The 121,896-nt window shown below is 43.9% G+C and overlaps 2 protein-coding genes across 2 annotated transcripts in view; both read right to left on the bottom strand.

Moving 5' to 3' along the window:
- Nucleotides 1-244: 244 nt before the first annotated feature.
- Nucleotides 245-65,519, bottom strand: PINX1 (PIN2 (TERF1) interacting telomerase inhibitor 1). The gene is made up of 7 exons (XM_074153150.1): nt 65,476-65,519; nt 60,007-60,116; nt 57,625-57,717; nt 56,825-56,903; nt 53,104-53,196; nt 50,294-50,370; nt 245-1,504 (listed from the first exon to the last, which is right to left on the bottom strand). Exons 1-7 carry the CDS (start codon nt 65,492-65,494, stop codon nt 899-901), a joined length of 1,077 nt encoding a protein of 358 aa, XP_074009251.1. The 5' UTR covers nt 65,495-65,519; the 3' UTR covers nt 245-898.
- Nucleotides 65,520-116,072: 50,553 nt separating this feature from the next.
- The window catches only part of XKR6 (XK related 6), a 190,018-nt gene continuing 184,194 nt past the window's right edge, over nt 116,073-121,896 (bottom strand). Inside the window, exon 3 of the mRNA XM_074154142.1 lies at nt 116,073-117,341. Coding sequence (XP_074010243.1) covers nt 116,377-117,341 — 965 coding nt within the window. The 3' untranslated portion in view covers nt 116,073-116,376. The remainder of the gene's footprint in view (nt 117,342-121,896) is intronic.

Raw genomic sequence — 121,896 nt, 5'->3', positions numbered from 1 at the left:
CCATGTTTAAGCTGCCGGGTTCCAGCATTACTTATTTCCAGGTTTACGAATAGAAAAAAACCCCTCTAATTTGGTTATAAATCTAAATTGCAGAATTTCAATGTATAAATGGCAAGACGAATGCATCCGACCAGCTACGCTTTTAAAATCTGTTTGTTCTCTTAATTTCACAGACAACTTTGCTCCATCCAAGACAACTTTTTGATTTCCAGATGCACCACTGAAGGTAACCAAAACGCTGCCTGGGAACCGAAGGTTGTATGTGTTTAATAAAGGCACAGCTCCTTTAGCTTTGTTGCAAAGTTACAAATTGCTTGACGATAGTTAACAACTGGCAAAGGAAACAAAGGGAGGTATTTTTATTTCGTTCTTTAGCACTGACACTGAGGCGTAAACCTTTCACTTGAGTAAGGAGTTGGGGAAGAAACAACATTCATTTTAGATGTAAAAGGAGATCAATGAAAAAATGAAGACAGGATTTTGCAAAAATCAGTGAAAAAATACATACAGCTTTACTAAACCCCCTCCTGTTTCCAGAAGCAGAGCTGGGCTGTCACAAATGAGAACAAGAGTGGCTTTATTATTAAAGGCAGTAGTAGGGTGACTTTTTTTTCCCCCTGGATTGAGAAAAAACAATAAATTTATCGAGTCCTGCTTTGCAGACATGCCAGCCTTGGCCCTGCATCTTTTTAACAAGGTACTGAAGCTCATGTTGGCCTGTCAGCATGTTCTGCCTTGAAAAAAGCTGTATTTAAACACTGGTTTCAGTTGGAGGTAGAGCAACGTGCTCAAGACTGGATTACAGTGATGTCTGGCTGGTGTCTTCACACAGACTTCTCCTCTAACCCTCTAACATGGGTTCAAATCACCCCCGAGTCCCAGCTTGACTCTTAAATGGTTACATGTGCTTGCGGTGCTTCTTTTTCTTTCTCTGAGCTCCTTCCCCACACTCATCTGTCTCCTCTTTTTGCTTTTTGTGTTTCTTCTTATGGCGTTTCTTTTGCTTTGCCTCAGAGTCCTCTACGCTGAGATCTTCCCCATCAGATACTCCCGTATAAATTTCTCCATTGCCCATATTTTCATCGCAGCCAATGCTTTCCTCTTCATGCTGCTCTTTGTGTTTTCTTTTCTTTTTCCCCGAGTGACACTCATTTAACGGAGCATCCAGTTCCTTGCCATTCAAGATTCCTATCTTAGACTGTTTCACTTTTGGTTTCTCGCACTGCTCTGTACTCTCTGCCTCATCTCTCTTCTGCTTCTTCTTTTTCTTTTTGACTTTGGTTTTCAGTTCTTCTGAAGGCTCCAAAGCCTTGTCAGTTGTCGGGTGGGAATTATATCCCTTTGTTTCTGTTTCATTCTGGGAGCCCTTCAGTTTTGCCATGCGCTTGGCGAAATACTCCTGTACCGTGAGGACACTCTTCACCGTATTGTACCCGTCCGTGGGCTCCGAGAGCCAGCCGCTTCCCTGCTTCTCTTCCTGAGACTCAGGACCGGGCAGATCCTCCTGCAGGTGAACAAAGAAGAGAGGGGTGAGAGTCAGAAATACTGGCTTTAAAAATAAGGTTCTTCTTTTTTCACACTAATAAAAAACAACATAGTGCTTTGAAAATTAATTGTGAAGCACAAATACAGGTTGGGCAGAGAATGGCTGGAGAGCAGCCCTAAGGAGAAGGACCTGGGGGTGTTGGTGGACGAGAAGCTCAACACGAGCTGGCAATGTGCGCTGGCAGCCCAGAAAGCCCCCCCCTACCCTGGGCTGCATCCCCAGCAGCGTGGCCAGCAGGGAGAGGGGGGGGATTCTGCCCCTCTGCTCCGCTCTGGGGAGACCCCCCCCAGTGCTGCCTCCAGCTCTGGGGCCTCAGCACAGGAGAGACATGGAGCTGTTGGAGCGGAGCCAGAGGAGGCCACGGAGATGCTGGGAGGGCTGGAGCCCCTCTGCTGTGAGGACAGGCTGAGAGAGTTGGGGAGGTTCAGCCTGGAGAAGAGAAGGCTCCGGGGAGACCACAGAGCCCCTTCCAGTCCCTCAAGGGGCTCCAGGAAAGCTGGGGAGGGACTCTTGATCAGGGACAGGAGGCCTAGGAGGAGGGGGAAGGGTTTGACACTGAAAGAGGGGAGTTGAGGTAAGATGTGGGGAAGAACTTCTTTGGTGTGAGGGTGGTGAGAGCCTGGCCCAGGTTGCCCAGAGAAGCTGTGGCTGCCCCATCCCTGGAGGGGTTCAAGGCCAGGTTGGAGGGGGCTTGGAGCAACTTGGTCTGGTGGGAGGTGTCCCGGCCCAGGGCAGGGGGGTTGGAATGGTAAGATCTTTATGGTCCCTTCCAACCCAAATCATTCTCTGATTCTGTGAAAGGTACAGACTTGGGCAGAAATAGAAGGCAGCCCTTAATGCAGAAGATTTAGGGAGAGATGACACTATGGAAGGCAGCATGAGAACTCAGAACCACACAACTCTCTGTTGGGTTGAACTTCTTACTGTTTATGTCCTCCCATGCAACTCATGCAGATTACGTATGACACTATCATACTCGGTGTATTACACTCACTTTGCAAAGGCACATATTTCTACAAGACATAAACCAACGTGAAAAATAACAGAGTACGATCTATTAGCCCGTGGCATAAAGGAAATCCCGTGCCTGGAACACCTCTAACACCAAAGTGGAAGAACCTCTGATACCCGGCGCAATCCGGCATCGATGCATCTCTTCCATCTTATCTGATCTTTAGAAATGTTGGTTTCGTAGCTGGTTGACTGTCATTGTGTCCCAGATGCTGTTATTTAAACACGCTCCATTTGATCGTACGTTATCAGATGGCAAAACCGACATCACGGGTTAGATCTTACAAGGCTTCTACATACACTAAATAAATAGCTGTTCAACTCCAGCTGCAGGTGAATATCTATAAAAAGAGCCTACTATCTAGAAAGTAAATATAAAATAAAAAGCAAAGCGTAGCTCTGGAGCTGGATGTTATGTACGGCATGAAGAGAACTGACTCTGAAAAAGCAACGAATGCAACAAGATGCAAACACATAACTTGTTCAATTATCTGTGACTTACAAAACAAACAACCCAAAAAGGCAGCTGAAATTCAGACTCCTTTGCACGGAGAGTGAAGCACTCAAAAATAACCCTTTGTGGCATATCCTTTTGCTTAGCAAATGTCACAGATGACTCTTGGAAATGTCCCAAATTTTACATTGCTTTTTTTTTTTTTTTCAAAGCCCTGTATGAACTGCAGGTAAATGCACACACCTCCCTCAATGGGAAAAGCTGAGCAGGTGAGAAGTGAGTAGAAACCTTACCACCATCTGGCCTACAACACGCTTCTTGAACGGGAGATGATCGGCAGCTATTGCAGTCCAACGTGGTCAGTAGGACAGAGATACTTCCCTGATTTTCCATTCATAAATGCAGGGATAGAGAAGAGCATCCACTCTGCTCATCCCTCTTGTATGTGAATGGAAGTGACTATAAAACACCAGCAAATCAGAGCAGTGATATTTCATACCCACTTTCCCTGGCACGAACGGATACACGGGGTGAAGGCCAGCAGCAAACTGGGAGATATAAACCCACTTATCTCAACCCTTTACAGTTATTGCGTGATGGCGTAGATAAGCAATCTGGCTCTCTTCAGGGCATCATTAAACTCGCTGGCTGAGGCAGGGTTTATCAGGGCTTGGGAGTAAGGTTTTGCAGGTCTGGCTCCTTCGGCAGCCGTAACCTTCACTCAGTCACACGAGCAGGAATGCAAAAATTTGTGTCATTAGTGATGCATTACGAGTAGCGATTTCCTCATACATCTGCTTTCAAGAGAGCTATTCCAATTGAATGAAAGCAATGCCACACTTGAGATGCCAGTAATGTTTGTGTGGGCACTTAGAAAAATTAGGTGCTTTTCTTGTAGGAATACCTTGTAGTGTACCCTTCAGGTAAGTTTATGAAGTTACTGAAACTATTTGACTCCTGGCAAAGAAGAGATGTTGAACCTGGAGAAAAAAAAAACCCTACACATCTATAGATATAGATATTTGGAAGGGGACCTGCAGTAGAAATTTGACAAGTCAGAATCCATAGAATAAACAGATTTGTTGGTAGACGCCGTCTTTTGAGTGAGATACACCTCCCAACCCGAGCAAGTGGCGTTAGAGCGGATCAAAAATAGATGCCCCGCTAAAGCAGAGTTAAACAGGGCACTTTCTTTTCCTTTTCCTTCTACCCACGGCAGGATTTTGACACCTTGGATTGCAAAATGATGAACGGTCTCCCCGGTTTTGTGCTGCCGATGCCAGCCAGAACAGTTTCCCTCCCCACCCCAATATGTAAAACCTACTTGCCACCAGAACACCAATTACCCCCTGGCCAACCAGGAAAGGATTTTCTCATTCCCTCGGTGACTTCAAGTCCTGACAACTTAATTACTGTAATTGAAGGCAAATATTACTTGAACTCTACACATTTCTTTTATAAAATACATTAGACATAAAAAAAAAATTATGTTCCTTTGGTTAAGCTGAGGAGTTCATGAGCCCAGAAAATAAGAAACTTGCTCAGAAACTCCTTTATTGATAAGAATTTTAATAACCATGGGCCACTGAACACAGAACCAACAGGGCATGGAGACAAGCAAAGAGGTGCCAACCCTAGGAAACCTCTCAGTTTAGGAAAAGCTTATGTGAAACCATAAATCACCTGGAAAAGGCTGTTAAGTGCCAGAAGTGTTCCCCCTCCTGCGATGTACCTGTCCCAGTAGCCATGGGAACACCACTGAATTCTAAACATCAGTGTTCTCTAACCTCTCGTAGGGAGATTCACAGTTTATGCAACTCCTTCCCTGCTTGCCCCAACGCACACATCTAAGTCTCAAAGAAAAATAAGATCATAGAATCATAGAATGGTTTGGGTTAGAAGGGACCTTAAAGATCATCCAGTCCCACCCCCTGCCCTGGGCAGACACCTCCCACCAGACCAGGTTGCTCAAAGCCCCGTCCAACCTGGCCTTGAACCCCTCCAGGGATGGGGCAGCCACAGCTTCTCTGGGCAACCTGGGCCAGGGTCTCACCACCCTCACACCAAAGAAGTTCTTCCTGAGACCTCATCTCAATCTCCCCTCTTTCAGTTTAAAACTGTTTCCCCTTGTCCTATGGCTCCCCTCCCTGATCAAGAGCCCCTCCCCATCTCTCCTGGAGCCCCTTGAGGGACTGGAAGGGGCTCCAAGGTCTCCCTGGAGCCTTCTCTTCTCCAGGCTGAACCCCCCCAACTTTCTCAGCCTGTCCTCCCAGCAGAGGGGCTCCAGCCCTCCCAGAATCCTCATGGCCCTGATATACATACTTATATGATATACATACTTAAATGTTTACTCTGTTGCTGCAACTTCTGAAAAGCAATTTATTACACAAGATAAAAGACAGAAAGAAACACTCCAGCTCCAAAGAACTGATGATCACAAAGGAAAAGACCAATTGTGCTGCAACTGGTGGGTGGCTTCAAGACTGGGCTTTGGAGGAGATACATGTGTCCATGCTGCGAGTTCAAAAATTGCCAACAAAACTGGGCTGAGAAGGTGAAGTTGAAAAGAGTTGGGAATACTGGTCTCTAGGGAACTGGTAGGACGGTCCCACGCAAGAGAAAAGGACTGCTTGAAACATGGTGTTAAATGTGGAATGATTAAGAGGAAACAATAGGAAAATTCAAGGAGAGGTTGGGAAGTGCACAGGAAAAGATGAAGGTCAATTATAGCCAGAAGTCCCCTGTAAATATCATCTGCTTATGTAATTAGTTAAATGTATGGAAAATAATTGGAAGTACATAAAGCACTCTAAATACCGCTGTGGTTTTTTTTTCTGACTCTTTTCTTCACTTGAGACACACAATGCTGATTTAATGATTAAGTTAGTACACCGAACTTAAGAGACTGAAATCCTGGTTCCCTTGATTCCTGCAGGATCAGGATTGCATTTTTAAGGCATCACACTCTCAGAGCACCTTTCAACCACAGTTATTTAGTGAATTAAAAAATAGGGGATTACAGTCAATTATATAAAGAAAACAATTCACATCGCATCGTGAAAACAGTTTGGTAACAGCAGAAACCCAAAGTGGAAAGCATTTAGACATCTCATGAAATCAAATGAGTTTGAACCCCAAATATTTTTTGAGATTTAAGATTGAAGAATTAAAATCTAAAAAGAAAAAGTGCATCCGCATGTTACTCTGGGAGGAAAAGCGAGAAATAACCAATCAGCAAAGACAAAAGGGTGCCGGTACATCGGCAACAGAAGCAGCTTGGATTAATTCAGTGAAGTTTCCCTCCTCTCCAGACCGCAAGCGTTTCCTTCTCAGCCCTTAAAGCTCAGAATAGGGGAATCAAAACCGTCTACCATAGAGTCTCAGATCTGCCACGCACGAACTACAATTACTTAAGTGAAGTAATTTCAAGCCTTTGCTCCTCCGTTTGCAAATGAGGGGGTACTAATTCACAAGCAAGTTTGTTAGCCTGAATTCCCCAAAATGACACAAAGGGAAAAAGCACAGAAGGGGGGAGCATAAAGGCAGAATAAAGCTAAACTATAATTTCAGTAGGTTCTCACTTAAATTACAGAAAATGGGCGAGACGAAGTAAGGAAGGAGTTACATGGCAATCGCGCGATCATTCATAGCTTGAAAATGCAACAACCCCTTTCTGTGGTCGGGCTGAACCACGGCAATTAGCTACTTTCTCGTTGAGAAACCAGAACAATGAGATTAATATAACCCAGTTCTGTTTCTGCTGCTTCAGGTCCTCACCGCAGAGGTGCGTCGGAATGACCCCCGCGCAGTCGCACAACCCCACAGGCAAGAACCCAGAGCATCCCTGTATCTCTCTGAGCCAGGTCTAGCTGGGATGGGGAGAAACGCAGCAGATTATTCACCCAGAGTCACTCTGGAGCTCTGCAGACATTAAGGAGGACAGAGTCTTGCTTTAAGGAGCTGATAACTTAAAGTTAAGTATGAGCATAAACACTTGGATTGGGATCAAACAGGCAAGGGAGCGAACAAAGACCTGTAGCATGAAGAGTTTAAGCAGGATTAAAATAAATACATGCATAAATAAGGCCACGTACCATCAGTTCTGAAGTCGATTCACTCATAAGAAGAGCTACCCAGGAGGCTCTAATGTTTTCACTTTCCCTGATGAAGATGGGTGTTCTGCAGACAGCATCTTAGGAAGAACTAATGACAACAGACTCCAATACAGAAAGGGCTGATGCAAACAGAAAAAAGGGACAATTTTCCCCGTGCTTATGAGGCAGAGGACGAGCAGCAGCAGATGTGAATTACCAATGTGAACTCTTGTTAGTAGGAGAAATCAGTATATATGTGAAGCCTCAACAACCACTGGGAGCCTCAACCCTTGAAAGCAGCTCAGACGTCCATCAGGAAAGCGTTAGGTAGAGTTAATCCTTGCTCGGAATGGAAAATGGAAGATTTGGACTCTGGAAGCATCTTCCAGCCCCGTAACGCTGTAAAAACTTAAACAGGGATACAATTTGACCTCTAATAAAAGAGGGTTTAATGAAAGAGATGAAAAGCAGGAACACTAATCCTGGAAAGAAACGGTAAAAATTCAGGTCACCTGCAATTTCTTGTTGACCCTGGTATTCTAATCACCAGGATACCTCACCTGACCATCGCGAGGTTTAATTTTACTACTATTTATAGTGAGCGCCAATATAGCAAAGAATCCACTTCTGGGAAACGGAATGAAAATCCTGGATGTCTAATACCTGTCAGGGCTGTATGACACGATAGCACCTTTTAAAAGGACAAGTTCCAATTACTATAGAGAAGGACTTTCCTGTTCGAATCCATTAAAATAAATTCTGTGCTAAAATACACGGAAAAATCAGCTGCCATCTTCCAGTCGGATATTAAGTACTGTACACCACGGGAACTGTCAGCTCTGTCTTTCCCCAGCAAGGACAAGGAGAGAGGTTAGGAAGTAACTAATGTGAAAGGGACAAGGAAAAAGGACAAGGAAAAGCCTTTAAAAAAAATCCAGCCATTTTCTCCATGGAATTATGAAAATCCAGTTTTGCTCTACCTGCCTTTACCTGCAACTACAAAGGATATTGCAGTCAGCTGCTGCTTCTTGCAATTAAAAAGGGCAAGGACTTTTATAGTGGCAAATCTCTGCCTAGAATAATTTTGGGGTTATTCACAGAATCGTTGATTGGAAGTGACCTCTGGAGGTCCAGCCTCTGGCCTGGAGCAGGACTCAGCCAATGCTAGACCAGGTCAGCTTTTCGTACCTCCAAGGATGGAGGTTCCACAATCTTAGGATACCCCTTCCGATGCGGCACCATATCCTAGTGAGGAGGTTTTATTGCCACATAGCAGCACTCATTTCATTCTACTGTATAAATCTATAGGTGCTTGGGTTTCAAATACATTTTCACTGCATCTGCTGACTCCATTTTTAATTTTAGTTTTAAATTCCATGGTGATTTCTATTAAAACTGCATTCAAACCCTCCCAGGCCGTCCTGTAATTCTCCTTTATATTTTTGCCAAAAGCTCATCCTATACCTCAGAAAGTGGCCGATTTTAGCACTTTCGTTCATTCTTACAATTCACGCATTACCCCTAAAATAGAAAGCCACCATCTCTCTTGCTGAACACAACCTGTAGGTATCCAAAATGCCATTTGCTTATCATATAAATGATACATTTTTGCTGTCGTACGATGTATTGGATCCCAGCCTGTTTCCATCAGTGAAACGGGAGCCGTACAATAAGCTGTAACACTCAGCCCGGGTTTTGCCTTCAGCCTGAAAACAACAGCGGAACAGGAAGCAACAGGGGTTGCAAAAGTGCAAGGGATTAAATTTTGGCCAGAGACTTGATTACAACGATAGTCCTGGGGATTCATTCCAGCTGTCATTATCAGATCCCGGTCAGTCCTCCAGTTCTAACAGCTACAGGACCAGCAGTTACAGCACCTGTACTTCTAACGTCAGCTCGGGAACCCCGATACCGTGTCCACCAGAGCACACAAACTTCCTCCTACTGTTCTGACACTTTTCAGGAAAAAAAATAGCATTCATTAAAGTTTTAGCAAACAAAAGTAGCAAGTAAAATCCATGAGCAGAAGGCAGCCTATGGAAGGCTAAAGAAGAATACAGGAAAGATGGAGGGGGACTCTTGATCAGGGAGTGGAGCCATAGGACGAGGGGGAATGGTTTTAAACTGAAAGAGGGGAGATTTAGGTGAGATCTCGGGAAGAACTTCTTTGGTGTGAGGGTGGTGAGACCCTGGCCCAGGTTGCCCAGAGAAGCTGAGGCTGCCCCATCCCTGGAGGGGTTCAAGGCCAGGTTGGATGGGGCTTTGTGCAACCTGGTCTGGTGGGAGGTGTCCCTGCGCAGGGCAGGGGGGTGGAACTGGATGATCTTTAAGGTCCTTTCCAACCCGAACCATTCTATGATTCTATGAATACACAGAGTGAGATAATGTACAAGAGGTGTGGAAGACTGAAGGGGAAGAGTTAAAAAATCAGCACACTGCAGAGAAGCAAAATCCTTTTTGTGTCTTGAAAGAGAGAGACACTTAGATATCCTTGTGACATCTCATTTCACTCTGCTTACACTGCTGAGGCCAGCAAAACCTCTCTTCCTTTGCATTTCCTTGCAAATTACATCTGTGCGTTAGACTGAATATAAACAAAACTAAAGGAAGAGATTTCCCCTAGGATCTCTCTATTGGCACGATACGGAGATCCAAACATAGTGACTTCATCTTCCCAGAAGCACCTAAATCAATTCTAACCGTTCTGTTCTCACCTTGAATAACAAGAGGAAATTTGGTCCGGCAAAGCGAGCGCAGGACTGGGAAGGTCACATTTCCCAAGTTCTCTTCCCAGCTACAAAACAAGAGTTGGTGGGAAACACTGGAGAAGAAGTTATTCCGTCCAGCTCTGGCACAGGCTACCAGAGTGCAAAACATGCCATAACATAGAATCATAGAATGAATTCGGTTGGAAGGGACGTTAACGACCATCCAGTTCCAACCCCCTGCCATGGGCAGGGACACCTCCCACCAGACCAGGTTGCTCAAAGTCCCGTCCAACCTGGTCTGGAACCCCTCCAGGGATGGGGCAGCCACAGCTTCTCTGGGCAACCTGGGCCAGGGTCTCACCACCCTCACAGCAAAGAAGTTCTTCCTAATATCTAATCTAAATCTCCCTTCTTCAAGTTTGAAGCCATTACCCCTCATCCTTATCAACTACATGAAACTCGCAACAGCGCTAAGAGTTTCGTTAAGTGTTTGTAAAGTGCTTTGAGATCCTTGAAAGAGGCATCGCAGATGTGCGAGTCACCGTGCAAGTACTGAAGTAACCACGCTGTTCCCCTCACCTGACAGTGCCGCGTGGCTGTGACACTTAACAGCCAACAGACACATCACAATTTCTGTCTGTTCTCTGATAAAGCCATATATAAGCAAATCATTAAGAGATTCTCAAGGGGACTCATCAAGAGTACCTAAAGGGGGCCTACAGGAGAGATTGGGAAGGACTCTTGATCAGGGAGGGGAGCCATAGGACGAGGGGGAATGGTTTTAAACTGAAAGAGGGGAGATTTAGATGAGATATCAGGAAGAAATTCTTTCCTGTGAGGGTAGTTGCCCAGGTTGCCCAGAGAAGCTGTGGCTGCCCCATCCCTGGAAGGGTACAAGGCCAGGTTGGACGGGGCTTTGAGGAACCTGGTTTAGTGGGAAGTGTCTGTGACATTGCAGAGGGTTGGAACTGGATGATCTTTAAGGTCCCTTCCAACCCAAACTGTTCTATGAAATTAGTATTTTGAAGGAGTGGGCAAGATTACTGTCAAATCAATGTAGAACAGTCTTTTTGTCCTGTACCCACGTTATAAATGCCAAAGCCTTGAAACGTCCAGGACAGTCATTCCAGTAGCGTAGGTACCATCCACATGGCATAGCACCGTGAGGTACAGTCAGAAGTAACCCAAATCTTCTTCATGCAAGTATTTTACTACTGTCGTGTCATTCCCTGGGCACTTCTCATTATCCCTTTGCAATGTGTGTGGAACAGGCAGCTGCTGTTAATCCCTTCTCATCAGGATTCAGAAGACCGAACCCTTCTCGATTCTCAAGTTCAGGATTTCTTCCTAGACGCCACAGATACAGAAAAAACTGAATGGGCTACACGAGAACTACTAAATGGGCTTGGTCAGACAAATTGTGAATACAAGCAAAGGTATCAACAAGGGCTGTGAAGATTTAAGATGCTGAGATAAGCCACCGAGAGAAAGGATGCAATGAAAATCATTGGAAGTAGCCAGAGGAGAGAAAAGAGTTTTGGTAGCAATTCTGAGAGCAAACAGCATCACAGCTTGGCTTCTGGCAGAGGAAACTCCGTGTCCTTCAAAATCCGAAAATAACACCTGCCTACATAAAACTTCACTCCTGTCTCTTTTCTAATAATAAATGTAGAAAGGCGTATCTGTGTATAAATAAAGTGCTTCCAGGAGCATCTGAAACAGATAATTTAAATGGCCGTACCTCCACTCCTTTCCCCTTCCCCTAAGAAAATGCTTCTCAAAAGGAAAATACACACTTGAAAGTCTTTCGCTTCTTTGCTCGGAGAGGGTTATGTGCTGGAAGAGCTGACCCACGGATGAAAATCAAGTCAGGCCTCTGCGCGAGGGTACAGACGTTTCCTGTTTTTCAGCACGAGGAGCTGCTGAGAAATACCTGGTGTCACTTTTCAGTCACTTAAGCGTGCCCTCACCATGACTTAGTTCCTTTTCTCTAAGCAGGTGCGAAGAAGTATTCGCAGCGCAGGAAAATGAGTCAGGCCACAGCGATTTAGAGCAGCGCAGAGCACGACTACCAGCAGAGCCCTCCTGCCCGAAAGCGCGCGGGCTAAAAGACAGATGCAGAAAAACAAGACGAGCAGCAAGAATGAGAAGAGAAATCTGAAATCCAACTGCACGGATGTGTCTGCACCTTTTTTTCTTCTCTCCCATCTATAAGGGCCTGAAGAAAAGAGTTTGTCTGAGGAAAGGGTTTTATTTTTCAAGGAATATCACTCACGCAGCGTAACTACGGTTCATATGGATCTTATTCTTGTTTTCAAGAATTCACCCAGTACCGCCCTGCAGCTACAACCAAACCAGGTACAATCTTCCCGCAGCCTCCTTCCATAAATTTCTGCATTTTTCTCAATTGTTCTTCTTTACTTTTGGGGTTTCCTTGCACAACCGTTCTGACAAGTCCGCTCCTCAGCTCAATTCAAATTAGTACCCATCCTCTCCCCCCACAAACCGACCCAACTCTTCCACGTTTCATAAGGCCACCCCATTTTTACATACAGACGTTAAGTATTTAATTAACATATCGCCCCTGTCCTACCTTACCCTTTCGCTGAGATGTGTAACATCCTGCCCTTGTTCTGTCCATCATTTTATTGTGAGCTCTCTGGGGAAGCAATTAGCCCACATGTGAGCGCTATGTAACGTAATTAACAAATAACAACCACCGAGAAATATAGGCCAAAAAAGCAAAGTTATCAGAGCAACGTTTCTGCAGAGACTTGTATTGTTCCGTGCTCACTCACAGCATTAGCTTCCAAGTTCCTGGAGGCACATATTCCACTCCAAGCAGCATAAAAGCAAAGGTGAGCACTGCTTTAAAGAAGACATAAGATGTTCTGACTTCATTTGGATTTACAGGCTTTGCTATTTTTCCACGTTCATTAACATTACCGGGAGTGACTATTTACACAGAAGACTAAAGTTAATAAATTTCAGAATTCGAGGTGAAAAGGCTTATAATTTGGTTTCTAAATTAATTTTGGCAGCAAGAGTATCACAGGAAGGAAAGGCAGGATGACTGTAACCGGGAGCAAGATGCAACACAAACTATGTAAGTGACATCATTCAGGATGGAAAAACTTCTTGAGGAGGCAAGGACAGAACCTCTGGGTTTGGGTATCCATCCCCACGCTCCGTAACAGACAGTAGGGAACTGCAGCAATTCTTGCTGTCCTAACAGAGAAAGCCTAAAAATTCCCTCGTTTCAACAGGAAACAAAATATTTCCCATTCCTGAGGTTTCCTACTGTAGGACAGGTATTTCAGCTTCTTTCACACTTGCTAGAAAGTGCAAGGAGTCCTGGGTATCCCTTCAATGCTGTCTCTGTCCCCTTCATACTGAAAAATGGCTGATAAGGTGCCAAAGCAATTAGATAAAGGTTTCTAATAAGCCAGGCTTTTAATAAGCCTGAAGTAGACTTCCCATTTCATGGGGGAAGCTAAGGAAGCATAAAGAAGGATGAAAGGAGGGAAGAAAAGGAGAAAGGATCAGTTTGGAGAGGCGATTGGGATAAGGAAATATGGCACTTGGGATGTTCAGAGGAGGAATGACATGCAGGAAAGAAGGAGAAAGTACACGATACATCTCCACATTCTTCGACCTTGAGTCTGTTAGCAACAGTGACCGTACTCTGAAATACTGAGTTTAGATCCAGCAATAGCTGACCTTGTCTTGAAACACCAAAATAAGGTGGTCCCTACTGAGAACACAGAATCATAGAATGGTTTGGGTTGGAAGGGACCTTAAAGATCATCCAGTTCCAGCCCCCATGCCCTGGGCAGAGACACCTCCCACCAGAACAGGTTGCTCAAAGCCCCGTTCAACCTGGCCTTGAACCCCTCCAGGGATGGGGCAGCCACAGCTTCTCTGGGCAACCTGGGCCACTGTCCCACCACCCTCATAATGAAAAATGTCTTCCTGATATCTCATCTAAATCTCCCCTCTTTCAGTTTAAAACCCTTCCCCCCATCCTATGGCTCCCCTCCCTGATCAACAGTCCCTCCCCATCTCTCCTGGAGCCCCTTTAGGGACTGGAAGGGGCTCTGTGGTCTCCCCGGAGCCTTCTCTTCTCCAGGCTGAACCCCCCCAACTCTCTCAGCCTGTCCTCACAGCAGAGGGGCTCCAGTCCTTCTCCATGGCCCTGACAGTGAAAGAACATTTCATCCCCAAAGCAGGTGGAAAACTCGTCATCATGCAGGTTGGCACTACTTTGTGGGTAATCCCTGGAGAGTACAAGTGCCAGCACGACCTGTGCAGCCTCATAGCCTGAGCAAGACAGAGCACGTATGCTGTGACCTGTGACAAAGATGCCGGCTTTTCGTGGTCAGTTTGTGAAATCCGCAATCTTTGGCAGAACTTTGGCTCAATCAACTTGCAAAACTCATCCATTTTAACCCAGGTAAGCAAGCCACTTGAGAACAGCTTAGATCAGCATGTACAGTATCTACACTACCAAGGCCTCCTTCAATGTCAAAGAAAATTCAAGTGAAGATGACGGGTCTTGTGCTTCAAAACCGACAGACAGCCATATGACGTTGAGACAGCTGGTACCCTCACAGTCAGGGTCTTAGCTCAGCTTTTCTGCTGACTGACAATCCAGCTCTGATCTCCCAAGCATTAAAGGTGAAAACATTTACTTTATTTGTGTTTCGCATCCGTATCTATCCAGGCTGCTCTTGGGTTTACGTTACTTTCCTCCCCTGGGAGTAGAGAGCCTCACTCTCCACCTTCCAACCCCTCCTCAGACTTCATTTCCTTTGCCTTGCTTTCCACAGCTGACCTCTGTGTTTCTGCTCCGCTTTTCTTGCCTCCCTTCAACTTTTAACGGTTGGACTCGATGAAAGGTCTTTTCCAACCTAAATGATTCCGTGATTCTGCACCTTGCAAACCATAGCCTTCATTTCACACCCTTCTTTGCTGCTTCCCTTCCTCCTTACTTTTCCTTTCTTTTTTTTTTTTTAATTTTTTTTTTCTTAAATTTGGTGGTGGTTGCTTCTATAATTTTGACCTGGGTGAGTTTTAGACACATATGTCTTTCATTATGCTAAGTATTAGCTTTATGGTGCTCCATAAAGATTTAGCAGTAATGTTAAAAACCGACAATGAGAAAATCCCCGTGCCTGTAATTCCAAATAGATTTCCTAGGATTTTATTATTAACACTTTATGTAATGCCTTAAGGGGAATGAAGTGCTCTACGGTTGCCCAGTGAACCACACAAAACACAGAACCTGTGCCTCAAGGGACTTGCAGGTTAAAGCTTTGAATGGCTTATTATATGGCAACAAATAATTGCCAGGTAGGCAATCCCACAGGCAGCGTGCGTTTTCCAAGCCGGAACGTCTCCTGGCACAGGAGCTTTGAAAAAAGTGGGAATGGGATGCTCATCACAGCTTAACAGCAAACTGCTCCAGGAATCAGCAGCAAAATGAAGAGAAGACTCGGGAGGAAATGTCAGATTAAAGGGAAGACCAATTTGTTCCCAATGTCTTATTTGCTTTAATACTCCGCTGTCTCCAGGTAAGCAAAGGCAAAAAGCCTAAATCACAGCTGCTCTCTCCAGTTCCTTGGCCGTGTGGTGGGAAGCTGTTCTGTTCAGAGGGAAGTGGTGCTGGTCGGGGGGCTCAAATCCTTCATGGAAGGCTTGGAGCAGTTCACCAAGATGCTCCTAAGTGTTCTGAAGCAGAGAGAAACCAGATGCCAGACAGCACCAAAGTTCTTGCTTGACGTTGAGCGCTAAAAGGGTATAAAGAGGAAAAAAAGACCCTTGCCCAACAGACATGAGTGGCCTAGCATTTAGCAAACAGCTCTTACACCCTAAAATCCACCCTTAAAAGCCGCTTTCTACAGTTGCCTTACCTCCTTTTCAGCCCTACCCTGCTCTCCTTTCATTACCTGAGCCCTCTGCTAATCCCTTCCGCTACCTGCAGGAGCTGGGTGGTCCCTGCGTCCTGAGCGGAGCTCCACCACCGCCTCAGCAGCTCTCAAATCTCGGCAAGTGACTCAGCGACGCCAGCTCCCTTTGGTTTCTTCCCTTCGTTACCCCACACTTAATGCCATAAGAAAAGCAGGGGGGTGGAGCCACGGAGTTTTTAAAGAAGTTTTTTTAAAGAAGTCATTTCAAGCACAGATGAAGGTCAAGGTCAAGATGAAGGTCCAAGACCTGAGCTACTTTTTTCCTTTAAAAAAAGGATGGTTGTAGTAACTCTAAGCAAAGCAACTTGGCTTCCTGTGGCTTTGCATCTTGTGGCTAGATGACCCCATATCTAATGAAGTGCGAGTTCTGATAGAAGCTGTTCCTGTGGTTACGGCATTCATAACGGCTTTCCTCTCTGTGGATTCTCTGATGTCTAATAATACAGTTAGGCCCAGCTGGGAAAACAATTAGTCTTTCCTTTTTATGCGACCATTTATTTTCACAAAGAGGAGGAACTTTTGTAAGGCTGCTGTCTGCCTATGTAATGTGGTTGAAATCAGTAAGAAGAGGACGGAATAAATAAATGGAATAATTATAGATGCTTAATCGATCTGGAAACCAGGCTTAAAATGAGGCAGCACTTTAAGGAATTAAAATGATAGCCAGAGAAATTCAGTGTTGATATTAAAGTCATGCACTTGGGTGAAAGACAACCTAACATAAAATAGCATAAAAATTAAGAAGTCTGGACATATTTCAGCCGTTCCTCAGGCCTGCTACTGCTGTTGCTAGTTCTGCATGTTTAAAATGTGATATATATTAGCGGCTGGAAAACTTTAAAAGCAGCACACCACATGGATAGAGGTTAGAAAGAAAATCCATGTAACGCTGATTAAAGAAATCCAAAGTCCCCAACAGTGTGCCAGCACCGCTTGCCTTTAATGCACCTTCATACTACCCTTAAACCGGTTTCTCAGACATCTCTCCTTCATGAGAACACGATCTGTGTTAAACGGTAGGTGTCGATTTAAGATGGAAGTGACGCTCAATGAGAAACAGCAAAACAATAACGATGGCAGAACCCACCTCTAAAGACGATTTAGAGTAACTCAGTGGCTGATTTTGTGCTGAAGCAGATGAGAAGCAGCCGCGGAGTCTGTTCCACCACCTCTGCTGCAGAGGAAATCACCTCTGGAAAAGGGGCAATAATATACAAATGGAAGCGGTGAGGGTAAAGTGCAGATGGCAACCCATTAACGCGACTATTTTTGCAGCAATCAACACCTCTTGAGGAAAAAAAAGAATCCATGCTAAGTCATAGGTGGTAAGAAGCCAACACATCACTAAAGAGGAGGAATTGTTCAATTATTATGCTGGATATGAGCATTGCAAATGCAGGCACTAACATCCATGTTACAACCTGTTATCAACCGCAACGTGTTGAAGGGATTAAAAGCTAACGTCGCACCACCATTCCTCTTCAAATCCTGTGCCAGGCCAGGGTCTTCCAATCTCTCAGCTTAAATATCCACACAGTTGCAACATCCGACCAACTCTGTTTTGCTCCTAATGAAAGAGGTGATTCACTTCCTTTCAAGGAGCTACACCGTAAAATGTTGATGAAAGTGCAAGCTGCCCCCAAAATTTAAAGCGGAGCGAAAAAGAATACAAAGTGAGGTGTAAAAGAAGATGGGAGTCGAGGGGAAAATCAAAGCAGAGAATTCACCAGGAGGTAGAGATTTTATCAAAGCGATTGGTTCATTAGGCAGAAAATTTGACTGTGCATTAACACTGTACAGTAGTGTTTTTCGTTAGTGAGTTCTTCAGGGCAGACACCTTTGTCTTTATACTTGTAAAACACCAATTAGTATCTTGGGCAGACTACAAACAAATCCACATTAAAACAAAGCAGCGAAATGGAACCATTTGTATACCCTGTTATGCCTGGAGTCACTAGGACAGATTCAACTCTCCGGAGAGAAACCACATTCTCTTTTCTCTAATAGTCTTGCCCGTGTGTGCGGCACGTCTGTAGCAGTTAAAAAGCATAAACTTTGATTTATCTCCGTGCTTCGGTTCAGAAGGAGTTCACCATAGGATCCCGCCCTGGGAATTCTTGTTACACTTTTCGTGTATGTGTATTCAAGCGAGATTTAAATTAGCAACAGCAGAAGTGGAGGAGCAGAGTCCTCTGGAAGCTCCCGAGCCCACCCAGGACCCTGTAAACCATTGCATGAGTGCACCATCACTGCTTTCCCAACATGAAACTGGGTACCTCTTACACGTCCTCTGAAGGGAGATGGGCACGTCTGGTGGTTTAAAGACCACTGGAATGGTACTGGAAGATTTATACGATGGAAGGAGCCAGATCTGGCACAGTCTTGTCCATACGGTGGGACTGGGAAGGGTCCCTGGGACAAACCATCTCCAGAAAGGGGTTTGTCTTGGTGAGACTTAGAAGCAGAGCTTGGGAGGGAATTTATTTATGGCAATGACTAGTCACCAGGACACAGCAACTCAAGAGAACTTCATCCAAAGCCACTGCAAGCTTCCCTTTCAACCTGCCCTTCTCACACACCAGTTTCTAAACTGGAAAAGCCATTTAATATTGTTTAACACCCTAAAATATTTAACATCCTAAAAAAAAAGGCCAGACACAGCAAAAATCTGTCGGTTTAGGGTCACGGTAGTGGTTAAGATGCCACGCTACAGATTCAGAGTCTGAGCCTTCCCCTGATTCACACTGAGGGCTGGCCAGGTTGTACTTGCTGTAACTAGAAAGAGGGTAATTTAGCCTCATGATTGAAAAAACACTGAAAATATGCCAGCCACATCTCTGTCAGTCATGCCAGAAGCTATTAAAATCCTAACCAGGGCTACAAGTAGGAATGCATGATTTGGGGTTTACAATTCCTAGAGCAACCTTAATGTCAAAGGTCGGAAAAGAACAGCAGCCTTATCTCCATGTTCCGCTCCCCACGGGAAAGAAATAACAATAATCTGAAATAGCAGCAACAGAGATGGCAGTTTTAAGAGGTGGAAAAGCCTTCCCATGCTTAGTCAAGCCCACAACAGACTCCACAAAGTTTGCGGAGTTCATGTAAGAGAGGCACCCATTTAGTGTTGGGTTTTTTTTAAAGCTCATCTGTCAAGACTCATGCGAGCAGAGCTGATCCCTCTCAGAGAAAAGGTGATGGATTTGACGAGCCCTTAAGGTTCTTTCCAAACTTACCTCCTATGAAAACACACCCCCAATGCATAGAAACAAGGAAGAGATGAATTAATAAGCGCATCCCGCGAGTGAAAAACGGTTCCAGATCACTTTGCATCTTCTGGGAAGCTCTGGTGAACAGCAGCGTGGTAACAGAAAAGGGTGAGATTTAGAGATCTCATGAAAGAGTTAAATATTCAAATGGGTAATATCTGAATTTTGAAAGAATTTGGCCACCAGAGCTACTTCCCTGCAACAGTTACAAGAAGCTGCTGCCAATGTTAACATCAGAGGGCAGATACTGACAGGTTTTTTTTGCCCAGTCAGATGCTGGTATTGACACTCATTTAATCGAGCCAGTACAAACACGCATAAAAGGACATTTTCTATAGCAACGGCTTCTCAAGTAACTATGGAATTTACCGACAGTCATGAAATCTCTGGCAGGCGGGTGGAAGGTGGTGGAGCTTTAGCTTCCCAAATGTCCCGGGGCACGGAAAAGCTGATGCGACTCACGTAACGACGGTTCCTACCCCGCTGCTGAAGCCTGGGTAGTTGGGAGAGATGAGTGACAGCCTCCCCGAGCGGTGCAATACGCAACAGGAATTACTGAAACCTGGTAACGTGTCCTTTGGGACGGTGGCCAAGTGGAGGGATGTGGAGGATGGGTGGTAAAACACAGTTGCAGGTCAGGCTCCTCGCGAGAGGACAGATATTTTCACGGAAGCAAGAACTACTTGGATTTTTCTTTAGGCTGGAAAGCAAACGGCAAGTTTCCTTACACAAGAGTTATTAACCAGTTAATAAAACTCAAAGCAAAAAATAGCATCTCTTCTACGGGAAAACCTCAAAATGCTTTACCAGTGTTAAACAGGACCAAACTATTGTGAATAAGGGAAAGTTGCAATGAAATACAAGGATAGCAGTAAAGAAGTGTGGGTAGAATCACCATCCAAATTTCTGGCTCTGCATTTTATGCCCTGGTTCGTAGCACAGCATCCAACCCGACACACTGCGAATCTGTGCTAGCGCAGAAGGTAAAACTGACTGGGAAGGAGGAAGCTGATCTAATTTTGCAAAGTCTAGGGGAAGGGTGAGCTGTGCCCAAGGTGGGGTGCGTTCCCTCGAGGGCTGGGATCTCCACACCCAAATACTCAGACCAGTCTCCAGTTTTCCTGCCTTGAAGAAAAAGGGGATGTGAGGATAAAGCCTGGAGCTGAACTCCCAGTTTGAGCTGCTCCGCTTCCCACAAGACCCTCTATTTGGATTTTGAATCCAAGACTGCCAAGATTTATGCCTTTATTCCATCATTATTTTGAAGGCAGAAGAATAACCTTAGTCTCAACAAATTTAATCTGGTCTCAGATTCACAGCACTTTAGGAAAAAAAAAAAATTGCCGTTGTGCTTCTGTCTTTAACGCAGAGCTGAAAATAACAGGAATCCCGGAGAGCTGATAGCCACGTGAGAAAGACAACATGAAAGGTTCCATGATGATTTTTTAAATACCAGAAGAGAAGGTCGGGATAGGTAGCTGACAGTCTACTAGAGATGACAGATTAGCCAACTCTGCAGGGTACAATTTGCATGTGATTCATGGGGACTGGAAGAGAACTAGAAAGTTGAGATTATAATGAGATTAATCATCCTACTCAAGGGATCCCATTCATCCCGCTGCTGAAGGGTCCTAGAGCCTTTGTACTATTCTCAGCTGCATTTAGGAACCTATTTGGGGTTTGCTGGGACAGAAATGTACCTATTGGAAGGAGGGAAGAGAGAAAGTTTGCTGCTTTTCCAATCAAAGCCAGCCCGTATCAAAGTTATGTGACCACAAACTGAGATTAAGGACCGCAGTAAACCTCAAATTCCAGACTAGATCCGAAAAGCTTTGAGATTTAAGGCTAGTAATTCATACAGCTCTCACATTTACCAGGAGTGACTGTTAAAAAAAAAAAAAAAAAAACATAATAAAAAAAAAAAATCAATCAATCTGGAGGAACTGTTCTGCATCCTGAAACAAAGGGAAAGGATGAGATCATACCTATTTCTTCAGCCTTGGTGAGGTCTCAAAGTTAACGTACGAAACAGATGAGCAGACTCGCGTTAGCAAGGCATGCCAATGCCACGGCAATAAATAAATGTTCCAATAATAAGCCTGCACCTTCAGCTGATGTGGCAGCACGTTACACTGCCGTCAAACCTGGGCAAACTGCTTCAGTCCCAGGATATTGAAGAGCTGGCGCCATGCTAACCTGAAGGTAGACTTCAGAGCAAAGGGCTGGGCTGCCAGGCAGGGAGTTAATTAGCAGAGAAATACCGTGCACTTCCAAAGTCTCTTTCCCACTCTGATCTTCTGTGTTGAACTTGGCATTATCATGGAGAACTTGGGTTGTTCTATCAATGGGGACACCAAGGCCCAGAGAGCAGTGAAGCGGTTTGCCCCAAACTCTATGGCATTGATATTTGATGTGGGACTCCTGGTTTTTCGTTCCTGGATTTCTAATCCTGGGTTTTGGCCACTGAGATACATTTCCACATGTGGCCAGAAGAAGAGCTGCAAGTTGGGGCTTCTTGTACTTACCTTAGTGGCCAAAATTAGGAATAAAATCTATTTAGTGTAACAGAAATGAGCTGGTCTAATCAATACATAATTGTGTTCCTATTTTTTCGAAAACTGGTTACTAACCCAGAGTCACAGCACAGACCCTGGCTGAGATCCTGAGGTCCAGTCACACGAGGCACTGGCAGTTCTGGTGGAAGGTTCTCTTTGCTCCAATTCACATTCCCTTTGACTTAGGCCCTTTATTTCTAGGTCACATAAAGACAATACATAAAAGAAAACCTCTGATGTTCGTCTATAAAGACACTCACTGTCCAAATAACCCCTTCTTTGAGGACAATTTCTGCCTGACCTTTGTTCCAAATCTGATAGCACAACCCTGATTTTTATAAAACTCTCTTAGAAAAAAAAAACAGTTAAATCTTTTTTTCTATTTTAGAACTTAATTCACCTCTGGGTAGAAATCTAAACAAACAATTAGGAGTCATGCTGAATTTATGCCCTCTGGGAAAAAAAAAAAAAACAACTCAGAAAACACTACAATATCTACAGAGATGTCTATTGACCCAGCAGTTATCAGAAATGTGTTGGGTTTTTTTGGTGTTTTTTGCTGGCACAAAAACAGCTTTCTAAACAGCCAGTGACCCACTTTCACCTAGCTGGCCTCTGAAGTCGAGAGAAGATTCATACCCTCCAGACGTTAGAGGCTCTGTTTGAAGTCACTGCTGTCAGGAGATGGTCAGTTTACGTCTCCTGTCCTAGGACAGGAAAAGGATGCACTCTCAGCTCCATGTGTTGCAGCGAGATAAGCACAAAGATTTCTGTCCTATGCCCTTATCAGCTTTTCCTGCTACTCTCCAGAACAGACACCACCAAGACTGGCAGTAAAAATTAAACTTGCTTAAGCAAAAGGAAAAAAAAAAAAACCCAAAGAAAGGACTCAAGTATTTCTCATAACTACAATCCAAAATGTTGAAGTTTTGGGAAAAAATTTCATGTTAATATTTTTGAGAGCTTTGAAAACTACCTAAAATCTTCTGTATCCTCAGTATAAACCGTTTTCCTCCTCTGACACACCCTGGATGACTTGCATTTTAAAATGTTATCTCACTAGTTAAATAGCTGGTTTTAATACATAAAAGACAGAAATATTCCCCTTGCAAATAAAACCAATTAGCTGGCAAAAGGCCATTCCCTGCATATGGAAATTATGTTGACGTATTAAAATTTTTCTCCCATGGTTTCCTCCACTTTTCATTCTCTCTCTGCTGCTCCCTCCTTCTCTTTACGTTACTTCTGACCTTCCACCTCAGTTTCTCCATGTGCAGAGGACAGGCTAGACAGAGTCTCCAAGGACCTTGGTTTATCTCCTGTCTTGCCAACATCTGCCCACATATGATTTAATTTATGGGTGCTTTAGTCTCCACCCTGTATAAAACTGGTGTTACTTCTTGTTAAAACATTGTCGTTCACCCTTGAGATGTACTCAAGCAGCCAATTCGCCCAACAAATGGAAGGTTTTTTTCTAATCTTTTTGAAGATGTGTTTTTTCTTCCCTAATTCTCCTCAAATACTATTCTGGTGGGTAAGGAGCACTGTCGGGATCCTACATCCATCCACATATATGTATGTTGTGGTTTTGATATCTACAGACACAATCAGTTTGATCTTCCAGAGATGGTGCAAACCGCCTCTGCAGTGCAGGTCCAGGAACTGGACCCCACCATCCCTGGATTTACACCCATCACCCAAGTGATGGCAAGTGGCACTGACATTCATGACATTCCTCACCTCAACTACACCAATACACCTCCCAACTGCCCCTTTAAGACATCAACACCACTCAAGAGGCATCTTCAACTAGAACTTGAACATATAGGTGATAAATAAACTTTTGGGATAGAAACCAAGTCCCCAGTCTCTCCACAAAGCCCCATTTTTACCTACCAATGTATATAAACCCTAATACCATTTAGCATATACCCATTGTCACAACATCAGCAATTGCTTTTAAGGTACTCCCCAACCCTCAATATACATCATTATTAAAATTATGACTGCTGATCATCTACTATTGCCTTTCTGCAGTTCCAAAACCCAATCCATTCTTGCCCACAGAAAGAAAATAAAATAGCATGGTCATTTTATACATTTAAACAATTTTAGCAAATACACCACATTTTATCGCAGAAGTTATTAAATACACATCATAGAAGTCATGGGATGCCATCAAAATCGGGGAGAACTTTATCGATGTGCAAGGTATCACTGAAAGGCAAGTCACAAGAATGTCACTGGGTAGCTCAAGACTCCTGACTTCCAGGCTCACTTCTGCCGCCAATTTATTGTAGGACAAGGTATTTTGGGTAACGTTTAAAAGAACAGCCCAGTTTCATTTTTAAAAGCACACAAGATCCTCAAACCTGGTCTAGTGGGAAGTGTTCCCGCCCATGGCAGGGGGTTGGAACTCGATGATCTTGAAGGTCCCTTCCAACTTTAACCATTCTATGATATTAACTTTCCAGGTGACTTAAAGACCAACCTACGTATCTACACAGAAGAACACCTGGAGATCCAGAAGGAACACAAACCACTGAAGCCATAATCCATGTGTCGATTCTTTAGTCCAAGCAGGACTTTCCTGTCAGGTAAACAAAGAAGCTTCAAAATTTTGCTTTTAAAATTAACGTGCTCCTGATACATTTTACCCTTAAACCTGACTCAGTATCCTCATTGAAGAGAAAAAAACACTTCCCTTAGTTTCTTACTCTGTTATTGAGTAAAGTTTTCAAAAGAAGATGTTGACATATTAGCAATTCTTTAAGTCACTCTGACATTTCTCTTTGAGTTCTCCTACAATAAAGACAAATTTACTCACTTGAATCCTCTGTAATAATATCAAAATATGGAAAACACTGACGATGAAAAGATCCTTGGGGAAAATAAGAAATATGGTGATGACATAAAAAATGCCAAATATGCCTTAAGAACCAAATTAGAATGAAACAAGTATTTTAAGACCCTAATGACACAAAAAACCCAACAGCATTATGCATAGCATTCTGGATAAAACAGCATGTGTGTGTATGTGCATGCGTCCGGGTGTGTTTATCCCTAGATATCAGACAGAACAGGAAAGGAAGAGCCGAAACGCTTGTCCAGAAAATCCTCAAAGAGCAAACAGAGCCAGGACAAATTTAGAAGCTTTACTTCGATGTCATATCAAAGGCAGCATCGACTGTAAAAGCAACCGCCTCTCAAGAACGGCAAAATAAACTTACACAAGTCTCAGGAGGAAAACACTGATCAGAGACTGGATATTGTTAACTGCTGCTGTTTTGGTTAAGCGAGGTCCTTTTTGACACCACTAAGATAGTCTTGTCAAAGAACAACAAAAATGAAAAGAAAAAAAAAAAAAAATAATGGAAAAAGACAGGCAACAGCCATTTCAGGGGGAATCTGTCTGGCAAAGCCCGGCTTTGAGCTGGTGTCTGAAGAAACAGAACTCGGAATGAACTTCCTAACACTTTTTTATTTATTTTTTGTCTCCTTTGCAAAAGTAGCATTGGGCCTTTTGAAAATTTCAATAGGCTGATTGGCAACTTGCTTCTTGATCAAAGCAAAAGTCTGAAATACATCTGAAAAAGATCTTCTGAAAAAAAAGAAAAAAAAAAACCCAAACATTTCACGCTCAATTCAGAAGAAAGTTTCCCTAGAAGAAACTAGGCTATTTGATTTTCTTTTTTTAAATAAAAAAGGTTTCCATCAAATCATAGAATCACAGAATCATTCAGGTTGGAAAAGACCCTTGGGATCATTGAATCCGACCACTAACCCCACTCTACAAAGATCTCTCCTACACCACATCCCCCAACACCACATCTAAACGGCTCTTAAACACATTCAGGGATGGTGACTCCACCACCTCCCTGGGCAGCCTCTTCCAGTGTCTGACCACGCTTTCTGTGAAGAATTGTTTCCTAACGTCCAGTCTAAACCTACCCTGTCGCAGCTTGAAGCCGTTCCCTCTTGTTCAATCACTAATTACCCGTGAGAAAAGACCAGCACCAACCCAAATCAAATAAGCCAGAAGCGACACTTTATTTTAATAACCTCTGTCTTGAAGAGAAGAGTTTACAAAGATCTATACCCATGACCTGGATATGACACCAGTGTCCTGAAACCATGGTTGGAAACCGTCTGACCTTCTATACAGTGTAGATTAATTTGCTCGTATTACACCGGAGGGGATTTACCTCAGGCTCGGAAAAACATCCGGTTCTCTTCTTTTACAGTAACCGTAATCGCAAACCTATGCTCAGAAATCATGTGCGTTTAGATAGGAGTGGGGCATCCACCCATCTGTGTCAATAAAAAGAAGGAAAAAAAGGAAGTAAGAGAAAAGCCTGAAGTTCGCAGCGTGCCTTGAAATTGCTGCTACTTCACCTGGGGAAGTTCTACCTCGAGGATTTAGTAAAAGCAATAAAGCGTGTGTGTTAACATGATCTATACCATCCGATGGATAAAACTGGCTTCAGAATTCATCCTCAGAGTGCCAAACTCCCGCTCTCTAGATATTCAGAAATTTAAGTGATGTCAAGCAATTTCCCTTGGCTTAAAGTAATGCCAGCAGACAGACACTCTGACGCCAAGAGAGGATGATGGCGAGATAGTACGCCCCTCTCATTTTCACAAGAACTCGAGGGAACTGCTCTCATATCTTTTGCAGAATTAATCAAGATAACTTAATGTGTGATAACACGTATCCGAAACACTCTGAAGGGCAAGAAAACCTGAGCAGCTTCTGCCTCTCCAGGATTAACCGCAACAGCTCTCCAAGAAACGCAAAGCTTTCCTTTTCCGCCCCGATCCGCCCCCAAAGCAGAGTTCATGCTCTAGAGTCAAAAATATTGAGGATGAAAGGATCAGGTATGTCACAGGAATGCGACATGATGGAGAAGCACCTCGTAATACAGAGGCGCTGACACAATATTCATGCTTTTACACCCTGGCACAAGAGGTTTTACCTGACCTGGAAGTACTCCTCCAACTGTTCCTCATAAATACTCCACAGTGGTAATACAGAAATTCCCCAGGGCAGGGGGCTGGAGCTCATTATCTTTAAGGTCCCTTCCGACCTGAAGCATTCCATGGGAAATGGTTCCTGCATACACATTTTGAGATATTTCAGAGGGGTCTAAACTCTTATTTTATTGCTCCACTACAGATGTGAGGCGTTTCGCATTAAATGCAGATGTCAGAAACCATCGGAACATTTGACCTGTGGGGAAGGTAGGAAACTGGGAAAAGGTTTCAGTTGCACCCACGTATATTGGAGTATCGAGGGATCATAGAATCAGAATGGTTTGGGTTGGAAAGGACCTTAAAGACCATCCAAGTCCAACCCCCCCTGCCCTGGGCAGGGACACCTCCCACCAGACCAGGTTGCTCCAAGCCCCCTCCAACCTGGCCTTGAACCCCTCCAGGGATGGGGCAGCCACAGCTTCTCTGGGCAAATTTGCGACCTCTGCTTTCCTCTCTGTAACCCAAGTATATCAAACGAGCTGTTGCCTTCCCAACCAGTCTTGCTTTTCGGATGATATTCCTATTTATTCTTCTAACAGCTCTTTTCCTGAAAACAGAGTGAAAAGAGGAGCTTGACTCCTTGCTTGCTCTGTAACCAAGGCGTTGATGTGCCGGTTTGCGAGGCACTAGAAGGTGGGCAATGGGGTTGATTGCAAAACCCCCGCATGAAATCCATTCCCACTCAGCTGATGGGGACGAGTCGCTGCACGCAGGCAGACGCAGGCAAGAACCAATTCCCCACAGCAGTCAGTACCTAATTAAAAAGCTAACTGAAACAGTAAAATGAGGGTTTTGTAAGATAATACGGTTTTGCTTACCACAATATAAACTGCTTTGGTACCTCTCTCGCCCCCAGCTGCCAAGCACTTGGAGGTAGTGAGATAGTCTGCAGGATGTTGCTCTCCAAGGGGAGAGATTTGATTGAGGTCCTTTGATTAAGAGCTTGAGAAGCTCTGCCTTCCCCAGTGTAACACAGCAATTAACACAGTTCTCAACCAGCTATCAGTATCTAAAGACTCCAGCATCCGCGTAGCTTTATTCATCACAAATGAGGTACTTTGCAGACTCAAGAAGTCTTCTAGCCACATGACAGCAACTAACACACCAGGAATCACATGCCAGCAAGCAAATATCTGCATCGAGTGCTTTGAAGTGTTCACAGGGAATTCCCAATGAGTGCAATGAATTAGATCTAATTAATAAACCATGCTAGCAAGACACGGACTGTCTGTATATTTGTGCTCATAGAATCATAGAATGGTTTGGGGTTGGAAGGGATCTTAAAGATCATCCAGTTCCAACCCCCTGCCCTGGGCAGGGACACCTCCCACCAGACCAGGTTGCTCAAAGCCCCCTCCAATCTGGCCTGGAACCCCTCCAGGGATGGGGCAGCCACAGCTTCTCTGGGCATCCTGGGCCAGGGTCTCACCACCCTCACAGCAAAGAAGTTCTTCCCCACATCTCATCTCCATCTCCCCTCTTTCAGTTTAGAATCGTTACTCCTTGTCCTATGGCTCCTGATCAAGAGTCCCTCCCCAGCTTTCCTGGAGCCCCTTGAGGGACTGGAAGGGGCTCGAAGGTCTCCCCGGAGCCTTCTCTTCTCCAGGCTGAACCCCCCCAACTCTCTCAGCCTGTCCTCACAGCAGAGGGGCTCCATAATGACTTCTAGGCACATACAGGCACAGCCGTGGTGGTAGCCAAGCACCAGGCATGTGTACGTTACACACAAGAACATCGCAATGTGAAGAGTTAGACAGCCAAAGGAGTCTAAAAATATCACCCGGGATTTTTACAGAAAACATGATTTGAATGGAAAGCTCTTCTGCTCCATTTTCTCACCTGCACCGTTCACAAGGTGACATACATAAGAAGCATCCCTGATGGCATGGATTAATAGAGCGACTTCAGAGGATGAGTTTCTCGCCAGGTATTTATATCGCCTCCCATTGTGAGTGAGCCGACTCTACTTATATACGAAACTGTAACCCAAAAAAAGGCAGAGTGTCAATGCATCAAAAATGAAATCAAACAGGAAAAAAATTCCAAATTTGTCTGGTTTGAATGCAGACATGTCAGACACAAAATAGCCTTCTAAATGAGACGTGATTTGACCAGCACATTTCCCTGAGGCATAACTTGTCCCTCTAATAAAACAGTAACTTCTCACTGTGCAGCCACAAATAATATCACCTGAAATAATGTGTATTTCTTTAATCCAGGAGTATATGGAAAGATGAAAAAAACCCCATTCCTATGTACAACCAATGAACAACAAAGCAGCAGGGCTGACATCAAAAACGCTCTCTTCTTTAACACTTCAGAGTTGTTCTTGTCAGAGACCAATAGTGGAAAACTACAATTTTTCAGCTCCAGGTGTGTGAACTGAGTTTCCAAACCTGTATTACACAGGGAGACAATTTTCAAAGCAAAACACTAAACAGCCACAGAAGCCTATGAGAACTGGAGGGATTACTATAACCCAGATCCACAAGAATATTTAGGTATCCGACTCTTCCAGAACCTTTGTGCTTTTGCATTCTGACACCTTTTTAACTACGTTATGTTTTGCACAGGACCTCCCCTCCTACAGTGAGCAGGACAGACTCCTTGGGAGATGCATCAGAGGTTGGCAGTGAAGGAAGCAGAACTCTACAGGACCACATCTCCCCTGGTGCAAAATGCACAGAGCCAAATGAACAAGAGTTTTGTGGTTGAACGAGCTGAACGCAGACCTGAGAAACTAAATTCTACTTTGGCCTTGGCCATGGAGCACACTGATATGAAGTCATGCCCTTAATTTCTATTTCTCTTTTTATAAGTGCCTGTCAAAAACCTCCATCTGAAAATCATTCCGAGCTTTGGGGTCGGTCTCTTCTCCCAAAGAACAGGAGATGGGCCAAGAGGAAACGGCCTCAACTTGCACCAGGGGAGGTTTAGATTGGATAGTAGGAAAAATTTCTTCATTGAAAGGATTATCAAGCATTGGAACAGGCTGCCCAGGGAAGTGGTAGAGCTGCCATTCCCAGAGGTATTTAAAAGCTGGGCAGACGTGGTGCTGAGGGCCATAGTTTAGTGGTGGTTTTGACAATGTTGGGTTAATGGTTGGACTCGATGATGTTAAAGGTCCCTTCCAATCTATACGATTCTATGATTCTAAGAGTAGTAGTACTGTGAATACATGCAACTCTACGATTTGAAGAAATATGAAAACAAAAAAAGCTACAAACCTAAAATCAGTAGACATCTGGACTGGGGCAGTTGCACCCAAATTGCTTCCAAAAACAAGAGCCTGACTTGCTAATTTCCTAAAACAGGCCAGGGCATTGTATGCAACTGCCTTTTGGCAAGGGACTGTGCTTCCAAGTTTAATAAAATAACATGGACAACTGGAGGCCAGTGAACAGGTTGGTAACCCAGCCTTTTACATTTACTATTAAAAAAATACAGTTTTTGAACTTCTTTCTCCATCAAAGGTTGGGATTGTACCCTTTCCATCTCATAGCAACATTGTGAGGACTGGGACAGGTGAGGGGGAATTCTCCCTGCTCAGACTCCTCCAGATTTTGATTTACCCTCCTTTGGGATATAAAACTGTCCTCCACAAGTACCTGATCTCTTCCCCACACCACAGAGGAAAAGTTGAGAAGAAAGGATGTAGATACTACTGCAGCAAACAATGTAGAAAGCCAGCAAGAATATTCCTAATTCTGTTTTCAGAGCGGCATTCAAATTGTATGTAGTAAATAAAGACCAAAGGCACACCCTAAATGAAAACAAAATACTGAATAGTTCTTCATTATGAGTCCTATTTCCAGAGAAATGAATAGTACATAATTACGTAATTAACAATTATGATTGTCTAAATAATCTTACTGTAGAATTGGAGGGAGTCAAGTTACGTTTTCAATCTCAGATTCAGCATTTCCAGTTTTTCAGTGCTTACACAAATTAGGTTCAGTATAACGCATTCTGTATTGAGAATTAATATTATAAAGTGCTAAAAAAGGACGAAACAAGAAACATTAAACTCCTAACTGTAAAAAAAAAGTACATTATCTCCTTCAGGAGATGCCGTCCAATCCACTTCAACCCACACAGGCCATGGGTGCAGCCAACCCACATCCCCGCTCAGCAGCCATCCCAGCCTCCGGCTGTGAGAACATGCAACCCCAACCTTATGTAAAAACAAGCATAAAATTCAGTTGACGGCTTAAACATTCCTTGTGTGACATTCACACATGTCCTACCGTAGGGGGAAAAAAGCCCAAAAATCGATGGGATTTTTTTTAAAATTCAAGAATTGTCAAGACAGCCCAATGACATACACGTGAACTTTTTAAAGACATTAGAGAATCTTCTCTCAAGAGCAACATCCTCTCCCTCAAACAAATCATTTTAAAATACAGTGCCTATAAGCCCAGGCGGTAATTGTGAAACATTTTTGAACTTTGAGTACAACCAAAATTCAAATGTATGCTTTACTAAAAACTAATTGGAAAAAAATTTCATTGGACTCTGACTCTTTCCACTGTAAAGTTCACTTATTTCAAATACATCGAATCTAAGTGTGCTCTGTTAAATATCGGTACAAACAACTTAGCCTGCTCTGAAATTTAGGAGGACAATCTATATGTTAAAGCAGTAATTTTTTTACAAGGAATTATTTCATTGTCTGCCTTATGAATGGATTCCTCTTGCCGAATGCCCCTTCGAGAATCTTCTGAAGACAGTGGCATTTTTTAGTCTTACGGTTTCCACTTCAGAATGGACAAACCCCAACTTTTCTTGCAAATAAAGCCAGCCGTTCCTCCAGGCGATGTGATTACCTCTGAACCATCCAGACGTGCTGAAATCAAGGTTGCAGGGCTTGCAAAACAGAAAGTCACTTCCCACTCAGTGAAAACCCGTTGGACTCCTTGCTGCAACTGGATGCTCCAACAGTTTTGGCAACAGACGTTCCCATTTTCACTGGGGTTAACCAGAACAGGACCAGACCACATTCCTGTTAAGACTCTACGCTTGTGTAACCTCAGGTACAAAGGCAGAGGTTTATCTCCACGTCTGAATATGGCAACTTGCTTTGCAAACCCACCGGCAGCAACAAGAGGAGCTCAATGAAGAGGTCTTCAAAGAAGGGCTGAAGAGAGAGCTCAAGGTCGTTGCCTTGATAGTCGATAGCTTGTCTGAGCATCAGATAAATATTTTAGAGATGATTTCCACTATCAGGCATTCATGGCAGCCAGTCTCTACTGCAGCAGGGAAACTCCTCGCTGCTGGAAGGAAGCTTTTGTAAGACAAGGTCTTTATTGTAATAAGATTCTGGTGATGGAATTCATCCATCCAGGAAAATGCAACTGGCTGCAGTCTCAAGAAAACCCCTCGCACCTTCGGAGGGCTCAGTGTTTTGTTCACACATCACCAAGTAATACAGGCAAAGCAAGAGATAAGTTGTTCCTTTTCATTTAATGAGAAAGAAGAATCAAAACTGTATTAAAACACTTTAAAAATGTTCAAGAATGGTTTTAAGAAGAATTAGGGGGGGGCCCTCCAACCAGAGAACAGTTACCTGGGAGGCACCAACCCTAGCAATCTCTTAAATAAAAAGTTAATAATATTAGAATAAGATACAGCAAAACCTATGAATGCTTTTAAATGTGCATTTTTGCTTATGTATTTAAAAGATGACTGAAGAGCTGTAGCCTTGCTAGCTGGTTACAGGCTGGGGGCACACTAATACAGCTCTATACATCACAAACTTTTCTCTCCAGCTATTTTAAATAATAATAAGGAAACGAGACTTTGGTTCCAGTTAAGGCTAGAACCACCATCTTTCAAAACAATTACTTTAGAGAGGCTTTTTTTGGTCTAGAAGCCCCAGTGTTGTGTTGTGAGCTTTGAATCAGTCCCACATCTATATTCTCTCAAATATTTGCCGTTCAGGGAAGCCTTGGGAATTAAATCACCGTGCCTCTGTTTCCCCGAGTGGAGAGACCTGGCAAATGTATTACAGGGATATTAAAGAGTTAATTAGGTAGTGCTTTGTGCATCACAGCTTCACTGTTTCAGCAAGTCTCCAGTAACACCTAATTAACAAGGCTCTGATGAGCTGTTTCTTAGAGAGCTCAGGATCGGTGCTCTCCGCAAATCTTTTAAGTGCCAGCCACACAGCTCCGATGCCCCTGCTGTCCCTTGGAGGGGGGGGGATCCATCATGATTTTTCTGGCTGGCACTAAGCTGTCGTTCATGCCCCTCCTCCAATAAAAAAAAAAGTTTAGTAAATAAACTTTGGAGCATTTGGTACAAAGCAAAAAACCCAGCAAGCTACATCAAAGCCTCCCTATTATCACTCCCTAGTGAACTGTGAAAATATAAATTCAAAGCTGACAAGCTAGTTAGATTTTTAACTAAAATCTGAGCGCAATTAACTTTAACCACGCCACTGTGCTACTGTACTTCTGGCACCAGCTTTGAGAAGTGGCCCAAATTCTTCTGAGGAACAGAAAGACCATTTATCTACTATATTTATTCAGGGCAAACCTCCTCCTTGGTGTCAAGCCTGGAATGTAGCGCTGCTGGCTGTGACTGGCAGTGATAAAGGAGCTGGTATGATTTTTCAAATAAGTAGCATGTCCCGCTTTCCCAAATGTTAGAGAAAAGTGAATAATATGCCCTCCGAAATAAGAACTGGGTACTGATTCAGAGATGCACTCTGGGGAAAAGGTGCCTATACATTACTGGACATATAAAGCTACTGCCTTAAGAAGGCTTTTTGCTTGGATCTCCGACATAGAAGTATTTTTATTTGCAGAAGGTGATTAAGGGAAGCAATTCAGAAGAAGGGAGAGAAGGATCATTTGACTCTGGTAAAGTTCGGAAATGGCATTAGTTTATAGAATAATTCGTATCCACGTGGTCCCTTCCAAGGTTCCTTGAGGTCCCATGCACATTCCATGTACTAAACCATTTTAATAGCACCAAATATATAAGATAGAAACTGTCACAAATGTTAATGCCTCACCTAAGCATCCATAGGGAAAGGAAAATAATATAAAGCTTTTCTATATTTGCAATATATGTATATAAATCAAGAGCTTGGTCCCCAAAGCTCAGACCATTCCAAATATTTATATTTAGTGGAAGCCTTAAATCCGGAGGCCAGAATCATCATATTCAATGGAGAGAGGTGACCCTCAAATGCACAGGTCATACCTTAAGTGGGTTAAATGGCCCTTCACCGGTGCTTTTCTCGTCCCCTGCTTCTTACACGTTACATCACTATATTTAACCTCTCAGCCAGGATTAATCTCCCTCTACTTTAGGCATTTAGCTTAACTCTGAAACAATTGGCGAATACTGTCTTGACTCCATCATTATCAACAAATCTCCACAGCAACAAGATAACCTGAAGGACAAAACAAGAAAGCCAAGTGGGTACCTCTTGCATGACACCCTTAAGATGATTGTGTGTCAGGACCCTTAAGTGGTATTAAACCCCAGGACTCTCCCTTGAGAGCAATCTCATGTTTACTTTCAAGGACTTCAGGGAAGAGAGAGAATTCTCCTACCAACCTGACAATACTGGTTCCAGAAAAAAATGGTTTCTAATTAGGATAAAAGGGTTTTGCAGCCTTCAGTTCAAAACTTTTAACCAGAAAATAAAAGCTTCTTGGAAAAATAAGTACAAAAAATACTTTACAGATGTTATGGCAAAATTCTAATGTTTTGTTGCCCAATATAAACTCGAGATAATTTTTCCTGGTTACCAACCTTGCAGGCTTCTTCTGATGGTGGTACCAGTCCCTATCCCTTCAGCCAGCCTTGCCATGTCCCCATGCTCATTCTTTCAAGAATATCATCTATATGTTTTTACTTTGCCCCACACTGGTTTGGGCTCAGCACAAGTCCAAGGGCTTTGACAGGCGACTGCTGGCAAATCTCGCCACGGCAGCTGAAGATGTCAGCAAACACAGCTCTGACCGTCTCTTTGTTGAAGGTTACTGTCATCCCTGTATAGTAAAATCAGCACTGAAGAATATCTGCCTGTAAACCAGTCAATCTGGTGCAAAGCCACCTTGTCGATGTGTTAAACTAAGAAGCCACACTGTGTACCAGTGGCTGAGACACGGATGCTGGTTTTCTTCAGCCAAGTGCAGCAGGGCAGGTTCCTGGGAACAGAAACATCTTACATCCCCATAAATTTACCCAAGCTCTTCATGCTCTAAAGAGCATTTAGATCCGCTAAAGCAGGAAAGACAGAAGATTCAAGACTAAATGAACTTTAATTCTGTGATTTGAACAGTATCTGCAATAGCCCTGCAAGGTTTTAGATATTATCAAGGCTGTGGAAGTGCCAGACTTTGAGGAAGGACCTGGGACCTGACAAGGCTCTACAAACCACGCTGTGAGTTCTGCCATCCAGGGACAACTTGTGGGTTAAAGCAGAGGGTCAGCACCACCGCTACCCTGGAAGACTCCCAGAAAGCAAGCACAAGCCAGGACTGGGCACGGAGCCCTTTATTGTTATCAGTGTTTTCGTAAAGTCAGTTGCCAGGAGTGAAAAACCTCTGTTTTCTAGTAGCAAGTGTTAAAATCAGAACAGCCCAGACTTCTGTTGCCGAAGAGCAAGGGCTATACCAATGGGCGTCTCTTGGAGACACCCATTTCCCTACGACAACGGCGGAAAAAGGAACAGGCCATATATTTGTGCCTTTGGATGCGATCCACTGCAGTTGCTACACACAGCATTCCTTTGCCATTTGGTAACCGAGAAACACTGGGCTTATTAAAAAGGCAAAAAAAAAAAAAAAAAAAAAAGAAAACCAACCAACCAACAAACCCCACAACCCTGCCGTGCTCTGGTTGGTAAGCGCTGGTCAGAGGAGGTCTGCTGTAATGAATGGATGTCAGGGAATCAGCAGCCCAAATGATACATTAAGTACTAGCTGTCAAAACAAGGGCTGCTACTTCACTTGACCAGAAGCGACCCTTTATACAAACACTCCCGCAAGGTAGATACCTCTTCCACTTCTTGCTTGACCTCAGCTTTCCAAGATTCACAAATCTGCAGGGCCATGTACCCTCAAGCAAGTAACTCAGTGCTCTGGGGCCCCCTCCCCTCCTCCCACTCGGATTTGATGTAAACAGCTTTGCTTTCGCAGAGGTTTCAGAAAAGGCAGAGACGGTCACGCTTCACAAATCTCCGAAAGTTTAATTAAGTTACAATGTCCTAAAACCCACAATATGGCTTTTGTAGGCACACCCTGGCTGTAAAGTTCAAAAGGTAAACAGGTAGGCACATAGAGTACGCTTCAAACTGCTCTTCCAGTTCTCCAGGAACAACCACCAGGAAAAACTGAACATGTGAGAAATGTTCTTCAATGAAGAAATATTTAGATTCTCCTTCATAGAGAACTACACGCTTAGCATAAATTAGGCTAATAGATGGGGTATGTGAACCATCCTCAGATGTAGTGATTCTGAAACTGGGATGCAGAGCAATAACTTGACCCAAGGACGTGAGCAGGACCGTGGTGGAAGCAAACCAAGGAGCCCTGACCACAGGCTTGCTGTGCCTCACCTGAGCCACGTTCCTGGGATCCACCACCAGGCGATGTCCTCCATGGACAAATCACACCCTCAAACCCAAAGGGGCTGGGAGAGAAGAGTTCAAAAGCGGTGATTAATAGAAGGTTTAACAAGGCATGAGTTAAAATGGGGACATTTTGCCTTCTGACTTCTTGGTGTGCAAGTTCCAACAGAAAACTTCCTCTTCCAGTCGCTTGCTGACGTGTAAGATTACGCAATTTTCTCTCATCACCTCCAAGTTTGGCCCAGCATTCGCCCTGCTTTTAAGACAAAATGTAAATGAATGCCTGAGCTTTCAGCGTTAACGCAGTCACAGGTATTATTAGGAGGCTGAAATTAGGTCGCTTTGGCCAACACCGAGTCGCTCCCCACAGAACATTCATTCTTCAGTTCAGGAGGAGGAAGGTTTTTAGGTAGAAGCAAAGTTGAGAACTGGATAGCCCGACAGTCATGTGTTTCATCAAATCACTGCCCCAGATTCAAGCTGAGAAGTACCAAAAGGTTTATATAAGCAGACAATGATGGTGGTCTTCGTCAAAACAATTTGAGTTTTGAACTGATGCCATTACTGGACAAACTGAGAACATAGAAAAGGAAGATATTTAGAAAACTTAATAACCCACTGGGCTAAATGTGTTGTTTACTGATTGAGGACTTGATACCGGGACGAGCTGAGCCGGGCAAGTAAATAAGGATTTGAAGCTCGAAGATAATTTGAGAATTGTTGGAGGAAATAGCTTTTGCTTGAAGGTGACAGCATTGACATTAAGAGAGTTCGGAGCCCCTGATAAGTGATGCATCAAAACAGAATTCAAGAAGTTGTCTTTACCGCTCGCTATGACACTTCTCATACCAAATGTGTCTTAATACACTAGCAGTTGCAGAGAAATTCCACATCTACCACTACCCAGGGGACTTCAAAGTTGTTTTACTGAATAACAGGTAAGCCTAGGAAGCGTTCCAGGCACCTTGGAGTGGTTGGTACAGACCAAGGAGCTTTTTGAAGACAGTTGAGAGTTAAAGGAGTAGAGATGAGAGGTGATCAACAAAAAAACCTCCTGCTTAATTACTTACACTGTTCCCCTTTTTCTCCAAAAAAAAAAAAAAAAACCAAACCCACACATGTTCATATTAATGAGACATCAAACAAATACATATATACACAAAGGGTTACCTGAAATAATAAATAACTAAAATGGGATGATATTTTTCCTCATCTAAGATTTTTTTACTCCATTATGAGATATAGTGTCTAATGAATAATAATAATAAAAAAGCACCTGCAAGCTTGCACTTGACCGCAGCAAGCCGTTTGTAGTCATTCCTATTTCTCTAACTGCAAATATTCATTGCAAAACATCCAAGCTGACTTTTTGAAATGAAAATAATTATTTTTAGAAATTTTCAAAAAAAAAATTTGATCATATTTTCTGTGAACTAGAAAGCATTTCCTAATTAGCATTAGCCTTTGACTAACTCGTTGCACTACAGTAACTTTCTTCTACTCCCAAGCTTACAGAAATTTCTTTGTAAAGAAGTATTGAGAATAAATAATTTTCTTTCAAGTATTGAAGTACTGAGTGACATTTAAATTCTTCAATATTCTGGAAAACAGGATTTTAGGGCAGACAATATTTTTGATCTTCTCTTCATTTGTTAAAAAACAACCTGTACCAGAGGTGACACAGGATCTAGTCAGCCTGGGCTGGGTTCGATTCTGCTGCTGTCAACGTGTCCCAGCACTCGGAAGAAATCAGCTCATGGCAAGAATAGAACAGATTTAAAATAAACCTCAGTAAAATAGAAATAATAAGAAAGAACTAAGTAATTAGAACTCTTCAACCCTGGGGATGGCCACATTTCTCACTCTCTGTCTGCTCTATTGTCCCCTATCAAATCAACCATGGTCTTGTTGTCCTTTTTGTAGGACCTTAAAGTTCCTACAAAGGAACCTTCCTAAAGGTTCCTAAAGGGCATGCAACGAGTATTAGTGCTTAACATCAGCTGAGTGAAGCGAGCTGTCACCAAAACAGCCTTGGTGAACCTGGATCCTGAGGGCCACGAGCATTTTCTACCGGCAGGTTAAAACTCATCTCTGCAGAACCTTCTGGAGGTGCATCGCAGACTGTGCAACAAACTTCCCCAGAAACGAATTATCATAAACAGCATCATCTTCTGCTCCAAAGCCAGAGCACACTTCAACTTGTCTTCACGAATACCCACTGGGTTCGTATTACAGAGAGTATGCCAAATCCAAACACTTGAATGCACAACCCATTTTCCCCAAGGAGAGAAAGAACAAACTATGCACAACAGACAGACGTCACATCCCTTAATCCAGTGCAGGGAAGAGTTCAGACACTTTGAGGGGCTGCAACTAGATGATCTTTAAGGTCCCTTCTAACCTAAACCATTCTATGATTCTATGTTACGTGCATGGAAACTTCAAAATCTGTACAGTACCCAAACGCTTTCCAACTCAGCAGAACTCAGGTTTGCTGGAGTTCCCTTTTCTGTTTCTGACTTCAGCTGCTAGACCTTTGCTTCCTTGATGGCTCTTCGCAAAAACAGATGATATGGCTTAGCAACTGAAATTGGACAATATTCAGCCTTAACACCAAATCTGACATCCTTCCCCAAAAGTATTCTGTGATCCTATGAAGACAGGCTGAGAGAGTTGGGGGGGTTCAGCCTGGAGAAGAGAAGGCTCCGGGGAGACCACAGAGCCCCTTCCAGTTCCTCCAGGGGCTCCAGGAAAGCTGGGGAGGGACTCTTGATCAGGGAGGGGAGCCACAGGATGAGGGAGAACTGTTTTAAACTGAAAGAGGGGAGATTTAGATTAGATATTAGGGAGAAATTCTATGCTGTGGGAGTGGTGAGACCCTGTCCCAGGTTGCCCAGAGAAGCTGTGGCTGCCCCATCCCTGGAGGAGTTCAAGGCCAGATTGGAGGGGGCTTTGAGCAACCTGGTCTGGTGGGAGGTGTCCCTGCCCATGGCAGGGGATTGGAACTGGATGATCTTTAAGGTCTCTTCCAACCCAAACCATTCTGTGATGGAGAAGAGTAAGCCATCACCATCAAGACACTGGCAACTGACATCTCAATTTAAAGATGATGCTAAAGCAAACAGAGAACAGAAGGTAACTACTATCCCACTGTACGATCATCTTCTCGGTCATAATGTTCCTCTTTTCTTAATGGAGGGATACATATAGTTATTAGCAGATGGTCAAATTAGTGACATTAGTCAGCAGGTCACATTTGCCAATATATATATATATGGCAAGAATACAAGTATTCGAAGGAAACACACCGGGATTGACGACAGTTTGCAGACTGAGGCTGTAGATGTAGGGAAAACCCAGACAATGGGTTTCTTGACCTTGTCTTATTACTTTGAGGAAACTCAAATGAGCCCAAATTAATTTCAAATTGCCAAACTTTTCAAACATGTCAGGCAGCTGAAGTGAGGTCAGCGAGAAGAGGGAGAACCTCATACGTTCTCAAGGTTACCCTGATGGGAAAGTTTACCATTAAATCACACTCCAGCACTAGATATTTCTCCTGATTGGGAGAGGAAAAAAAAGCAAATGCTCACAGCTGAAGAAAGAACAATTCAGTAGAGAAGTCGAAATACTGGATTGGAAGTGGAAAAGCTCGTTTCTTTGATTTTAGGCACTTTCTCAGGCTGAATCATTTATTTTCCTTCAACTTCTGGTTTGCTTAACCCATCTGAACCAACCAGCAATTTCATAATCAGTTTGATGAGCCAAAAATCAGAAGACAGCCTTGGAGAAAGGTTAGACACCCTTTAATAACTGAAAGTCAGCAAAAACAGACTCTGCTTTGAACACCTAGTCCTTTTGCAGGCTATTTGAGCCGATCCAGCCTTAGAGGGTAATAAAATGTAATCTATTCCCTGATTTCTAAGAGGGAACACACGGTGCTATTTTCCTCTCATTCCCACAGCAGTATTATTGCCACGAGGTACCAAACCCCAGATGCCATCTCATACTACACCTACTCCATGTACAGAGAGGAATAAGAGGATGCCAAGAGGTCCTTTGTGCAGAGGACCATCACCTGGGCTCTGTGCTACACCAGCTGAAGGAAAGAGCACGCAGCATCCCCTTGCAGCAGGGAAATCAGGGCAGGTACCAGCCTGCGAGACCGACTCCGTGTCAAGAACTTGTCCACCTGGCTTTAAAATCAACAGGAAGCCACCTGCTTAGTTCACACTTCCATATACAAATCCTGTTATGATAGGATCAAAAAAATATGTACTTCTCCTTGTTTTGAACTACTGCACTGGAATTTTTTTTTTTTTTAAAGAAAGCTCTTTGATCACACAAATATTTTTAAGAGGAAAAACAAAACAAAGCTGTCCTATAAAAGCGCAGACCCATGACAAGGGCTCCTGGGGAGGAAGGGATTACACATGACAAAAATAAGGTTAACTTCATTCTCTAGTACCCAAGCTCATATTCTTAGGTATTGGCATGATACTTTCTCACAGTATACACAGGGTTAAAGAAGAAAAAAAGAAAAAAAAAGCACAATTAGGATTTGTTTTGTGTTAAGCAGCTATGCCAAACATTATTTTTTTACGGTTCCTTACATGGCTGCACCGCTTTAACCCTGTTTACACACCCCATGTTTAAGAGTGGTTTTGGATTCACATTTTTATGCAATTTCATTTAGAGCTGGATTTGCTCCCTCCCTCCCTTTTTTTTTTTTTTAAATTTTTTTAAACTCTCAGTGAAGAATCCCACTGGGGAACCATCTTTTCAGGATAAGGTTGACTACAGACAACAAAATTCAGCATACAGATGCCAAAAGCCAGTACTAACTGAATCAGACAAGCTGAAGTCTTTTACCGACACAGACCTGCATCTTACTTCATATATTTTCCCCAATTATTTCATTAGACTCGTTTATGGATGTCAGATTTGTTCACGCAATGCCTGAGGACAAGATACGACCCACTGAACAGTCTCGGGATATTTAAATGACAAAAAGCCGTCAGCTGTTCTGATTAGAGACCCGCTCAATCTCAACACAAAGCCACCACGATGATTCTGACACCCCCTGCCCCCTCCCTTTCCTTTAAGCCTGAGAGGCATTTTTTTTTTTTTTTTTTTTTTTGCAATTCAGGAAACAGAACTACAATCGTAACAAAATTCTGTTTGGGCTTTTCCTCTTGAAAAACATTCACCGCCTAAAAACTCCCACAATGCAGAAAAGCAAGGGCAGCAAAAAATACGCCTCCAAAAACCCAGTGCAGCTTTCACGCAAAGTAGAGTTAAAAAATGACTAAGTTTTCTTGATATATGAATTTGTGGGTAAACCATTTATCAATGACCTGTTTACCTGTGCAGCAGAGTCCCTCAAGCCGAGGGCCATGTCATTCCCCTTTGACTGATTAATTAGCCAATCAAGGGATATTTTTCACCGTGAGGCACGATGGTTTATTCCAGCTAATGCATGGTCTCTAATGGTAACACATTAAAGCCAACTCGGCTCTTTAAGCCTATGGAAGTGACCAAAAGGGAAGGAGAGAAGATAAATCAAAAGAGCTCCCCCCAGTTTCGTTTCTGTTCCTAACAACCCCCCCAAGGAACTAACGCTAGAGGAAGACTCTTCTCCAATGAAGAGAGAAGAAAAAGCACCGTTTCCTTCCAGATTGGGAGATGTCTCCTCCTCTCCCTCTCCGCTGATAGCTGAACAGCAATAATTTATCCTCAGTTGATTAACAAGGTGCTTATAGAATAGGAAACAAAACATCAATACTTTGCTCTTCCTCCTTTTATCAAAAGCACTGCTAGGACATCATGCTGGGTAAAGTAATTTTTGCCGGCGCTCCTGGAACAATCTCGTCTTCATGGAAAAGTATTAAAAAATATGGCCCAAATTAACACTTTGAGCCTAATTCATTGTTTTTCTGACTCGCTATATGCGTATATACAGTGTTACAAGTCACCAGCTCAGAGCAACAGGGTTTTAGATCCACTTTATGCTACTCTGTGCTGTCAGATTTGCTCTACCTGTACCGCTTGTGGACACTGAAGATGCATTTAGCCCTTCAGCTGTATTGTCACACTGTCCTCCTTGTGAGTTTGTGTCACCAACCTGTCCTGGTTTCCACGGGCAAAGGCCTTGTACTTCTAACTGCTGGCAGAATCTGGTTTCGAGGCTTTTTTCCCCCCTTTTTTTTTTAAGAAAATGATTCTTCTGGCTCTTAAGAGTCCATGGTGAGCTGCAGAGTGAAAACTGCAGAGGCCAAAGAAGTGACTGCAGCGTTACAGATGTACTAAAAAGCCCTTCCTAATGGTAACTTTAAAGCATTTCACTCAAATGAACAGAAAGAAAAGACAAAACAGATGAACGCACAAACCTAATGATATTCTCTAACAGTGATGCTGCAGAATACAGCGAGCTCCCATCAAAGTCAAGGAGGACTAAGCCACTGTAAGATGAATGTCACCATTCCCTAGATCACAAATTTAAAAGTGTGTAGTGAATCATGCTGGGCAAAAGAGCAGTGAACTAGAGGCTGATGGAAACCTTCCCAATCAGCAGCAGGTTCCTGGGGAGACCAAATGGGTAAAAGCACCATTATATTGTCTTGCAGACTCTTCCACTGGGTCACCAGCCTCTTCCCACCAAGCTGTATTAAAAACAAATATTAAAAGAATGCAGCCCTCCCAAGAACTGAATAGGTCAAGAGGGTTCAGCAGGAATCACACGCTTACAAGAACATATTTGTTCTTGTAATCTGTGTCAGATTTTGCACTGAAATAGAATATATTCAGAATAGAACTTCTTGGATAGGATGCACCTCACTGCTAGATGTCCTCTACAATCGGTGAAGAGGTAAATATCATAGAATCATAGAACAGTTCAGGTTAGAAGGGACCTTAAAGATCATCTAGTCCAACCTCCTGCCATGGGCAGGGACACCTCCCACCAGACCAGGTTGCTCCAAGCCCCCTCCAACCTGGCCTTGAACCCCTCCAGGGATGGGGCAGCCACAGCTTCTCTGGGCAACCTGGGCCAGGCTCTCACCACCCTCACACCAAAGTTCTTCCCCACATCTCATCTCAATCTCCCCTCTTTCAGATTAAAACCAGTCCCCCTCATCCTATGGCTCCCCTCCCTGATCAAGAGTCCTTCCCCATCTCTCCTGTAGCCCTTTAGGGACTGGAAGGGGCTCTAAGGTCTCCCCAGAGTCTTCTCTTCTCCAGGCAGAACCCCCTCAACTCTCTCAGCCTGTCCTCACAGCAGAGGGGCTCCAGCCCTCTGAAAATATCTCTAGGAAAGGTTTGGTTTCATAAATCTTTACCTGCCTTTGGAGACAGTAAACCCATCTATTTGGGCACCTGCGCCCCATCACTACGAATGAGTCTGGAGAAGATGCCTAGATTGTCCACCAATAAAGTCGGGTGGGATTAAATCCCACCGTTTCTTACCTGTGTTTTCATTTGCCTTGATTCCTGGTAAAATGTAATATTCACTCTTCCCAGTGCCACACAACACTTTACATAATTCTGTGCTGAAATGGTCAAGTCATATATATGAATAAGCACTGTGCAGTTCTAAATTTTAACCCCAAATCTGACAAACTCTGTAGCCTGGGGATAATTTAATACCTAGGCACAAGATACTCAGTGCATCTAAAACTGCAATTATTCTCTCTGACAATAAATGTATAATTAAAAAAAAGAAGGAAATATGTTAAAGACACTATCTGAGTGTTTTCCTACAGTCTTCCTCCGGAACGCGCTGACAGCAATTACATTTTTACTCTGATTTCTTAAGGAAGCAAAGTTTCCATCATCATTCTGCCCAGACATTTGTCTACATCATGCACTCCTTTCCCTCCAGCAACTTTTTAATCCAACCTAGCAGAAGCTTAGAGATTTCAAAGACACCAAGACTTGAAAATATTTCATGAAAACAGGCAGCTGAACAGAGAAGGCCAAGAGACGAGCGTCCACGTGGACAGGAATTTCAGCAGGAGCTCGTCTCCTTTAGTCACACAAAATCCAAGCACAACACAACTTGCCCATTCCAATGGGTCTAGAAGTGTTAAAATTCTTTTTTTTTTTTTCTTGGCATCACTTACTAAGGAGCTGGGATTTCCCTCAGGAGACTCTTCCACTGCCTGGCTGACATCACTGTGAGGAAGCCTTGACGAAGAGTAAGCTTGTGTCTTCCTTTCTCTAATTGAAGTTCTCACCCCCCAGCACCATTCTTGGCTATTGCCTCCCCTGATTACTATCCCTTCCCTTCCTCTGTTTCTCCCTCCCCTCGACCCCCAGATATTTATAGGCAGAGAGGTCATCTTTTTCTGCCTCTTCTCTGAGATGAACGTATCCAGTTCCTCCACTCTCTCCTTCTAGGACATGCCCTCTAACCCTGTCGCCCATTTTACTAAATCCTTTTGGACTCTCTCCAGGTTTTTGATGTCCTTTTTTCTGTTCTGCCTCTCAGTCCCAAATACCTCACGCTAGCTGCGGTCTCCAAAGCAGAAACAGTGAAAAATCTAAGTTAATTTTTAACTAATTTTTCTCTTCTGCAGTTTTTTTGTTCCCCGACGGCGCTGAAGAAAAAGGAACAGAAAATTAATTTATACACTACCTCTGCAACAAAGACTTTCGTCAGGGGTACAAAAAACCCAGGCTAAATTTCCAACTTGCCTAAAATTCACAATTGTGAAACCCATAAACATCAATACCATGATTGGTGTTTTGCAGAGAGAAAGTTGAGGTGAAGGGAATTACATCAGTTTACCCAGAGCTTGAGTGAACCCATGGCAGAGCCAGGCTTTAATGGATTTTCAGTTATGTCCCTTAAGATTAGCCAACATGCTTTTCTGATAAGTGCTGGGAAATATAAGTCAGTTGAGGAAGTTCTGCAAAATGTGTCAGAAGACAATTTCCTGATTTAAAAAAAAAAAAAAAAAAAAAAGTGAAAAAGCAACAGGGCGGATAGTTACATTTCTAATGACTAACGCGGAAGAAATCACCACGAACTCGAGACTTTCGGGCTACTTGGATTAGGTGGTTTTAAGGGAACTTACGCAGGTTGACATCCAAGTTCCAAAAATTTGGAGGAAGCAGATTACTCATCAAATGGGCTGAGACACGGGAGGGAGATGGATGCAAAACGTTTCGTTTTCTGTGCATCTCAAACAGAGCGATTCCAGACCCGCCAGTAAATCAGTGCTGCTCCCCCAGCCCCCAAAGTGAAATCAGTGCCAGAATCATGTTGTTCAGCAACCAAGTAGGGACTGTCTGTAACTCATTCCCAAATCCTCGGTCTCACTCAGGAGCATTTTCTCCAGTGATAAGGCTTCATCAGGAAACACAGCTGGATGGAGGAAGGAAATTCTGAGAAGCAAAAAAAAATAAAATAAAATAGTGGGGGTTCCAGGAAGTTCAACCAGATAGGAACTAATGGAATTTGTTTTTCTGTCTCCCCAGCTCCCAGCGTTCCCTTAAGCAAGTGAGAAAAATCAGAGGGAAAGTAGGGGGGGGGGCAAAAAAAAAAAGTCTGGCAGATCTTACCCTGCAAAACAGGTCCTCACTGTAGGTCTCCAGAGAGCATCATAATTACAATTCAATATTTTCGATCACTTACTCTCCCTGGGAAAAAAACTGCAGACGTTTTCAATTTAGGTCCACTCTGAAGCCCAGCCATTGTTTTCTTCCCCCTGTTTTTTTAAATATTTTTTTTTGTTTGTTTTTAAACAAAAGTCCCTGCGTAGTTTATTAGGAGGTTTTAGTTGGACATATGATTTATCAAAAATAATAATAATATAAAAGTACCGTTCTGTATGATTTAACAATAATAATAATAATAATCAAAAAGTACCGTTATGTTTAACATTCAGGAGAATTAAAGGTTGCAAATGCCTCTGATTGGTAACACATATCCCAGAACCATCAAAACAACAGCTTAAACCAGTATCTCAGAATTACTACTTCTAGAGAAACTCCTTTTGACGCTTAGGGGCAAACAGCATTTCCTTCCATATCCCCTTGCAATTCCACTCTTTTGCAATCTTTACAATCCTCTGGCCAACTCCCTTTTCCTTTGATAAGGTAGATAACCCAAATTTCAACATCCCCACTTACTGCAGCGGTGCCAGCGTGAAACGAGAGAAAAGATGCATTAGCCAGATCAGTCCCAGGCTACCGAGACAAGTTTACAAGTGAGTCTGAGATTAGCTCTACAGTTAAGAGAGCTCAGACCACGGTACCACAAAACACCTTCTGCCGAAGACTACTCCACGGGTCAAGATCGTAAAATGATTGCTAATGACCATACTAGAAAAGACTGAATAAGACTAATTGGAACGGTGTCTCTGTGACATCTCTGATTTGTTGGGACACCATTTATCACAGTGGCAGTTCAGAGGTGACATATTTTTGACAAGCACTTCAGAAGAGCCAGAATTAGCTTGCCGGTCCAGAGACTGAGTCACTCAGCCTTGAGCCCTTCCACTAGTTTCCATTTGACCGTAAGCACAGATGAAGTTTCCTGGGTTTTGCTTTTTTCCCCCTTTTCCTAATCTTTAATAACAGTTTGGACTAACACCAGCCAACCAGCCAGAACTAGTAGGACAGTGCTGATGAGCATCAATGTAATTAATACCACTGCCAGGGTCTACTGCACGTTAGGCCATCTGTACAACTAGGAAAACTCAAAGGCTGTGGGTACAACAGCTCTTAGGAATCAGAGAAGCTCCACAACTCACTCAGATGAAAAATCTGGCCATAACGCCATCGATGCCACACATCCTTAAACGCTTCCGTAACTTCCACGGTGTTTCTGATGGCTAAAGAACCACAAATGATCACCCAGTTTCATCTGTTTACAGCGTGTTTTGTTATTCCAAAACGTTTCCATCTTCTGCTCCTTAAGTGATTTCCTTAATCCATCCACTGAATTTTGTCACAGGCTTAAGCTGGAGGCTCTAAGGGAGGGAGACAGTCAAAACTCAGTTGGACAAGGTCCTGAGCAACTTGCCGTAGCGGACCCTGCTTGGAGCAGTGTGGTTGATCTGGAGACCTCCAGAGGTCTCCTCCAACCTCAGTAATTCTGTAATTCCATGCAGTTAATACCCAAGATGTTTTTGATCCTGGACTGAAACAACTAGAACTATGGGAAACAGAATTATGCTGAATATCTTTGTCAAAAGATGACGGCTCTATGGCGAGCTGAGGACAGGTCATTCAGCCCAAATCAAATCTGTACCGAACACTCTCAAACTGCACCTCTAATAAAAAGAGGAGGAATCTAATACCTTGGAAAGACATTTATAGATAGGACTTCAAGCTACAGGATGGGTACATTTCAGGTACTTCCTTGTATCCTCTCAGTTGCAAATACAGCTGGGAACCTGCAATCAGATTAATTAATAGTAGCAGTTGTGGCACCTATGGCACAGTATGGAAGCTGTCCCCATCTATTTTGAACAGGGACAGCAGAACTGTTACTAACGGAGCAGGAGCTGCAATTAAAAGGGATTGGAGCCTACCACAGCCTGAAGGCACACCCCAGGGCTCTCATGGACACCAGGGCTCTTCCTAGACTATCTCTACACGGGAACAAATCTGAACAACTCAATTCCAGGAGAATGACAGCACTTTCCTGCTCCTGTAGTCCGCTCTCTGCAACATCCCCAGAGCCTAGGGATTTCAGAACAGAATGCGTACACACACGGAGAACAGCACTGCAATTCCTCACGGGGCAGTTCCATTTACGCCACCTTGAGGACCAGGCTCTGGAACGTGATGGAAAGGGATCATAAGAGTTCATGGGTGCAACGAAATGAAATTGCTCAGCGCTGGAGGGCCTGAGCAATGCATTTTTGTGCTGGGCAAACTCCACAGATCTCTGATCCATGAAGAAAAGGAGAGGGTAGAAAAAAAAAAAAAAAAAAAGCGCAATTGTGCTGCCTCTGGCTTTCTGTCCCTGTGGCTGCTTAGCAGCAGACGGTGGCCAGAAGACGACAATGCAGCTCCAAATTACATTACCTCCTGCCTGTATTTGCCTGTGGAAATCTGGGTGCTTAACAGGGAACAGTCCGTGACTTTTTGCCAGAACCTTGAACCATTAGCTCAGTGTTCAGCGAGCGAGGGGAAAAAGGAAACCTGCGCAGTAGCCAACGGCCAACTACTGCGTCCGTCAAGCAAAAGCGTGCGCAAACTTATATACCCTGCACAAGCCGCCATAAATGCCCATTATCTGCAGCGTCTATCAACAAAAGAACAAACGCTCTGCAGGATGAAGTCCCAGAAGCAGCAGCAGCCAGCACCTTCCAAACTTATTTTTAGTTTCAAAGGATGCAGGACACGCAGAGAAAACAAGGCCAACTATTTGGGACAACCCACGGGTGGGCAAAATCTACCCCCTTAACCACAGAACTGTTGATTTGCATTAGATCTTAGTTTTTCTTGCTTCATATGGATCTGACAGGAAGGGAGCTAAGAATTAGATCCGCGGCATATTTAGATAACAAAAAGTGTTAATCAGGGGGGCTCCGGTGGTGCAAGTTTACCTACAGCATTTGAGACCCCTAACAGCTCTCACGCTGTTAGAGGTCTCTCATTTGAAGCCCCCAAACGCTTATCTCAAGACAGTGATAAGTAATAAATAGTCAGATGGGTTCTACTGTGCCTGACGGCCTCCTCCCAAGCTCTTACCTCTCAAGCCAAACCATGTGACTTGTAACAAAGGTTCATACTGTTTTCCGCAGTGGCAGACAAGACAGGACAGTTCTTAATTTGTTTAAATTTCTTCTAACCTCCCGGTTTAATTAACTGTAACTGTATTTTCATAGTTTAGAGAACAGTACTCAGAAAACAGACTTGACATTTTTCTCTGTCCTACCAATAACTTTAAAACCTACAGCACATTCGCTGAAATTACAACACTTTGGGATAATGGCAAGACCAAATCCTTCAAACTGTTCAATTCAAGACACCCCACTGAAGTATTCTTTATCTTATAGTAAGAGCTTTTTCCACTGGGGAATCCCCAGTGGATCCCTGTTTGTTCTTCACAAGCTCCCTTGTCATTTCGCCCAGCATTTACACAGCTACAAACCTTATATTACCTTCACTACTATCCAGGATCTCTCAGCACATCCTTCCCCCTATTCCTCTCCTCCCAAAGTTCACAGCGGCCAACAGTGAAGTTACAGAACGATTTTCAATTCTGCACAATGAGCAAAGTGTCAGGGTATTTCAGACATTTCCATTCAATCCCAGGCCCCATCTTTCCCTCTAAAATACAAGAGTGTTCAGAGAGCTCTGAACCAACAGGGCAATTCTTGGAATGTATTCATTTGTGCTTTCCAGATGTTATCTTTTCCAAAGAATTTTTCTGGACACATTAGTCATGCTGCAATATAAGCTTGTTATTTTATATACTGATATAGTAGGACTGTTCTCTGCAAGTGCAAAATGCTAATACATACATAAATAAAATAAATGCTAGTACAAACTTTGATCTCATTACACAAAATAGGGGAAAAGTCTTCTCATAAAATATTTATCGGTGTTCAAGCCATCTTTGAGTGGCTTCTTCTGAGTTCTGAATTGAATTCTGAATGAATTCTTCAAAGATGAGCAAGGCTTTGCAGCTGTTCAGCCTTTCCCCATTCTTGTGAAAATAAGGGCAGTTTGTTGAGATTGGCCAGTTGCTACGGAATCTCAGATTTTATTTTGGACGTTTACGGATCTTTCAGATCAAGCAAAATTTATCTCCTTTGCGGTGTGAGAAGTGTAAAATTAAAATACCGAAGTTTCCTAATTTCAAAGAAGTTACATCATAATAATTCACAAAAGTATGTATTAAATCCACTCTTATTTCCTAAGGCTTCAGAGCACAGCCCTCCACCTGCAGCCTTCACATAGAAACAACACTCACTTCACAGGCAGAAGACTCCTTGCTCTTGATGGGCATGTGATAATTTCATTAGCAGAAAGACAATTAAATATGGTTTTGTTATAAGGAATAATATGCCAGGAAACATGAGAAAGGTGAAGCCTTTGGTTTACCTGTGTCTTCATACTTTTCTGTCGCTTCCCAAATATGCAGGACAGATCATCTTCACTGCGTGAAGAAAGATCCTTACCTGAAAGGGGGCAAGGGGAGGAAAAAAAAAAACCCACAACCTTCACATCTGATGATGATAAATACATTTTGATAACACAAACTGTGACCATGGAGGTAGAGATATTGTTTTTGAAGGTGGAATATAAAAGAATCAGGAGGAGAACTTTAAAGATACCAAACAAAAGCTGACCATGGAGCTCACACACAGGAGTAAATGGGTGGGTGTAGAGGGAAAGGCTGGTGAGGAGACAACCACAGCCTGGTGGTGGATGCCCACAGGGAAACAAATAACAGCAGCTTTTTTTTCCCCCACCTGATGCTGCAAGTGTCACAGAAAGATGAGGGAAGAGCCTGCACTACACTAAAGGGAAAGAGAGTTGTATCCTTCTACACACAAGAAAAGTTCAAGGAGAAGCTGCACATCTTGGGATTCTCACGAGCATTTTCCACCTCTGACAGAGTTTGGGATTTATAACTCCTCCAAATAGTGGGGGGATCAAAAAAAAAAAACCAATAAAAAACCATCTTTACTCAGTGGAGACTTTTCTTTAATTCATAAAATTGCTTCTGAAAAGCAAACCCTCCATCTCTACAACACACTGGATTATTCCAATTTAAAATAATTTTGAGGGTGAAGCAAAGATTTCGCCGAATTCCAGCAGAACCATCACTTTCCCCCGACCGTCGTGCGGGCAGCTGAGTATCAGACACGGAGCAGGGAGGGGGGAAGTAAAAGGGTGCGATGTGATATTCTGAGACACAGCAAAAGTTTAGCCAATTCTACAGTGCAGAAGCCTTTCCACAGCTTGTCTCAGAAAATTATTTAAAAAAAAAAAAAAAGTCAGCAAAAGTTAAAGAAACAAAATTAGGCTACATAGGCCCATTTATTAGGAGTCTGCTGGGGGCGCAGTCCGCTTGATTTTCTGATTCCGAAATCACTGGCCTCAAAATGAATCTAAGCACTCGCAATGGACAAAAAAAAAAAAATAAATCTGACTATTCCACCTGTTTTTTTCTTGTCAGGATCCTTAAGAGGGTAAACAGACACACCAAACTAGAGCAGAAAGGGTTACCCGACCTTCTGGTGTCTCACTGGGCAGCCTCTGTACGTCCTTACCCAAGCAAACTGGGTGAGACTGGTGGCTGTTTGCAGCTTTATCTTGGCTAAGGCTTGGGATATGACACTTAAAATCCTGCTGCTCCTCCTCCCACCCTACGCTTTCTTTCCATGCCTTCTCCCTGCCTCCCACCCCAATGTATCCCCCCCTCTTTCTGTAGTCCCTAAGACAAAACCAACTTCGCTGACAACCCAAATCTCTTGCAGCATCACAGGGGAAGAGCTGCTAGAAAAACAGTCGAAATCACTGCCTTAATCTCATCTCGGCGTGTTATTTCCCAGCTCCAAGCGTGGCTGCTGTGCCTGGTGCCTCTGCACCCCCAGCAGCGAGGCTACAAAACAGCACCAGAAACGGAAGCTGCGTTTTCTGTGGCTGCTGCTCCCTTCTCCCGCTTTTGTGTGAGCTCGTCTTGTTTAGTCTAAAAGGAAGCAGGATCGGACTTGAACAACATTAGCCTCTCTCAAATAACTTTTCCTCTGGAAAAAGGACAATTTCCCTGTTTTAGACCACAGAGGGTACAATCAAAAAGGGGCCTACCTTATAGAAACACCGTAGCCAAACAAATAAGGGATATTGTTAATATGAAAGTCTATATTTTACATGCTCAAAAGACATTTCTTTTTTTTTTTTGCTATATTTAGTAAAAGGTTAAATCCAAATCAAAATAAATCCTCTTTGCTACTACCTCAAACAGGCCATGGCCTCTGTACTTGCAAGCCCTGAACCAATTTAATTGTTTAATGTGGCAAAGTGGCAGGGTCATGTTAATGCATTTCTCTTCTAGGCTGAATTATTTAATCAAAAAACCCGAAGCCCAATATCAGAATTTGGCCTTCAGTTACTATTCGGACGTCAGTTACTTCTGTTTTAGCAGAGGCATTTGTTGTCAGAAAATATTACACAGAACTTTAAGTACAATAAATTAGCCATTCCTGGAAACAGATCCTATCCATACATTGAAAAACTTATATACACAATCCATGTGCATGTGGGTGTGAGAAGGGGGAATGCAACCAATAGAGAAATAGAGTAAAAGGTTGAACAATTGTCAAATACCAAAACCAGGGATAGCTGAAATAAAGTCATCATTTTAAGAAAGAAATTACTAAACTCCATGAGTTCTTGATACAGTTTTTGTGGCCACCAACTGCTGTCCTGATTTATAAAGCATCTGATAGATGTAAGAGGGCTTTCCTCTTCCTGCGTTCAGATTTAATCTGATCCCTGATCTTATCCACATGATCTCTGAGCAGGGGTTATTGGAGATTGCAGGGGATAGTGCAGTACAGATGCCCAAGGAAGTCTGTTATCACCTTTGCCTCCTCCTCCTTCCCTTCCCATCCCCTGCCCACGCACAGATCACACGGAATATTCACTGTTCCTTTATTCGGCTGATGGTTTGCTCAGATTGAAATTGTTTTATTCAACAATATCAGCCTAAAGCCATCAAAAAGTATCCAAAATAAAGAGGAACAGCATACTATAGCTTTAAGTAAGTTGCTGCAGGGGGTATTTCTAAACCAAGGTTTTTCTTGCCAAATTTAGACCCCAGAAGGCATCAGATCACCTTGACACGTTTTTTTTTTCCCCTCTAATCTTGGCTAGAGCTTATGAAACAACAAAACTCCTCTCACCTTTTGCAAACTTCATATAATGGACACGTTTCTTGGAAGATTTGGATTTTTCCTCGAGACTGAATGTCTTCTTCCGATTATTCACTGAGGACTCTAAAAAAAAACCAAAACCACCACATACAAACAGGTTCCAACGGTATTAGAGGCGCTCTAACCACCAAATTCAAACATCAGTGTGTCCAATTTTCTCTCTCAAAACCAAGTCTCAGCAACATATCGCAATATATTACCGAAGGAAGCGTGGTAAGTTTTGTCCGAGACATGTAACTGCTTGATTTTTTTTTTTTTTCCACATCTCCTTCCCTTCCCATTTCCAATCTAATGCAATTAGAAGAGGCAGATACAGGTCCTCCAGGTCAAAGGCAAAGCCTAATTTAACACCATTTCTACAGTAAGAAAAGTCAGGGTTTATTGTGAAGTTTATTATAAAGTATCTCCAGTGTTGGACTCTGAGAAAGCTGTAAGAAATAGTACAAAAATACTCAATCCGACTGGGTAGAAAGAAAAAGGGGAAAAAAAATATCCCCCAGACTGGCTTTCCACTTCTAACGCTACATGAAGCGCCTCTAACCGGACGCAGTCTGATACTGATGTAAGGAAATGAAACGGTGGCAGAGCTTCTCTGTCCCTGAGGCCAGTTAGAATAAGTTGCCACATCCATATTTAATTTTTCTCTCTTCCAGAAGAGGGGTTGCACATGAACTGTCCACTGGGAATGATCTCTGGAGTCCCAAATTCACTCAGGAGCTGTTTGGGAGAATGTCAGATTGTGCAGGTCAAAACCATGCGAAGGATTAGTCTTAACTATTTAAAGAAATATCAAGTTCCTGTGCTGTGGCAGGTTATTTTACTGGTACAGACCTACCCTTTGCATCCACAGAACCTGTTAATTTACAAAAAATTCTTGGTAGGAGGGAACCTGCTGTCTGGTTATTAACTACTTTATTAGTCCTGTCCTAAAAGGCACCACAGGATTCTCTGCTCTGTAACTCTAGAAAAGGCTACTCCGGTGAGACATTTTTTCCTCCCAGTGGCAACTGGGATGGGTAGGGAAATCAACCCATACGCTGAGGGCCAAGTTGAGTCACCTTTTTCATAGGCTCCCACCCCTGAAAGCTCTGCAGCCCAAGCTTTTCTGACACTGGAATTACAGCACGTCACTGTTCGATGGGTAGTGCCACCTGATGATGGAGTCACTGACCTAAAACTGAAACGGGCAGACTGGGGTGGGAGAGCTGACACCAGAAAGCACTCTGATATCTACTCTTCTAATTACACACTAAGCCCTAATGAGAAAAGGAAGGACCAGCAAACCCAGTTTTAGCCAAGAGTTTGCAGTCAACTTGAAAAATACTCAATAAAAAGGGACTATGGGGAAATTTAAGCATCATAACTCTAATTTCCTGACCGGGGACGAGGCACTTGGAGTCTGCTCTCCCATCCACTTGTACCGAAGGGAACCTTACAAAGAGCAAAGGATTTCCACAGGGCTTCCTCCTCCACTTTATTCTGCCAGCAAAAGGGGCAGCAGCACCGCCTTGTGCCTTCGAGGAGGAATTTCACTACCAAAACGTGCTGGGACTTGCACTGGACATGCAGGTACATCCCCGTGTCTTCCAGTGACTGGTAAATCCTCTAACAAATTGAGCAAGCGCCGCAGGAATAGTAATGGACTTTTTAAAGCAATTTAGTCATAGCAATAAAGCCACGTGTCGTTTCTACTGCAAATCCGATACAGATGGATATTCCAAAGCACATTAAAGACACGGCCAGCGTGTCGTTGCCCATTTTACGAATGGGAAAGGGACAGTCATCATCACTTGGTATCCCAGAAAAAAAGCAAGGAATCAAAACTCCTCACTAAGTGCTCAGCTAGAAAAAAAAAAAAGAAAAGAAAGCTAAAATGATGTAGATCAAGGGTATTTGAATGTTGGCATACGAACCACTTTGGGGCCCTTCCTTCCCAATCTCTAATTGCAATCCATCTCTGGCAACTACACCAGTTATTTAAGAACAATGAAGTTTTTCAGCTGACTTTTAATGCAATTTGAACCTGGCTGATGGCCAATAATGTAACACTTGATCCTGTAGCACAGCTGCAGGCAGAGTTATATCTGGATGAGTTTTGCCAGCTTAAACAATTGCCAAAAAAACAAGTTTCAGAGCAATGCTCACAGGCTGCAAATCACCAAACATGATTCTGACCGGGCGTTTTCAACGTGCACCCAAAACTTGTCCTGAGTGATTGAAAACCCTCGTCCCAGCTCCTAAAAAGATCAAGGAAAAATAACGGAGTAAAACATGGAGAAAATATGGTTTTCAGGGGCCACTTTGCATAAGTGCAGATGACCCAGGGAATAGATTTAGGTAGAAGACAGCCTTGCTCAACCAACCTGCCTCGGTGCTGACTCACCGTGTCCTTGGGCAAGTCATTTCAGCTCTCTGCTCACCAGCGTGCAGGTTTCCCACCAGTTACACCTAAATGATCTTCCCAGGGCTCAAGTTGGAACTTGGGTAGGATTTAGTTATAAAGGTAGAAAGGAACTTTTGGAATTTCCCTACGATATGCTCTTCTACCTCTTGAGGACTTTAACTACAGCACCTACCGTTGTGCAGCCTCAAATCGTGATTAGGACTCCGATGCACAAGGATAATTTATACAGGAATTAAAAACAACTGCATTGCGTTCAGAATTTTAATCCTAGTTCTCTAAGATTAGGAACCAAGTTTGATCCTTCTTCTTAAATGATTTTTCTTCTCTTTCTACCTTCCCTCTCCTAGAAAACCTTCTGTGCTCAAATGTTAAGAATGAATGGATTGAACAAATGAACAAACAGTTGCTAAATTTACTAATCTGGCAATTCTGCCATGAGCAGCACGTGGACAGGCTGCTGCATCTACACAGAGCCCTTGGTTTAACAACGCTCCACAGAGCTGTTATATCTTAGATATATGACCAGAGTTTAAACCTGAGTCTAACTAAAAGAAGATAAACCATTTGATGAGTACAATTCTCTCCGTACGGTCACACCCACCAGTTTTGCATAACTTCATTTTTACAAACCAAGGTCAAACTGTACAAAGCTTATCAAAATTAAAAGACTTTATAAATAGCCCTTTCGGGAAAGTTGTGTAGTTTCCCCACGTGGGTGCTCTACATCAGGGCTACAAAAATCACATTATACCACACTCAAAACAGAGACGCATAACTCTGAGTCAAAAGCTAAGAAGCAGCTCTCTGAGGACAGGAAAAGTAGGTTTTTAAGAAACCACCAGAGGATGGAAGCCAGGAGGGACAGCTCATTAGTAAAAGGCAGGCAAACGCATTGCAATGGTGAGGGACTGTGATGTGAGCCTTCATATTGGCTCTGGTACATCCCCAGTACATGCCAGCAAAAGGTCCCCCATGTCGTGGCCCCGGATAAAACAAACAAATTCAAAATTTTTTGTTTGCTTTCCCTATAAAATGCCTTTAATAGAGGCCTGACTGAGAGCAAAACCAATCTACCAAGATCAAACAAACCTGAGCACGGTCATGGATGGCAACATGTCCTCCGTCTCCCACTGATTTTTGGGGGAGAAGGGGAAGAAGAGGGAGTTGTCAACCTCAGCAAGGAGACTATCAGCAGCCCAAAGGATTGGGCCTCAGCTAGGCTTTAAAGACAAAGAATGGAAACTCTGCTAAGTTTCCAACATCTGATTGAGCAAAGCATGAACCTACCTGTTTCACCCTGTCCATGGCAATCATTCAGTTCAGCCAGAAGCTGGTTGAAGTCATCCTGATGAGCAATCCAGTTGTCCTGTAAATATCACCCACGTCAATACGAGGCAAAAGTCTTCAGAACTAACAGAAGTTTGGCTAAAACAGATATTACGACTCTGAACTCTAAGAAGTAACTTAATTGTATGTACTCAATCCTTGGTGGTGGGAGGGACCCTCAGAAGCTGCGCAGGTGACAACGCTAACAGCTCGCTACAGTCACTCCAAAGTGCAAAAACGATAAGGGTTGTGTTTCTAAGCCCTCAAATAATACTGAGCTGCTCTTGGCTCTGCGTCTCCCCTGTCTGTGCAAGATGTTTTCAAAAGCAGGCAGGAAATACTAGTGTGATTTTTTCCAGCAACAAAGTTACTTAACATGTTAATTATGAGACAAGCACCTTTAGAATCATGTTCTGCTCTGCCTGTGTATCTGAACTCCAGTCAGAAAGGTGACTGTATCAGGGAGAGCAACAGAAGGCACAGGGAGAAAGCAAGCATTTCAGTGATTTGCTTGGAAGCAAAAAAAAAAATAATCTCTGAACAGCCTGCTCCCAGAATTCACTGCAACCTTTCCTAGCAGGTACTTGCTCCTAAAACATCCAACAAAGCTGAACTGAACTCCAGGTCAAGAGTTTCTGCAGAGAGGTTCATGTAGGCACATGCTGCCACCAGATGTGACGACAGATTTCACTTACGTCCTGCCACAAAGACTGTGCTTTAGCTGAAATGGGGCCATTTCCTTACCAGGGTCTAATGCTCACCTCGTAATTGATGGCTGCTCCCAACCCCAGCGTGTTGTTTTTCACCTGAACCTTGATGTGTTCTGTATTTCCTTGTTCCTGAGCCCCAAGACCCTAAGGAGGATTTAAGGGTGAAAACGTAAGGATTTTACAGCAGTGACTAAGCAACTAGAGCTTTGCTCCTGTAAGACAGTTTGCAACGAAACACATCAAGAAACCACAACTTACTATTTATTCACTTTCCTGTAACTGAATTCAGTCGTTGGCATTAGCACACATGAGATTTTTTTTTTTTTTTTAAATTTACTACTTAAGCCTCCAGCAAAGTATTATGAACACTAAATTAGCAACAACATTAAGTAGTTGGGTGATTAATCAGGAAGCCACCTGACATTCCTAGGCAAGTCCAAAGTGTTTGCAATTTTAAAACAAGACACTACATAAAAAGAACATGCCTCTCACCAAAAATACCTCCGTCATGGGGAAGGCAGCTACAGCTGTAACACAGATGCCACGTGGAACGTAAAATACAGAACAAAGTTATATGGGGGGGAAGCAGGAGGGAAAGGGTCATGCTGGAGCTAGCAGGACATTAAGAATTTCTTCCACCTCATTCACACTAATAAGCTGATGAAAAGGAGCAAAAAAATATTGGGTTTGCCTGTCCTAAAAAACATAATCATTCAAATCTGGGAAGCAATCTTTAGGTCCAGTATTATCTTTCTTAATTGTACAAGGTGGGGGGAGTGGAGAAAAGACAAAGCTTTAAAAAGGTTTAAAACAAAGGTTTAAAACTTCATTCCTGGTATCTACCTACTTTTTCCTTAATTGGTCCCCAGTAATATATCATTGACTCAGTGTATGGCTATAGGAAACATGGATGTGGTGGAGAGAAGCCCTGTGGATAGATCTTGGCGATATCTAATTGAAGCGATGAGGCACGTTGGAAAAAGGCTGTTGCAATCATGAATCCAGTAGAGTTTATTTGGTCAGTGCGGTGGGAAATTTACCTTGAAACTTCTGTTAACCAAAAAGTCTAGAAGGAAGCAGGACACTCGGCTACATATCCTGCCGTGACCCAATTCCAGAACAACTAATAACAGGACTAGTGTAAGCAGCTTAATTTCACTGCACAGATGGGCTTTTGCCCATTAATTTAACCATGTTAAGGTTCCATTTGTCTGAGCTTGTAGTAGAATGGAGAGAAATCCTTCTCTTCTTGTAAAGGAAGGTCCAGCAGCTCAAGTAGGAAACATTGTTGTGAAGAAGATGGGTGGGAGGGGGTGACAGATAGAAAACAACCGGAGGCATCCCTTTCACACCCTGACACAAACAGTATCTACAGTCAGAGGAGCCCGCTGCCTGAAAAACAATCAGAACACTTAACAGCACTTTTTTCTACCTGGTTTACATAGCTATTTTAATCTTACACACATAAAACACCTGTGCATACTAATTACATAAAAAAACAGCTCTCAAGCTCCATACTTTTAAGTCTGGTCTAAAGCCTAGTGAAATCAATGCCAGTTCTTTGACTTCAGCTGCCTGTGAATCAGGTACCGCTGCTTCTTTGTGAAATTAGAGGCACTCAGAAGCCAGATTTATATGTGCTAACCGTAAGCCAACTGATGCAAAAGTAAACTATACTAAGAAATCCAAGAGCAGGCTTATTTTTCTAAGTTTTAATGCATTCACAGAGTTGAGAATGATCCTAATTTCATTCCTCTTAAAAAAAGGCTGAGAGAGGAAATCTAGGAGAAGAATTAAATAAATATCGTGGGGGGGGGGATTGCGTGCATTCATTTCATTAAACACGCTGACATGCAGGCCCAAATCTCAGCTTTGCTGAGGCACCTTCGTGGAAGTTAAACTGCTTTTGAGGGGCAGCTGAGAAGTCTGCAGCCATCTGCACTGACCTAGAGATTATTCTTAGCGCCAGAAACCAGCCACCGAACCCCACAGGTACTGGCTGGAGCTGGGAAGAAACACAGCTCACATAACGCTGCATTTTGGCCATTCAAGGAACAGATCAGAAATAGCCTTTAAAAACAGATGAAAGATTAAAGCAGGTGCTGGAGTTGTTTTAAACAGTATCAAAAGCCAGGGAGAGAACTGAGGGTATAAAAGCAACTTAAAGCCTTTAACCATCACCTGATTTAACGTGCTCCTGCTCTCACTTGGGGACGTTACCTTGTCAAAGAGAGGGGAGAAAAACTGCAAAGCAGGACAAGCACAAGCGAGTACCTTTGTAACAAACTGTAAAAATCTAACACTGCTCAAATTCTCTGCACACTTAAGAGAATAAATCAAATAGAAAGAACACAGTTGTTTTAAACACTGACATCAAGAGTCCCCCCAGCAGTATTCCACCCTTCAACTAGACATCCCTCCTTTAGATCATACCTTTCCTTTGGACCAGCCCATCTTTTCCAGCATCTTCTGGCCAAATTTAGAGTCATCTTTACTCCAAGCGCTATTTCGTGGATCCACAGACCACTTCTGCCTTCTACGGGCTACAGCAGGAAGGAAAAAATTCAAACAGGCTCTATTTACATTTCCACAGTGTTCTTACTGTTTAAATAATTAAAAAAAAAAACCCAGAACTTATGCCAGACTAAACACCTTTGGGGGTTTAATTTATTAAACCTTATATTGCAAAAAAAGGCCAGTGAAAATGTTAATTATTAATGTGAAGAACGCCAAAGTAAAATTGCAACGGAAGTTGTCATCCCTAAGGATGGGCTGCAATTCAGGGAAAGCTTTAAGGATTACCATTTAGGTGTACAGGCCTAAATTCCATATTTATTCCAACTTTGTTTTACATCTGGCTTCAACATGAAATCTACAGGGGATAAGACTTCAGTGCTGGCTTTCCCAGCTCTGGACAATATCCACTGGCCAGTCTTCCTTTTAACCAGAACATAGAAGTTATAGCATTTGCCTTCATAATAAAAGCCAAATCAAAACTAAAACGTAAACGACCAGAGAAAACTGAATTACAGAACACAAAAAAGTGGGATTTCAGCTTTTGGATTTGCTGCAAAATGGTATATTCGGAAACTGAAAAGTCACCAGAAATCAGTGCAGGTGTTAAGAGAGCAAACTGAGAATCCATGTTGCTTTTTCCTACGCAAACTACTAAAGAAACTACAGTTCCCCAGACCCACATACGTGCGCCTGCCTCTACCGTCAAGAATAGCTTTACTGAAATAAAAGAAGAAAAGTTAACAGTTAACCAGTCTTTTTAAGCGTATACCTAAACATACACAGGAAGACAACCTAAATAAACAAGACAAAGAATGGGAGACAGGAACATTACAAACTTCATTAAACGCGATGGGAAATGGTGGATCAAAAACTGACTGATTAACACCAAGTCAGCGAGAAGCCAAGTCCACCGAGGCACTTTTCAACATACTGAGGAAGTCATCTTTCCCTAAAACGCAACACTTCAGGTTTGGCCCAGAGTGACAGAATATTACAGGAATGTTCGATTCATTTTTTTGCCCAGTTTGGTTCATTTTTTGCCCTTCCTTTCGTTCTTAAAGAAGAACTAAAACCATCAGAATGCATGATGGTGGCTTTTTTTTTCTAAAACATACTTCCTAAGCTTTGAAGCTGAAAATAGATGCTGCGTGGCCGCCCCACAAGAAGTAATAGTCTGATAAAGAGTTTCATAAAACCCCAAGCAGTCCATAAAATGTTTTACAGCAGGCTAACTGACCGAGTGCTGCGAGTAGAATCCGCACAGCACTTGCTTGGTTCACTTCTCTACAGGAAAACAACTTATTTCCAACAGGCAGCCTTCAAGAATTATCTACTACAAGCCCTGCCTGCGCTGCCAAAAAGATGGTGGTAAATTGTCACTGTGGGCTGTGATTTTGAACATCCCCCAAAAATTAGGGTTCCCTGCTGCCCCACGGAGAATAAAACCTCTGGCTTCCTTAGTGAAGTGGCTCACTATCTGGGATAATTAACATGCTGTGTCATCTTCCCTCACCCAAGATACAAATGATCTCTAAGGACCCAGGTTTCCAGTGGTTTGTGGAGGGAATGAAGTAAAAAGCTGTCGAGATGGCAGCAAAAGAGAACTCCTGTAAAAACATGGAACACCTTGGCTGTTGCTTTTGGCCTTAACTGACAGCAAAACAAAAACATAAAGGACAATAAAAAGCAACAGTTTTATAGAGGTTACGCTGCCCAGCTGAGCACAGCCATCCTTTTCAATCATATTTCTTAATTTATCCTTTTGTTTAAAATCTCTCGATTAACATCAACTTCCCCTCACTCGGTCATCTGTTCAATGCCTTTATTTAAAATCTAACTATAACAACATTTTAAGTACGCCTGTATTCTGTCATGCTGTCCTTAACTAGTTCCCCAGGTGGTGACTTTGCAAATCCCCAAAAATTACATTCAATGCAATTCTTACAGCCGTAAAGCCACCCTACGTACCTAAGGATTTGTGTTACACAGCAGAGGTAATCCATGTTAACTGAGCGTGGGAATTAAAATTAACTTCCAAATTGAGTTGTTTGATGTAGTTCAGCTAATCCACTTCAAAAGTTAATTTCTATTAATTTTCCTGAATATCTCTTCCTAGAGAAGCCCTAAGATGTTTTACTCCCAGGAGGACCCTGATAACAAAACACAAAGGTACCTAATAGAGATTTCTCAAGGTTGAAATTTTAAGAAACGTGCCCTTTCCCAGTGCTTTTAATCCAAGTATTTCAAACCTTTTAACTACCATTATGGGATTAATCCTCACATTTCTGCCAGGTTAACACACTCTTATTTTCAAATATGGTAAACTAGACACAGGAAAGTAAAGCTACTTGCTTACACCTTTGTCTCATGTCTTATTGTCATCATTGTTATTAAGATGTCTTATTTAAGACAGCCAGGAACAACTTCATGCCACATACAACAACCATAAAATCATCTCTCCTCTCAAATTGTTGACTAAACAGTCTTTGTTTGATCAGAAATGTTTGTTCACCAATGTCTTAAAGGCAAGAAAGGAACAGCATACTCTCTTCCAGCTAAAAAAATCAGCTGGGAAGTTAACACCAATCTTCTGAGCTGCTCATAAAATGATGCTAGAAATAATAATGCAACTCTGGGCAAGCAGCACCATCCAGTGGAGAAAAGCAGCATTTCTTTAAATCCTTCTTCACTCAGATACCCTATGATTTGAAAAAGATCAATTACTAAACCCTTTTACCAAGACAAATTCTCGGCCTGGAGCATGTGTTGTAACTATTCTTTCTGAAAGTTCCCTAGCAGCTCCCATCCAAATCCCCACTGCACGCTCATATAATAATATAAACATATAATAATAAACAGGTTAAATTCTTCCGTAGAACAGAAAAAAATATACTGCCCCCAGAAGGGATTTAATTTTTAATCCAAGCTATGAAAGACATCATTAACATTTATATTTTTTTCCTGATAAGCACCAATAACACAGACAGTTAATCAAAGTTTAATAGAAGTTAAAGAGTTATAAGTGGGGAAAAGAAAAAAAGCTAGCACTTTGGCCATTTCTGCAATTGATAGTTATTTAAAATTCACACTACACAAGCATAGAATGATCAAGTTTGTCTTCCTCAGTTTAGTTCACAGCACCACAAAAGTTGGAAGGACCTCTAAAGCTCATCTACTTCAAACCCCTTCTTAAGCAGGTTGTCCAGCACCGAGTCCAGTTTGGTTCTGAGTATCTCCACAGACTGATGCTCCACAGCCTCCCTGAGCAATTTGTTCCAGTGTTTGGCCACCCTCACAGTGAAAAAAAAGATGGAATTTCTTGTGTTGCAGTTTGCACTCTTATGCACTTCTTGTCCTGTCACTGAGTACGGCTGAGAAGTCATTTTGAGTCTCTGAAATGCATGTGCTTTCACAGCTGTAGTAAAACCAATTCCCACCCCCAAGTCTATTTTTGAATAAATATTATTAAGAGCATCAGAACTTGATCTGGAACTGCAAACAAAAATGCACATGTGTAACATGGCCTCACAATTACAACTGCAGCTGAAGGTGATGATTAAAGACATACAACCCCACAGAGGTGGCTCCCAGCAACCAGATTAGTGTTTTAAGGCACCTGATTTTAGAATTCACTACATACAGAAGCTACATTAACACACTGGCCCAGGTTGCCCAGAGAGGTGGGAGATGCTCCATCCCTGGAAACATTCCAGGTCAGGCTGGATGGGGCTGTGAGCAACCTGGTTTAGTTGAAGATGTCCCTGCCCATGGAGGTTGGTTGGACTAGATGGACTTTAAAGGTACCTTCCAGCCTGAACCTTTCTATGATTCTATAGTTATAGCATCATAGAATGGTTAGATTGGGAGGGACCTTAAAGATCATTGAGTTCCACTCCCCTGCCCTGCGCAGGGACACCTCCCACCAGACCAGGTTGCTCCAAGCCCCGTCCAACCTGGCCTTGAACCCCTCCAGGGATAGGGCAGCCACAGCTTCTCTGGGCAACCTGGGCCAGGGTCTTACCACCCTCACAGCAAAGAGTTTCTTTCTAGTATCTAATCTAAAAAGATTATGGAAATTTACAGTGTCCAACTAAAATAATTAACGAATTCTAAAAAAAAAAAAAAAGGTACCAACAAAGTTTACATCTAAAATAATTAGAATATTATATATGTAAAGGCAATTCTGTTTTCCTCAGTTCACACTTGTATTTTCCACTGGAAACCATATATCCTAATCAGTCATTATATTTAGGTCCATCTTTCCTGCAGTCAAACAAACAAATTCGTAGACCCTGACACCAGCAAGCTTACCGAAACCACCTAAGGAAATTAACGATAATCATACACAAACATACTAGTCCTGTTACACAGAAATCTACATTTGAGAAGTTTAGTGTTTCATATACGTCTTTACATTTACTAGCAGAGGCTACTTTACAGAAATGCATTTTTAACTTGGAAGAGAAGGCAGCAAAAGTTTTTAGTTCCCACTTTGGCCAGCCCTGAGAGAGTTCTGTTTCCTGAACTGAAGAGCTTTACCCGGGAAAGAGTTACCAGTCAGGATATTCATCAAATGTTTTAATCAATTCTTTTAGACATGGGGAGCCCAAGTCCTTGCTCACTTCAGAGGTAAGAGTGAAGCTCTGTTTGATTCCAATAACAGGAAAAGCTTAACCAAAATTATCAGGTTGCATATAATAAAACCTTCAAAAATTATTCAGTCAGCAATACCCTTATACAAAAAGCCTAAGACTTCCACATGGCCTTACCCCGAGTTCTCCCCAGGAGTTCAGTGGATTTACTTGCCTTTTCTAAAGGACCTGCCTAAAATCCTTTCCATCCCACTACCACTTTTCCCAACACAGAATTTAGCCGATCTCGAAGCTCTCTGGACAGAGAAGAGGGCGAGCTAAGCTCAACTACCAACCCTGGGGGCGACTAAAAGACCAATGCCTTCATACACACGGCTCCCCTGAGTCCCGCGTGGCTGCCACACAGCCCCGGCACCCCCGAACCGCCCCTGCCCCAAGGCTTCGCGGTCTCTACTCTCTAACTCACGGCCGCAGAGATGAAAGGCAGTGAAAGGAAATGTCGTTCCTAAAGGCGTCTGCGAGACACCTCCGCCAATCTTGTGCGTGTCCCCCCGCCCTGGGAAGTGACAGAGCCCCGCAAGCCCCTTCCCCCCCGCCCGCGGGGACCCGCCACCGTCCTGCCCGCCACCTTCGGGAGGGACAGCGCGGCCTCCGCCCCATCAGCGAAGGCGGCAGAGAGAGCCTGGGGTTTCCCCCTAGAATAGCGGCTCTTCCCCGACACCCTCCAGCTCTCAAGGGGTCTCCCCGAGCCCCGCCATCGCGGTTCCCGCCCCCTGCAGGGAGCAGCACTCACGCTCCGCCAGCATCGCCATCTTGGGGGGCCTCCCTCCTTCCGCGGCGCGTGGCGACGAGCCTCCGCCGCGCTCCTATCCCTGAAGGGGGGACTTTTGTCACCTCAGGCGCAAAAAAAGGCGGCGAGAGAAATGCCTGATTGAAAAGTCTCGAAGCAGGCGAGCGCAACGGTCACCCTAGCGGAAGTAGAGAGTGTAAACCTGCTAAAATTCTTCTGAAGATCTCAAAAGACGTGTTGGGTTGTATATGGGCTATTCTAGCGCGTTTGCCGGCGGATATTGGACAGGCACTTCTGCGGGCAGCCGGGCGGGGGGGGGGGGGGAGCTGCAGGGGCCGCTCTTTCCTCAGGGGGCGCGGGTCGCTGCCGGGGGTGCGCGGTGGCTCCTGCCGGGTGGTTCAGGGGTGCCTCGGGGCTGCTAACGCTTTTAAAGCCGCTCCGAGCGGGTGGCGGGGACCCTCAGTGTGTTTAACCGTCCCCACAGTCGGAGCTCGGGGCGTTTTACGGTCTCCACAGGCGGAGCCCGTTGTGAGGGGGCGCTTCCGGGGGACTGGGATGAGAGGCCTCGGGGTGCGTGGCTTAAAATAAAGGGGTTATCCTGTCGTTTGCCCTTACTGAGTCAATACCTCTCTGTTTCCGTTTTGTGGCGTTGTGCTGAATTGCACACCTTCAGTGTCTGCTGGTTCCCAGCTTGGAATCGCCCACAAGTGTCGTAAGTGTACTCTATACCTTTAGTCAAGTCGTTAATGGCAGTAATGAGGCCCGCCAGGATCGGAACAGATTGCCCGCAACTCTTTCTCTGTCCATCCCTCCACTTGGATGACAGCTGGATTACAGCTCCCCCAGTTCAGCTTTTCAAACCTGCTTTGCTTCTGTGCTTTTTGGTTTAGATTGTGTGTCCCTATTTGCTTATAAGAATGCTGTGCTAAGGACTTTATAGACAAAAAAACCAGAAATGATAACCGTGTCTTTGCCTCTCTGAGACCCATTCTGTCAGCAAAGTTAGATTGATAATGACGGAGCTTGTTTTTGGCAAGTGTATAAACTTACAAATAGCTTGTTGATTTTTTTTTTTAATAGTTTATATTCAGTTCCTCTTAAACTGGCTGCTCTGGCTGCCCCACTTCCTCCTTTAAAGAAAGACATCAAGTTGGTCCTTTCTTAGTCTTTTAAGCCCACATCCAGCCATCAGAAGTTCTCTACAGTGTGCGTTCTCACCAGACTTTTGGGCTTCCTCCTCCACAACTGTATTTCAGAATTCTTTGGTAGTGTCATCCATGCCTTATGCGTCCGAATGATCACTTTCGTGAGCTGTTTCACACCAACCAAATTCTGCTTCCATTTTTTGATTCTGGAGAGGGGTGAAGTCTTCCAGCTGAGAACTGAGTGTAATATTTTATTGCTCCAATAGGTAGCAGCATTCCACGTGTTTGAGTTCAGCTTCGCTGTGCTATAAAGACATCACTGAAGGGGAAAGATTGGAAGTCATTTCGGTTAAAGGATGCCTGGAGGTTGAGGTTTGCTTCTTAAGGTCGAGATTTGCTTCTTGTTTGTTTTTGAAACTTAATATTCGACTGCGTCAGAGCACTTCTACTTCCAAAGCCGTCTTAGGTCCCTGCTTGCGAAGAATCACAGCTCGGAACACAAATGAGATCATCCCTGCTTTAATTATTGCTGACTTTGTTTGCTTATCAGTAGGCTTGAGGTCAAGGGCCAAATTGTTCTACGCAGATGTAGACACAGTTCTTGCAAATTAGTAGCGTGAGGTGCTGATCCTAAAAACATTTAAGTACATGAATATGCACAGGGACAGTGAAATTGGGTAATACAAAAGGGGAAGGTTCCATCCAGGGGCAATTATTGCATTTCACAATTACATACCTGAGTAAAAGCTGGTGTCACAGGAAAGAAAAATATATGTATGCGTATATGTATATATATTTTCTTCCAAGAGAAAGAACAGCTGGTGTGGGTGATTATAGCCCTCTAAGAAAATATCCTGAAATCCTATTTCCAGTGCGCTTGGAGTGGTTGAGATGTAGCTCTTCCCTGAAAAATAAAGCGATAAAGATGCCTGGTGGGCATTACGTTCCGAGTTCTCCAGCGATTCCTCCCCAGGGTCTTGCTTGAAAAGAAGTGTTTTCCGACAGCCAGCACAGCAGAGATCACTTAGGGCTCAGGGATCTGAGCAGGGTGTTTTCCTCCTGGCGCTTCCTTATCGATCGCACAATGGCTGCAGCCTGTGCTGTGCTGTCATGGTGTCAGCTCCAGAGTCCCCACGGGCTTTGGGGAATCCCTTTGATGCCGCTCGCAGGTTGAAGTGTCTGGGTCTTAGGGAGAAGATCCGCCTGGGATGAAGAGAGCCAACGATACAGAGAAACTCAAAGGGCAGATGAACAGAGGAGGGTTGTAAGAGCATCTGAGCCTATTACACACCTCGCTGGCCCCATTCCACCCAGAGGAGACCCATGGAAGGAAGGAGGGAGAGACATTTCCCAGCTAACGAGTAGCTCCTACACCCTGGAGAAGGGCATCCATGAGTACCAGCCATGGGCTAACGCCACAAAGAGCTCTACACCAGTCTCTTGCCACCTGAGAACCCTGGGGATGGGATCTGTGAAGGTATTATAACCCCCTAATGCGAGATGGCTCCAAGAAATGCCTAGATCTGAATGTGTCGCCCCCAAGTTCAAATGGAGAAGAACCAGCATGGGTCAAAACACCCATTTTTCTCTCACTATGCCCCATTCGAATGCCCGATGAACTAGAGAGATGTGAAGAGGAAGAGGAGAGGCAGCTGGGAAAAGAAAACAGGAAAAGCGGGGGGAAAAAATGGAGGAGAAAAGCAAGTAAAGAGATAGAATGTGAGTCCTGGCTGTGCAACAGGTCATTTGTGAGGCAAATCAGCCTCTGTTGTGTGATAATGGCCTGAAGCCAGACTGGAAATGCTTATTGAGCGAGTCCTGGGAGAGGTGTGATGGAAGCGCTGGGGACAAGGACTGCCCGGAGACCTTAAAACGAAAAGACAGGTTTGATTTAGGACGATGATTCGAGAGAACACACGGATTAGAGGTGAGCTCTGGAATAAAGCTGCATTAGCGGAGCGGAGAAGCCGCCCATCACGCGCCAGGCGGGGAGCAAGAGATTAACGATGTCTGACCCACGGAGCAAAAGATGTCAGAACGAGCGCCCGCAGCCAGGAGACACGGGGTTCAAAGAACAGCTACTGGGGCAGGCGAGGAGCAGGGAACAGGCTCAAGGCAAAGGGGGTGATGTTCCTAGAAATGCGGCCAGTGAAGAGCAGCAGCGTGCAGTGCCTGGCAGGGAACGCTGGAGGGAGCGTGGGCAAAAGAGGCAGCAGACAGAAATCCAGATGATTTTCCTTCCATTCCGTGAGCTCAGTGTGTTTTTTATTATTATTGCTATTGTTGTTGTTATTTCGTCAGCCAGGGCTTCATGGGCTGTGAGACTGAAGTCCTGTTCTAAGCAGTTTTTTATCCAAACAGAGAAAAGAGGTAGGGAGCAGATCATAGAATCATAGAATGGTTTGGGTTGGAAGGGACCTTAAAGATCATCCAGTTCCAACCCCCTGCCATGGGCAGGGACACCTCCCACCAGACCAGGTTGCTCAAAGCCCCCTCCAACCTGGCCTTGAACCCCTCCAGGGATGGGGCAGCCACAGCTTCTCTGGGCAACCTGGGCCAGGCTCTCACCACCCTCACAGCAAAGTTCTTCCTATTGTCTCATCTAAATCTCCCGTCTTTCAGTGTAAAACTGTTTCTCCTCATCCTATGGCTCCCCTCCCTCATAAGAGTCCCTCCCGAGCTTTCCTGGAGCCCCTTGAGGGACTGGAAGGGGCTCAAAGATCTCCCCAGAGCCTTCTTTTCTCCAGGCTGAACCCCCCCAACTCTCTCAGCCTGTCCTCCCAGCAGAGGGGCTCCAGCCCTCCCAGCATCTCCGTGGCCTCCTCTGGCCCCGCTCCAGCAGCTCCATGTCTCTCCTGTGCTGAGGCCCCAGAGCTGGAGGCAGCACTGGGGGGGGTCTCCCCAGAGCGGAGCAGAGGGGCAGAATCCCCCCCCTCTCCCTGCTGGCCACGCTGCTGGGGATGCAGCCCAGGGTGCGGGGGGCTTTCTGGGCTGCCAGCGCACGTTGCTGGCTCCTGTTGAGCTTCTCATCCCCGAAGTTCTTCTCCTCAGAGCTGCTCTCCATTTATTCTTCACCCAGCCTGTATTTGTGCCTGGGATTGCCCTGACCCAGGTGCGGACCTTGCACTTGGCCTGGTTGAACTTCATGAGGTTCACAGGGGCCCACCTCTCGTCTGTCCAGGTCCCTCTGGATGGCATCCCTCCCCTCCAGCGTGTCGACCACTCCACACGGATGAAAGAGCAGCAATGGTTTGTAGAGGGGGAAACTGAGGCACGGGTGTGATGCGCAAATCAAGGAGTCAACACCTTCCATTTCTCGTGGAGATATTTAATAATAGAGTGCTAAAGGGTTGGATGCTCCTGAGTCTCTTTCAGCACCAGCCCACCTGTAGACTTAGGTTCCAGACAGCTTCCCCAAAGCATGGGTGCACAGTGTGTCTAGTTGGTGCTCTGTGAACAACCTCGGGTGGGACAGACCCTCTGCTGATGTACTGTGCACAGAAGGGCTGCAAGCAGCATGGAAGGCAGGATCGAAACTCAACTGATTACTTTGGAGTGGGGGAGTATCATAAAAAAGAAGATGAGATCTCAAGCAGTAAGGTAAGACTCTAACTGGGAAATATCATGTGTAGGGAAAGTGGGAATGACCAGAAGGCACCAACAATGGAGGGAAATAAAAAAGGAGGAAAGAACGGTGCTAAACCACAACTATTGAGATGAGAACCTGTAGTAAAATGCTGGTTCAAAAGCACCGTTTTCTTTCTGGACCACATTATCAGTGTCAAGAGAGGGTAATTGCTCCTTGTCTCAGAGGTGGACAAGCCACAGCTGTTACACCATGCCCTTATCTGGCCACTGCAGTTAAGGAAATTCAGGATGAACCAGGTATGGAGCAGAGAAGAGGGCAAGGGGTACAACCGTTAGATGATTGGAAAAGAAAGTCTGAGGAAGGGGGGTTGGAACTTGATGATCTTTAAAGTCCCTTCTAACCCAAAGCATTCTATGATTCTATGAAGAGCTTGGAGGAACTGGACTTCTTTTGTCCAGAAATGAAAAGCATAGAGGAAGTCCAGTGTAGGCTGCTAAGGATGAGGGCAAGTAGTTGGTTTCCTTGTCCACTGACACCTGGACAGACAGAAATCAACATAATTTAGCATTTTGGAGGATACACTGGGTACCAGAACACCTGGGACTGGCTAAAGGGTGGTGGGATTGTCTTTTTTTCTCACAGATGGGCTGTTTGACCTGGCCACAGAATGGAAAGAGGAGCTAAGTGACTTCCTCCAGTTCACCCCTTTCCCCACGTCTATCACTTCATGAATCAATTTAGAATTCACTCTCAGAGCTCATCTTTCCTCAGGTCCGATGCAATGTCTTAACCACAAAACCAACCCTGTGCTATTTACTCTTCCGTAAAGTGCAGTTTACTCTTCTGCAAATTAAAGTGCCCCATTTAATCCTACGAAGCACTCCCTTGCTTTGTTGCAAATGAGATGGGGAAGGAAAAAAAAAGGGATTTCCTGCAGATGCTCGTTCAGATTTTAAAATTAATTCCCTTCCACCATCGTTGTGTTCATTCTCTGAGAAGCAGCAAATTTCATTTGCACGAGACATTTGTTGCCAGCCAGGTCCAAGAGTTACTCACCACATACACGAGATAAGAAGCAAATGATATTTTTGTAGATAGGAGAACGGCTTCTCTGGTCAGGCAGCTAGAAAAGGAGTAGGTGAGCAGCACATAAGCAACTCCAGTGGCTCAGCTCAACAGGACCCACAAAAATATAATTATATATATGTATCTTATATGTATATATATGAAACTGCTGAAATAAAAAAGCATTCCTGCCCCAGATATCAAATACTTACGGATTTGCAAGTGATTGGAAGGAAAATTCTTCACTTTCCATGAGGAGGAGAAAATGCCAGGCCCAGTGGAGTGTGTTTGATATATTATTCATAAGAAATTACATGCCGAGAACTTGTCAAAATCCAGCAAACAGGGGTCAGCACTGAAAAAACCCCACAAATACATCTGCAACAGTTTTTAAACTGTTTTAATGCATCCAGTTTATGGCCCTTTTTATTCATTAGACCTGGTTGTCTGGGAAGTTCTCATGGCAGGATCGAGGTTACTTCTGAAGATTTCAGAGCCAGCGCTGCTCCCAGTCTCAGCAGGGTTCAGCTTTGTAAACACAGCAAATTAGATTTAGGGCTTTTGAACAGAAAGAAAGAGGGAAACCCACAAGGACATTGCTCACTTTTCAAAGTGTAGCTGCGCTTTCAAGCCTGACCCAGTACTGTCATTTCCGGGCTGTCTGAGCAACCACTGGAAAATAAAAGAGTACTAAAAATAGCCAACACGGGCTCATTAGCTCTTTAATTACACATTGGTTTTCCTTTCTCTCATCTACACTCGCGACTGTGTCCTGTGATCTCACCACTGACATTGACTGGGGAATGCCAGGAGCTGCCGTGGTCTGGTGGACACCACTACGATTCATCCATCTTCCTATCCCTCCCTTTTCCACAGATTGCAAAAATGGGATTCCCCCATGAAGCCCATGGTAAGATGAGCATCAAGAAATGGAAAACGCAGGGAATATAGGGTGGGAAGTGCCAGTAATAGCCTCTGAGGTGCTCAGAACCTGTCCTGGGACATGAAATCCAGGTGCGTCTTCAATAGGAGGAATGTGTTAAAGAAGGAACCATGAGTCCACCTAAACAGACATCCACGAAGCTTCGGTTACAGCAGTGTCCACGTTCCCAGGGACAACTAGATTTAAACCCTTTTCAACAGGTGTGGCTGCATAACACGTTCTTAACATAATCCAAGTTGGAAGACCTGGACCATGGGATTGTCTACACAGAGGTGACCCTCCAGACCGGGCAAGGCAGAAGATGTGTATAGGGTTACCAACTGCACCAGTCCTATTACACTTATCAGGGCTCAGGCTCTGGGAAGCTTTTTTCCACACTGGTCAATTGTCAGCATGGTCCTTCCTTCCTGTGGAACCAAAGACTGGGCAATTCTCCAGAAAATTCACATTGAAAACCTGGTCTAGGCGGAGGCAACTGCTACCTACCTGGTGCTAGAACGTGGCAGAAGTCCGCTCTGCGGGCAGATGAGCAACAGCACAAAAAAAGGTCAGGTTAGAGACTGAACTGAAGTTCTCCTCTCCAGAAGTTGTCTGTCAGTAGCAAGCCGGGGAAAAGTACTAAGGAAAGTGTTAAAAGAGAACTTGGCAGGTTGATGAAAGGGAATGGGGAGCCTCTTTTGTGAGAGGGATGTCCCAGGATGGGGATTAGGAGGAAATACAGCTATGTAAAGCAATTTCTTTACTTGTTTTTTCCCCGCCCTTCTAGGTGATAGATGGTCTTTCCAGGATTGCTGCTCGGCTCTGGCCCTGGTGTGGGTTAAAACCCCTTGGCACTTATTTCTGCCTCCCTTTTCAACTTCAAAGGTGTTCTGGCTGGTTTTTTCAGCACCTCTTCCCCTAGGGTCCCTTCACAGCTTCTCCCACTGTCCCAGCATCTCTGCAGCCTCATCTCTGTATCCTTCCCCTCTTCTCTCCCTTTTCCTCCCCATCCCAGCCTCAAAGACCACATTGCTAAAGTGTTTGCCCAGTGCTTGTGAGCCACATTTGTCATTGTAAGCAGAGAAGTGCAGGAATCTTATTGCTCCTGACACAACTGGGGAGCTGAGAGCATGGAGGGGTAAGAAGAGATCCTCTCTGCATCTCCGGGTTGATTACCCAAGCCCAAGAGAGTGGTTTGGTAGCTCCCAACCCAAACCACAACCCATGCTGCAGCACACAGGTCATTGTGCCTCCAGTCCTGTGGTCAGTGGCATGTGATTGGCTATAGCAGGAGGTAGGAAAGGAGTGGTCCGTCTCCCTTCAGATTCTTCCCAGAGCATCTGGGAAGCAGAAGGATGTTTGGTTTGAGCTATCGTTGTATATGAGACGCATCTCTTCCTACAATGTATTCTTTGATACGCAATGAAATGCTGGACCTTCACAGCTGCGTAGGGCTAGATCTGGAGTCCTCTCTGCTGCAAACTATTGACAGATGCTGCAGAATGACTTGCTCTCTTTGTATCAATGGGACTTTCTTAAGATGAAGGTGATACCTTCTGGAGAAAATCACCAAGATTTTGGGACATCACTGTACAAGATGGTCCACTTTACCCATCACTTCCCAGGGGTCAGGTGTTTGACCACAGAACTGATAACACAAAGCATTTTTATTTTTAACCGCCTGGGCAAATTTGATGAGGAACCTCCCTGGAGTCTGTCTGTTCTGAGGTTCATTCTGCTTTGAAATATGAAGGTGGTGACATTGCAGCTTCATATTCCCACTGCTGCAAAAACCCTCTCCAGAGTGAAGAGAAAAGCGGTTCCTTGAAGGGAACAGCTTCATCTTTCAGTCATGGAGAATATTATCTGCCTTTCCTGAGAATACCCAGAAGCTGCCGCCAGAGATCAGCACCCCACAGGGTCTCTGGATGGGTGTCCACCCTCCCTTGTTGTTAGTGTGCTATGCAATCCGACAAGTGGGCAAGATGTTCCTTACTGTTATGTCTCTAGCAGTAAATTAAACAACTCCTGGACAAGTTTATGAGCACGCTCCTTAGTACAGCTTTGGACCAGATCAGCTGGAAATGCCCCAAATAATCCTTGGACTTGGCTCAGGAATTAGAATAGACCATTCCCAGTAGGTGATTTGGGTGTTACCACCCTGCTCTGGAGGCTGAGGGAGTTTGGTAGCATACACCTGGCCAGATGGTGCCTTAGAACCAAGGGTGTAGTCACCATTTACCTCGTGGTCACAAGCAGGTTTGCTCTCCAAGCAATACCAACCTCCACCACCAATACAGAGGCCTCATGAGCCAGTTTCTCTCCTCACAACTGGCACGTCCTCAGTGTCCAAGGTCAAGAGTTACCCATTGCATGATAGACCTGAAGGTCTGAAGGGGGACAGCTTGCACAGCCCGCTTCATACTTGGGCTTTTTCTATGAAGTGATGGATCAAGGGGTTGACTGGGCTAAACACGTGTTTGGGTTCAGCAGGGGGTTGGGAGAGGGACTCAGTAGGAGGCACAGACTGAATGGACTCAATAGAGTCCTCAAGAGTGGACTCAAGAGTCCTCAAGAGTCCTCAATAGGAGGTACAACAGAGAACTGGAGCAGAGAAGCCAAAGCACAGCTCATTGGCAGCAACAGAGACGTGTCCCTCTGTGTGTGTGGTGGGTTTATGCACCATCTTGGACAGGGGTGTGGAGAAGCAAGAGGTGACAAGGGAGGTGACTGAAGCATATCAGAAATAGGAGTTGAATTTTGGGGGTTTGGTGGAGGAAAGAGTCAATCCTTACTTATGGATTGAGCGAGTGGGGATGAGGAGGGACAGGACAGGTATCGGGCACTCAGTCCCTGTGTGAGTAGGCTCAATGTGGGGACCACACCACTGCCAGAGGATTCAAACTGCTTCCCTTGAAGCGGCGGACATGGGAGATGTGGTGTGGTGGTGCCATCCCCTGTCTGGGGACTCCACAGGGAGGTCCCATCACCTAGAGCCAGCAGCAGATAATTAGGTTTCCAGCTGCATGGTGTTTTTCTCTAACCCTGGACCCTCCTTACCCACCAGGTCTTCTACTCTCAGGCTTCCTCACCCTGTGGTTTGACCCAGTGTCCACTGGGTTTTCCTGGACCAAACTCTTGCTGTGGTTTAAAAGAAGCTCAGGATTGCCGTGAGCTGAAATGTTGCAGGTCTGCTTTGGGTTTCGTAGGCTGTGTGTCCAGTGAGGAGTAGGAAGGAAAGAATAAAAAGAATAAAAAGACACAGCACGCTGCAAACATGTTATTAAAATGAACTGTTTATATTATCTCAGTTGAGTCAATACATTATAATGTATTAAAATGGAAAGGTACAAAATTGAAATAAATACTTTCTGATTCATGTATAAATCTTTTGTCAAGATGACATTTTGTTTGTTTTTTTCATCAGTACGTGTTTCAATAAAACATTTAAAATGACAAAGTATCATTTAAAATATGGTTCATGGAAGAAAAGGTTGAAATCAAACAACTTTTGGCTTGTTTTGGCATGAGATCTTGACACAATCTGGGTTCCCCAAAACCACGTAAATGGTGGTAAAATATAAATGCTCAAACTCATTTAAAAAAATAAACAGGCTTTACAAAACCCTCTGATCCTTGACTTAGCCACTTTTCTGTATAGTCTGCACTTACGATATATACATTCATTATTGTCCAAGGGAAGACAGCCACTGACGTTCATTTAAAGAGCTTGGTGGAGAGGCCTAACAAACATTATGCAGCTGACTACAATTAACACGGTTTAAAAAATTCCCGACAGTGCGAAAAAAAAAACAAACAACCAAAAACCAGCTCGGAAATCAAAGCGTACAAATGGGACAGGGAAGAGGCAAGTGCACAAGCCCAGATCTGATGCAAAACTCCAGGCGTTTCGGCCAGATCTAATAAAAACCAGCTTTTCTTTTTTTTTTTTTTTTTTTTTTTTTTTCGGCCAGGATCAGCCAGCTGGTCAGCTTCTTCTGCAAAGATCTGCCAGCACGCACCCAACGTAGACCTGTTTGCTGGCACGGGGTTATTCCAGGCTCCCCTGTGGCTCCCAGGGGTATTCCCGATTCGTGCTCCTGGGAAAATCACCCCTTGGGGACCTTCTGCAGAGACTCGGTTTCTCGTTGGCGGTGAAGGCGAGAGCTGCGTTAAGCAGAATATACCGGGGTGAGCCTGGACTGGGCGAGGGGGGTGATGTCTAGAGGAGAAACGGCAGCGCGGGAAGGGAGGAGGGGGAGTGTGAGTGTGGGTTTGGGACCTTTGGGAAGAGGCGGCGGGGAATTCACTCCAAGGCAGCGGGTTTTATCAGGATCGCGGAGCAGGCTTGTTCGTGTGCTTTAGTCTCAACAGTGTGCTTATTTCTTGGTCGCCGTAGCCGTGGGCTGTTCTGGTCCCTCTAACCTCTGCCATGTGCTTATCGTTCTGGGGCAATGGATGGGCTCCTTGTTGGGGCAAGGCGTGAGAGCGTGGACTTCCCTCTTGGGTAATGGTGACTTTTTTCCAAATTTCCAGGAAACTTCCAAAAAAATCAAGAAACACGCTTACATTAAAAATGATATTAAAAAGAATCTTCCTGCCAACCTCCAGATAAAACTTCTCGATGCCCGGTACTGGTCCTGCGGGTTGTATTGCTGCCAGCAAGTTAAACTGCATAAACCAAAGAGTGGATTTTCTCTCTTTGGTGGTTTTCAAGGCAGTAGAAGACTTTTTCACCTCAGAAAGGTTATGCAGCCCCATCCTGGCTCAGTTGAAGGGCAGGCAGGGCTTGAGGCGGTTCTCCTTGATGCTCTGCAGGCTGATGGGGACTAACTCCTCTTGGGTACCTGGTTCTTCCCACCCTGCGAGGGAGGATCTGCTATCACAAGAGTTTTGCAATGCTCCGAGTGTTGCTGCAGGTGCAGGGCTCCCATATCAAAGCCAATCCCATTCCAAAGAGGGCCTTGTAAAGGTTTGGGACATGTGGGATAAAGGGTCAAGGGATGTGAAGGGTATTGTTTGGGAAAACAGTTTTTCTCTCCTCCCATGCAAAAAGCCAGTGCGTTACAATTAAAACTTCTTGGAGAATGCCAGCTTCAAGCTGTTTCCTGTTGAGAAATACCAGAGCCATGGGGGAATGAAGGACGGGATTTGAGGCCCTTGGATGTCTTCTTTGACATTTTCATTCCTTTTTTTTTTTTTAATTTTTATTTCAGAACAACTTCCAATTTCAAAATGCAGGGTAATTTAAAGGAGGATGCAAACAGGAAAAGATCAAAACAATCTCCCTCCAAGATACCAAAACTGTTTTTGTTGGCATATGCATTGTTTTGCATATTTTTGTTTCATGTTTGCTGTTAGCCTTGACGTTTCCATGTGGGTTGGAAAAACAAATTCACAAAAATTCTTAAGAGATGGAACAGTTCTTTCCTATCCAACTCCCCTGTGCAGAAAACTTGATTCACCTTTGCTAAAGGTCTCCCCTTCTGTATTTTTGAGTTTGTGACTCTGTTTTCAAAGGAGAAGGAAGCAGAAGTTCTATGAGTGCTGCTTTCCAATGAGGGGGACCCACTCGAAGCTGCTCCAAGAATTTCCATGTACTGGCGTGGGTGAAAGGAGATAAATCATCCTACTGTTTTCCCTTAACCAAATTCACATGGTGCACAAGAAGGGTCTTTTTTGGGCTCCTTTTCCACCTCAGGGAGAGTGCTTTGCACCTTTTTTTTTTGTTTATTTGCTTCTTTTTTACCATTTTGTGTCCTAATCCAATCTTCTTGCAGTGTTCAAAAGCCCACCTCAATGGATGTCCTTGGATTACCAGCTTTCTTGAAGGAAGTAGCAGAAACTCCTGCCCTTGGACAGAATGGTTTTCATTCTGTTAACCGTTCATTCTGGTTAAGATGAAGCTTGGGATAAAATAGCATCCTTTGCGCCTACGGGGTAAACTAAGAATGTGACAGGGTTTTCCTCTCCTCCAGTTGCTGGGATTCATGTCATAGATCCTGTCTGCTAGAGCCCCAGTCCATTGAGTGAAATGGGTATGGTCAAGGAGAGTCTGTCTCTGTGCGTCAAGGTGCTAAACTCCCAACAAAGCAGAGAAATGATTTAAAAATTACTTTTCTCTGCACATCCTTTCAAATAGCAATCAGCAAACATTTCCCCAGGTGTTCCTGCGGTGCTGTGGGACAGCTTGGACTGTGTCACAGAAAGCATGGGCATCTCATGTACAGCCAAAACGTGCACTTGCTTGATTCTCCAGGGAGACTTTGCAATCCAAAGACTGAAGTTCATATTGGCCAAGAGATTGATGAGGTGGTTGCTGGAGACTTGGGACATTAGGGCAAAAATCTCTTTGTCCATGGTTGTGCGGGTAATTTCAGTTATCTCAGCAGAGCCTCCCATATCTGATCTCCTCCACACATCATATCCAGCCTTGCCTGCGGGGGGAGCCCCAGACCTTGGCACGAGATGAAAGCAATGAATAAAAGTCATAACAATGTTGAGTTCTGCCTACACTGATGTCTCAAGAAAGAGGAACAGGGAATGTTGATGTGCTAATCTATGAACCGGGGGCATTTCTACCCCACCTTCCAGAGAAGGATCTCAGTAATAGAGCCTCACAACACCCCGTGAGGTAGATACTATTATACCTGGGTGGGTAAACTGAGGCACACATAGACAAAGTAGAGAGCAAGTGAGAGGAAAAGCTAAGATCCATGAGGATCCAGGGATCCTTGATGCCAGTCTGTTGCTCTGAGTAGTATTTCCTCTCTGAAAAAGAAGACACGTGGCTGGCTGCTGGAAGGTGGGAGAGACAGACGTATGAGCTCCTGGGACATGGTATTAACATTAATCTTCCTAGTTGAAGTCCAGGGTTGATCTTGTTAAAGGCAAAAAAAGGCCACTGGGCATAACAGCAAGGAAAGAGATAATCCAGAAGAGGTAAGAAACCAAGCTGGGGGGCGGGGGGGGAGACATGAACAAAATCACAACCAAAAGGTATCTCCAAAGAGACATCTGTGGGCTCTCCATAAGAACACCCTCAACTGAACTTCGAAACTATGATGGAAAGACCAAAGGGATTTGCTCTCACAGATCCAGTGGCTTACAGTGAAGCTTCTACCTCCTCATCTCACAAGAAAGAAAGAGGTAAGGAAAGAAGAAGAGAAAGACAAAGAAAGAGAATGAGAGAGAGAGACACTGAGAGAGGGGGAAAAGAGAAAAAAAGAAATAAAGAGAAAGAAAAATGAAGAAAGAAGGAAAGAAAAGAGAAAGAGAGAGGGAGAGGAAGGAAGGAAGGAAGGAAGGAAGGAAGGAAGGAAGGAAGGAAGGAAGGAAGGAAGGAAGGAAGGAAGGAAGGAAGGAAAAGAAATAAAAAAATACATGTAAAGCCACATAGTTTTCCTCATTTGCAATCTGCCCCTGTTGGGACAGAGGCAAAGGGGGTATTTTCCCTTCCAACATTCTGCAAAGTGCTGCTGGGTGGAGACAATACAGGGCAGACTGTCTCATGCAGAAGGTTTTGGGAGATAGCACCTGGCACAAGGTTTGCTACAATAAGTTGGTTATTCTTTATTGCGTTGGAAATAAAACAGTCATGTAAAGTCCTGCATAAATCCACAGCTCTGGCCTGCAAAATCTCAGCCACACCTTGACTTTGCTGAATGTTTTCAGGGTTTAGGGCTTGAGGGTTTTTTTTTAATGTATTTCATTTGGTTTCAAGGATGGAAATTGAAGCTGGTAATGATATTTGTTCTTCTTCAGGGCAGGAAGGGGAAAGCCTGTCTACATGGAGAGATTCTTCTAATGGGTTGGAAGTGGGGGTGAGGTTAGAGGGTGAACGAAGCAGTGTGCCCAGCTTGTAAACCAGTGTAATACTTTTTAAGAGGGCTTTTATCTAACCCCAGAACATACTCCCATTGAGCAAATCAAAGCTTGGTTAGGCAACTAGAAGATGAACGTCTTTCTGGCAGCCGGTAGACAGCTGTGCCATGCCCTTGGCTGGTGCATGTTAGAATAGCTCCAGTTATTTCTGTGGGACTCATAATTTACATCAGATGTATGGTTAATTGCTCCAATGAAAACATTTTCATGCTGGCCTTGAGACAGGGGAGGGGAGGAGGACCAATCATTGGAGGGTGACTATCTTCAGGATGCTGCTCTAAAAGCCATCTTCCCCTCGATGTATGTGGGGCCACAAAGAGGCAGATAGACCAAGGGGCAAGGTGACACTACATGAACATACTTGCAGATTGCATCTGTCAAGGAATAAGCTCTTTTCTAATAGGGCACAGCTCCTTCTCCCAGATATGTTGGAGATACAGAAGGCCAGCTTTGCAGTAGCAAACCTTGAAGGCTCTTGCAAGGGGTTGAATACTGATGTTGTCCATCTGAGGATGCTCCACACACAACCTTGAGGGGTCTGAAGGAACGGATCTCGCAGCCTTTGAAAGCAAAACTTTATTTCAGCAGGAGCTTTTCTATAGAAAGACTTAGGACTGACTGAATCCCTTTTCAATAGAAAGATCCACTGAGCTTCATGCCACGAAACATCAACCAGGTGAACTCCTCCTCTCGCCAGAGACCCAGTGTTTGGGCACTGCCACTCTTTTACTGGAGAAACTCTGGATCTGGAACAAAGCAAGAATAAAGCTTACCAAGCTGGGGAGATGACCACCACGAGCAGCTTTTCAGAGATGCAGCCAATCCTGCAACAAATCACAGGATTTGTAGTCAGCATCAAGGCCACAAGCCGGCATCCATCAAGCTGTAGGATTTGGCCACGGGACAGTGCATATATCTGCACGCCAAGTGAGGATTCCTGCCAGTGCCTAATGTCAGGCTGCTAACTTCTGTCCGGATTAAAACCAGTTAGAACATCAAGCAGCAAAATCAGAGTGTAACCGTGGTTTAAAAGAAGTAGTGGAGATCAGAGAAGACTGAAAGTTAATTGGCCAACAGCTTTGTATAAAGAAGAGAGGCAAGGAAAGAGAGAGTGATGGAGTTGTTTTATTCCTGGAGCAGAGGAGGGGCAGATTTGTTCCTTGTTCTCCTGTGCGAAAAGAATATTTTAAAAGCTTTTAGGAAAGAAAAAGCTGATGAAAGCAAACTGGAAAAGCTTGGACTGCTCAATGCCCAACATTACGGGAGGACAGAAAGAAAGAGGGGAACTGCCCAGAAAAGGAAAATTTGATGAGTCGACCTGTCCTATATGGTTTTAGTGTGGACTTAGCTGGGATTTGTGCATGTCATACTTTTGCTAAGTTCCCCAGAAAGCACGATCCACACCTCTTGCACTAGACTGTTGCATAGAGTTGCCGTGAGCTGGCAGATGTCGGGCAGGTTCATCCCAGAGGTGGCTGCAGGTGAGTAACAGTGCTCTGCCACTTACAGGCTGCACGGATAGGACCGTGTTATGCTGGAAAAGCCCTTTGAGACCCTCTGGGGTGAAGACCACAAAGAAATTGGATAGCTCTATGTGTCTAAGTCTAGCTCTGTCCCATTTTTGGGAAAGGCCACTGGAGATTTTTTTCAGGCATTAAGAGACAAGAACATGTCCTCATTGACCAAGGAGGTCAATCCCAGGAGCCATTAATGGTCAATAAGCCAGCAACTTTTGATGGTGTTGGTGTGGTTCCTGCTGGATGCTTGGAAACATCCCCATTCTGGTGGTTCAGCAGAAGCAAAGCTTGGAGGAAACTGGTAAGAGGTGTGGCGGGGGCAGGAGACGTGAAAATGAACCACAATCATTGCCCGTGTGCTGCCCGCATCGATGTTTGGTCCTGACTCTCATCACATCCATCGGTCAGACTCAGCTCTGCAGGGCACAGAGCCAGCTCCTCTTGAACGCAGTGGATTTGTGCTTCTGGAAGGGAGCACGGAGCTTACTGTGAATGCTGAAGGTTTGTTGTGGTTCTCATGGTGGCAAGGGCTGGTCGCCCACACTCCGCTGCCTCTACCCCGTTATTTCAGCAGGGTTGGATGGCTGCCACTAAAAGCCAAATTCATCCATTGGAAAGCTGGGAAAAACCCCAGGGGATGCCTGCTGTGATCCTGATAAAACACATGCTGCCGAGAGGAAAAATCCAGCCTTTGTTCATGAAGGAGGGACCAAATCCTGCCCTTGTACCCCTCCGCTGTCAGAGACTGCCAGGCCTGACGCTGGTGTCCTGGTGTCCCACTGGAGGAAGCCACTCGGGTCCCCCTTGTCCCAGCGGCACTCGCAGCCTGGCCTCTAGCATCTCCCCACCAGCAAGTAAGATCCCAAAGGAAAGTCAAACCTGGAACTTCACAGCAAATTAAATGGAACGCAACTGAATCACAACTGTGATGCAAAACATCATTTTGCCGGACGAAACGCAGTTTCCACAACCTGGTTTTAAGGAACAGTATTACATATAGATAGATACACTATGCTAGATCTTGAGAAAAAAATAAATAAATATGCTAAATAAACTAAGACATACAGTATAGGGGATATTCTGATCAACAAACCAATCACCATTAGAATCAAAAAGTAAACCAGCCTTTCACTTAGGACCCTAACAACATTTCTCAATGCACTAAGTACATTTTAAACCATGCAAGTTTACACAAACATCTTAACTAGGTTTTTTTTTTTTTTTACTTTTTAAAACACCAACATTATGCATTTCTTTGTTAATTATATTGGTTAAAGTTGCAGCCGTTCACTGCCAAATATCAGATACATCATATACATATTTTTATACAGAATCTGGACAACACAACATTACACAGCCTAAAGAGAGAAAAAAAGATTATTTGTTCCTTTGTTTGTTTGGTTTTTTTTTTTTCAGTTTTGTAAAAAATATGAAATGATGATAGGAAGGAGGGAGAAGGTGTGGGAAATCTTCTACCAAATTAAAGGATTGTATCAAAATAATTCCCAAATCACAGTACAACAAGGAAAAAAAATGGTTCGAACTCAGCTCCACATTTAAGATTCTCTTAGCTAAGAAACAAGACTTTACACACAGAATATATCAGTATTTAAAAATAGAAAGGATTGCAACACCATGCTGTCTGATTCCAAATACATCTTAGTTAAAAAAATTTTTAAAAAGGGGAAGGAAAAAATAAAAAGTCAAGAAACTTAGTGATTGCAAAGTTATCTCGTCGGTTTGGATTTCCTACCTACTCGCAATGCATTGCTGTGCGATGGAGCTGGACAGCCAACGCGGCCAGAATAGAGAAACGTTGTGTGATCGGGAACAGCTGGAACTCTGAACGGGATCTGAAACCATCCAAATGGTTTGGGGGGGGGTCTTCTTTGTTTTTGTTTTTTTTTTTTTTTTTCCTTCTGCTCGGCTTGTTCGGGTGCACCTCTCTCAACAAGAGCTGGGGGGAGGTGGGGGGTGACCTACGCGGTTCCCACGGCCATACCCTGCCCATCGACATGTAGCAATGCACGTGTTTGATTAGACGGAAAGGAAACAGAACCCGGAAATTAACGGTGGAGGATGCGATCGTTGACATGGCAAGTATACAAAAATGCTAAAATTTCAGATATAATCAAAGATACAAAATCAGTTCTGACAAGAGGTTTTTTTTTTGTCTTTTTTTTTTTTTGTTTTTTTAATAGTAACCATTACAGTGCAAGGTTTTTAAAGTTATTATTACAGTAAAAGGTGTGTATCTGGTTTTACAGTAACTGTATCACTGATTTTTGTTATGTATAGTAGGTCCCTGATGTAAAGTGTATGCACCAGTTTGAGAGAAAACCCCGCACAATAACGGCTCTTTAGCTTTAAATACATTTTTTTTTTTTTTAAACAGATACAAAATAACACATCAATTTCACAATTTCACAAGCACGTACTTTTGCCTTAAGAAAAAGCATGAAAACTTTGTCGAAACCCCGACACTTAAAGAAATGTAAAAACCGTTCAATGAGGGAGGCGGCTGTGTGTTTGAGTCAGGGCATTCTGCCACCCCACTGAGCTCCCGCAGGTCACAGGCGATTTTGTGTCATCAGACTGCTGCTTCTCTCCCTCACCCACCAGTTTCTGGCCAGGCAAACTGGTCTTCAGCTTCCCACAGCTGGGATTTGAATTTTGTGCTCAACAGTTGACTTTTTGCACGGACGAATTCCCTAAAGAAGGGTCCTCCGTACCGGCCTCGTGACTCCAAGCCACAGATGTATTTGGAAGGGGCTCTTTTGAAGTTACCAAGATGAGATGCAAATGACTGCAGCCCTGGCAATAACCCCCTGCGTGGAGCTAACTCAAGGAACATGCTCAGCTCCTACCCCAAGAAGCCAACTTCGTAGCTCAGCAAGCGGGCAGGTGGAACACACCGCAAAGGAGGCAGTTCTGGAAACCGCTGGGGCGAAGCCGAATTCAACCCCTCGATTCAATGGAGTTAATTAATCCAGAATTGCCTTAGTGCGCCCAACTGTCTCTGTGGGCTGGATGAGAGCAACTGAGGCCCCACAATCCGTGTCTACTCTTAAAGTACAACAAAACACCCCAGGGCTCAGAGAGAAGCCACCACTTTGCTGCTTGTCTGCAACCGGTGGCACGTTGCTAATACACTTCTCCCCGACCTTCGTACATCTCTCTGTCCAGCCTATCACATGCTCTAGACACACACCTTAACGGCTCACTACAACCGGTTTAGGCTTTTCGGAGTTCAACAAGCTTTAAAGTGCTAGGAGCATGATGGTAACTTGCTAATTTAGTCAAGCACTTTGATTTTACTTTACAAGCAACTAAACTTTTACCTAGGCAAGACCACACAGTAATCAGAAAACAGTCAGGAAGACCTGAGGCTGCAGGTTAAATCACAGCTCCAAGAAGAGGTATCCAGCTGACTTCATAACCACCTAAAATAGAGGCTTACGGCAGAAATGTCCCTGTCCCTTGAACAGTACTTCAGGAATTTATTCGGTACTTGATTCTGCAATTTCTACCTCTTCAAGTGGCCTTTACTCAGGTAAATAGGAGGACTTTCACCTGAGTTCAAGTTACTCACCAGAAAGTTAGACCCAGAAAAGGCTGTGTGAGTTATGTGGGATGAATTCCTCTCCAAAGGTGCCTGTCTCCTTCCACTGATGGTAGAGGAAGTGGATACAAAGACTTTGGATCAGGCACTTTAGCTTTTAGTGAGTGGAAGTTAAATGGGATTAAGCTTCTCCCCCCACTCCAAATGCCCAGGTAAGTAAATACATGATACTCAGGTGGGAAAGGCTGCAGACTTAGACTTAGAAGCAATGTTTTATATTAAAAGAAAAAACCTCATATTTTGAAAGTTTCATCCTCAATCCACAGCTAAATGCAGTCCCAGCCAGAGGCTGGAGGAGGTTGGATGAATATTATGAGCTCAATGGAGATGAAGACAGATGTTTTTTCCAAGGTCTTCCATCCCTGCCGCTCTTTAAATTTTGTTCTGAATACTTGTGAGACTGTAAGAAACAGCAGAAGTCCAGCACAAGAGTGGGATGCTTTTGGTTGTAGCAGCAGCTACACATTGGTTCTGTCCGACCCTATGTCCTCCCATCAGGCTGGACTCCTGTGGTCAGCTCCACCGTTGCTCCTCAGCTCCTCGTTGCAAAGCTCCTCCATGTAGGAACCCACGCCTCCCTCACAGCATGCCTTGATCTTGGCCTGAGGAGCTCCTCCACATGGGAAACCTGCCAGGGCACCTTGGTTACCTTACTGTGAAAAACTGCTTTTTTTTTTTTTTTTTGAGAAGAGCCTGCCTTTGCTGGTGCACTCTACCTAACACCGTGGGAGCTCGTACCAATCTGGCTCACAGAAAAGTCAAACGCTTGACAAAATCCCTGGTCAGGAAGAATGCTTATGCCTTTAAACAGGAAAGGTTCAAGGATCAGACACATTCTCATCACAGTGCTCCTCTACCCTGGGCTTTCATTAAATGAGGCGTTCCTCTCGCGGCTTGATGAGCCAGTGGAAAAGCAAAGTACGGAGGCATCTGCTAGGTGTGCTGCCTTGTTGCAAGAGGCATTCATTTAGCTATGGTCATTATTCTAAAGCAAAAATCAATTTGAAACACAAAGAGAAATTCAACAACAACAACAAAATCCTTGTAAAAGGAAAAGCACCCCTTCTCCCAAACTCTAAGTAACAAGAAGACAGTGAACCACAAGCCTAACCCAAAAAGGCTGAAAAGTCAGGATGTCTGTGAAGGCTTCCTTACTGCCTACCCAGAATATAGTCAGATACTTAAAGCACAAGCTCCCAAGCTAGAAAAGAAATGGTAAAAATCTGATAAGCCAAGTTACTTAAAATTAGACTATTTAAAGCTTTGGGATGTGAGACTGTGAGGCTAGTTGAGAGGAGTAGGCTTCATTATCCTAGGATACAACAAAGATCTCTACCATCTACAGTGGTTTTGCCCCTTGGATTGTAATGTCTGAACTTCTCCGATGAATTGTGGATGGAAGAAGGATAGCAGGAATGTTGCCTCATTCTTACACAGAAGAATTTGCCGCATGACTAGTAAAAACAGCCTGTGATCTCCACATTGTGTTAGAAAATCACCCTTGGCTCCTTTTGTAGTCGGTGGAAAGAAATAGGCTTTTCCAGAGACTGATTCATCTCTCATACTTTAGATATCTCTGCTAGGAGAGGTGAGTATTATTCTCCAAGAATCAAAGAGAAAGTTGAGCAGCACTAACTTGAGTTTGGAGAGTTAACTTTTAGTTATCTAAGTCAGATAAAGTGAATCTTACCAGTAATATTCATTCTCTCCAAGCTCTTAAAAAATTGTGGAGCTTTGTATTTTCTAAAGTACTGACACATTTCAGTGCTGTTCTATTCCATCTTGAATTGATCAGTCCATCTTAGAGTAACAGCTATCTTAATTTTTGGTTCCTTCATTTCATGCCAGGACATCACAGCTTCTTTTCCACAGCAGTTGTCAGAACAATTTCTCTCATCTAAATTCACCCGTAGCTTCTTTTCCCAGTTGGGTCACCTGTGTGCAGCCTTTGACTGTCGTCTTAGCCAGCGGCTTTGGGAACCAAATCCAAGTTGTTCATTGGGTTGCGCAAGGACACCGATTGCTGGAGCAGCTCACAGCGTCCAGATTCCAGCAAGGTGTCTACAAAGAAATCTGCAAGTTCTGTGCCTTATGGAACACAGGGAATGTCTCAGCACTGGATCCTTGATCTTACTCCACTAAAACCTCTGGAAGATGGATGAAAATCTGGATGATGAAGAAAAAGATGTCAGTTTTGTGCGAGAGAGATGGGTTCACTGAAAGATTTCCTCTCCAACTGCAAGGCAGCAGACATTGCAGTTCACGCTTTGAATGGTCTTTATATGTTGCAGTAAAAATCTGGAAGAGGTGTTGAAGGACCTTACAGTGCCCCTTTGGAGGGGCTTGGAAGCTGATCTTAGTTGTTCAAGGCTGTGCTACCTTGTGCTGCAAGCTTACCTTAATTAATAAGCTATGAAAAGTTGATTATGACCAAGTCTAGATAGATGACCAAGACTGAAATTACTAGAGTTTCACTAGGTGACAATTCTCTACTGAAACCCTGAGTTGGAAAAGAAGATAAAAGCTAGATTGTTTGGAAGTGCTACTGTACAAGTAAGGTGAAAACTGGCCATAAAGGTTTCAGTGAGATGTTTGGCAGAAATAGAAATTGTAATGTCACTAACTTGTCTCATAATGCTGAACGCGAGAAGATCTTTTCCTTCCACGTCCACAGAGAATGTAAGAAACAGAAGATCACCTTGACAGGTAAGCAGTCTGCAGAATACACTTTAAAAATTGATTTTGATCTTGAGATACTGGGAGCCTCATTATCTGAACAAACAGAAATTGATGCTTGTATTCGAGTTAGTATCTTGGACTTCTTCTGACACCAAGACAGATATAGACGTTTCTAGGATATGACTCACCTGACAAAGTGCAGGCAGCTGCTTTATGACAACAGGAATTGCATCCCAGAAGCGCATATTCCATTCTACAGGCTGTAAAAGTGGCCTCCATTATTAATCTACTCATGCAGGGCATCCACACTGTAGATGTCTAAGTCAGGTGAGATGATATCACCTTAGATGGCAAAGTTATTAATTTTTGTGTCTTTTTTTTTCTCCCAAAGCAGCCAGAATGTTACAGAGCAAACGGAAAGCTCAAGGGGCAAGAATCACTCACATGGACGGGATCCTACTTCTAGTGGAAACTCAGTCAAAAACCTTAAAACTTCAGAGATTCCTCCTGGAGCTCTGTGGGAGACCTTTTCAGCTCTTGCTAGAGAGCAAGGGGAAGAAATAAAACTGCCCTGGGAGAATGACTGAGTTCCAATACCTTGCCTCACATGTATCCATGTAAGGTACAGAGGGGTGACTAATTGTCATGGTGATGGAGACAAAAGATACCTTAATAAAGAACAGTAAATAAGCAAGGTACTAAAAGCTTACGTTATTGCTGCTGCTAAGACAAATCTTCAAAGAACTGAAATGGCAGGGTGTTCTCCTAGTGTCCCTCTTAGTGCCTACCAAAGCAAGCAACCTAAGATCCTACCATGGTAACGCAGCCTGGACACAGCGAGGGGAAGAACCTCTGACTGCACACTGGGCTGCTAAAGCCTGCAAGTCTGAAGGACATATCCTCTGGAACTCCTCAAGTAGCTAAATAAACTCTACATGTAGCCACGGGGCATAAAAATAACTAGACTTTAGTCATTGCTTAAACAGCTTTTCAGATTAGAGCAAATGGCAAGTGAGCAGAGAATCGTTTCTTCAATTACCTGGTACATCAAAAGTATCTCAAAGCAAATATGTTGGAAATGGCAGCGCTGATGGATGGAAGAGCAGAGCTAAAGACTTTTTGTCCAATGTCCCAATATCCCACCACGAAGGCTGAAGCAACAGCGGGCTCCAAGGAACATCTCCATTGGCAATTTCAGCCAAATAGTTCAATGGAGGGAAAGTCATGACTGAAGGGGGTTGTGTCAGAGTAGCAGTGCTGTACCTCAGGGATGTGGAGATAACTGCACTGATGGTATCTACGTTCATCTATATTCTTGGTTAATGCCAACCACTCTTGCCTGCATTGGCTTGAAATTTTCCATAATATATAATAATTAGTATAATTTTTAATACCAGATTCATTTCAGCTGCCGTCTTGCTCCATGCAAACCAGGCTCTTCTTTTCCTGAGAAAGGAACTGTACTCCTCCAGTAACGTGTTATGGGTGATCTCCACTGTTTCAATTATCTGTATGCGGCTGATATGGACCAAGGTTGCTTGTGTCATGATATAAAAATAGGCAAATGCATTTGTTTTCTCCAATAAAAAAGTTTCATATTTATAAGAAAAAAGTAATAATGCATCTGATGCACTGAATACAGGACCTGACAGAGCAAGCAAATACAAGTAATCCAGAGAGATGTGCAGCCATCTGCTTTACCAAATCTGTGAACTCTTAACCCAACCTCAAGTTGTCATGCCGAATACCTCCCCAGGGCTCGCTTCATGCAAATTCTTTCAGTGCTCTTGGCTATGAGTTTTGAGAAAGCCCAAGGCTGAGTTCCTAGTGAGCATTGGAGCTGAGGAAGTATTTGGGGAAGAAGGCAAACAATTATATGTTAAATCAGTCTTGGACTGGGGGGAAGCAATCATTGCCCTAGCCTGAAAAATAAGGAATTATTGCAAGAAAATGCAGCCAGCTCTGAAGCTGCTGAACTCTGCAGAAATATCTTGCTTGTCGGAGGGAAATGCACATAAACACAGCACATTTTACACCATTAAAACTCATGCAGCACTGTGGAGTCTTAATTTTTTTTAAAAAAAAAAGCAAGTGTAACAAGGCCATATGCTGTCCTTGAGGCTCTGTTGGCAGGATAACAAAGGGAAGGCATGGAGCAAAAAAATTCTGGGCTCTTCCTGGAACATACTGATCCCCTCAGCTCCACGGAAAGCGGGGATGGTATTTTTGGACTTAATAAGAAACCTTTGGCACCTTGCAAAGTTGAAGTCTCTTGCTTTGGTGTGTACCCTGGGATAAGAACAGGGTGCAGGCCATAAGGATTTAAAGGGCCACGAAAATTTTTTAACGCTAGAATGACGATGCTGAGACAAAATCCACTGTAAGACATTTCTAAACCCTTCCTGGTCACGTTTTGGTAGCTGGCATAGTCTAAGGTAATTCAAGAGACATGGTTTAAAGGGGGAGGTATTTTAGTAATAAAATATATACTTCTAGTAAAAGATATGATCTCACCCTCAAACCTTGTCTCTCTTATTATGCAGGGACTTGGTTGCAGGTCTAGTCTAATCTTACCTCCTCTTGCCTGTCACACCATGGCTTGTCATGCCATTTAACTGGCAGCTCGTGAGGTTCACATTAACTATACCTCTAATAAACAAAACACTGCCAGGGCCCATTCTTTCTCCCTGCGAGGGTCTCCCTTAGCCTCCAAGACAGGGTGCACACAACCAAAGCGCCGGTTGTCTCCAGACCCCCTGATAAATCCTCAGGCAAGGGATTGTTTGGGTTAGTGCTAGCTTTCCCCAGCCAAAACCATGACAAGGACCTTGCTCACAATTAAACAACATTGACAAATGAGTGCCAGCACCTGTACCCAGGTCCTGTACTGTTTAATTTATTGGTGTGGACATAGACCAGGAGCCCAACAGGAATGGGGTAATAATCTGTGGCTCTTATCAAGTCTAGAGCTTTTACATCTTCAGAGCACATCTAAATGTTATTCAACCCCTCGCCCTGCATCTCAGCGGTAGATAAAGAGCATGCTAGATCATGAGATGAGACCCCGAGCAGGTCCACCAGCAAGGTAGTTTGGTTGTTCAACTTGAAGACTGAAATTGGCTGGGCAGTACAATGCTCATCTGATGCCCAGGCAGATCTGTAAGAAATTCACTGCCAAGTGATGTCATCGGTGTTGAGCTAATGATCCAAAGAGGGACTGGCACCAAGAAGAGCTGAGTGTCCTCACAGCTAATGTCATTATCAGTTCAGAAAAGTAATTCAAGGTACATGTTTGAGACTCAAGCCAGCCTCAGAGATGGGACAGGCCCAGTGAGTAAGGGGAAGATTATCCTTTCAGCATCTACCAGCCTTACACCTCCTCCTTGTACATCTAGTCAAGGTTATGGTCAGGCAGGACTGTGGGCTGGATGGCATGACTGCTTTGGTGATTCCAGACTATTTCTCTTCAAGTTTAACATGATCCATCACTTGTTTGAACAACCACCTTTTCCTCACAGTTGGCACCTCAGACAGTATGTCCTTAGCCCCCTTTGTTAAGTAAGTCTGTCTTTCAGAAAAGGACTTCAATGGGCTAAAATTGCAGCACTTTTTCTATATATTTTAAGCCCTGGTATCTTTTGTAGGATCTTCTGATGGTGCACTGGTCTCCCCTTCAGCGTATGAGCCAGGGCATGTCTTGATGCCCAACGATACAGCCATTAAGGGACTCAGAAGCCCTCAAACCGTGGTTTCACCTTCATAGCTTGGACACAAGTCTGCATCTTAACAGCATGGACACCTCCCTCACCTGCTGCCAACCATCTTGACTTGACCTGAGCAGCAAGTGAGCCGACTCTGGCTCTATGCAGGGCTCTGTGCTTCCAAACCTCAAGAGATAACTGATAGAAAACAAAACGGAGTCCCACAAGTGAAAGTCTCTGTCAATGCTCTGCCACCTGAAGGATCTCAGGAGACCCTTGATCCAAATCAAATGAGTCTTGGCTTCTGTAAAGGCTCCATTGCCAAAACCTGCTCAACCCTTTACCCAAATCTTCTCTTTAGTAAGAGAGACAGCAGAAGACATTTCCAATGTTATTATATCCACTTGTTATAACCCATCCATCATGAAACAGTCAACAGAGAGGTAACTCCCCCTCAAAGAGCACATGCTTCTCACCAATACATGCTGCTACTCTACGCCAGGATAAATGTTGAGTCCGCTCCACTGAATCTAGTAAAACTCTCCTACGTTTACAGAGTTGAAGTAAGAGGGAAACTTTGCTCATGATACAGCTGCCAAAATAAATGGGACTTTTATAGAAATGAACAGTCTTACCACCTTGAAAAGAGCAGATAGCAGTGATCATGAAGTTAGAAGAACCACACTTTCCTCCACAGAGATATTGCACATGATGGAAGAGACACACAGAGCTTCTCAGTAAAGCAGACCTGATGCTACAGAAGGACATAAAACCCCGAAGTCAGCATTAGCAAATCGTCATGATATGACTAGAGTAGCAAAGAAACAAGAAAATGTGACAAGAAAATGATTCCGTGAACAAAAGCAAAGGCATTCCATTAACATCACTGGAAATACTTGTGAGAAAAAGGGAAGAAAATCTGGGCTCCTTTCAGACAAAGAGATGGAGAAAAATAAATGCTTAAGACTTTTCCATTTCATCAAACAACCCAGAAGCCCTCTGAACATCTGAGACACCATTAATGCTACTTCAGACACCTGCTTTATCCAGTACCCATGCCTGCAGCTGTGGAGCGCAACAAGGATAAACCTGCCCCCTCGTTAACATTTATCAGCATGACCAAATCAGATCCACAAGTGATTTCAATGACCTAGTCCTTCAAAAACCACATTTCACTGCAGGTGTGATAAAAACCCAAGCTGTCTCTTCCGTTTGCTGGATGGACTCTTTGTGACTCAGTTAAAAGGAAACCTTCTTCACTTTACAGTAGGTCTCGAAGAGAATAACCACTAAGTACAAAATTCAACCTTATTTTTAAAGCAAATAAAGAACAAATAAGGCCAAGAACTCTTCATGATTTCTGAGCAGAAATGAAACAGCTGCATCTCTTCCTTTTGCCTAATGCAAGATGATTAATGAACAGATATAAAGCATTATGTATTTCATGTCAAATTTTTGGGTTTATAAAGTTGAGATAGGCAAAGAATGAAATAACATAATGGAAACTCAATAAAACTATAACAGTTTAACGATAATTGTGCTTTTTGGTATCTCAAACTCCTCAACCTTCATAAAGCCTCATTATTTCAAAATAAACCTTTCAAAAAGCTCAGTAGAATGACAAAATGCTCAAATTCAAACACACACTTTGGAAGCATACTTTTCATATAGATATTTTTCTCATTGTTAGATACTTTTTTTTCATATCAACTCCAACTTGTAATTCCATCTGCTATACAATTTAATGAACACATCTGTATTTCATTCCATATAGACAAAATACTACACCATAAAAATAGAAATAGCTGGGAACAGGCAACAAAAATAATAAAAACAAACCGAAAACCAAGCCAGATTTGTACAGACACCAGATCAGGATGAGGAAAAAAATGCTGTTTGTACTGAAAAATTGTGCCAATTTTAGAGCAAAGGCTACGTAGAAGGGGTCTCGTGAAACCGAGGCTAAATATATGTTTTGCAGTCCTGTCTTGTGCTTTAGGTAAAACCCATTAACATTTTCTCCACTGAGATTTATTCATGTTTGGGTTTCATTTCCTGCATCTTTCTTTTTTCCTCTTTTTTTTTTTTTTTTTTTTTTTCTGGTGGAATAGCTGGATTTAAGTTCAGTAGTATTTTTTCTCCTTGCTTTAAAAAAAATATGTCATACTTCGTTTGTGTCCAATTCTTTCTGGTCACTAAATTTTTGTTTGCTTTGACAAAGCAATAGGGGAAAATATTACTTTCCCTGCAGTCTGGTGGAAAGGAAATGGAGAGGATTCCCCTCATTCTGCTCCCAGTAAAGTCAATGCTTCGGATCCATGGAACTGTTTTCTGATCGAGCAAAGAGTCTCAGTATTTGGGGCTCAATGCTTTTTTTAAATTCCAGCCTCTGGGAGCAGGGTGGGGGTCAAGGACAGATTGTGCTGGGCAGATGTGGGCTTTGTCCCCTCACATTTTAGGTGGCAGGATCAAGCTGTGAGGCTCTCGGAAAGGCTTTACTGGGAATAAACAGATGAGAGGTCCTGTCCACCTCAACAGTCCTCCCTGATGCTCCTCCCCACGCTGTAGGACTCATCCAGCATTTCGGTCATTGTGGTATTGCTGGGTAGTCACTGGATCCAAGGACATTTTCCACCACAGGGACATCAAAGAAGTAGGCAAAGTCCTGCTCACTGTACCAGGAGCTCCCACCTTCCTTACCCCTTCCATTGGCAGAGCATAAGGTACTGTGTGGCTCAGAATAATGCATATGACCAAAAAATTAGAGTTTTCACTTGCCTGGATGATATTCATGCCCTGACGATGGGAGTCGTTGAGCTTGGTCTTAGCCCATAAAGTTGAAGTAGTTAATGTGAGCTCATCTTCTCAGCTCCATCCACAGAGATGGGGAGAGAGAGAGACGGCCTCCCGAAGGAGATGCATCCCACACGCCTTAGCCAAGTCTCTTAGCGTGGGCTGAATTGTCCCAGGGAACTTTTTTTCTCTCTCCATTCCCACAGAAAGGAGCTGGATTAGTGACTCTGGGTCAGTGGCTGACATTAGACACACAACTTCTCAACAGCTATAGTTAATTTTGATGAGTGTGGTCCCCACGCTCAGGGAGACAACACATTTCAATTATTTCAAAGAATTAATTCACCCAAATAGAAACAGTTGAACATATTTTTCTTTAATCAGTCCTAATAGCCCCTCTTTGTTTCCTCCCTCTCTGCCTCCTGCCAAATTCAACGCTAAGATCAGACAAACCAAAATTGAGAGATCAGGACTGCAAATCATTTTCTTTCAATTTCGCTGTTTGATTCCAGTTACAAACAGGCTGTATTTGTGGGGGGGAAGAAAAAGTAAACCAATTCATGTTTGACAATTCTGGTGTCTATCTCACATCTCAAAAATACCACTTAAATGGAAAAGTAAAAGAAATAATAGCTATCCACTCATGAACACAATATCGATTCTAGTGTACAGGAAAATAGGATCCAGACAGGATTTTACAACTAAGAAGGGAACATTACAATAAAGATTATGACATTTTATGAATATTCGTGTTATAGCTTTGAGCTTTATTGCAAAGCAAAAAATATATATTTGTATATATATATATATTTTTATCTACATATCACCTCTGACATTGTATACAACACTAAATCACAAGAAATCAAAGAAATCATAGTGAGGTAGATACAAAACAAAGGGATGTTGAAGAATCCAGCTGCTAAATTTGGCTTAACGCAACTGTCATTAACATATGTATATCCAACACAGCAGTGAGCTTTGATTCACAGCTTAATCAATGGATCCTACTAACATTAATATTGATATTGATATTAGAGCCCATTTAGAAATAATGTCATTTGGAAAGGAGGGGGGAGAGGGGAAAGTAAATCAGAAGCATTTCCTACAAACTAGTCATCTCCAAGGGAAAATTTTCCATTGATTTTTCATGACTTTTAATGTTGATAAGACAGCTCTGAGAAATAGCCTGCGTTCTAGGGGTACTAGTAGTGCGTGAGGGCAGACAAAGAGGGAGGACCCTAGAGCAGGGGAATCTACTGGGGTTGGACATAAGCGAAAGAAAGATAAGCCATTTCCCCTCCCATTTTGATGGCCAAGAGGAAGCAGCACACCCTGGGAACGCTTGAAGTTGCATTCACCAACGTATGCTCGTGAATATCGGCTTGGAGTTGTTGATGATGGTCAATGAAACAAGGCTTCGGTAGAAGGGCAGCCCCTTGATGGATTCTGTTGCTCTTTACAGGCAACAGCAAATACGTGGCAAGAAAAATGGTACCACTGAAGTGACCGGGCGTTGGTGTGACCGGTGCTGGTACCTAGTGGGATCTGGCTGCTTGGTCTGCACTCTCACAAGGAGACTTGTTAAGGCACCTGGATGACTGGGGCTCTTCAGTTAATTCTCATCACAACGGCTTGGGAGGGATTTGGAAGAGCCTTGGGCTTCCTGGCTTTTGAATTTAGTCTATCAATGCAGGACAATATGTACCTGGTGCTTCCACAGAAAAAAGACATGAAGATGAGAAGCCATGGGTTTAACTATAGCAAGGAGGAACCAGGTTGGACACAGGAAAACCTTTCCAATAAGGTGGAGCACAGAGATGGTTGGTAAAAGCTCTTCTTTGGTCCACTGGGCCAGCCTCATCCATGAGATGACATGTGCAGCAAAGAAAGGGCATGACACCCTCATATCTCCAGATTCGGGAGCCACATAGTATCAGGGAAGTAAGGAGCTCTCAGGTGCTTTATGTGAAACAGACAAAAACTTAAGTTTGAAGCTCTGGACTAGGCAGCCCCTTTGCTGCTGCTCAAATGTCTCCTATCTTCTTGCAAAGGTAGGAAGCGGTGCCCTGGAAGGAGTATGATTCCCCAGCTGTTCTGCAAACGGTGGCAATCTGAGCTTTATTCTCATGTCATTTACAATGTCATGGCTGAGTTAAAGAAAATGAGGAGGATTGACCAGAACGGATTGCTAATGAGCAGAAGAAGCCAATGTGATTGTTACCAGCTCGCTGCGTGAATCTGCTAAACAAGTCACTGCTGTAGCTCAGATTTGACTTTTTGCTTTTCACATAGCCAAAGAATGACCTTGTCCTTTAGGAAAACACACAGAAGGTTATTGCTTGTTCATTAATTTTCAAGGGTTTTTTTTGTGAATCCCTACAGTGACCAGAAGACTGTCACAGAAAGTGTGTATCACTAAAGAAAACCAAATCCCCCCTCTCTTGAGCGGGTCCCACTCTGAACTGCAGCCTGATGCCCTTCAGTCCTGGGAGGGGACTGCCCGATGTGGAGGTGCCACTTCGGCAGGGGCTGCTGAGCAAGCATGGAGCTATGCTGAAAGAGGTAACTTCGGATGTTCATTGGCAGAGCAGATAGAGGACAAGTCTCACAATAAGCCATGGCAGGAAATGGTTTGGAAGCATAGTAAATCCTGTCCACTTTTGGTGGGATTCAGCTCACTTCAATGTAACCAGGTAAAGGGCACAGAACACATCTAAATGGGAAACCAACTAGGATGAATTCCTACCTGGAGGTATCTTGCTGTCGCTCTTGAGTATGGAAGGGACCTCAACAACTTGCTGGATACTCAGATTTTCTGACTAAATTAGAGGGTTGGATCGCATGCTCAGGCAGAGTACTTTGAACAAACATCCCCAACCAGTCTGTGTGTGTGTGTGTGTGTGTGTCAAGAAATATGCTCTCTTAGGGTCTGAAAGTGGCTTTATACTTGTCCACAAAATCAACCTCTCCTGCTGTTTGGCAAACACACTCTTAAAGATTTTTTTTTTCCATGTCACAAAAAGGCATTTTGAACTGAAAAACAGGTCTGCTTTCATTTTAACTCTGATGGGTGAATTTCTTTGCTTTGAAGGGGCTGGGTAACCTGGAGAGAAAGGATATATTGCCAAGCATACTCCATGTATTTCTTTCCCTTATGTAGATTTTCTTGGTGAGTCATGGAAGGAAGAAGCCTTTGCAACTTACTCCCTTTAAGAAACTGGAGTGTATGAATTTAAAAGATTTTAGCTGCAAGATTATGGATTGAGTCAAACTTGAGGTTTGGGTTCCTCTATTCGCTGAATCCAGCACTTAGAAAAGCATCCTCATTTTTTAACTTCAGGCTTTAGTACAAACTGCTAATTGGGGCAGAGGATGACTCCACTTGGCCTCCGTAGGTGGGCACCTCTCAGCGCTACATTTTCAGGAAAGGAAATTAGGTGTTCTGCCTTAAAGTGAGCTGGGGGAGGGGGGAAATACTGTCTTTGATTTGTGTGTGGGATTAGCTATTAGCACAGCCCAGATGCCTGCATCCTAATGGCAAGTCCAAGGGACAACTACAGCTCCTTGCAAACATCAGCCACAACCAGAGCCTAAAATCTGTCAGTGCAGGTAGATAGAAGAGCCCACGTTTGTGCAGGAAGAGCAGATAAGTAGACACTTGAGGCAATACAGCTGTGTTACGTATTATACCATTGAAGAGACCACGTGTAACATGTCGGGCTGAGTGAGATGTCCTGCAATGAATTATTTAGGTATGAATGCCTCTTTCTAGAGAACTGAGTTACATGAAGCACCCACAGGAGGTTTCTGAGCCCACCTGGATTTACAGATTAACCAATTTACTGCCAACCACTGCAGCCACGAGGTTGTGTAAGATGGGAAGACTGTCCCCAGCTTTTCCAGTATGGTTGTTTTCAGGTAAATGTGGCTTTAACTTCAATAGAGAGGCTGACATGAAGTTCTTGTCAAGGATTCAAGTGCAAGAGACTGGCAGAAAGAAGGACCCATGCTGCCACAGACTGATGTGGACACTTGTGTCCCCACTGATACATGGAAGAGGTGCCACAAATCCATTCCCCTCATCCTTCTCACTCCTACTGTCTTCTGTAAGGGCCCTTTCTGTATCCACAGCTGTGTATGACACCCAGTCCAGCTGTCCCTTGATCACTTGGAAGAGCTTCACTAAATCAGGTGCCCAGTGAGTCAGAAATGGGGTTTCATCTGCCCTACCCCAAGACACTTGAGGTCATAGAATCATAGGATCATAGAATATCTCAAGTTGGAAGGGACCCATAAGGATCAAGACTATCTGTCTTGATAGGTCTGCGTGTAGTATGTAGGTCAAGAGTGGACTAATGGCAGTAGCCCAGAGTTTTTCCCCTTTGCCAAGTTGTTTTAGTGCCTGGAGGCACCACAGCTGAGGAGAGTCTGATAAAGGGATTTGAAGAATGTTAGCATGGTGGGCCGTGGCTCTTAAGGATGGGGAAACCTTGAGTAGAAGGAAGGAGAAGCACAAAGATGCTCATTTAAAATGTGATGGTGATGGAATGAAGGTCAAAGCATGGCCCAACACGGCAGCAGTGGGCTTCCTGAACAGAAGAGAGATGGAGGACAAGGGGTAGGTTGGTGAAGATCTCACTGTAAACTGGCCCGAATCACCTCCCACTGGTACTGAAGGAGACCCTGCGGTATCTGCAGAGAGGGACCATGAGTGCAAAGTGCTTAAAGGCTCGGTAAGCATTAGCAACCCCAGTTTGACAGGCACAGAGAAGTGGGAATGACACGCTCTATGTGGCATGGTGAGTATGGGTGGTGGGCAGGGGACATGGCAGCCACATCTCGTGGTCTCGTGGTTTCCTGAGCTCATCACTGGATGACCCTGTTTCCTCACGAACACTTTCTCCTCAGCACCCGCTGGTAATCTGGGGTGGGGAAAGAAAGGTTATCCCCCCCGCCCTGGAATTTGCACTGTGAATAACAGGGGAGGACAATTTTCTACCTTCTGTCTAAGGACAGGGAAGAAGTTTACCCAGTAGAGCCAGGCTATTTATTGTAGCTTGAAAACCATAAAGAAATACAAAACCTCTAGTGTTATGGTATAGATGGACATGATCATGTGTTTGGATGTGTGTATATATTATACACACCCTAACATGGACATACACTATTATATATTTCTATAATATATAATATAGTATATAATACACAAACACGCGCGTGCGTGCGAGATACTCAAATATCTTAACTCCTCTTAATCAAAACTCTCTTCTTTGAAGGCTGGGTAACACTCACTCCTTTTTCTATATAGACAACTTTGTACATACAAGTCGTAAAGTGCGTTAAAAAGCGCGTAAAATTTTCTATGTAGAAAACTATATACATATAGCACACACATGTACTAAAACACTTGAAGTTAAGCCAAATTTCACCTTCATCTTCACATCCCCAATACCTACAATACAGAACCAGAATTAAAAAAAAAAAAGAAAAGAAGTACGTAAGGAAACAGTTTTAAAAAAAAGTAATCCTAAAACCCAAGAGAGAGAAAAATGAACCGAGAAACAAAACCAAACCCAAAAACAGTCAACAGAAGCCTGGCACATGTAGAAAACATCGATTCACTTAGAGAACATAAAGAGGGTCAGGTCCGAACCTCCTTTTTCTTAAAAACAAAACCAAACCAAACCCCTTTTGTTTGTCTGTTTGTTAGCTCTTATCATTTGAGAAAAGTCACAGTAGCACTCTCACCTTGAACCAGAGTTTGGAACTTTTTGTGTTTCTTTGTACAAAAGAAAAAACGGTTTAGGTTATGGAAAATAGTTGGGAAATTTGAGGTTGGAGAGAGGAGATAGAGAGAGAAACTGGAAGATTGCATAGTTGTGAACAGTGGCTTCTCATCAAGGTGAAAAAGTGCATCATCTGATAAAATAGCATTTGATTATTATTTTTTGTTCGGTTCCATATGTTTTTTTTCCTCAGTCAACTGTACATGTCACACATGAAAAGGTATATACAGCACACACACATGCTAACATTAAATGTCTGACATTGAAACAGCCATTCTTTAAATGTTCCATCAGAGTTTTTTCCATGCGAATTTGTATTCTTTTTTAAATACATTTTTTGCTACATCCTAAGACCACAAACTTGTCTAAGCCCATCTCATGTAATTTTGATTGTTAGCAACTAAAAAAGGGGAAAAGCACCAGAATGGCTCAGTTTGATCACCAAACCTCTGCTTTGACTTCTTTCTTTTTTATTTTTCATTCCTTCAATCACTGCTGGTTTTTTTTTTTTTTTCTGTTGTTGTCATTTGTTTGCTTTAATTTTCCAGAGATGGGAAAAAACAATTGACTTTTTTTTTTGTAAGTGTTCTTGAGGTAAGAGTTATGCTCAGCACTTGGGGCAGGCAACAAAGCTTTCAAAAGCATTTGAGAAATGAAGTGTGAGTCCAAACACTGCCACCAATGTCATAAACTAAGAACAAAACAAAACAAAACAAAACAAAAATTGAGATGAATATTCCAGCTAAATCTCCCACCCTCTTTCCATCCCTCTTTCCTTTTCCCAAAAATCACCAACAGAATTAAAAGGAAATAAAAGTGACTTGGCATATTCCCTCTTGCACAAGCCAAATGAAAAAAGACAGGTGTTGTGCATTAAAAAGGATGCTTCAAAAGCTTTTCATGCTTGCTGCCTGCCTCAAGTGCATTTTAATATATGTCTGATCATTTACATTTATATAGGAAAGTCATATTTGTTACACTTTATACAGGATCGCTCCATTTTTGTCCTTTTTTAACCTTTTCACTTTTTTTTTTTTGTTTTTTGGATAAAGAGTTGGTTATAACAATCTACAGTAAGGCTGCACAGGAAGAATTCTGTGTATTTGTTTTTTTTTTTCTCTAAGAACCAAAGTATATAAAATGAGGTTTGTTTCTAGCACCTTTTACAGTATTATTGGTGTTGTTCCCTTTAGTAGAAAATACCTTCACTCAACATCTGTTCTATCATCTGTCTGCAGTTTCAGCAATACTTCAAAGGTAACGATAAGGTGACGATTGACCCAACCCAGCAGCCCCTTGACAAAAAAGAAGTCCCGTCCCCCCCACCTTGAAGTCAGGCAGAACTACTCCCGCGAGCAAAGCCAACCGCCATCGCCAGCTTCCCTCCTCCCCGCCAGCGAGGGCTGTGGCGCTCGGCTCATTGGGAGCAGCGCGGGAAACCGAGCATCCGAAGATTAAAAAGAAAAGAACACACCAAGTTGGTGTCTCACTGGGGAAGGGGAGATGGAGAGGCTCACCAGTGGGATGGTTTCACTAGCAGGGAAATAAACCCCCCTCGCCTCGGTGCAAAGAAAAGGCAAGGATGCTGCCCCGGGATGCTGCCCCGCGATGCTGCTCCGGGATGCCGCCCCGCTGGCCCCATCGTCCTCCTTTCACGGCAAGCGGAGACCTCCCCATACCGTGGCAGGAGGAAGATGTTGCCTTGCGGCATACGCTGGCGATGGGGAGAGCTATTTGGAGCAATTGCTATGGTGCGAAACAGCAGCTTTCACGGAGCGCGTTTCCGGGAGCGGGGAGGAGAGAAGGGAGCCGGTAAAACGAAGGCGGGAAAGAGAAGCTCCTTGCCAAAGGTTGTAACGCTTTACAGGACGTTGAGCTGTTGGTTTCACTCGAGCAGTGTATGATCCTGCAGAGGAATGGTCCATTCCCCATACAGTGGCATCAGAACCTCAATTATATATATATAATTATAACTATAGCCATATATCTATATATCTATACTTATATATGTATACATTAAAGTCTGTTACTGCACCGGCACGTGATACAGAGGAAAAGTACTGGCGTTGCTGTTTGATGCAAGTGGTTGCCTTGACTGAAGTCCTGCGAAGGGTAAGCACCACAAGAAAAGGCACCACAAGGTTTTGAGAATTGAAATGTCGCTGCCCTAACACTGCCGTCATCAGGAAACAAGAAGGGCTTTTTGGAGTTAATGAGGGCAGGTGGGGCCAGACCAAATTCTGGCCTCGCTGGCGGCAGAAAAACCGAAAAACCAGGGCATTCCCAGAAATAAAACAGCAGGGTTCATGCAGGGTGGCTGGTGCCTTGGTGAAACCGAGACCAGAATTTGGTCTTTTACGGGGCATGTTGATTTTGCGAGCTCTTATCTAGCACTTGGGACACTTTTTAACAGCCCTCCTAAATGAAAATGACCCCATCTTGCCATGTGCAAGGTGATTGCACCAGCGTAAGGAAAGCAGAATTGAACTTTTGAATGCTCAAAGCATAATCTAACGTAAACAGGGCACGACCTCACGTGGGCTGTCTCCTGGGATTAGCGGGATGCCTTCAGCTTCCACTACACCAGGGGAAGTCGAAGGTGCTCAGCGAGTCTGATCTCATCCCTCTGCGGAGCCCTGCCCCGGATATCTCAATCTGTCACTCCCCGGGGAGCCCAGAGAAGAAATTGTCCTGCACACAGACAATGATCTTGATGGGTTTAGAGAAGTCCCGCCGGACTGAGATGGAGATCAAAATCTGCACATCTGCTTTTCTGAGGTGTTAGCCCGTGGCTTCTCATTCACTCCTTACTCTGTCAAAACCTCCACTGCACTAAATATTCGGGTTGGCCCTTGCTCTATTCCTTTTGCTCGTAAATTCACGCTCAGGCACACACAAGCAAGCACATCTTGCCCTCCAAGACGTAGAAATTAGAGGAAGAGCTGGGGAATAAGACAAGAGTCCATACTCAGAGCCCTCCGGTGAAGCGAGAAGTCGCTGCAGACACTCTCTATAAACAACGGGCTTCCCAGGCGTAAGGTAATTGCTTGGTGATCGAAAAAGGAAGAGACTCGCAGGCACTCTATGCCAAGGTAATAGCACCAGTTTTGCATCGTGTTGACACCTGTCAGCCCACCCCATCGAAACCACCGTAGCTCTTCAGACGGCTGCTGGCGAGCAGCCTGCCCCTGCTCTCGGCGGCGTTGCACCAAACCCAGGGCAGCGCCACCGAGATGGGCAGAAACGCGCTTGCTGGACATGAGAGGAGGGTCGGGTCTGCCCTCGGCCACTTCTCTTGGCCAGCTCAAAGCAGGGGTTGCTGGAAATCCTTGTATCTCCCAAGCACCATGCGTGCAGCTAGCCGGTGGAAGCTAGAATGGAGTTGAAAAGCCACTGTGAGGGAGAAAAGGAGTTGCCTGTGGCAGGCCTTGAAGTAGTTTTCCTTGTTCATTCAGGCCTACTTTGGATCCCAGTCTCTCTAGACCCCCAGAAAGGATGGCCCAGGCACAGAAGTGACCTAGGAAGGAGCCAGCCTCTCCCAGTCTAACTGGCAGAGCCTTGATCCTAACTTGGATGGACAGGCATCCTCACCTGCAAGCCACGCTGGGTCAGAAGGGCACTGGAAGGACAACTTCAGATGAATGACCTGGGTCCGGAATGGGCTGAGTTTGCTTAATAAGGCAAGATTCAAGGCATGGGCATGACTAAGTTTCAAGCTTAGTTAACAAAAAATGTACTGCTTGCTAGGAAAGCTTAGGCCATTATTTCTGTCTGACGTGCCCGATGGAGAGGGCCTGGGGTGAGCCAACCCCTCCTTTGGAACGTTTCCAATCAGATGGGATCTAGGGTGGGAGAATAAGACACAGGGATGCCTGTGGCATGGGCTGTTGGGGGTGCACGTGATGACCCACGTGCTCTTTCCATCTCTGCTTTCTCTGACTCCACAACTACACAGGACTCTGATAAAACCCTGGTTTCTCAGTTGACTTTCCCGACTGCTTTCTAGAGAGTGGAGAATTTCAGGGGTGAAGAGAAACACTCCCCAAAAGCTTAGTGTGGCATCTTGTGTGGGTTGTGCTAGTCCTCCTCGAGAACCCCAAATTCAGATCAGCCTGCCTCTTCCATCTCTGCTGGGCTACTTGGAGACTGGGGAAAGGTGACACGATGCGTTGCTTTGTCCTGCTCTGCACAACACCACTGAAGGGCTTTTGATGTTAAGGTCTTGAAGCACTTCACCAACACTGCCTCAGTAATCCTCTTTGTGAGGTAGGCTTTACACCTCCCATTTTACAGATGAGGAAACTGAGGCACGGAGCAGTTACATGACTTGCCCAAGGTCACACAACCAACCACAGTGAAACTGAAGGCTATTTTGTGGCAGGTCCTCTCCGTGTTTTGTAAAATACTCAGCACAAGGGGGTCCTAAGCCTGGCTGTGGTCCCAGGGTGCCTTCTGCAAGGCGAATGGACAATGTTCAGTAGATACAGTTTAGTGCAGTGCAAAAACATTAGAAGAACCCAGGTGTCCTGCTTTAATAGCTTCTTTTTACCATTTTGTAGTGATTGGGGAATTTGTTCTCCTTGAATAAGGTTTATCTGAGGAATCAAGTGCAAGAGTATTTTCCGGGTTTTGAATGTTAATGATGAGTTCCAGCAGTGATTAGTCAAATTTCAATGTTTATGGGAAAAGTGGCACTTTTGAAATATAAGTATTTAAATTGTGCTATTCTCTATGGCTGTGCCAATTTTCCAGTACTATCAAAATTCACTAATCAAAAATGCTCCTAGGATGAAAGCTAATTTGAGAAGATACTGTGAACTTTCAGAATTCCTTTCAATCGGAAGATGCTCAAGAGCTTTTTCAAGAAGTATGCAACTAGTCTGTTCTCCCACCACTTCCATAGGGTAGATAAAGATCTTTAAACCCATGTTGCAACACTTGGGCAAGTATGGCAGGGCAGGAGGTGGGATCGGTGGTGAGAGCCAGACAACAGCCTGACCATTCCCGTACCACATGCCCTGGAGCACAGGCCAATGGTACTACGGAACATATTACATCTGCCAGCAGAGACAACCCTAAAATCGCCCTAAAATCCCCTTGGTTTTCCTAACCAACAGCCCATGGCAGAGATGGAGAGAGAACATGCATCTTCAGGCACCATGATTTTACCTTCTGTACAAAACAGTGTGTCCAAAAATATACACACCAAAGGGATGATATTTCCTTGCAATCAAGAAGTCATTCAAAGCCTCCAAAATATATAGCCTTCCTGTGAAAACCCTGTTTTTAGGGCAACAGCTCCATGATGGGGCATGGTATTGTCAGGTTCCCAAGCAGGTCACCCTAAGTCCGTGACAGGGAACACACAGAAGACCACGCAAGGGCCTCACCCCAGCTATCATCTCATACTGGTTTCATACCATGGGTAATCACATTGCCTTGAGTGGAATGGTCTGAACTTGGCCCAATGACATGGGCAGAAGTCACCAGAACTAGATGTGAAATAGTCCTTCCCTGAGTAATTTAAACACTTTTGAAACTACTTCCCTTTCCTCATTGGAACAAAAAGGCTGGAATGGTAAAACAGTTTGCAGAGTGGAAACATTAGCCAACATAATTGTTTTGTTTTGTTTTGTTTTGTTTTTTTCTGATAGGAAAACGTTGTCCACCAAAAAAGGTTTTAGATCCATTTTGGGAGGGGACACGTTTTGTAGCTAATGGCAAACTTTGGCGTTCAATGTAAAAATCTCTTCCCTCTCCCTTCCCTCCATAGAGAAGATGGGGCCAAGGGATTTGGTCGTGATACCTATTTAGACACTTTTTAGAAAACAGCCATCACAGCTCTCCTCCAAATGGCTGCAATTACATCCAATTTAAGGCTTGTTTAATTGCTCGAGTAGTACTAAGAGGTCTATGGTTAAGTGAGAACCAGTCCACTTCTCCTTCTACTTAGCCATCGTAAATTTGTTGACTGATCTTTGCTGACTGATTTGTTGACTGGCCTTCAGTAATTGTTGAAAAAAGCAGATTATATGGAAATGGTGTGAAACCAGAAATTTAAGGGAGTCGCCTGGGGTACACTTGGTGTGTAGCTGGTGACACTGTTTCAGCAGTGTCAGCTCAGAGCAAGTCCGCTGAAATCGGGCGGCTTCAACTTCAGGTTACGGATATTTCTGCGGGTGCGTGTCCCCGTGTGTACTCGTATGCCCTCAGAAACCAAAATAAAATCCTAAAGCGAACAGATTGCAGGTGTAATCATCTGGCATTTGTCCTGGATCTTCGCTGCTTGGGAAGGAACAGTGTTTGCTTTTAAGGTGGAAGAAGGGGAGGGGAGACGGGGGCGGCGTGCAGGTGGTGTTCAGCTGGGTCTGAGGGAAGGAGGCTCTGGCACCGCCAGCGAGTTTTATTGGTAAATACAGCTAGAAAGGAAAATATGAGCTGCTTGTCCTTGTGACTGATGAACGGGAATGACATCTGGAGAGAAAACAATAATCATTCCCTTTGAGTGGCATTTGGCATTTGAATTCTAAGGGCTGGAAATCAGATTTTGGGAGCGGGGGGAGAGGGGTTAACCCCTGCAAAGGAGGGCCCGGTTCGCTGCGTGTATTAACAGGGCTGTTCTCATTGCAATGGCCTTACTGGGGGAAGGGGAAACCATCTCTTCCTCAGCTAAAGCCAGAGACCACGAAGCCCCCGTGTAGGTCAGGGATATGCTACACTCAGATGGCTCTGCTTGAAAAGAAACTCCTGGTTTTGTCCAAGTTTTGCCTGGGTTTTGACAAAATCTACAAACAGAAAAAATCTATGATTTTTCATAGGGCCCATTTTGGGCTCCCCTGGCACCAGCAGAAATGACTATTTTTAGCATAAGGAGAGTAAGGATGGACCTGGACATCAGTTGGAGCTTTACTGATTTATGCTGACACTGCATTGGGCCCTCATTTTTGGTCTGATTTTGGCCTCCAGAATGTCTTAAGAAGTGGAAGATCAAGTGGTACAGCATTTCCTTAGAAGGACCTTAAGCTTCTGACGGTCTTTTATGCCTGTTTTTACTTTAAAAGATACCAACCATACAAGGAATATTTATTTCAAACCTGCTTGCAAATCCCAAATTGCTAGCGTCTCACACCAGAAACTACCTCCCTCATCTCAGAAAGCCCTTTGGAATTCACAATATGTTCATATATATTAAAACATATATACTGTTGCAGTAACACAGCATGTATGCTTTTCTATATTTCCACAGGACTGTGTATATAGACATGGGCATACATGTTGATTAGTCCCTTTAATCCTGAAAATTCATAGCCACCCACTTTGCATCATGCCTAATATATAGGAGAAGGAGTTGTTAGAGTAGCCATTGCTGCTGAAGTGGGTAAAAGCAAAACAACCGGGTGCAAGCACAGCCAGGTCTATTTACTGTTGAACAGTACATTTTCAGGAAAATTAAAGGATTAAAGGGCGATTTATTGATAAGGTGAACTTTTTGTCTTTTTCCTTTTTTTTTTTTTTTAGTGTGTGTATATATATATATATATATAATGCCCTCAATACCTTATAGGCTATATCCTATTTACTTCCATGAGGTGGGCGACAACCAGCTTTGAAAGCATCCTGCATTTACATCTTCTTTTTTGCTCTACTAGATACACACAAGACTTTCATTGCTTTCAAAACCACACTTGCCCTCTCTCACCCCTCTCAGTCCATCCTTGTTCAAGACACAGATGTGTGTGGTGCTTCTTAGGACAAAGAGGGAAAATCTATATATTGGCCAGCATTTGGTTGGGTCGAACAAAGCAGTTAGCATAGCACCGAAGGAGTTACGTTGCTGTTTGTTTTTTTTTTCCCAGCTTCAATCTCTGGTTTTTTTGGAACAGAAGCAGTAAAAAGAACCCAGAAGCACTGAGCTGAGTGCTTAAAACAGGAAAAATAAACGTCTGGGGAGAAGAACAGGGAAGGAGCAGACCCAAAGCCCACGCAGATGAGCAGTGGCCCATCTGCAAGAGCTGGGCTTCTGGACTTGCTCTGCCCCAGAGGGAAGATATGCAGCTGCCTGGTTAGTCATGTGGAAGAGCCTGGCCCATGTAAGCCAGAAGATTTTGAACTACCTCCCCATGGTGGACACAGAAAAGGGACGGGAAAGGTACGTGGCAGACCAAGACGGAGCTAGAGGAGGGTTTCCTAGCTTCGTTCTTGCTTCATGCAAGGCAAGTCTTGGGTTGGAGAAGACAATGACTGCCTGAAACACCGCCCGGTTATCCAGATCGGGCCAGATTTCACGGTCCTTACTCAGGAGAGAAAACAAGACCCGACAACAAAACCCAGGAGTTTTGCTTGAGTAAGGAGCGCATGAGTAGACTTCAAAAAGCTATTCTAAGAGGGAGCAGGGAGTCTTGCCTCGCATTGCATTTCCAAAAGAGAGGTTATATGATGATCAGGACACTTAAACAATTAAAACACTTGGCTCAAAACCACAAAAAAACCCCAACCAAAACCCAGGCTTTCAATCACATGCTTTTTTTCCCCTTCCAAATTATCTGACCAGTAGCGATATTTGGAGCAACGAACTGGATCCCTTCCCTCATTCTAAAAAAGGTTATCCTGGGTTTCACCAGAGTATCTGAGGGTTCAACCAGGGATGAATCCACCTTGATAGACACATAATCAACAGTCAAAACTCCCACTGACGGCAAGGGAAGTTTTGCCTGCGGGAGGGTGGTGAAGGCAGGCCTGGACTAGTTTCTCTGGATGTGGCAAAGAATTTTCTTCAGGAAAGCGGGTACTTTGAGAAGAGTCACGCGTGAGCAGCATTGGGTCTAGCTTATCCTTTCACCACCCACCTTTGCCCTTCGCATAAGGAAACAGTTCAAACAAAAAAAAAGAAAGCTACTGTACAACCAAGTAAACTGCAATTATTGTGCTGTCTTAGGCAGTCAAGAAACTTAAAAGGCAAAAACGAAAAAGAAAAAAAGATTTTTCACATGTTTATCAGTTGAGACGCTAGTTTTCCCATGCCTAAAGAGTCCTCAGCAAACAGTATACCAGCCTCCCAAATAAAGTCCAGGCTATTCCAAAACAGCGTGAGCAAATTTTTCACTGTATTCAGATGGAAGCTGATGACTGAAAGATTAGTGCACATTAACCGTGGCTGATGAGAGCGACTTTTAAAGAAATTCAAGTATTCATCAGTAATCTGTTCGGTTCAGAAATACTTTTGTGATCTTTAGTTTCAAGTTTCCAGAAACAGAAAGGAAAAGGGAAAGGTCACCTGTTGTGTAGGAAAATAATATTGCAAACAGTGCTATTACATTTGACCAGGAAAGCAAGGCTATTTAGTTGGCGCACAACAATTTTCTCCGTTCCTTGCTCTTGGGGAGAGAAAAGACTTAAGATCACTTTCTCGACACACACACGCACGCACCAGCAGGTTCTCCTTCTGCGTGTTGTAACAAACCCCTTTTCTGCTCATTCCCGATAATGGCACAAACCCAGCAAGAATGAAATTTTGATGGCGCACTTCCAGTACGTCTGACACGCATTTACTTAAGCCTCACAACACCCCTGTGAGGTAGGTAAATATTATTATACCCATGTACAGATGGGTAAACTGTAGGCACAGAAAGGTTAAATCACTTGCCCAAGGTTACACAGCAACTTCGTGGCAGAGCTGGGGTCGAAACCCAGGAGTACTGTCACCCAGAAATCTGCAATGAGTTTTAGACCATGGCCACTTTCTACGCTCGCTGTAAAAGACCACCTGACAAACACAGCAGTGCATAAATCCAAATAACTCCGCGTATTACAAAGTGCCTGGTTTTCCAACAGATGCCTTGCTGCATGTGTCCCAGAGGTGGGGGGGGAAGTAAAGTTTATGTTCTTAAATAATTTTTAATTTTTATCCGCTTGCAATGCTTTGTTTTGTTGTGGGTTTTGTTTTGTTTTGGTTTTTTTTAGTTTTTTAATATACAACGGGAAATTATAGTCCACATTATTTAATCAACAACGTCACTTTCCAATTGGGTCATGTGTACGTCTGCATATACGTTAAGGCCCAGATGGTTTATGCAGATTTATTTTAATTGTCACCAGTTGCCTCCCTCCTCATCAGTGGAACAGCCAATGGAACATATGCAGCTCTCCGTCACCTCATTTTCTCATTTTTCTCATTATCCTACTGTCTGAGCTTCAAGTAAGGAACAAGGGTTGAACACGGGCAATATCTAGCACAGCAGGAAGGCTCCTACCTTTCTTCACATCACACCTCAACAGAAAAGGGCCACCACAACCGTCATTCCCAAGTTCAAACGCAACAGAACAATGAAGCGATTCTGAACGTGCTCGTGGAGAAATAAGCAGATTGCAACAATCTCTAGCGGTACCCAAAGGTCTGGAAATGCGTTCTGCACACAGTGAAACGTTTGCCCACGTCTATTTGGGATAGCCTCAAATCTTCTCGTTCAAACCAGGCTGAGATTCTCTGCACCAGAATACACCTGAGCTCCAAGGAAAAAATAAAACCAGCAATCATAACCCTGGGAAACTTCCATCCCCAAAGGCCCAGGGCTTTAGACCACTGCCAAAATAACAACATGCAAACTTCAGCAAGCAAAGGGTACACAACGGAGTTCACATCATCCCTACCACCTAACATCAGCTATCTCGGCTTCTATGGAGATCGGCATAGACCTTATTTTGTTGTGATTATTTGGGTTTTTGTTTTCTGGGGTGTTTTTGTTTTTTGTTTTGTTTTTTTCTTTTTTTTTTTTTTTGCATGACCACATTCGATCTGAACAGAATCCAGAGAAAAGCTAACCCAACGAAAGAAGAAAAGACCCTAGAAAAGCCTGTCTCCACAATTTTCCGCTGACTCCAGCAGCTTCCAAATTGTCTCTTGCCCAAGCTGCCCAGCAAGCAGGCACTAAAAGGTTTTGCAAATGCACAGTAGTAACTTTTCCTTTTCAAAGCACCTCTGAGCTTCAACGAAATCATGCTGGACGGACCTCAGGACCACATTTTCTTCAGGAGGTTGAGTCATGCTGCGGGTGTGGGGGTGACAGGTATGTCATGCATTTCTGCGCAGGGACGAGGAGCAGGGATAAATTGTGAAGTGAATCTGGAGTGTACAAAAGAATATGTCTGAAGAGCAGGGGATGATTGCTCTCCAAAAGTCAATGGCAAGGCTCCCCTTGCGAGCAGCCTCAGCCAGGTTTTAGCAGACCCCTGACTAAAGCTTGAAATTAATTTTGCCCTGTTTCATCTAGTCAGCTTTAAATAAAAATACATGCAAATGACTACTGACTTTTTGGCAGGTGCAGGGAAGGACAGGATGAAGCAGACAATTAGCTCCAGCCCAAAAGACTGAAAATATATATATATATTTACACTTGAAATCGGGGGTTTGCTTGCACTTTCTGCTGGTAATTATACTACAACAGCTCCTCTTCTGCAGTTTAGGTTGGATAAGCTCTGGATGAAAAATGTCTTGTGTGGGTGGCAAAGCATGACAAGGGCACGGGTAGGGACCTTGTAATTCCTGTATTTCCATTGTTGATTTGGTCTGGTCTGAATCATTCCTGTCTCCAAATTAGCTGCCTACAGATGTATAACGCTATCACGCTAAGCATGCCAGCCATCTGATGTGGATGGAGGGACAGACGGATGGGTTGACATCAGCACGATAAAAGTGACGCTGTTTGCAAAATAACCTCAGCAAAAAGAACAAAGTGAACTGAAAAAATACTTTGTCCATCGAATTGGGTGGAAAACAGAAAAATGCCAGATCGGAGCTGATGTCCTCCACCAAGTCCTGAGTCCCTAATACTGGTCTGTGGCACACAGTTACATCTTTATTAGTAAATTAAGCACTGCCAGCATCCATTCTGGCCACGAAGCCAACTGACAAGTGCTGGCCACATCCACACTACTAAACTCTTTCACTCCTGATACAGAGCGGCTGCATCCAAACTGCTGATTGGGGATGGTCTCTGATCAGCATCAATGCCTGTGCAAGCTGTGCCCAAGCCCAGGGCTCATTGGAGTCGATCAAAACCATGGCAGGGAAGGTTCGAAAAATATAATAGCAGGGATGATGGAGCCCTCATGCTCTGGCTTTTCCCTGGCGTGGCGTAGTTGGCTGGTTTAGATGATCCCAGGGTGAATCCAGCAGCACAAATGTGCCAGAGACGTTGCCCACTGATCTTGTGAAGTGTATTTATGGATGGACTCAACCTTCTCCATGACAGTTTGAAAAGCGCTTCATGCAGTATATTTGGCAAGAGGGTGGAACATGGTCTAACTAAGCTACCGGGGAGAAGCTGAGGAGTAAAAACCAAGTGAAACCAAAACAAGTCACTGGCCATCCTGCCAAATTGCACACCAAAAATCAAAAAGACCCTGGGCAAAAAAAAACCCCAGGAGGCAAGGACTAGAGTCTTAGCACTGGGATTAGTACCAATAAAGAGCTGGGGGTAATTTTCCTCCCCGAGCTTTTGGCTTGGCAAAAGGCGCTGTTTGGCAACAAGATCACAGATAAACCCAAGAGGAAATGGTCACCACACCAAACTGTCCACCACGAACTCGTTGGGTGTAGTGGTAGAGCACGTGCTTTACATTAAGGCTGTAATGAAGTCCTTCAAAGAGAAATAGTTCTTCAGGGTTGACACAGGCTCTCACTGGAAATCTTTTGCTAAATCAAGATGCCAGTGGATATATATCATTCAAAGAAAGGACTAATAGCGGAGGCAGAAAGTTTATGCAACTAAGTGTAATGAAACAGTCTGAACACTCAGTGGAGGCACCTGCCTTCATTGTTATCCATACCACGAGCCACGAAGGAGGACTTTGGAGCAGGGGTGTGTCAAGCCCTTAGTCAAGCTGGTTTGGTTGTGAGAAATTAGCACTGTGTTGAGAGGTAAGGTCACTTCTAGAGTGTTTTGCCCCTCCGCTCCCATAGCGGGATGGAGAGGACGGCTGTTGGTATGGTGGTCTGGAGCAAGGGTCCCGTTCCTGAGGGAAGGCAGTCTGCAGATGCTCATGACAGACAACACTGACGGGTCTCCTCCTTGACTCCTGATGAGTGTGCCTCGGCTCGTTGACTCATTTCACTGTCCTGGTGCGAAGCGGCAGGGTCCGGCTGTTCGGTGGGGCCAGGGGGTGCAATCACGTCTTCAAACCAGACCTCAACGTTGACAAGTTCAGAGAGGGGGACCTTCTCTGGGTGTTTTTGGAAATGAGAATGCTCTCTCCTGGAGGAAAGATCCCCGAGGAACAGAAGGGTTGTTTGTCATCCATTCCTTTCTCATGCTTATGCCAATGAAATACAATGTGTAGAGGAGAGATCTCCATGGAAGGACTAAGGAGAGTCTTTACACAAGGCATGAATCTGGATCAGAGTAAATCTACACTAGTATTAAAAGTAAGTCAAAAGAAAGTCCTGGGAGGAGAAATGCAGGCCTGTTGCTGGAGGATGGGCACCTCTGTGTTTTTATGACCCGGGAGCTGGGGACAGCAAGTTCACTTCACAAATTACCTCTTTTTATGGAGACAGTGTACTGGTTAGGGAAGAAACAGGGTGAAATGTTAGTAGGACACTTGAGAAGGGGATGGTTATGGGACACAAACAATGGAGGAGGAAAATGAAAGCTTTTCACAAATATATATAAGTGCATGTACATATATATTTATGTGCACAGTAAACAAGGGACTGGGAATTTAGATAGGGAACGACAAGACAAAATCCCTCCCTTTGCATGAAAATGTGACCATCATATTGGTTATAATCAGAGCCCAGAAACATTTGCCTGAAATGGAGTTTGACTGGGAATTACAGTACCAGTGACAATTTGGCTTCTTATAAACTTTGCCGTGTGTCTATAGTTTGGCGTGAACGAGTCCTGCCCTCCTTAAAAGGGACAGACACCAGTTAAAAGTTTTCTTTACAAAACAAAATGAAACAACTGAGGAAACCCCAACATTTTCTCAGAACGTTGCAAAGGATCACTGATTGAAAAAAATGTTTCTCTTCAGGTATATTCAGGCGAAGAAAGCATTCAGCTTCTTTAAACTGTTATATAAAATTGGTACTAGTTTCTTTAAATACTATTATAATTAAAAAAACCAACCGATTCCTCAAATTAAAAAAAAAAATCATAATCATAATTAAAAAATATCCCCCCCCATGCTGATTTTCTTTTCAGAACAGGTCAGCATGGGAGTTTTGCACCCTAGACAGTTACAGTATTTCTGGAATAAAAAATTGCAATTGCACACAGAAAATACTACAGCATTCACTCAAAAATATCTCGTTGTTGTTGTTGGTTTTTTTTTTTTTTCCCTCCCAAGTAGAGGGATGGTGGGATTGAAAAGATGCCCTGAAATGGGAATATTCCTTTAAAGGAGCAATACTCTCGAAAAGGAAAAGGGCGTTAGATAGACGCAAACCTGTGATTTAACTTGAAACAAGAGATTCCAGCACAGAAACAGAATTCGAGAGATGTGAATGTTCAGACACCGAGCGGGTTATTTGGTTATATGTCAATACAACCACACAACCCTCGGCAGGTGACCATCTAGGCTTTGCCATCATCGGAGGTGGCAGCATCTCCTTGCGGTGAGAAGGCTAAGCTAAACCACGATGCTCTGGCTACGCTCTTGGATTTCCTCTGGTGGTGTTTCTCGCCATGTACTTACAGTAGAGGGTGACACGAGACAGTTTTTATCAGCAGTTCCCCACATGTACCGAGTTGAAGAATTCTCAGCTAAATCACAACAACAACATCAACAAAAATACAAAGCACCAAAATCATCTCAAGACGTGAGTCAGTTTACAGGTTATTACCGTTTGAAGAAGTTTGTTGGTTGTTTTGTTGTTGTTTGTTTGTTTGTTTGTTTTTATCCCGATTTTCATGTTTTGTTTTCCTTTAAAAACAAAACAAAACAGAACAAAAATCAAAACCCAAAAACCCCAAAATGGAACGAAGGATGCTTTACAATCACTTTAAGGCTCGCACTGAATGAGACATGACAGGTCTTACACGAGATTACAAATAATACATGTATGCCTTTCACAGCCTTAAAATGATACAGTAGGTCAAATTATTTTGCCAGTCACTGATCAAGTATTGTGCCTTTAAATTGACTCGCTTTTTGCTACTATGCTGAGTTTTATTATTACTGAAATAGTTATTAGATATGTGTAGATGGACTTTAGGATAATGGGTTTTTTTGGTATATAATTTCAATGTTTGCAGATTCCGTATTTTCCAGAAATCAAGGTGGCAGACCTTATTCTGGGCTCAGATGGTTGCGATTTACTCCACTGAACCCAGTGGTGCTTTAGCGTGTGCGGTTGGTTGGAAACAAGATCAGATCCTGTATTACCATATTAATCTGGTGCAAACCGGCCATTTCGCACGGCCCGTTTCCACGAGGGAAGCGGTTACACGGTGGGATAGCCTTTCTAACGCGACTCGGTCAAGGCTGGCAGGCTTGGCCAAATGGCGTTATAAACGCATTGCCAAATTGAGTTACAGACCTGATTTTGTCTTTCAACTGTTGGAAAAAAAATAAAACTCCATTGGGGGGGTGTCTTGGCTTTGCTTTCTTATCTTTAGACATTTTGGGTTTTTTTCTGTGAAATCCAATAAGAGCAACAAGATTGTTTTTCATACGTTTCTCTCTTTTTGTTGTTGTTGTTCATTTTTTTCTTTTCTTTTCTTTTTTTTTTTTTTTTTTTTAATTTTAAGGTTTGTATTTCAGTTGGTTGGTTTTTTTCCTGGCATATAATCATCAAAGAGTTTTGCATGAGAAAGGTGACAGTACTTAATGAAACTCAGCACCTAAGGGCATAAGGCAGTTGTAGGTTTGTTTGTTTGTTTTTTTATTTTTCAATCAGCACCAATCCCATAAATAATGTTCTACACTTGGTGTACGGTATAAAACTGATGTGGAGATGCCTCCTTCTCCACCTGTGAATCCTAGGTGTGGAAGTTGAAATACTGTTTCTTGTGTGTAAAAAACAAAAGAAAAGTTTTTCTTTTTGTTTTTACTTACAAAACATAGAGAATATCTTTTTTTTTTTTTTATACATACAGCAACCAGAAAGAAAGCTTATCTGAAGGTTTGTGTTTGTTTCATGATCTGTGTTTACCGTAAACAAAAATAAGGTCCCCTCTTTTTCTTTTGCTTTAAGGAGCTTTTAAAGTGAAGATTCATATTGTAGCAACTCATATAAGAGAGGTCCATCTCTATACCTAATACCTACAGCTGTGGGGGTGACATACTGGAGGATGTTGATAGTTCTTCTTAACCTCCTGTCTACAAAATGAGCATCCCATGCAGGGTATCTTTTTCTTGGGATGTCAATCTTAATGAGAGGCCCCTCGGGGGGGTAGGGTCGCCCAGATGGAGTAGATGGTACCATTGCTCTCACCTGGAAAACGGGCAAGCAAGTGTCAGCTGTGAGTTCCTCCTGTTGCTCCGTGACCGCTCTGGTGGGCGTAGCCTGGGCCCCCCGGTACCCAGGGGTTTGGGGTGCCATGGGCTCAACATCGGGGGGCAAAGGAATGCCCCAGAGCAGCTCGGCGCAACAGGAGCTGGCAAAAATCTTAGCTCTTGGCCCCATGGGATGCAGCACACCATAATATAACAGCATCAAAGCTATCCCAGCAGCAAAGCTAAGAAAGACACAACACAGTGCTGGCACGGCATATGAGTCAGTAGTGTCAGGATCTCTGTAAAAATACCAAAGGAGCGTCAAGGTAGCGTTCTCTGTCAGGACTACCGTGTAATACGCAAACATTCTGTATCGAGTCCGCCCTTCCTTGACATTAAACCAGCAGAAAATGTACACAATCCCTACCACCATGTTGAAGAGGATCTCCTCCCACTTAGACATGCAGAAATCTGTCCCACCATGGATGATCCAGAAAGCCATGGCACACCAATGGACCACTACAAAGATCCCAAAGTAGAGCTGGAAGATGGAAGCAAAGAGAGCAAAAGAAAGAACTCGGGATGAGATGGTGAAGAGGCGCCAGAAGAGATGGATGAGGGCCCCTCTGTAGCTCATACTCTTCTTGTCGTCCCTAGAGTCCCGAAGAAGCTTGTGATAGGAGGCTAGCACCCAAGCCAGGGACATCAGGGAGGCCACAGAGGACACACCTGCCGGAAGACACACAGATCCACTGAGTTAGACAGGAGGTTTGGTTGAAAACATCATCTGCTCACTAAATTATTGCATCTGGGGCAGGCTCAGTAGCTTAAAGGTTCAACTCACGTCAGGTTGTCCTTACAGTCTAGAGGAGAGAAATACAGAAATATCAGTGTGGGAATTGGAAAAGATGCTGCATTCAGGAGTTCTCTGACACAGCACATTATCTTTATAAGCCATTGGCTCTGCCACCCCACCCCAGCTCTTCTCTTCTTACAGGGAACAGCCTCTGTCTTCATCCTTATTAGATCCACATTTAAGAATTGGAAATCCAGATCCCGTCTAAACACTGCAGCCCAAGTATGAAGGTTACTTTCTGTCTATGTTGGAGTGCAGCATCGCAGGAGCAGGACATCTATATTTGTGTAACTACATGGGTCTTTATTTATTCAAAAATAATTTAATCCAAGCAACGTTCACATTGACTTGTACTTGAGTCTGCCTTAATCAGGAATCCCTGTTTGCATTCGCCTTCGGGAATAATAGGCAGTTGGTCAGTTTTTTTGTCACCCTGTGGTCCCATGCAGATGAATATATAAATATAGGGAACATCAAGACTTATCAGTACCCTCAAATGGTCCCAAAACAAAGAATCTGATCCCTCCAGCAACTCCCCTGCCCTGGTTCCAGGATGGACTGAAAGTCTATAAGGGAGGTAGCTTATCTCCAGCCTTCTCTCCTGGATGGACCACAGATCCAAGTGGCAGTCATGTCTCCAGCCCTGTCTCGTTCTGTTCCAGACGGGACTCCCTGGAGGAACCTCAGACCTGGTCCATCCCCTTGTCTTGTCTGGGACTGCTGAGGGAGCCGTTACCAGCACGCAGCTCTGCCCAGTGCACTCAGACCTGGTACTGCTCCCATCAGGGAGGGCATTGCCTGCCCTGGGGTCACCCTCGGTTCCCAACTCAACCTGCTGCACCCTGGCTTGGGGCAGGCACCCCATGATATTCCAAAGGGGCCTGATCTTATTCCCCACCACAACCAACTTAAACTCTTCATTTCCTCCAATGGATAAAACAGTGCCCCGTCACACTTCAGGAGCTTTTAAAAATACAATGCCATTGATTATCGCAAAGGTAAATTGAACAACTCATTGAGCAAAGCATCATAATAAAACTTAATCGACAGATTCCTGGGAAAAGAAAAGGCCACTGGCATCTTATTCCTTTGCTCCCACTGCCGCTCACTGGACAACTGCTCTGCAGGTGAGGGAAGAGATGACGGACTAAGATCCATGTTTGGGAAGATAAATAATTTGGTAAATGTACTTTGATTGGGCCTTTGCTAAAGATTTCTCTGGGACCATCACCTATAAAATCCAAAGGAAAAATGCTAATGGTTTCAAGCAAACCAAACAATAACAAACGCCCCTCCAGTTCTGATGTGTAAAGTACTGGAAAACAAGCCCAGCTCTATTTTGCTTTTACTACTTTAAGAAAACCCAAGGAGCACCTTCCTGCAGCTGCCCAGGGTTACAAAGCTAAAATGCCTGAAAACTCTACATTTCTTCCTGTTTTCTTCTCACTTTTCTCGCTGCCCACGAGGACCCAGCTCCCATGGGGATGGAAGAAAGATCCAGATCCACTGGCTCTTCAGACCTCACTCCAGAGTCTTTATCTTCTTTTTGAGGAGCCCACCCCACAGTGTGGTGGGGTTAGATTTCCGCCCTTCCAGCCTAGCTATGTCTGGAGGAGAGGTGCTGGAGAAGGTGGCCAGGAAGGATGGCAGATCTCCATCTCTGCCCCTCATTGAAATTCTCCCAGCCTGCAGGTCCACCAAAACTATGTCTTTCTGTCAGCTCTCAAGTCTCTCTCTCTATACCTTGCCTTTGGGCTCACACGTGCATTAGCATTTCAGACTGAATTTTAAAAAACTAAACCCCACAAACCAGTAAGACCAATGGCGTTATCAAAGAGGGAAGCTTTAGGCCACCATCTTTAAGAAAAACCACAATTTTCCCAAGTTCTAAGTCCTCTATAAAAAACACTTGCATATAGTACTTGGGGTCTCTAATGGATGGAAACTTCTGAAAATTAATAGCCTCAGCACCAAATAGACATAGATCAGATTTATTTTTAACCTATCAGATGTGTTACATTCTTGGTAGACAGAACAGCTTTGGAAGGCTGAGCAATGCCCCACAATTCTTCAGGTTAGTGATGCCATGTGTATAAGTACGGTTTGTTGCAGTGTCTTCTAGCTATTCAGTTTGAAAACCTTCCATGAGTAGCAAGAGAGAAAAAAAAAAGAAAAAGTCATGTATTGTCTTATTTTAGGGCTGTTATACTAGAAACTTGCACGGCATCAGAAGTACCTGTGTACTGAAACTCAAGCAGCGCCAACCCACAAGAGACAGATGTGTCACACCGGCTTAAAAATGTTTCTGTTGGGTTCATTTATTCTAGAATAGAGAGAGGAATAAAATACACCAGAAACAAAAACCCAGTATACACATAAAGGCTTTTCCCACCGTAAGGTTTTCAGTGCAGAAACCTACACTAATCACAGTCTCTGCCGTAAATTGCACAGCGCTGGCTGAGTGTGTGTGTGTTGAGTCACTCCCCTTGCACGGTACCATGCCGGCTGATAGTCATCTGAACGTCTCCTCGAGTCAACAGAGAGAGGCAGACACCCCCAGAAAGTGATTCACCCTGTCCTAAGATGTGCGTGTGGGACAAGGCGGGGGGGTTGACTCATGCTCCCAAAGTGTCTGTCTCCAACCCTTGACAGGAGAGTGCGGGGACTCGCGAACGCCAGCAGTCAGGCGGGATGAGTCCTACCCTTACGAAACACTTCGTTGCCTCCTCATTTGCACTAAGATCTGAGGAGGGAAAGGCGGGGGATGAAGTATCTCTAGACATTTTGACATATTCCTGCCCTTGTTTAAAAATTCAGGACTCTGTGGTGAACGAGAATTTCAGCATCCCAGTGATGAGCAGGATCTGAACCTGGGTGTCTGGCGGGTGCGATCAGTAGGTGGACATCAACAGGAACCATGGAGCAATATGAAGATTTTTGAAGTAGTTCTTACGGTGTTGCCACAGAAATTATTCCCTGACTATTTTATACAGCATTAAATGACAAAGCACACCTTAGCTTTGGTCATCTTGATCATGAGTTTCTTATTCCCATCTTTGCCTGTTACTTCAAGCCTGGGAAATCTTCATACAATGTAGTTCTCACAGACTGGGGGGTAAATTTTTCCCTTCTTTGCCACTTCTCCAGGCCTTATTTCTAAGCAACTATAGAGATCTCTCCAACTACAACTAGAACAAAAAGTCCTGGTAAGTTGGATCACATGGGAAATATTTTTTTTATTTTGATTTTGACTTTTGCACATGGTGACTGACGCACCTTCATCTAGCATGAGTGGGCTTCAACTCCCTTCCAAGGTTTGTTTATCAAAGAGTTGGGGCTGGTTTAAAACTGAAGTCACTTCAATAAACCCACTCCCACTCCTCCCACTCTGTGCTTAGTCTTGGGAGTGGCAAATACCCACCATCCACTGACACATCTGTGTGGGCACTCTCGAGCCAGAAGGACATCATCTACCATGGGACTGGAAGCCTTATGGCGGTGTCTGTGGGATCTGTATCCCACCTGCCTGTAACAAGTCAGAGTGGCATTGACTGGGGTTATCTTCAAACTCTCTGTACCATCAGCCCTCGGATTCCTCCTGTCATCTGCTGGGAAGCAATGAGTGACTCACAGGCCATAGTCAGCACCATTAAGGAGTCAAGCCCATGTGTCTTGAATGATACATCACAAGAATTAGTTCCCCAGGTCCTTGTAGTAATGTGTCCTGAAGTCCTTATGGTGAGACATCTCCTAGCCTACATTCAGCGCGGTGAGGCAGAGCTCTATGATGTCCCCATTTGACAGAAGAAGCACTAAGATCTGAAGTATTTATCCAAGGTCTCACATAAAATCCATGCTATAGCAGGGAATAGATCTCCTTTACATCACAGTGCACCTTGCCAAGGCATTTGGCAGATAGGATTCACCTCTTCCAGTAGAGATTCACCTCGGGGCTGTCCATGGGTAAGTGATGTCTCTTACTTTACTCAACAGAGAATTAAGACTTAGTGCAACCATCACAGATGGGAATCAAGCAACATCAAGCTGGCAGATGTGACAAGCTCGCATATGGAAGACAGGAACATTTTTGAGCTGGAAGCTGGAGTGAGGTAGGCTGCTCAGGGCATCTCAAATGACACCAGGCAAAAGTCAACTGAATTCTTTCCTTAGCCATTATGGCCAGTGCAGCCAGATTGTACGAAGGTCAACATTAAGACCCTGTGGTTGTATTGTCTACATCTCCACTGAATACAAGGGGAGCTTGGACACCCCCATCATGTGGAGACACCACCATGGGAGACACCTGTGTCTAGGTGTCTGAATCTGGAGCTGAACTCATTCAACATCTTGAACTGCCTGGATGCTGACTTCTTGCCACAGTAATTCTGCCTTTCTCCGGGGATGGGAAGGGGGAGCGGCTAATGGTTA

Source organism: Numenius arquata, chromosome 9 (genome assembly GCF_964106895.1).
Source record: "Numenius arquata chromosome 9, bNumArq3.hap1.1, whole genome shotgun sequence".
Lineage (NCBI taxonomy): Eukaryota > Metazoa > Chordata > Aves > Charadriiformes > Scolopacidae > Numenius > Numenius arquata.
This window is presented reverse-complemented; position numbering and strand designations above follow the sequence as displayed.

Excerpts from the sequence above, each read along its gene's own strand:
- PINX1 (XM_074153150.1), bottom strand. Across the intron at positions 57,718-60,006 it reads TGGGCTGGTCCAAAGGAAAG|GGTCTTGGGGCTCAGGAACA; the intron begins GTATGATCTAAA and ends AATCCTCCTTAG. Across the intron at positions 53,197-56,824 it reads CCATGGACAGGGTGAAACAG|AGTCCTCAGTGAATAATCGG; the intron begins GTAGGTTCATGC and ends GTTTTTTTTTAG.